The 127,489-nt window shown below is 41.3% G+C and overlaps 2 protein-coding genes across 11 annotated transcripts; one reads left to right on the forward strand and one right to left on the reverse strand.

The window, feature by feature from the left end:
• Window positions 1–56,726: 56,726 nt before the first annotated feature.
• Window positions 56,727–85,097, reverse strand: LOC128696267 (platelet binding protein GspB). 5 transcript variants are annotated; one of them, XM_070092256.1, is made up of 6 exons: window positions 84,958–85,097; window positions 82,244–82,287; window positions 70,082–73,416; window positions 61,737–61,829; window positions 58,660–58,836; window positions 56,727–57,494 (listed from the first exon to the last, which is right to left on the reverse strand). In XM_070092256.1, exons 1-6 carry the CDS (start codon window positions 85,080–85,082, stop codon window positions 57,402–57,404), a joined length of 3,867 nt encoding a protein of 1,288 aa, XP_069948357.1. In that variant the 5' UTR covers window positions 85,083–85,097; the 3' UTR covers window positions 56,727–57,401. The 5 variants fall into 5 exon arrangements, with proteins under 5 accessions (XP_069948357.1, XP_069948356.1, XP_069948358.1 ...); XM_070092255.1 differs by having other exon boundaries at window positions 82,235–82,287; XM_070092257.1 differs by lacking the exon at window positions 84,958–85,097 and adding an exon at window positions 83,253–83,375.
• On the forward strand, window positions 84,954–104,515 carry LOC128696269 (probable serine hydrolase). Of its 6 annotated transcripts, none has more exons than XM_053787430.2 (4): window positions 84,954–85,006; window positions 90,149–90,273; window positions 93,245–93,474; window positions 103,775–104,515. In XM_053787430.2, the coding sequence occupies exons 2-4, from the start codon at window positions 90,228–90,230 to the stop codon at window positions 104,375–104,377; spliced, it is 879 nt and encodes a 292-aa protein (XP_053643405.1). In that variant the 5' UTR covers window positions 84,954–85,006; window positions 90,149–90,227; the 3' UTR covers window positions 104,378–104,515. The 6 variants fall into 6 exon arrangements, with proteins under 6 accessions (XP_053643405.1, XP_053643401.1, XP_053643402.1 ...); XM_053787426.2 differs by lacking the exon at window positions 84,954–85,006 and adding an exon at window positions 85,214–85,349; XM_053787427.2 differs by lacking the exon at window positions 84,954–85,006 and adding an exon at window positions 85,336–85,439.
• The last annotated feature ends 22,974 nt before the right edge of the window (window positions 104,516–127,489 follow it).

A 127,489-nucleotide genomic window follows, 5' to 3' on the forward strand; every position in this document is an offset into this window, starting at 1 on the left:
ATGCAGCAGACACTGAAAAACTGAGACCAGATAGTGATGCAACAGACACTGAAACACTGAGACCAGATAGTGATGCAGCAGACACTGAAACACTGAGACCAGATAGTGATGCAGCAGACACTGAAACACTGAGACCAGATAGTGATGGAGCAGACACTGAAACATTGAAACCAGATAGTGATGCAGCAGACACTGAAACACTGAAACCAGATAGTGAAGCGGCAGACACTGAAACACTGAGACCAGATAGTGATGCAGCAGACACTGAAACACTGAGACCAGATAGTGATGCAGCAGACACTGAAACACTGAGACCAGATAGTGATGCGGCAGACACTGAAACACTGAGACCAGATAGTGATGCAGCAGACACTGAAACACTGAAACCAGATAGTGATGCAGCAGACACTGAAACACTCAGACCAGATAGTGATGCAGCAGACACTGAAACACTCAGACCAGATAGTGATGCAGCAGACACTGAAACACTGAAACCAGATAGTGATGCAGCAGACACTGAAACACTGAAACCAGATAGTGATGCAGCAGACACTGAAACACTCAGACCGGATAGTGATGCAGCAGACACTGAAACACTGAAACCAGATAGTGATGCAACAGACACTGAAACACTGAAACCAGATAGTGATGCAGCAGACACTGAAACACTGAGACCAGATAGTGATGCAGCAGACACTGAAACACTCAGACCAGATAGTGATGCAGCAGACACTGAAACACTGAGACCAGATAATAATGCAGCAGACACTGAAACACTGAGACCAGATAGTGATGCAGCAGACACTGAAACACTGAGACCAGATAGTGATGCAGCAGACACTGAAACACTCAGACCAGATAGTGATGCAGCAGACACTGAAACACTCAGACCAGATAATGATGCAGCAGACACTGAAAAACTGAGACCAGATAGTGATGCAGCAGACACTGAAACACTGAGACCAGATAGTGATGCAGCAGACACTGAAACACTGAGACCAGATAGTGATGCAGCAGACACTGAAACACTGAGACCAGATAGTGATGGAGCAGACACTGAAACACTGAGACCAGATAGTGATGCGGCAGACACTGAAACACTGAGACCAGATAGTGATGGAGCAGACACTGAAACACTGAGACCAGATAGTGATGCGGCAGACACTGAAACACTGAGACCAGATAGTGATGCGGCAGACACTGAAACACTGAAACCAGATAGTGATGCGGCAGACACTGAAACACTGAGACCAGATAGTGATGCAGCAGACACTGAAACACTGAAACCAGATAGTGATGCAGCAGACACTGAAACACTGAAACCAGATAGTGATGCAGCAGACACTGAAACACTGAAACCAGATAGTGATGCAGCAGACACTGAAACACTGAAACCAGATAGTGATGCAGCAGACACTGAAACACTGAAACCAGATAGTGATGCAGCAGACACTGAAACACTGAAACCAGATAGTGATGCAGCAGACATTGAAACACTGAAACCAGATAGTGATCGGCAGACACTGAAAAACTGAAACCAGATAGTGATGCAGCAGACACTGAAACACTGAAACCAGATAGTGATGCAGCAGACACTGAAACACTGAAACCAGATAGTGATGCAGCAGACACTGAAACACTGAGACCAGATAGTGATGCAGCAGACACTGAAACACTGAAACCAGATAGTGATGCGGCAGACACTGAAACACTGAAACCAGATAGTGATGCAGCAGACACTGAAACACTGAAACCAGATAGTGATGCGGCAGACACTGAAACACTGAAACCAGATAGTGATGCGGCAGACACTGAAACACTGAAACCAGATAGTGATGCAGCAGACACTGAAACACTGAAACCAGATAGTGATGCGGCAGACACTGAAACACTCAGACCAGATAGTGATGCAGCAGACACTGAAACGCTGAGACCAGATAGTGATGCAGCAGACACTGAAACACTGAGACCAGATAGTGATGCAGCAGACACTGAAACTCTCAGACCAGATAGTTATGCAGCAGACACTGAAACACTGAGACCAGATAGTGATGCAGCAGACACTGAAACACTGAGACCAGATAGTGATGCAGCAGACACTGAAACACTGAGACCAGATAGTGATGCAGCAGACACTGAAACACTGAGACCAGATAGTGATGCGGCAGACACTGAAACACTGAGACCAGATAGTGATGCAGCAGACACTGAAACACTGAGACCAGATAGTGATGCAGCAGACACTGAAACACTCAGACCAGATAGTGATGCAGCAGACACTGAAACACTGAGACCAGATAGTGATGCAGCAGACACTGAAACACTGAGACCAGATAGTGATGCAGCAGACACTGAAACACTGAGACCAGATAGTGATGCGGCAGACACTGAAACACTCAGACCAGATAGTGATGCGGCAGACACTGAAACTCTGAGACCAGATAGTGATGCAGCAGACACTGAAACACTCAGACCAGACAGTGATGCAGCAGACAATGAAACTCTGAGACCAGATAGTGATGCAGCAGACACTGAAACACTGAGACCAGATAGTGATGCAGCAGACACTGAAACACTCAGACCAGATAGTGATGCGGCAGACACTGAAACTCTGAGACCAGATAGTGATGCGGCAGACACTGAAACACTCAGACCAGATAGTGATGCGGCAGACACTGAAACTCTGAGACCAGATAGTGATGCGGCAGACACTGAAACACTCAGACCAGATAGTGATGCAGCAGACAATGAAACTCTAAGACCAGATAGTGATGCGGCAGACAATGAAACACTGAGACCAGATAGTGATGCGGCAGACACTGAAACACTGAGACCAGATAGTGATGCGGCAGACACTGAAACACTGAGACCAGATAGTGATGCAGCAGACACTGAAACACTGAAACCAGATAGTGATGCAGCAGACACTGAAACACTCAGACCAGATAGTGATGCAGCAGGCACTGAAACACTCAGACCAGATAGTGATGCAGCAGACACTGAAACACTGAAACCAGATAGTGATGCAGCAGACACTGAAACACTGAAACCAGATGGTGATGCAGCAGACACTGAAACACTCAGACCGGATAGTGATGCAGCAGACACTGAAACACTGAAACCAGATAGTGATGCAGCAGACACTGAAACACTCAGACCAGATAGTGATGCGGCAGACACTGAAACACTGAGACCAGATAGTGATGCAGCAGACACTGAAACACTCAGACCAGATAGTGATGCAGCAGACACTGAAACACTGAGACCAGATAGTGATGCGGCAGACACTGAAACACTCAGACCAGATAGTGATGCGGCAGACACTGAAACACTGAGACCAGATAGTGATGCAGCAGACACTGAAACACTGAGACCAGATAGTGATGCAGCAGACACTGAAACACTCAGACCAGATAGTGATGCGGCAGACACTGAAACACTGAGACCAGATAGTGATGCAGCAGACACTGAAACACTGAGACCAGATAGTGATGCAGCAGACACTGAAACACTCAGAACAGATAGTGATGCAGCAGACACTGAAACACTCAGACCAGATAGTGATGCAGCAGACACTGAAACACTCAGACCAGATAGTGATGCAGCAGACACTGAAACACTCAGACCAGATAGTGATGCGGCAGACACTGAAACACTGAGACCAGATAGTGATGCAGCAGACACTGAAACACTGAAACCAGATAGTGATGCAGCAGACACTGAAACACTCAGACCAGATAGTGATGCAGCAGACACTGAAACACTGAAACCAGATAGTGATGCAGCAGACACTGAAACACTGAAACCAGATAGTGATGCAGCAGACACTGAAACACTGAGACCAGATAGTGATGCAGCAGACACTGAAACACTCAGACCAGATAGTGATGCAGCAGACACTGAAACACTGAGACCAGATAATAATGCAGCAGACACTGAAACACTGAGACCAGATAGTGATGCAGCAGACACTGAAACACTGAGACCAGATAGTGATGCAGCAGACACTGAAACACTCAGACCAGATAGTGATGCAGCAGACACTGAAACACTGAGACCAGATAATGATGCAGCAGACACTGAAAAACTGAGACCAGATAGTGATGCAGCAGACACTGAAACACTGAGACCAGATAGTGATGCAGCAGACACTGAAACACTGAGACCAGATAGTGATGCAGCAGACACTGAAACACTGAGACCAGATAGTGATGGAGCAGACACTGAAACATTGAAACCAGATAGTGATGCAGCAGACACTGAAACACTGAAACCAGATAGTGAAGCGGCAGACACTGAAACACTGAGACCAGATAGTGATGCAGCAGACACTGAAACACTGAGACCAGATAGTGATGCAGCAGACACTGAAACACTGAGACCAGATAGTGATGCGGCAGACACTGAAACACTCAGACCAGATAGTGATGCAGCAGACACTGAAACACTGAAACCAGATAGTGATGCAGCAGACACTGAAACACTCAGACCAGATAGTGATGCAGCAGACACTGAAACACTCAGACCAGATAGTGATGCAGCAGACACTGAAACACTGAAACCAGATAGTGATGCAGCAGACACTGAAACACTGAAACCAGATAGTGATGCAGCAGACACTGAAACACTCAGACCGGATAGTGATGCAGCAGACACTGAAACACTGAAACCAGATAGCGATGCAACAGACACTGAAACACTGAAACCAGATAATGATGCAGCAGACACTGAAACACTGAGACCAGATAGTGATGCAGCAGACACTGAAACACTCAGACCAGATAGTGATGCAGCAGACACTGAAACACTGAGACCAGATAATAATGCAGCAGACACTGAAACACTGAGACCAGATAGTGATGCAGCAGACACTGAAACACTGAGACCAGATAGTGATGCAGCAGACACTGAAACACTCAGACCAGATAGTGATGCAGCAGACACTGAAACACTCAGACCAGATAATGATGCAGCAGACACTGAAAAACTGAGACCAGATAGTGATGCAGCAGACACTGAAACACTGAGACCAGATAGTGATGCAGCAGACACTGAAACACTGAGACCAGATAGTGATGCAGCAGACACTGAAACACTGAGACCAGATAGTGATGGAGCAGACACTGAAACACTGAGACCAGATAGTGATGCGGCAGACACTGAAACACTGAGACCAGATAGTGATGGAGCAGACACTGAAACACTGAGACCAGATAGTGATGCGGCAGACACTGAAACACTGAGACCAGATAGTGATGCGGCAGACACTGAAACACTGAAACCAGATAGTGATGCGGCAGACACTGAAACACTGAGACCAGATAGTGATGCAGCAGACACTGAAACACTGAAACCAGATAGTGATGCAGCAGACACTGAAACACTGAAACCAGATAGTGATGCAGCAGACACTGAAACACTGAAACCAGATAGTGATGCAGCAGACACTGAAACACTGAAACCAGATAGTGATGCAGCAGACACTGAAACACTGAAACCAGATAGTGATGCAGCAGACACTGAAACACTGAAACCAGATAGTGATGCAGCAGACACTGAAACACTGAAACCAGATAGTGATGCAGCAGACACTGAAACACTGAAACCAGATAGTGATCGGCAGACACTGAAACACTGAAACCAGATAGTGATGCAGCAGACACTGAAACACTGAAACCAGATAGTGATGCAGCAGACACTGAAACACTGAAACCAGATAGTGATGCAGCAGACACTGAAACACTGAGACCAGATAGTGATGCAGCAGACACTGAAACACTGAAACCAGATAGTGATGCGGCAGACACTGAAACACTGAAACCAGATAGTGATGCAGCAGACACTGAAACACTGAAACCAGATAGTGATGCGGCAGACACTGAAACACTGAAACCAGATAGTGATGCGGCAGACACTGAAACACTGAAACCAGATAGTGATGCAGCAGACACTGAAACACTGAAACCAGATAGTGATGCGGCAGACACTGAAACACTCAGACCAGATAGTGATGCAGCAGACACTGAAACGCTGAGACCAGATAGTGATGCAGCAGACACTGAAACACTGAGACCAGATAGTGATGCAGCAGACACTGAAACTCTCAGACCAGATAGTTATGCAGCAGACACTGAAACACTGAGACCAGATAGTGATGCAGCAGACACTGAAACACTGAGACCAGATAGTGATGCAGCAGACACTGAAACACTGAGACCAGATAGTGATGCAGCAGACACTGAAACACTGAGACCAGATAGTGATGCGGCAGACACTGAAACACTGAGACCAGATAGTGATGCAGCAGACACTGAAACACTGAGACCAGATAGTGATGCAGCAGACACTGAAACACTGAGACCAGATAGTGATGCAGCAGACACTGAAACACTGAGACCAGATAGTGATGCAGCAGACACTGAAACACTGAGACCAGATAGTGATGCAGCAGACACTGAAACACTGAGACCAGATAGTGATGCGGCAGACACTGAAACACTCAGACCAGATAGTGATGCGGCAGACACTGAAACACTCAGACCAGACAGTGATGCAGCAGACAATGAAACTCTGAGACCAGATAGTGATGCAGCAGACACTGAAACACTGAGACCAGATAGTGATGCAGCAGACACTGAAACACTCAGACCAGATAGTGATGCGGCAGACACTGAAACTCTGAGACCAGATAGTGATGCGGCAGACACTGAAACACTCAGACCAGATAGTGATGCGGCAGACACTGAAACTCTGAGACCAGATAGTGATGCGGCAGACACTGAAACACTCAGACCAGATAGTGATGCAGCAGACAATGAAACTCTAAGACCAGATAGTGATGCGGCAGACAATGAAACACTGAGACCAGATAGTGATGCGGCAGACACTGAAACACTGAGACCAGATAGTGATGCGGCAGACACTGAAACACTGAGACCAGATAGTGATGCAGCAGACACTGAAACACTGAGACCAGATAGTGATGCGGCAGAATATGAAACACTGAGACCAGATAGTGATGCGGCAGACACTGAAACACTGAGACCAGATAGTGATGCGGCAGACACTGAAACACTGAGACCAGATAGTGATGCGGCAGACACTGAAACACTGAGACCAGATAGTGATGCAGCAGACACTGAAACACTCACATCAGATAGTGATGGAGAGGGTGGAAGACATGGAGCAGTTTAAGGTGCTCAATCCCTCAGCCATGAAAGGATGTGTTCAATCCCTCAGCCATGAAAGGATGTGCTCAATCCCTCAGCCATGAAAGGATGTGCTCAATCCCTCAGCCATGAAAGGATGTGCTCAATCCCTCAGCCTGAAAGGAGGTGCTCAATCCCCCAGTCCTAGTAAATTTAAATTACTTTAGATACATCAAGACTGAATTAATACATCATGCTTAATATGTTAGCCATTTCACAAGCTGATCCTCTGCCAAGCTTACAAATAGTATCCCTCTGATAACCTTGGCAGAGACAACTTAATTGCCCGAAATGTTGTGCATCCTCTCGGTTTTCTAGCAGTAGACCTCACTACACTGGTGGCCTGGTGGTTAACGCTCTCGCTTCACACGGTGAGGGCCTGGGTTCGATTCCCAGCCAGAGTAGAAACATTGGACGTGTTTCTTTCCACCTGTTGTCTATGTTCCCCATCAGTAAAATGGGTACCTGGGTGTTAGTCGACTGGTGTGGGTCGCATCCTGGGACACTGACCTAAGGAGGCCTGGTCACAGACCGGGCCGCGGGGGCGTTGACCCCCGGAACTCTCTCCAGATAAACTCCAGATAACACTCGTCACTTGACATGACCTTGGCTATTTCCTCGCCCCTCAGTGACCTATTTTACCTGTCTCACCTATCTTGATCTGACCTTATTTCTCTTATGTCTTCTGACCTGACCTTAGCCTTCTCATCACCTCTCTTGACCTGACTATGTCTGTCTCACTCATCACCTGATAAGTATCGAAGAAAGATTTCGAGTTATATTTTTTACTAGTTTAGTGCTGGGTTGAGAGTGCTGGGGATTCCTGAGATGGAGAGGGTGGTGCTGGGGATTTCTGGGAGGGAGAGGGTGTTGCTGGGGATTCCTGAGATGGAGAGGGTGGTGCTGTGGATTTCTGGGAGGGAGAGGGTGTTGCTGGGGATTCCTGAGATGGAGAGGGTGGTGCTGTGGATTTCTGGGAGGGAGAGGGTGGTGCTGGGGATTCCTGAGACGGAGAGGGTGGTGCTGGGGATTTCTGGGAGGGAGAGGGTGGTGCTGGGGATTCCTGGGAGGGAGAGGGTGGTGCTGGGGATTTCTGGGAGGGAGAGGGTGGTGCTGGGGATTCCTGGGAGGGAGAGGGTGGTGCTGGGGATTCCTGAGATGGAGAGGGTGGTGCTGTGGATTTCTGGGAGGGAGAGGGTGGTGCTGGGGATTCCTGAGACGGAGAGGGTGGTGCTGGGGATTTCTGGGAGGGAGAGGGTGGTGCTGGGGATTCCTGGGAGGGAGAGGGTGGTGCTGGGGATTTCTGGGAGGGAGAGGGTGGTGCTGGGGATTCCTGGGAGGGAGAGGGTGGTGCTGGGGATTTCTGGGAGGGAGAGGGTGGCGCTGGGGATTCCTGGGAGGGAGAGGGTGGTGCTGGGGATTCCTGAGAGGGAGAGGGTGGTGCTGGGGATTCCTGAGATGGAGAGGGTGGTGCTGGGGATTCCTGAGAGGGAGAGGATGGTGCTGGGGATTCCTGAGATGGAGAGGGTGGTGCTGGGGATTTCTGGGAGGGAGAGGGTGGTGCTGGGGATTCCTGGGAGGGAGAGGGTGGTGCTGGGGATTCCTGGGAGGGAGAGAGCGGTGCTGGGGATTCCTGGGAGGGAGAGGGTGGTGCTGGGGATTCCTGGGAGAGAGAGGTTAGTGCTAGGGAGTGCTGGATGGGAGTAAGTTGTGTTGGGAAGGTACTGGAGAGAGAGGCTGGGGTGAGGTCAGGCCCTAGGGGCGCTGCGGAGTAAATACTGCAGTGCCACACAACTTGGCACTCTTGCCACTACCCTTACCCCCACATCACCTGTCTATCTCATTACTGACACTTTCCCCTCCACCAACACACCTCCATATGAGAGCACCTGTGCTGCCTCGAACCTCCGGACCAGAAAGTGTGAGGAACTCAAGACACTCCAAACGCTTCCTCAACCTCACATACTCTCCCATACGTTATTACACTCTAGCAAGACAATAACTTACACTATAACAACATTGTTTTACATTGTAACAACACAATATTTTGCAATATACCAACACAATATGTTTCTACTGTGGCAACACAATAAAACATTCTGGACTCACCTGACGTTCACTTCACCAGGGAACAAAAATGGCTTCAAAATTGAGCTTGGTTAAATATAGGACAGATGGACACAGTTTGTGTACACACAGAGACGTGGATGCCATGTATACAAGGAAACCACGTACACACAAGAAAATACACACACATACACGCACTCACACACACATACACACACGACCTCTAACAGCAAGTAGAATGACCAGTGCGTGAGGTGGTTAAAAATGATCTTTTTGGTATATGAAGGAGTAATAGAGAGTGACCGAGGGGAAATTAAGAGTATAACAATAAACATTAGTCTGGTGGTAGTGGTGGGATGCATCTCAGTCACGCATCTTCTTAATTATAGTTTTTTTCACAAAAAAAACGCTGTTCTGCCTAAGCGAGGAAGCAGGAAAGACTTCAGCAAATTTTGGGATATGACATAGACGTGGAGGAGCCGCCTATGAGATAGGATTTGCTTTCTTTAAACCTGTGTTGGCTGTTGTTTATGAATCTGGTCTTTTCCAGGTGTCTCACCACTCTTCTAATAATCTTCTCTATAATCTTGTATACTACGTATGTCAGTAACACTTCCTTCAAGTTTTGTGCTAGCTGGTTTCTCCTCTTTTTTTTTAAATAGCGGGACTGCACTTCGCTGTTTTCCAGACCTCTGACAACTACCATAGTTCTTCCCTCTCTCTCAGGACCTACTGATAGATGTTGTCTGGTCCCATTACCTTCGAGGTGTCTAACACACTCTGTATTGTTTTCATGTCACCCTCCATTGTGTGCATTGTGTCCAGTAATTTTTGGCTCATTTTCCCCTCTTTGACTCCATGGCAATGTCCCTGATTCCAGTGTGGGCATGAAAGTATGTGTGCGTGTGGATCTGTGTGGATGTGGATCTATGTGCGTGTGGCTCTGTGTGCGTCTGGGCCTGTGTGTTTGTTCTCTTCATTGTTATCGAGAACGATCACGACAGTGCAAGAGAAAGAGTCAACCTGTGTTCTCTAGATCGACCATGAGGGCACTAGAGAACAATCAACCATCAGCTAAATACAACCACATCAGCTGAACATAAACACAACCACATCAGCTGAACATAAACACAACCACATCAGCTGAACATAAACATGGATAAGTTACGTTCAGTGATTCCACTCACGGAGGCACATAGTTTTATTAAGTCAACATTATAGCTAAGAATAAGTCTCCCAAACACAAGTATACATATGAAAACGTATATACATATATATTTAAGTATTCGAATACAAAGAGAGAGAGAGAGAGAGAGAGAGAGAGAGAAAGAGAATGTGTTTTTAATCCAATAGTGAATTTTTTCTCCACTCAGCACCTGCCTCGGGCGACTGACAGGTCAATAAGATCACCTGTATGATTATTTCATCTCCACTAAAGACGATCCTCTCCTCATCTCTCTCTCTCTCTCTCTCTCTCTCTCTCTCTCTCTCTCTCTCTCTCTCTCTCTCTCTCTCTCTCTCTCTCTCTCTCTCTCTCTCTCTCTCTCTCTCTCTCTCTCTCTCTTTTGTGTCATGGAATTATTATTCTGTATCAGGGATGGCACAGGAAGGGAACAGGAAGATATTAATGTACATAAATGCCTTTCAAGGGTGTGGCTCCAGACAATCAGAGCTACCCCTCTCTTTTCTCGGATCAAACCTGATTACCGTCCAATTCCCAAAGCGCTGTATAACCCCCTACATGTTTACAGCTTCCCAATTGTTGTAATGAAATCCCCAGGTACATGAGAGAGAGAGAAAGAGAGAGAGAGAGAACAATCGAACAAACAGGTGAGATGAACAAACGACATATCATCACTCATTACTGGACAACTTCCTCCCTTCTTCCTTTCAAGACTCCCCGAAGAGTCCCAGCTTAGGTTTGCTGATTTCAACGCTGCCTCACTATGTAACTATCATACAGAAGAGAGTAGCGACACACTTTTGATATGAGTCATCTCACCTCAGCACCAGTACAACCAGAGGTATCTCCATCACAACTGTGTAAGTGTGAGGCATGGTTAACTGGTACCTTTGTACAGGCCGTTACGTCAAGTCTCGCCAACTTTATTCTTAACGTTGATGTGTGACTCTTAAGTAAATCTGAATGCTTCAGGGGCACGTTACTATTAATTTCAAGAAACAGGAAAGGTTCTTGAACAGGACCCCTGCTAACTTATGTGGGACCCGGCAGTTGCGCAGCCAGGATTTCAATCTGGTGGGATGGGGGTACAGGCCATGATTTCAATCTGAGGGGGGGGAGAGGCTTAAGCTATAACCCATTCCCCCTCGTCAATACGGTAGTGTGTACCGTAACATCTTAAGTGATTGGTCAAACAGTGACAGTTGGGTCTGTGTGTTTTCGAGACTCCATACGTCGGCGCTGGTTTCGGATAGCTGGGAATCAGGTAAACACCTTATATTAACTCCAACCCACATTTTATAGTGATTGAGCGGTTTCCCGCTGCAATCTTTCCACTCGGTGATAAAAGACTTTCAACGTCTTGACCAAGGTTCACCAACACTGCTGCCAGCACACCAGCGGAGGTACAACGACCCAACAAAAATTATCGAAACTCCTCTTGTGAAAAAAAAAAATCTTTTGCAGTGATAACTAAAATTTTGAGTAACCGAGTGACTACTGAATAAGAATATATAATATCAGTACATCAACAGGTGCATTTAATTGTATTTATGCATCTGAAATATACCAAACTGACTATTTGATTTTAATTTTGTGATTAATTAAAGAAAAAATTTAGCGTACCCATGAAAATTTTCTCAGAAGTAGACCTACTATATGACCCCTTAAGAGCTTCTCTATGAGCATAACAAAAATTAACCGGCTTATAAGTGGGTCCAAGAGCTAAGACTGGACCTAGACACCCAGAGTAAAGTGAGAGGGCAGGTGTATAGACTCAACATCTGCCTCAAATACTAAACCATTCTTGGTGTTGCGGCGGCACCAACAATGGCCCACCATGGAGGGCCAACTCAGACATGGCCAGGAAACGAAACAATCACAACCAAACCAGCTTCCCATTCCGCTGCGCAAACATTGCCTCACAACCAAGCTGTTTGTTCTAGCTTTCTCCTCCGTGTACCTGACCCGAAGTAAATAAGTGTCTGGCCTACCCTACCCTTCCCCTCCCCAGTCTGGCCTACCTTCCCCTCCATAGGGGAAGGTAGGCCTGGAGGGAAGATATGTGGTACGTGGCTATATACTACTAAAGATAGGTAAAACTAGGGTGGGGGGCTACCGCCCCCACCCCATTTTGCTTGTCTTTCCTCCAGAACACGCCTACCTTCCTTCCAACTGAAAGAACTAGTGTTCGATCCCCGGCTAAGCGGGCAGTATAGGCGCGTCCTAACTATGGTATAAAACCTTCTTAATTGATACCGACAATTTTTTTTAAGGACACGAGCAAACACTTGGACATATTTATTAGAAAATGTTTCGGTCCTGGGAGCTTGACCTCATCTCAAATAAATCTCATTTCCATTTTTCAGGTCACTATGTGTCACTCACACCCAACTTTCTGTCATTTTCAACCTATGTTAGAAGTGATCAAGGTCTGAGGCTCAAAACCTTTTATAATATGTCCTAGTGTTTGGTTTCGTGTCTTTCTAAACCTAAAATAACTATATACCTGGGAGTTAGTGACCTGAAACACAGGGCCGAGAGGACCATAGGTCCCCAAAGGCCACAATGCTTGACTTAGGTTATCCTGGCTTACTAAGAGATAAAGTTGTATATTTTATCTTCCTATCTACTTTTCTACGCAAGAAATAAAGTTCCTCAGCCCAGCAGACCACTCATGTGCTGAGCTCAGCCGTGTCCTCAGCTCTCGTCAGGTATTAAGAGTGAACACCACCACCCGGCGGCCCTTGTTGATTACCCGCCCCGGGCGCCATCTTTGTGGTCTACAGTGGTGCCACGTCTCGCTGTCTTGTTACCTCGTACAGTAGTGCCATTCCTCTTACAATGGTGCCATATCTCGCTGTGTTATCTCTTACAATATTGCCACGTCACTTGTCTGACTCTTTCTGGGTTATCCTAGGTAATTTACACAAATGTAACTATGTATGATAATTGTAATCACCTAAATTTGTGTACTTAAGTGTACCTGTACTTATGTGTACCTGTACTTATGTGTACCTGTACTTATGTGTACCTGTACTTATGTGTACCTGTACCTAAATAAACTTACAGATATAGTGGTGCTACGTCTCGTTATATGCTATCATGTATGACAATATATAGTAATATATCACTATTACTAAGACAGTCAAACGGTTGACTGTTTAATGCCTCTAGTGATTATTGTATTTCCTAGTGTGCTAGGTGGGTCCTCCATATTCTATTTATTACTTTTATCTTATATTACAATGATTATTTATGTAAAGGCATGCATAAGTACAAACCACGGAACGGGTGGGGTTTGAACTCGCGGCGGGTTTCTTACTAAAGGGATGGACAGGTTGGGTGGAGTGGCTCGACTCTCCCCGGTTGAAATACCGAATTCTATAACCAGAAATATTAGCAAGGGAGAAATGGATCTTATTACCTCTTAAAATATGTACTAATACTCGACATTACATGTCTTTACCTCACAAGGATCACTGTCAATTAGGTATACTACACAAATACTCAGTAATACTGATATTCCCCCTCCCCCCCCCCAGAAAGCTGCAATTTCTGGAGGTTGTGTGTGCCATGCCCCACTTGAGGTGTGGCACCCCGGACAAGAGTGCCAGGGAGACAAACAAGAGGATGAACAGCCGAGGACGGTGCCAGTGTCCGGGTCAATTTCCGGTGACTTGTCTTTGATGTTTCTCAGACTGACATCCCCCCCTTCCCCCACCTGCTACCACCCCTTCCCTCACACCATCATCCCCCACCCCGTTGCCCACCCTCACTCACACTATTATCCCCCACCTGATCCCCCTACCATACCCCTCCCCACTCCCCCCTTCATCCCCACTCCTTCATCCCCACTCCTTCATCCCCACTCCTTCATCCCCACCCTTCTACATCCTTCCATCCCCATCCGTTCCCGCTCTCCCCCCACTTACCTCCATACTCACCCTCTCATTCTCATCCTTCCATTCACTCCTCTCGGCAGCCTCCCTCCTTGTGGCTGCAGGCAAAATTATCCAGCACTGATACTGGTTTAACGCTTATCGGGAATGGAGTAATAATTCTCTCTCTCTCTCTCTCTCTCTCTCTCTCTCTCTCTCTCTCTCTCTCTCTCTCTCTCTCTCTCTCTCTCTCTCTCTCTCTCTCTCTCTCTCTCATTATAGGGTAGTTTAGGGTAGAAACATTAATCTTAAGTATGGTATAAATTTGGAAAAAGGGTATAAAAGAACACCAGACTGAGATTGTCCTACCTCAGAAAAATTGAGAAAGCAGTTTGGGAAACACCTTAGTGCTCCGTAAGAGGATTTGCTTGCAAGACCCTGTACCAGCCTCCTCGCTCCTCCGCCGACACAACTCACCCACCGACGTATCGTGGGATGACTCACGAAATCGTAATGACACGATTGCAAACAAACCATACCACGCGATCAGAGTGTTCATCTCCAGATTCGCATCGCGTTAGCCACTGGTCCAGTGGCTAACGCGACGGTCTGGAGTTTTGAGACTCTGATCGCTGGTTCTGATTACCTGGAGGTTACCTGGAGGTTATTCCGGGGATCAACGTCCCAGCGGCCCGGCCCATGACCAGGCCTCCCGGTGGATCAGGGCCTGATCAACCAGGCTGTTACTGCTGGCCCCACACAGTCCAACGTACGAGCCACAGCCCGGCTGATCCGGCACTGCCTTTCGGTATCTGTCCAGCTCACTCTTGAAGACTACCAGGGGTTTATTGGTAATTTCCCTAATGCTTGATGGGAGGCTGTTGAACAGTCTTGGGCCCCTGACACTTATGGTGTTTACTCTTAGTGTACCAATGGCGCCCCTACTTTTTATTGGCGGCATTTTGCATCGCCTGCCCAGTCTTTTACTTTCGTAGGGAGTGATTTCTGTGTGCAGATTTGGGACCATTCCTTCCAGGATTTTCCAAGTGTAGATTATGATATATCTCTCTCTCCTGCGACTAGGCCTGGTAGTTGCCCTAATCGACCAGGCTGTTAGTTTTTGCCGCACGCAGTCTAACGTAGGAATCACAGCCTGACTGATCAGCAACTGAGCTGACGCTCTTATCAAGTTTCGTCTTGAAAAGGGTAATGTCGGAAATCTGGCATACATTTATGGAGTTTTGAGGCTCATTCATGAAGAAATCATTTGGGTCGTCGATCCTCAGACTGATTAGTGGTTCACTAAACACAGAGTTGTACTGGGATGTCAATATTTCAGCCATTAAAGGCTGTTAGTGTATAGCAATATTCCAGTCTAGAGCACAAGTGACTTAAAGATCTTCAATAACTTGTCATCTCGTGTTTCGAAGGTTCTTGTTATCCAGCCAATGATTATTATTCTGTCTGTGATAATGACACTGTGCGTGCGAAAGGAATAATTGGAAATGTGGGAAGATGGATATTTAATTTCCAAACAGAATCCAAAGAGTAACAGTAAGAATGAAATCAGGGACTACTGCAGTGAACAGTTGTGTTCCTCAAGGCACGGTACTCGCCCCACTCCTCTTCCTTATTCTCATTTCTGACACACGGACATAAATCATAACACTCTCTCATCCTTTGCAAATGACACTAAAAACTGTATGAAAGTGGTATTCATATAAGACAATGACAACAACATGATGTTCAGTACGGACAAATTTCAGTTACTACGACATGGAAGAATGGAGGAAATAAAAACAAACTCGGTGTATAAGACAAACTCAAGCAACTTAACAGAGCATTAGTCAAATGTGAGACCTGGGAGTGATAATGTCAGAAAATCTCACGTTCAAGGAGCACAACAATGTTATTATCGCAACCGCAAGAGATGCCAAGCCGATTATGACAATCTTCAGATCACTCGTTCTAGGCTGGAATATTACTAACGGCCACCTTCAAGGCAAGCAAAACTGCTGAGTTGGACAATGTGCAGAGAACCTTCATAACTTGAAAAAACTCAGTAAAGTACATAAACTACTGGGAGTGCTTGAAGTCAACTATACTCCTTGCAACATAGGCGAGAATAATGCATCATAATTCACACCTAGAAGATACCTGAGGGATGGTCCCAAACTTGCACACTGGAGTATCTATATATAAAGAGAAGAGGCTTGGCAGACGGTGCAATGAAAAGCATGGAAGCGATGAGTACACTGAGAGAGAACTCACTAAACGTTAAGGGAGAACGCCTCTTTAACTCCCTCCCTTCACGCATAAGGGGATATCACCAACACTCTCCATAGCTGTATTCAAGTGGGAACTTCACAGATTCGCAAAAACAGTTCCTCATCAACCGGGTTGTGGTGCATATGTTGGACTACGGGAGGTGGGCACTAACAGCTTGATCAGGCCAGCAACCAGGAGGCCTGGTCTGGGACCGGGTTGCGGGGTCGGTAACCTCCAGAAGCGACCCAAGGTTGTGATCCTTGAAAGCGAGACCTGACATTATCACGCCTAAACTCTTCACGTTAACCTTTCACTCTAATGAGTAGTTTGAGTTAGTTTTATACTTCGTTATAATTTTTATTTCTTCATTTTTTCCAGAGCGGAGCAAGTGAAATTTCTCCTCATTGATGATTCTGTTTACTGTGACCCCTGGAAGATTTGCTGTATTTCAGCTTGTAGGTTTGTTGTTCCCCTACTAGATGCCACTTCCACAGAAAGTCTAGTAATTGTTTGTACAGGATGATATGGTGTTATGATTTATGACTATGTCGGGCATTTGGATGAAAAAAAAATGGGTGTATTGTGCCTTGGGAAAAAGAATTATTCACTAGAGCTGTGTGACGGGGCTATCAGCTTACAGACAGCCTCTGATTAAACTTTATTGACTAATGCTCCTCGCGTTCTGTTAGCAAGGTAAAAATTACATCTGCCCACTTTTCCACTCATTTCATGAGCTATTAAATTATCAGTCCACTTTCCCAAGTCTTCTACAAAGTCTGTGTACACTACATCTCAATTTTATGTCTTCGAGTCCAAGACTATGACACAATGATGCAGTAGTTGTTAGGGCCAGGAGCTACTTGCTACAATCACAGGTTACCCTGTGCTGTGCAATTCGCCTGTATGTATTCACCTATATGTGGTTACAACGGTCGATTCACAGCTCCTGGCCCCTTCCTCTTCGCTTGGCGACACTAGGTCCACCCTTTCCTGCCTTCAGGAGCCTTATCGTACCCTCTTCTTGAAGCTATGTATGACTCCTACCTTCACCACTTTACTCTCCAAATTATTTCAATTCCCGACAACTCTAAGGCTGAAGAGACACTTCCTAACAACCCTATGACTCATCTGAATTTTCATCTTCCACTTGTGCCCTCTCTAAAACACTGTCCCTGTTTACCCTGTCATTCCCCTCAGTATTTTGTACGTCGTTATCATATCGTCCTCCTAGTCTCTTGTCCTCCAGTGCCATCAGGTTGAATTTCCTTAACCTCTCCTCATAGCTCCGGGACTAGTCTTGTTACAAACCATTTCACTTTCTCCAATTTCTTGATATGAGTGACCAGGTGTTTGTAGTTGTTGTGAATCTCGCGTTTAGCAACGATCTTGTTTCTTAAAACTCTGTAGATCTTGAGTATTTTTGTGATTACTGAAACCTTTGTGAAGAGGTTAAAATGTTTCAATAAGAGCCTGGAGGGAGGGAGGGTGAAACATGGCAGTAAGAACCTGGAGGGAGGGAGGGAGGGTGAAACATGGCAGTAAGAACCTGGAGGGAAGGAGGGTGAAACATGGCAGTAAGAACCTGGAGGGAGGGAGGGTGAAACATGCTTCACACAACCACCATCAACAGTGGTTACTCTTACGTGAAATTATTCATTACTCCTCAAGTTGGGTGTTCTTGCATATTAGGAGGATCAGTGTTGGAGAGAGATTAGTGTTGGAGGGAGTTCAGTGCTGGACAGTGAGATCAGTGCTGGGGAGAGATCAGTGCTGGAGGGAGATCAGTGCTGGAGAGTGAGATCAGTGCTGGAGAGTGAGATCTGTGCTGGAGAGTGAGATCAGTGCTGGGGAGAGATCAGTGCTGGAGGGAGATCAGTGCTGGAGAGAGAGATCAGTGCTGGAGAGAGATCAGTGTTGGAATGAGATCAGTGTTGGAGGGAGATCAGTGCTGGAGAGAGAGATCAGTGCTGGAGAGAGATCAGTGTTGGAGGGAGATCAGTGCTGGAGAGAGATCAGTGCTGGAGGGAGATCAGTGCTGGAGAGAGATCAGTGTTGGATGAAGATCAGTGTTGGAGAGAGATCAGATCAGTGTTGGAGACAGAACAGTGCTGGAGAAAGAGATCAGTGCTGGAGAGAGATCAGTGTTGGAAAGAAATCAGTGTTGGAGAGAGGTCGGTGTTGGAGAGAGATCAGTGCTGGAGAGAGAGATCAATGCTGGAGAGAGATAAGTGTTGAAGAGAGATCAGTGCTGGAGAGAGAGATCAGTGTTGGAGGGAGATCAGATCAGTGCTGTAGAAAGATCAGTGTTGGAGAGACATCAGTGCTGCAGAGAGATATCTTTGCTGGAGAGAGATCAGTGCTGGAGAGAGGGAGATCAGTGCTGGAGAGAGATCAGTGTTGGAAAGAGATCAGTGCTGGAGAGAGAGAGATCAGTATTGGAGGGAGATCAGATCAGTGTTGGAGAGAGATCAGTGTTGGAAAGAGATCAGTGCTGGAGAGAGAGAGAGATCAGTGTTGGAGGGAGATCAGATCAGTGTTGGAGAGAGATCAGTGTTGGAGAGAGCTCAAGCTGGAGGGAGGTCAACGCTGTCTCACCCCCACACTATATCTCCTACACTGCCTCACGTACACTGCCTCGCCCACACTGCCTCGCCCACACTGCCTCGCCCACACTGCTCCCACATTGCTTCGCCTACATTCACATAACATTTATCGCTATATTCCCCTTCTCGTTACTTCATGCCTTATAAACTTCTGAACAGTAAACAGGGGAGAGAATTAGGTAAGGAGAGGACAGACGGAAGAAGGAAGGATAACAGAGGAAAGACGTACAAGAGTGAAAGGGAAGACGGACAAGAGAGAGGGAAGAATGGAGGATAGGAAAGAGGGAAAAGAAAGGGAAGGGGAGGAAGAACAAAAGAAGGAATGAAGGAGGATAGAAAAGGGGAAGAGGAGAGGAGGAAGGATATAAAGATAGTCAAGACGAGGAAAGCACAGAAGGTAGAGAGGAAGAGGTGTGAACAATCAGGGAAGACAGATAAACCGTGTTTTACGATACCAACCTTCTGTCACCAAGGTAAAGAAAGGGAGGTAAAGAAACAAAAACATTCACTATCATTCGCTCATTAGCTACCTTAGCAGAAGTGTGCAGACATCACAATTTAAACGAACCTCCTCACTGCAACACCCTCGCCCCTTTCCACTTCCAGAGCTCAAGTTCAGCTAACTGGCTTTCTTCAATTCATTTATGTTGCCTTGTTCACACTCCAACAGCACGACAATTCCCTAACCCCTAAAAAGGAAAAAAAAACTTTTCTTGACTCGCTTCGATGGATGCTGGATACTCATACACTTACCACTTAAAATTTTCCTCACATCCTCCCTCCAGTCCTTCGTGAGATGTCCTTCCTCCATCCCTCCCTCCAATATGTATTTATGCACCCTCTTGGTTTCTAAATGGCCAAACCATCTCAACAATCCCCCCCCCCGCATCCTCTACTCTCTGCATTATACCCTTCATATCACGGTATTGTCTTCTGACTTTTATGCCACTTAATCTCTTCATAATATTTACACTACACATGGCACTCAAACATGACATTTCCACTGCCTCCAGCCTCCTCGCTGCAAACGTTAAAAGACCATCCCTCACACCCATATAAAGTGTGACTGTTGATACTATTATAATAAGGTATATTTCCTTTTTTCGCCTTCACTGATAAACTTTCTCTACTGACGCCTCGATGCTCCACTTACCTTTTTCTCTCTCGTCTCTGGTTCATCTCGTCTTTTATAACCTCATCTACTAACACATTCACCCTTCACTATTTTAATACGTTCACCTCTTCCATACTCCCTCCTTCAATTTTCTGTCCAATATTTCATGGCCTGGATTTAATTACTTTCATCATATTGCTTTCTTTATGTTCATTTTCGATTTTCATCTTTTATATCCACCCAAAAAGCTCTACCAACTTTTTGCAACTCCTCTTCAGAATCTTCCAAAAAGGACCCGACGTCCACGAAGTACAACTGTGCTAACTTCCACTTCGTATCACACCTTCCCCCAACACCCTAACATTCACTTCGTTAACAACCCCATCCAGCAGCGTAGCCAGGATTTCTAACTAGCGGAGGGACGGGGGTTAACAATCATAAGATACTGAAACAAACACAAAATCAAACGTCTTTAAAAACATGTTATTTACAGTTTGTATACGAAATTTATTAAAGTATCGTCACTTTCATGGTCACTGGCCAATACAGTGAAAGCTAGCAGTTCATTAAAAAAAAAGTCACTTTAGCTCTCTCTCTTCCCTCCATGGCAGTGTCACTGGCCCCGTGTATGTACTAAACAACCATAGTAACATCCCACAGGTAAATAATACCTCACCCCTCTCTCTCTCTCTCTCCCAAGACCCTCTCCTGAGCCTCACTCTACACACAAAGAATCTTTTATTGTTTTTAGTAACTTACTACATATTCCACACATTTGCATCATCTGTCTCATTACTCCTCCTCCTTATTATTATTATTAAAGATTCGCCGGTATTCTCCCGGCCCGGGCCTTTTCCAAATGGTGGCCCGGCCTTGGCTCCCTCTTTAGGGAGTATCTGAGACCTAAGTCTCCCATGGGAGAAGGCACAAGTACCCCCTCATCTTTGGGACCAACTGTCCCCAGGCCTAGCCACAAGCTAGGCCTCTCTGGTCTGCCATCCCCGCCCCAAGGGAGCTAATGGGAATGACAGGCTTGTGAGCTGTAAGCTCTGGCTCAGGTACCTACGCTACCCTAGAAAGGTTAGGCATGGTGTCGATCTGCTCCTCCTCTCCACTCAAAGATTATATACCGTTTCTTGATCGATAAATGCAACAAACAGTTCCTTATTCTTATATAAGTATTGTTCACTGACATGCTTCAATATGCAAACCACTACTGTTGTCGTTGTTATATTCATTATATAAATATTGATATTTATTATATAAATAATTGTCAGCAACTAAACACAAAACTCCAGACGTCGTGAAGGAAATACTTATCACCATCACTTCCATTACTTTTAAACATATACTCAATCAAACATCATTTTCATTATTTCTAAACATATACTCAATTAAACATGGCTTTCATTACTTCTAAACATGCACTAGATTAAACATCACTTTAATTCCTTTTATATATATGCTGAATTAAACAGCCAGAGAGTAAGAAGTGTGGGAAATATAAATTATGGTTGGGTGATCTTGAAGGCTTGAGCATGTAAGGGTAACCATGAAAGACCTCTCTAGCCAGCAATTCCTACATGTAAATCCGTCCGAATCAAAAAGGTGGTGATTAACACCCTGACGAAACAAAGGCCGACCTCTCCACTAATGACTCAGGACCTCATAAATGGTCCGGGCTGGTCCCAGACCAGGTAAATGATGCCACACATCTGGGTTTTGTAGTGCCACTCCCCTCTCCATCCATGCCATAAGGGGGCCACCCCAAATGTAGGTGAGGGCTTTCAAGGAAGAGGAGAGTGCCTTGATGTAGGGGAAGGACTCTTGATCCGAGGAGATGGAGTTACTTTCCTTCTTTTTTTCCAACCTGGTTTATCTCTCATTCCCCTACTAGTTTAATTACAAGTCATCTGAACTGCATATAGTTTTACAGACACTGATGTGCTTACATTCACGGTGATGGCTAAGCTCACAGAGGTTGTACAGCGCATGGGAAATGAAAGGTAATCAGGTTCGACCCAAGGAAGAGGAGGATAGCTTATTTCTTGGACTACCAACCCTTCACCAGCATTAGGTTCCTCACCTTGAAATGAGCACAATTAAAATGGTTGCAGTAAATACATTGCAGACGTTGTATGATCACTATGGGATCATACAGCATCCCAGCGAATGCAACAAGAATAATAATATTAAAAATCAAAATAAAATTATAATAATGATATAAGGAAATGATTGGTAGTCACACACGGGTGGTCAACAAGGCAGATTTGACTCGGGATACGTCAACAAAATCATTTTCCACTGAGATGCTTAACTTATTACAATTAAGATATGGGTGTCCAGCATGTGAGTCATTATCTGAAAGACTAATTTCTGGAGACATTTGTAATGTTTTCTGAGAAAACACCAACGATGTAAGAGTATACAACATATAACACACACAGCAAGGCTATGTGCACTGAGAGATGTATGTCTCTTAGTGTATATACCTTCAGAGTTTATTTTTATTATTATGTGGATTAAAGCATTCTTGACTAGTGGTGAAGTTAACTAGTGGTGAAGTTAACTAGTGGTGAAGTTAACTAGTGGTGAACTTAACTAGTGGTGAATTTAACTAGTGGTGAATTTAACTAGTGGTGAACTTAACTAGTGGTGAACTTAACTAGTGGTGAACTTGGCTAGTGGTGAATTTAACTAGTGGTGAACTTAACTAGTGGTGAACTTGTGTACTTGACAGGTTTTAAACACCATAAACTAACCAACAACACACAGAAAGCAAGGCAATATAAAAGAAGTATGTTTGTGAGTGTATATACACACTGGAAGTTCAATCCTTATTTTAGGGATTGAAGTATTCTTGACTCTGGACGAACAGCCATAATGATCCTCGTGTAGTCGATACGCTTTAAACCCAGTTAAATAATTTACACAAGAGGATCTAGGTGCTACCGAGGTTGGCACGGTGTACCTGCTTCCTTTACCTCAATATAACCAGTGTATATATATATATATATATATATATATATATATATATATATACATATATACATATTTATATATATATATATATATATATATATATATATATATATATATATATATATATATATATATATATATATATAGAGAGAGAGAGAGAGAGAGAGAGAGAGAGAGAGAGAGAGAGAGAGAGAGAGAGAGAGAGAGAGAGAGAGAGAGAGAGACAACGTCAAAGACAGACAAGGTTATCTGCCTGATGAACTCATTCCACCTCTAAATCGACAGGATGGGACCACCTCTACTAGTAGTCAAGAGAAGGCGGACCTCTTTGCTGAACACTTTGCTACCAAAATGCAAGTTCCTGATCCAGCAAGGGACCCTCCTAGGCTAGCTGCAAGAACTGTGTCAAAACTGTCAGTGGTGACAATAAGGCAGGAGGAGGTGCATTTCCTACTTAAATCGCTTGACCAAGAAAAGGCTGTGGGCCCAGACAAGTTGAGCCCAAGATTGTTGAGAAGATGTGCAGACCAGCTAGCAGCACCTCTAACTCGCATCTTTCAGCACTGCCTAGTACAGTGTAAATGGCCCTCTCTATGGAAAGAGGCAAATGTAGTCCCTATTCACAAAAAGAAGAACAGAGCAGAAATCAGCAACTACAGACCAGTGTCACTCCTGTCAGTCACTGGTAAGATCCTTGAGACAATAATCTCAAGACAAATGACAGAGTTTTTTTGACTTCCACTCACTACTTTGTGATCGTCAATATGGCTTCAGGAAAGGTTACTCTGCTGCTGACCTGTTATTAAACCTCTCCACTAAGTGGCACCAGTCACTGGATGAATCAAAGTCAGCTGTGTGGTAGCACTGGACATTGCTGGCGCTTTCGACCGGGTGTGGCACCAGGGCCTCTTAGCAAAACTTCAAGCACTGGGAATTGCAGGCTCTACGTTATGTCTCCTCAGTGATTACCTTCATGGTAGATCTCTAAGTGTAGTTCTCAATGGAACGGAATCAGCAAGACATCCTACTGGGGCAAGTGTTCCACAAGGAAGCGTGCTGGGTCCATTGTTATGGAATGTCTACCTCAACGACCGTCTTCATCTCGTCCCAGAATCACATGCATATGCAGTCGACTGTACACTGACATTCACTTATCCAAGAGAAGAAATGCCAGCTGCTCTAAGCTACATCAATCACCAGCTGAGAGCTATATCAGCTTGGGGAAATAGATGGCAAGTAACATTTGCACCTGAGAAAACGCAAATGATGATCGTCTCAAGGCACCATGATGGTAATGCTGATGCAGTAGTAAGAATGAATGGGAGGGTGTTGGCACCTGGAGAAGAAGTTGATATCCTTGGGGTTAAATTTGACTCCAAACTAACCATGAAGAAACATGTTGTAAATCTTGCAAACAAGGCAGCCAGGAAGCTTACAGCACTTAGCCGTATCTCGCATCTACTTGACAGTAGGGGTTGCAAGATTCTGTACGAGGCACAAGTACGCTCACACCTTGAGTATGCTCCACTTTCTTGGTTTGCCTGCCCCCCCCCTCTCATCTGCGACTGCTTGACAGAGTAGAGAACAGAGCAAGACGTCTCATCTCTCGCCTGGACCCATCCTGGATAGATCTGTCATTTCAGCAGAGCCTTCAACATAGGAGGGATGTGGGTGGCCTTACTGTTATGTACAAGGCCAATATTGTCAAAGTACCACACTTGGATCCACTTGGATGCCACAAGACGGGCAGAAAGCAGCAACTTCACTCTGGCTGTACCCTTCTCTAGAACATCACTCCATCTGAGATCATATATACCCAGGTTGACTCGTGTATGGAACACATTCGTACAGCATAATGATGTCAACGAGATAAAGTCAGTTGATCACATGGAAATGCTGGCCCACAGATGGCTCCAACTTTATCCTGTTCCCTACTTGTATGTCTCATAACAATAAAAATGCTTTCAAATGAGCTGATGTAGGTAACAGCTCTTAGCTTGCCAATAAAGCTAGGAATCCCTAACCTGTAAATAGCTTGTTAATAAAGCTAGGGATCCTTAACCTTGTCAAACCCTGTGTAAACAAAAAAAAAGAGAGAGAGATAGAGAGAGAGAGCACTTGGTGTCAGCATCACCAATAACGGTGTCAGCAGTGGTGGTGTCAGCAGTGGCGGTGTCAGCAGTGTCAGCATCAGCTATAACGGTGTCAGCAGTGGCGGTGTCAGCCACTGCAGTGAGAGTGTCAGCCTCAGCAGTTGCTTTGGTCAATTTAATTCTAATTCCAATCTCTATCCAACATTTCCCAAAGCCTTAATTGGCTCCTTTAGAAGATGCCAGAGAGGAGTCTTCGCCTCACCTTCCTGCAGAACTGTCACCCTTGTGGGTATCGTCGCTTAGCACTCTCTCAACCCGAAGACCGTCCAATGTAAGACAATATCGGTGTTAAGTGAAGACGATCATACATACTCATCTCCACTGCCTCATACATACTCATCTTCACTGCCTCATACATGTCCATCTTCACTGCCTCTGATCAACGTATCGCTCTCCGTAGAGGTTTATCAAATGATACATGTGTGTGTCAATGCGTGATTTTTATAAACCACTAAAAAATAAAACAACTCGATAATAAACCACATAAATATATCTTTAGAAGGATCGTGAATTAAAGTTATCAGTAAAACTCTTATTTTCAATATTTGTATTAGCATTCATGATTGGGATATAATCAGATCTAATCCAAGGAATGGAAGGATAACCCCCCAATTCCAGGATCAAGAGCCCTTCACCAGTATAAAGGCACTGTCCTTGAAGGTTCTTAAACGAAAAGTAGCATCATAGTGAGTTGCTCATCGCATTGCAATACAGAAAATCCTTTATGTTGCTGCTAAAAAATTATTTTCCTAGCCACTTTGAAAATGAGGAGTACAATTTACAATAAATTTAGTTAAAAAAAACTCATAAGTAACTTTTTTTTTAATTTCCGAATCAGCAGGGTTCAATACGGCGTGAACTGTGGTGGTTCTATAAACCCACATGATGAGGTACTTCCTAAGTCTGCTCGAAGTACCTAGCCAGGCTAGGTGTCCTAGTGGCCCCCTCTATAATTAGTATTTTATAACATGTAAACCACACAATACCCAAAACCTGTAAACCCCACATTGTAACCATTATAGAGAATAGAATTGAACTTAATTATACCACAGTTTCTTGGAAGATATCTCTTACTGCGGAGGATTTAAAATTCCAGCTGGTGTCACGTCTACAGTCTTCACTATCCAGCTTGAAGATAGCAGTAGTATTTCTAAATTCTAAATGAATCTCAATTCAGGGAAGGCTTTTGGCTTCCATAACAGAGGACAGAAGGGATACATCACTTAAACAGACACAGAAAGTTACATTTTACTTTATAATCGACACTGGTGTGTGATATCCTCCCTGACCAAGCATAGCCATCGGGTTTTTGATGTGTACGTCCACTGGGAATGAGAGTACAGGATTTTAATGACATCTTGGCAAGGTAGGGACCTGGAAGCAAATCATCCCGTTACGCAGAAATTAGCAACTATTGTACTAATAGAGTACTCCTTAATGGTGGAGAAACGTCAATGATATCTAGTGTAAAACATGATTTTACCTTGGAAATAAATGGTATAAATTACCGACACAATGGAAATATAAACACAAATGCATTATAATGTGATCCTTTATTGACAACGTTTCACCCACACAGTGGGCTTTTTCAAGTCACACACGGATCTGTGTGACTTGAAAAAGCCCACTGTGTGGGTGAAACGTTGTCAATAAAGGATCACATTATACTGCATTTGTGTTTATATTTCCATGATTTTACCTTATTGATGGTGTGTCAACTGTCCAACGATGAGCTGTCAACTTTCACTTACCTGCAAGGTATAAGCATCAGTACTTGTTAATACAAGTTGCAGCCTCAGTCAGACCCTTAAACAAGTATCTCACGTTAGACCCTACAGCCAGCACCTTCAGCAAGTATCCCAGTTATACTCTACAGATTGCACCTTTAACAAGTATCCCAGTTATACCCTGCAGACCGCACCATCAATAAATATCCTCAAGATATAATTAAAAATCTCTGATTTATTAAACAACCAGTTGGTAACGCTATATAACTGATTCTCACGCAACAGTGGAACTAAGATTATAGTCCCCGCCACACACACACACACACACACACACAGTCTTGTTGCAAAAGTTTGCAACAAGACTAGTCCCGGAGCTAAGTGGTATATCTTATGACGAGAAGTTATGTGAACTCAACCTGATGATACTAGAGGATAGGAGGGATAGGGGGGATATGATAGCGACGTATAGAATACTGAGATGAATTGATAAAGTGTGCAGTGATAGAATGTTTCAGAGATGGGACACAGGAAGAAGAGAACACAACTGGAAGTTGAAATCTCAGATGAGTCACAGGGATACTAATAAGTACTTCTTTAGCCTCAGCTTTGTTAGGAAGTGGAACAATCTGGAGAGTGAAGTAGTGGAGACAGGATCCATAAATAGCTTTAGGAAGAGGCATGACAAGGCTCTTGAAGCAGGGAGTGGACCTAGTGGCGACTAGCGAAGAGGCGGACAAGGAGCCGTGATTCGACCCCTGCAACCACATGTAAGTGAGTACACACACCCAGATTATAAAATAAACCTCGCCTTCCCATGATGGTAGATGGTACGTGAATAACTGGTAGCCAGGTGGTGCTGGGGGCCCTTGTGATGCTGGAGCCCAAGGTGGTGCTAAGGCTCCAGGTGATGCTGGAACCCGAGTGGTGCTGGAATCCCAGGTGATGCTGGAACCCGGGTGGTGCTGGAACCCGGGTGGTGCTGGAACCCGGGTGGTGCTAGAACCCCAGGTGGTGCTGGAACCCCAGGTGATGCTGGAACCCGGGTGGTGCTGGAACCCGGATGGTGCTGGAACCCAGGTGGTGCTGGAACCCGGGTGGTGCTAGAACCCAAGGTGGTGCTGGAACCCGGGAGCCGCTGGAGCTCGGGTGGTGCTGGAACCCCAGGAGGTGCTGGAACCCCAGGTGATGCTGGAATCCGGGTGGTGCTGGAACCCAGGTGCTGCTGGAGCTCGGGTGCTGCTGGAACCAAAGGTGGTGCTGGAACCCCAGGTGATGCTGGAATCCGGGTGCTGCTGGAACCCGGGTGCTGCTGGAGCTCGGGTGCTGCTGGAACCAAAGGTGGTGCTGGAACCCCAGGTGATGCTGGAGCCCGGGTGGTGCTGGAACCCCAAGTGCTGCTGGAGCTCGGGTGCTGCTGGAACCCCAGGTGGTGCTGGAACCCCAGGTGGTCCCAAGGCTCTAGTTGTGGTGGGGCCCTACCAGCCTTATATTAAATTAGCAAATATCCTCAACACTTATCATAAATACTTTGTGAACAGTTTTCCTTCAGTACTTCGAACACCCTCTCTGTGTATATACACACTGATACACTGATACATACCTCTCTGTGTATGTACACACTGATACATACCTCTCTGTGTATGTACACACTGATACATACCTCTCTGTGTATATACACACTGATACATACCTCTCTGTGTATATACACACTGATACATACCTCTCTGTGTATATACACACTGATACATACCTCTCTGTGTATATACACACTGATACATACCTCTCTGTGTATATACACACTGATACATACCTCTCTGTGTATATACACACTGATACATACCTCTCTGTGTATGTACACACTGATACATACCTCTCTGTGCATATACACACTGATACATACCTCTCTGTGTATATACACACTGATACATACCTCTCTGTGTATATACACACTGATACATACCTCTGGAGTTTACCTGGAGTTTACCTGGAGAGAGTTTCGGGGGTCAACGCCCCCGCGGCCCGGTCTGTGACCAGGCCTCCTGGTGGATCAGCGCCTGATCAACCAGGCTGTTGCTGCTGGCTGCACGCAAACCAACGTACGAGCCACAGCCCGGCTGATCAGGAACTGCCTTTAGGTGCTTGTCCAGTGCCAGCTTGAAGACTGCCAGGGGTCTGTTGGTAATCCCCCTTATGTGCGCTGGGAGGCAGTTGAACAGTCTCGGTCCCCTGACACTTATTGTATGGTCTCTTAACGTGCTAGTGACACCCCTGCTTTTCATTGGGGGGATGGTGCATCGTCTGCCAAGTCTTTTGCTTTCGTAGTGAGTGATTTTCGTGTGCAAGTTCGGTACTAGTCCCTCTAGGATTTTCCAGGTGTATATAATCATGTATCTCTCCCTCCTGCGTTCCAGGGAATACAGGTTTAGAAACCTCAAGCGCTCCCAGTAATTGAGGTGTTTTATCTCCGTTATGCGCGCCGTGAAAGTTCTCTGTACATTTTCTAGGTCGGCAATTTCACCTGCCTTGAAAGGTGCTGTTAGAGTGCAGCAATATTCCAGCCTAGATAGAACAAGTGACCTGAAGAGTGTCATCATGGGCTTGGCCTCCCTAGTTTTGAAGGTTCTCATTATCCATCCTGTCATTTTTCTAGCAGATGCGATTGATACAATGTTATGGTCCTTGAAGGTGAGATCCTCCGACATAATCACTCCCAGGTCTTTGACGTTGGTGTTTCGCTCTATTTTGTGGCCAGAATTTGTTTTGTACTCTGATGAAGATTTAATTTCCTCATGTTTACCATATCTGAGTAATTGAAATTTCTCATCGTTGAACTTCATATTGTTTTCTGCAGCCCACTGAAAGATTTGGTTGATGTCCGCCTGGAGCCTTGCAGTGTCTGCAATGGAAGACACTGTCATGCAGATTCGGGTGTCATCTGCAAAGGAAGACACGGTGCTGTGGCTGACATCCTTGTCTATGTCGGATATGAGGATGAGGAACAAGATGGGAGCTAGTACTGTGCCTTGTGGAACAGAGCTTTTCACCGTAGCTGCCTCGGACTTTACTCTGTTGACGACTACTCTCTGTGTTCTGTTAGTGAGGAAATTATAGATCCATCGACCAACTTTTCCTGTTATTCCTTTAGCGCGCATTTTGTGCGCTATTACGCCATGGTCACACTTGTCGAAGGCTTTTGCAAAGTCTGTATATATTACATCTGCATTCTTTTTGTCTTCTAGTGCATTTAGGACCTTGTCGTAGTGATCCAGTAGTTGAGACAGACAGGAGCGACCTGTTCTAAACCCATGTTGCCCTGGGTTGTGTAACTGATGGGTTTCTAGATGGGTGGTGATCTTGCTTCTTAGGACCCTTTCAAAGATTTTTATGATATGGGATGTTAGTGCTATTGGTCTGTAGTTCTTTGCTGTTGCTTTACTGCCCCCTTTGTGGAGTGGGGCTATGTCTGTTGTTTTTAGTAACTGAGGGACGACCCCCGTGTCCATGCTCCCTCTCCATAGGATGGAAAAGGCTCGTGATAGGGGCTTCTTGCAGTTCTTGATGAACACAGAGTTCCATGAGTCTGGCCCTGGGGCAGAGTGCATGGGCATGTCATTTATCGCCTGTTCGAAGTCATTTGGCGTCAGGATAACATCGGATAGGCTTGTGTTAATCAAATTTTGTGGCTCTCTCATAAAAAATTCATTTTGATCTTCGACTCTCAGTCTGGTTAGCGGCTTGCTAAAAACTGAGTCATATTGGGACTTGAGTAGCTCACTCATTTCCTTGCTGTCATCTGTGTAGGACCCATCTTGTTTAAGTAGGGGCCCAATACTGGACGTTGTTCTCGATTTTGATTTGGCATAGGAGAAGAAATACTTTGGGTTTCTTTCGATTTCATTTATGGCTTTTAGTTCTTCCCGCGATTCCTGACTCCTAAAGGATTCTTTTAGCTTAAGTTCGATGCTTGCTATTTCTCTGACCAGTGTCTCCCTGCGCATTTCTGATATATTGACCTCTTTTAGCCGCTCTGTTATTCTTTTCCGTCGCCTGTAAAGGGAGCGCCTGTCTCTTTCTATTTTACATCTACTCCTCCTTTTTCTTAGAGGAATAAGCCTTGTGCATACATCGAGTGCCACCGAGTTAATCTGTTCTAGGCATAAGTTTGGGTCTGTGTATATACACACTGATACATACCTCTGTGTATATACACACTGATACATACTTCTCTGTGTATATACACACTGATACATACCTCTCTGTGTATATACACACTGATACATACCTCTCTGTGTATATACACACTGATACATACCTCTCTGTGTATATACACACTGATACATACCTCTCTGTGTATATACACACTGATACATACCTCTCTGTGTATATACACACTGATACATACCTCTGTGTATATACACACTGATACATACTTCTCTGTGTATATACACACTGATACATACCTCTCGGTATATATACACACTGATACATACCTCTCGGTATATATACACACTGATACATACCTCTCGGTATATATACACACTGATACATACCTCTCGGTATATATACACACTGATACATACCTCTCGGTATATATACACACTGATACATACCTCTCGGTATATATACACACTGATACATACCTCTCTGTGTATATACACACTGATACATACCTCTCGGTATATATACACACTGATACATACCTCTCGGTATATATACACACTGATGCATACCTCTCGGTGTGTATATACACACTGATACATACCTCTCGGTGTATATACACACTGATACATACCTCTCGGTGTATATACACACACCTCTCGGTGTATATACACACTGATACATACTTCTCGGTGTATATACACACTCGTACATACCTCTCGGTGTATATACAGCGAGAAGTGTATATCAGTGTTTATACACCAAGAAGTGTATATCAGTGTATATACACCAAGAAGTATGTATCAGTGTACATACACCGAGAAGTGTGTATCAGTGTATATAAACCGAGAGGTGTATATATACTGATACCTGCTTGTTACATACACACCTCCCGGTGTATATAATCTTGCTTGTTAATTTATATTATTATAATCATGGGGGAGCGCTAAACCCACAGGATTATACAGCACCTGTGGGGGATATGGAAGGTATTCAAGGCTTAATTCAGGGAAGTGGAGCACAGATCCAATTCCCAAGATCATGAGCCCCTCACCAACATCAAGGAACCTTGAGCAGAGCGTCGTGATGGTCACGTACAGTGGGAGGACCTGATACACTGGTGACAAGAGTTCCACTTCCCAGTTAAGTCACCTACTGTCGAATGTTCACCCATCAGTAAAATAGGTACCTGGGTGTTAGTCGACTTCTGTAGGTCGCATCCTGGGACAAAATTGACCTAGTTTGCCAGATTATCTCTGAGTAACAAACGACTTTCTGTATCTGGAGTTTACCTGGAGAGAGTTCCGGGGGTCAACGCCCCCGCGGCCCGGTCTGTGACCAGGCCTCCTGGTGGATCAGCGCCTGATCAACAAGGTTGTTACTGCTGGCTGCACGCAATCCAACGTACGAGCCACAGCCCGGCTGGTCAGGTACCGACTTAATAATATAATAATAATAATAATAATATCTTTATTTTACTACAAGTACATGTACAAGGTATACAGTCCTAGCTGATAACAATGACATACTACTATATAGAAAGTCCCTTGTTATGCTCCGCATTTCGGGCAAATTAGGTCAGTGTCCCAGGATGCGACCCACACCAGTCGACTAACACCCAGGTACCCATTTTACTGATGGGGAACATAGACAACAGGTGGAAAGAAACACGTCCAATGTTTCTACTCTGGCTGGGAATCGAACCCAGGCCCTCACCGTGTGAAGCGAGAGCGTTAACCACCAGGCCACCAGAGCCACCAGTGCCAGCTATATAGTAGTAGTACCTCATTGATGTCAGCAAGGCCTGTATACCTTGTACATGTATACTTGTAGAAATGAAGATTATTATTATTATTATTATTATCAGTTTCATGAACTGTTTACCGAGCCTCGACCCCTGGCGTGACACCTGCTGCTCAGTATTGGTATTAATCACGTTAAATACATACTGTTTAGCATGAGTGTGCTTATGCAGCATGACTACAGTACAACATGCTACATGATGCATGACTACAGTACAACACGCTACATGATGCATGACTACAGTACAACATGCTACATGATGCATGACTACAGTACAACATGCTACATGATGCATGACTACAGTACAACACGCTACATGATGTATGACTACAGTACAACATGCTACATGATGTATGACTACAGTACAACACACTACATGATGTATGACTACAGTACAACATGCTACATGATGCATGACTACAGTACAACATGCTACATGATGTATGACTACAGTACAACACGCTACATGATGTATGACTACAGTACAACACGCTACATGATGCATGACTACAGTACAACATGCTACATGATGTATGACTACAGTACAACATGCTACATGATGTATGACTACAGTACAACATGCTACATGATGTATGACTACAGTACAACATGCTACATGATGTATGACTACAGTACAACACACTACATGATGTATGACTACAGTACAACATGCTACATGATGTATGACTACAGTACAACACACTACATGATGTATGACTACAGTACAACATGCTACATGATGTATGACTACAGTACAACACGCTACATGATGCATGACTACAGTACAACATGCTACATGATGTATGACTACAGTACAACATGCTACATGATGTATGACTACAGTACAACATGCTACATGATGTATGACTACAGTACAACATGCTACATGATGCATGACTACAGTACAACACGCTACATGATGCATGACTACAGTACAACACGCTACATGATGTATGACTACAGTACAACATGCTACATGATGTATGACTACAGTACAACACACTACATGATGCATGACTACAGTACAACACACTACATGGTGCATGACTACAGTACAACATGCTACATGATGTATGACTACAGTACAACACACTACATGATGCATGACTACAGTACAACACACTACATGATGCATGACTACAGTACAACATGCTACATGATGCATGACTACAGTACAACATGCTACATGATGTATGACTACAGTACAACACACTACATGATGTATGACTACAGTACAACACGCTACATGATGCATGACTACAGTACAACATGCTACATGATGTATGACTACAGTACAACATGCTACATGATGTATGACTACAGTACAACACACTACATGATGCATGACTACAGTACAACATGCTACATGATGTATGACTACAGTACAACATGCTACATGATGTATGACTACAGTACAACATGCTACATGATGTATGACTACAGTACAACACGCTACATGATGTATGACTACAGTACAACATGCTACATGATGCATGACTACAGTACAACACACTACATGATGTATGACTACAGTACAACACACTACATGATGCATGACTACAGTACAACATGCTACATGATGCATGACTACAGTACAACACACTACATGATGTATGACTACAGTACAACACGCTACATGATGCATGACTACAGTACAACACGCTACATGATGTATGACTACAGTACAACATGCTACATGATGTATGACTACAGTACAACACACTACATGATGCATGACTACAGTACAACATGCTACATGATGCATGACTACAGTACAACACACTACATGATGTATGACTACAGTACAACATGCTACATGATGCATGACTACAGTACAACATGCTACATGATGTATGACTACAGTACAACACGCTACATGATGCATGACTACAGTACAACACGCTACATGATGCATGACTACAGTACAACATGCTACATGATGTATGACTACAGTACAACACGCTACATGATGCATGACTACAGTACAACACGCTACATGATGTATGACTACAGTACAACATGCTACATGATGTATGACTACAGTACAACACACTACATGATGCATGACTACAGTACAACATGCTACATGATGCATGACTACAGTACAACATGCTACATGATGTATGACTACAGTACAACACACTACATGATGCATGACTACAGTACAACACACTACATGATGTATGACTACAGTACAACATGCTACATGATGTATGACTACAGTACAACATGCTACATGATGTATGACTACAGTACAACACACTACATGATGCATGACTACAGTACAACATGCTACATGATGTATGACTACAGTACAACACACTACATGATGTATGACTACAGTACAACATGCTACATGATGTATGACTACAGTACAACACACTACATGATGTATGACTACAGTACAACACACTACATGATGTATGACTACAGTACAACACACTACATGATGTATGACTACAGTACAACACACTACATGATGCATGACTACAGTACAACACACTACATGATGTATGACTACAGTACAACATGCTACATGATGTATGACTACAGTACAACACACTACATGATGCATGACTACAGTACAACACACTACATGATGCATGACTACAGTACAACATGCTACATGATGTATGACTACAGTACAACATGCTACATGATGTATGACTACAGTACAACACACTACATGATGCATGACTACAGTACAACACACTACATGATGTATGACTACAGTACAACATGCTACATGATGTATGACTACAGTACAACACACTACATGATGCATGACTACAGTACAACACACTACATGATGCATGACTACAGTACAACACACTACATGATGTATGACTACAGTACAACATGCTACATGATGTATGACTACAGTACAACACACTACATGATGCATGACTACAGTACAACATGCTACATGATGCATGACTACAGTACAACACGCTACATGATGTATGACTACAGTACAACACGCTACATGATGCATGACTACAGTACAACACGCTACATGATGCATGACTACAGTACAACACGCTACATGATGTATGACTACAGTACAACACGCTACATGATGTATGACTACAGTACAACACGCTACATGATGTATGACTACAGTACAACACGCTACATGACTACAGTACAACACGCTACATGATGTATGACTACAGTACAACACGCTACATGATGTATGACTACAGTACAACACGCTACATGATGCATGACTACAGTACAACACGCTACATGATGTATGACTACAGTACAACACGCTACATGATGTATGACTACAGTACAACACGCTACATGATGTATGACTACAGTACAACACGCTACATGATGTATGACTACAGTACAACACGCTACATGATGTATGACTACAGTACAACACGCTACATGATGTATGACTACAGTACAACACGCTACATGATGTATGACTACAGTACAACACGCTACATGACTACAGTACAACATGCTACATGATGTATGACTACAGTACAACACGCTACATGACTACAGTACAACACGCTACATGATGCATGACTACAGTACAACACGCTACATGATGCATGACTACAGTACAACACGCTACATGATGCATGACTACAGTACAACACGCTACATGATGCATGACTACAGTACAACACGCTACATGATGCATGACTACAGTACAACACGCTACATGATGCATGACTACAGTACAACACGCTACATGATGCATGACTACAGTACAACACGCTACATGATGCATGACTACAGTACAACACGCTACATGATGCATGACTACAGTACAACACGCTACATGACTACAGTACAACACGCTACATGATGTATGACTACAGTACAACACGCTACATGATGTATGACTACAGTACAACACGCTACATGATGTATGACTACAGTACAACACGCTACATGACTACAGTACAACACGCTACATGACTACAGTACAACACGCTACATGATGTATGACTACAGTACAACACGCTACATGATGCATGACTACAGTACAACACGCTACATGATGTATGACTACAGTACAACACGCTACATGATGTATGACTACAGTACAACACGCTACATGATGCATGACTACAGTACAACACGCTACATGATGTATGACTACAGTACAACATGCTACATGATGCATGACTACAGTACAACACGCTACATGATGTATGACTACAGTACAACACGCTACATGATGCATGACTACAGTACAACACGCTACATGATGCATGACTACAGTACAACATGCTACATGATGTATGACTACAGTACAACACGCTACATGATGCATGACTACAGTACAACACGCTACATGATGCATGACTACAGTACAACACGCTACATGATGTATGACTACAGTACAACACGCTACATGATGCATGACTACAGTACAACATGCTACATGATGTATGACTACAGTACAACACGCTACATGATGCATGACTACAGTACAACATGCTACATGATGTATGACTACAGTACAACACGCTACATGATGTATGACTACAGTACAACACGCTACATGATGTATGACTACAGTACAACACGCTACATGATGTATGACTACAGTACAACACGCTACATGACTACAGTACAACACGCTACATGATGTATGACTACAGTACAACACGCTACATGATGCATGACTACAGTACAACAACACGCTACATGATGTATGACTACAGTACAACATGCTACATGATGTATGACTACAGTACAACACGCTACATGATGTATGACTACAGTACAACACGCTACATGATGTATGACTACAGTACAACACGCTACATGATGCATGACTACAGTACAACACGCTACATGATGTATGACTACAGTACAACACGCTACATGATGAATGACTACAGTACAACACGCTACATGATGCATGACTACAGTACAACACGCTACATGATGTATGACTACAGTACAACACGCTACATGATGTATGACTACAGTACAACACGCTACATGATGCATGACTACAGTACAACACGCTACATGATGCATGACTACAGTACAACACGCTACATGATGTATGACTACAGTACAACACGCTACATGATGCATGACTACAGTACAACACGCTACATGATGCATGACTACAGTACAACACGCTACATGATGTATGACTACAGTACAACACGCTACATGATGCATGACTACAGTACAACACGCTACATGATGCATGACTACAGTACAACACGCTACATGATGCATGACTACAGTACAACACGCTACATGATGTATGACTACAGTACAACACGCTACATGACTACAGTACAACACGCTACATGATGCATGACTACAGTACAACACGCTACATGATGCATGACTACAGTACAACACGCTACATGATGCATGACTACAGTACAACACGCTACATGATGTATGACTACAGTACAACACGCTACATGATGTATGACTACAGTACAACACGCTACATGATGTATGACTACAGTACAACACGCTACATGATGTATGACTACAGTACAACATGCTACATGATGTATGACTACAGTACAACACGCTACATGATGTATGACTACAGTACAACACGCTACATGATGTATGACTACAGTACAACACGCTACATGATGTATGACTACAGTACAACACGCTACATGATGTATGACTACAGTACAACACGCTACATGATGCATGACTACAGTACAACACGCTACATGATGCATGACTACAGTACAACACGCTACATGATGCATGACTACAGTACAACACGCTACATGATGCATGACTACAGTACAACACGCTACATGACTACAGTACAACACGCTACATGATGTATGACTACAGTACAACACGCTACATGACTACAGTACAACACGCTACATGATGTATGACTACAGTACAACACGCTACATGATGTATGACTACAGTACAACACGCTACATGATGTATGACTACAGTACAACACGCTACATGATGTATGACTACAGTACAACACGCTACATGATGTATGACTACAGTACAACACGCTACATGACTACAGTACAACACGCTACATGATGTATGACTACAGTACAACACGCTACATGATGCATGACTACAGTACAACACGCTACATGACTACAGTACAACACGCTACATGATGTATGACTACAGTACAACACGCTACATGATGCATGACTACAGTACAACACGCTACATGACTACAGTACAACACGCTACATGACTACAGTACAACACGCTACATGATGCATGACTACAGTACAACACGCTACATGATGCATGACTACAGTACAACACGCTACATGATGTATGACTACAGTACAACACGCTACATGATGCATGACTACAGTACAACACGCTACATGACTACAGTACAACACGCTACATGATGCATGACTACAGTACAACACGCTACATGATGTATGACTACAGTACAACACGCTACATGATGTATGACTACAGTACAACACGCTACATGATGCATGACTACAGTACAACACGCTACATGATGTATGACTACAGTACAACACGCTACATGATGCATGACTACAGTACAACACGCTACATGATGTATGACTACAGTACAACACGCTACATGATGCATGACTACAGTACAACACGCTACATGATGTATGACTACAGTACAACACGCTACATGATGCATGACTACAGTACAACACGCTACATGATGCATGACTACAGTACAACACGCTACATGATGCATGACTACAGTACAACACGCTACATGATGCATGACTACAGTACAACACGCTACATGATGCATGACTACAGTACAACACGCTACATGATGCATGACTACAGTACAACACGCTACATGATGCATGACTACAGTACAACACGCTACATGATGCATGACTACAGTACAACACGCTACATGACTACAGTACAACACGCTACATGAGACTACAGTACAACACGCTACATGACTACAGTACAACACGCTACATGACTACAGTACAACACGCTACATGATGCATGACTACAGTACAACACGCTACATGATGCATGACTACAGTACAACACGCTACATGACTACAGTACAACACGCTACATGATGCATGACTACAGTACAACACGCTACATGATGTATGACTACAGTACAACACGCTACATGATGCATGACTACAGTACAACACGCTACATGATGCATGACTACAGTACAACACGCTACATGATGTATGACTACAGTACAACACGCTACATGATGCATGACTACAGTACAACACGCTACATGATGTATGACTACAGTACAACATGCTACATGATGTATGACTACAGTACAACACGCTACATGATGTATGACTACAGTACAACACGCTACATGATGTATGACTACAGTACAACACGCTACATGATGCATGACTACAGTACAACACGCTACATGATGTATGACTACAGTACAACACGCTACATGATGTATGACTACAGTACAACACGCTACATGATGCATGACTACAGTACAACACGCTACATGATGTATGACTACAGTACAACACGCTACATGATGTATGACTACAGTACAACACACTACATGATGTATGACTACAGTACAACACGCTACATGATGCATGACTACAGTACAACACGCTACATGATGCATGACTACAGTACAACACGCTACATGATGCATGACTACAGTACAACACGCTACATGATGCATGACTACAGTACAACACGCTACATGATGTATGACTACAGTACAACACGCTACATGATGCATGACTACAGTACAACACGCTACATGATGCATGACTACAGTACAACACGCTACATGATGCATGACTACAGTACAACACGCTACATGATGTATGACTACAGTACAACACGCTACATGATGCATGACTACAGTACAACACGCTACATGATGCATGACTACAGTACAACACGCTACATGATGCATGACTACAGTACAACACGCTACATGATGCATGACTACAGTACAACACGCTACATGATGTATGACTACAGTACAACACGCTACATGATGCATGACTACAGTACAACACGCTACATGATGCATGACTACAGTACAACACGCTACATGATGTATGACTACATGACTACAGTACAACACACACTACATGATGCATGACTACAGTACAACACGCTACATGATGTATGACTACAGTACAACACGCTACATGATGTATGACTACAGTACAACACGCTACATGATGCATGACTACAGTACAACACGCTACATGATGCATGACTACAGTACAACACGCTACATGATGTATGACTACAGTACAACACGCTACATGATGCATGACTACAGTACAACACGCTACATGATGCATGACTACAGTACAACACGCTACATGATGCATGACTACAGTACAACACGCTACATGATGCATGACTACAGTACAACACGCTACATGATGCTGACTACAGTACAACACGCTACATGATGCATGACTACAGTACAACACGCTACATGATGCATGACTACAGTACAACAGGCTACATGATGTATGACTACAGTACAACACGCTACATGATGTATGACTACAGTACAACACGCTACATGATGTATGACTACAGTACAACACGCTACATGATGCATGACTACAGTACAACACGCTACATGATGCATGACTACAGTACAACATGCTACATGATGTATGACTACAGTACAACACGCTACATGATGCATGACTACAGTACAACACGCTACATGATGTATGACTACAGTACAACACGCTACATGATGTATGACTACAGTACAACACGCTACATGATGCATGACTACAGTACAACACGCTACATGATGCATGACTACAGTACAACACGCTACATGATGCATGACTACAGTACAACACGCTACATGATGCATGACTACAGTACAACACGCTACATGATGAATGACTACAGTACAACACTACATGATGCATGACTACAGTACAACACGCTACATGATGCATGACTACAGTACAACACGCTACATGATGCATGACTACAGTACAACACGCTACATGATGCATGACTACAGTACAACACGCTACATGATGTATGACTACAGTACAACACGCTACATGATGTATGACTACAGTACAACATGCTACATGATGCATGACTACAGTACAACACGCTACATGATGTATGACTACAGTACAACACGCTACATGATGTATGACTACAGTACAACACGCTACATGATGCATGACTACAGTACAACACGCTACATGATGCATGACTACAGTACAACACGCTACATGATGCATGACTACAGTACAACACGCTACATGATGTATGACTACAGTACAACACGCTACATGATGTATGACTACAGTACAACACGCTACATGATGCATGACTACAGTACAACACGCTACATGATGTATGACTACAGTACAACACGCTACATGATGTATGACTACAGTACAACACGCTACATGACTACAGTACAACATGCTACATGACTACAGTACAACACGCTACATGATGTATGACTACAGTACAACACGCTACATGATGTATGACTACAGTACAACACGCTACATGATGTATGACTACAGTACAACACGCTACATGATGTATGACTACAGTACAACATGCTACATGATGTATGACTACAGTACAACATGCTACATGATGTATGACTACAGTACAACACGCTACATGATGTATGACTACAGTACAACACGCTACATGATGCATGACTACAGTACAACACGCTACATGACTACAGTACAACACGCTACATGATGCATGACTACAGTACAACACGCTACATGATGCATGACTACAGTACAACACGCTACATGATGTATGACTACAGTACAACACGCTACATGATGCATGACTACAGTACAACACGCTACATGATGTATGACTACAGTACAACACGCTACATGATGTATGACTACAGTACAACACGCTACATGATGCATGACTACAGTACAACACGCTACATGATGTATGACTACAGTACAACACGCTACATGATGTATGACTACAGTACAACACGCTACATGATGCATGACTACAGTACAACACGCTACATGATGTATGACTACAGTACAACACGCTACATGATGTATGACTACAGTACAACACGCTACATGATGCATGACTACAGTACAACACGCTACATGATGTATGACTACAGTACAACACGCTACATGATGTATGACTACAGTACAACACGCTACATGATGTATGACTACAGTACAACACGCTACATGATGTATGACTACAGTACAACACGCTACATGATGCATGACTACAGTACAACACGCTACATGATGTATGACTACAGTACAACATGCTACATGATGTATGACTACAGTACAACACGCTACATGATGTATGACTACAGTACAACATGCTACATGATGCATGACTACAGTACAACACGCTACATGATGCATGACTACAGTACAACACGCTACATGATGTATGACTACAGTACAACACGCTACATGATGTATGACTACAGTACAACACGCTACATGATGTATGACTACAGTACAACACGCTACATGATGCATGACTACAGTACAACACGCTACATGATGCATGACTACAGTACAACACGCTACATGATGTATGACTACAGTACAACACGCTACATGATGTATGACTACAGTACAACATGCTACATGATGTATGACTACAGTACAACATGCTACATGATGCATGACTACAGTACAACATGCTACATGATGTATGACTACAGTACAACACGCTACATGATGTATGACTACAGTACAACACGCTACATGATGCATGACTACAGTACAACACGCTACATGATGTATGACTACAGTACAACACGCTACATGATGTATGACTACAGTACAACACGCTACATGATGCATGACTACAGTACAACACGCTACATGATGTATGACTACAGTACAACACGCTACATGATGTATGACTACAGTACAACACGCTACATGATGTATGACTACAGTACAACACGCTACATGATGCATGACTACAGTACAACACGCTACATGATGCATGACTACAGTACAACACGCTACATGATGTATGACTACAGTACAACACGCTACATGATGCATGACTACAGTACAACACGCTACATGATGTATGACTACAGTACAACACGCTACATGATGCATGACTACAGTACAACACGCTACATGATGCATGACTACAGTACAACACGCTACATGATGTATGACTACAGTACAACATGCTACATGATGCATGACTACAGTACAACATGCTACATGATGTATGACTACAGTACAACACGCTACATGATGTATGACTACAGTACAACATGCTACATGATGCATGACTACAGTACAACACGCTACATGATGTATGACTACAGTACAACACACTACATGATGTATGACTACAGTACAACATGCTACATGATGTATGACTACAGTACAACATGCTACATGATGCATGACTACAGTACAACACACTACATGATGTATGACTACAGTACAACATGCTACATGATGTATGACTACAGTACAACACGCTACATGATGTATGACTACAGTACAACACACTACATGATGTATGACTACAGTACAACATGCTACATGATGCATGACTACAGTACAACACGCTACATGATGTATGACTACAGTACAACAAGCTACATGATGAATGACTACAGTACAACAAGCTACATGATGAATGACTACAGTACAACATGCTACATGATGTATGACTACAGTACAACACGCTACATGATGCATGACTACAGTACAACACGCTACATGATGTATGACTACAGTACAACACGCTACATGATGTATGACTACAGTACAACACGCTACATGATGCATGACTACAGTACAACACACTACATGATGTATGACTACAGTACAACACGCTACATGATGTATGACTACAGTACAACATGCTACATGATGCATGACTACAGTACAACACGCTACATGATGTATGACTACAGTACAACACGCTACATGATGTATGACTACAGTACAACACGCTACATGATGTATGACTACAGTACAACACGCTACATGATGTATGACTACAGTACAACATGCTACATGATGTATGACTACAGTACAACACGCTACATGATGTATGACTACAGTACAACACGCTACATGATGCATGACTACAGTACAACACGCTACATGATGTATGACTACAGTACAACATGCTACATGATGTATGACTACAGTACAACACGCTACATGATGTATGACTACAGTACAACACGCTACATGATGTATGACTACAGTACAACACACTACATGATGTATGACTACAGTACAACACGCTACATGATGTATGACTACAGTACAACACGCTACATGATGTATGACTACAGTACAACACGCTACATGATGTATGACTACAGTACAACACGCTACATGATGTATGACTACAGTACAACACACTACATGATGTATGACTACAGTACAACATGCTACATGATGTATGACTACAGTACAACACGCTACATGATGTATGACTACAGTACAACATGCTACATGATGCATGACTACAGTACAACACACTACATGATGTATGACTACAGTACAACATGCTACATGATGCATGACTACAGTACAACACGCTACATGATGTATGACTACAGTACAACACACTACATGATGTATGACTACAGTACAACATGCTACATGATGTATGACTACAGTACAACACACTACATGATGTATGACTACAGTACAACACACTACATGATGTATGACTACAGTACAACATGCTACATGATGTATGACTACAGTACAACATGCTACATGATGTATGACTACAGTACAACACACTACATGATGTATGACTACAGTACAACATGCTACATGATGTATGACTACAGTACAACACGCTACATGATGTATGACTACAGTACAACATGCTACATGATGTATGACTACAGTACAACACACTACATGATGTATGACTACAGTACAACATGCTACATGATGTATGACTACAGTACAACATGCTACATGATGCATGACTACAGTACAACATGCTACATGATGCATGACTACAGTACAACATGCTACATGATGCATGACTACAGTACAACATGCTACATGATGTATGACTACAGTACAACATGCTACATGATGTATGACTACAGTACAACACGCTACATGATGTATGACTACAGTACAACATGCTACATGATGCATGACTACAGTACAACATGCTACATGATGTATGACTACAGTACAACATGCTACATGATGTATGACTACAGTACAACATGCTACATGATGTATGACTACAGTACAACATGCTACATGATGCATGACTACAGTACAACACGCTACATGATGTATGACTACAGTACAACATGCTACATGATGTATGACTACAGTACAACATGCTACATGATGTATGACTACAGTACAACACACTACATGATGTATGACTACAGTACAACACACTACATGATGTATGACTACAGTACAACATGCTACATGATGTATGACTACAGTACAACACACTACATGATGTATGACTACAGTACAACACACTACATGATGTATGACTACAGTACAACATGCTACATGATGTATGACTACAGTACAACATGCTACATGATGTATGACTACAGTACAACACACTACATGATGTATGACTACAGTACAACACACTACATGATGTATGACTACAGTACAACACACTACATGATGTATGACTACAGTACAACATGCTACATGATGTATGACTACAGTACAACACACTACATGATGTATGACTACAGTACAACATGCTACATGATGTATGACTACAGTACAACATGCTACATGATGTATGACTACAGTACAACATGCTACATGATGTATGACTACAGTACAACATGCTACATGATGTATGACTACAGTACAACATGCTACATGATGTATGACTACAGTACAACATGCTACATGATGTATGACTACAGTACAACATGCTACATGATGTATGACTACAGTACAACATGCTACATGATGTATGACTACAGTACAACATGCTACATGATGTATGACTACAGTACAACATGCTACATGATGCATGACTACAGTACAACATGCTACATGATGCATGACTACAGTACAACATGCTACATGATGTATGACTACAGTACAACACACTACATGATGCATGACTACAGTACAACATGCTACATGATGTATGACTACAGTACAACATGCTACATGATGTATGACTACAGTACAACATGCTACATGATGTATGACTACAGTACAACATGCTACATGATGTATGACTACAGTACAACATGCTACATGATGTATGACTACAGTACAACATGCTACATGATGTATGACTACAGTACAACATGCTACATGATGTATGACTACAGTACAACACACTACATGATGTATGACTACAGTACAACACACTACATGATGTATGACTACAGTACAACATGCTACATGATGTATGACTACAGTACAACATGCTACATGATGTATGACTACAGTACAACACGCTACATGATGCATGACTACAGTACAACATGCTACATGATGTATGACTACAGTACAACATGCTACATGATGCATGACTACAGTACAACACACTACATGATGTATGACTACAGTACAACATGCTACATGTATGTACAGTACAACATGCTACATGATGTATGACTACAGTACAACATGCTACATGATGTATGACTACAGTACAACATGCTACATGATGTATGACTACAGTACAACATGCTACATGATGTATGACTACAGTACAACATGCTACATGATGTATGACTACAGTACAACATGCTACATGATGTATGACTACAGTACAACATGCTACATGATGTATGACTACAGTACAACATGCTACATGATGTATGACTACAGTACAACACGCTACATGATGTATGACTACAGTACAACACGCTACATGATGTATGACTACAGTACAACACGCTACATGATGTATGACTACAGTACAACATGCTACATGATGCATGACTACAGTACAACATGCTACATGATGTATGACTACAGTACAACACGCTACATGATGTATGACTACAGTACAACACGCTACATGATGCATGACTACAGTACAACACGCTACATGATGCATGACTACAGTACAACACGCTACATGATGCATGACTACAGTACAACACGCTACATGATGTATGACTACAGTACAACATGCTACATGATGCATGACTACAGTACAACACGCTACATGATGCATGACTACAGTACAACACGCTACATGATGCATGACTACAGTACAACACGCTACATGATGTATGACTACAGTACAACACACTACATGATGTATGACTACAGTACAACACACTACATGATGTATGACTACAGTACAACACACTACATGATGTATGACTACAGTACAACACACTACATGATGTATGACTACAGTACAACACACTACATGATGCATGACTACAGTACAACACACTACATGATGCATGACTACAGTACAACACACTACATGATGCATGACTACAGTACAACATGCTACATGATGCATGACTACAGTACAACACGCTACATGATGTATGACTACAGTACAACATGCTACATGATGTATGACTACAGTACAACATGCTACATGATGCATCACTACAGTACAACACACTACATGATGTATGACTACAGTACAACACGCTACATGATGCATGACTACAGTACAACACGCTACATGATGTATGACTACAGTACAACATGCTACATGATGCATCACTACAGTACAACACGCTACATGATGCATGACTACAGTACAACACGCTACATGATGCATGACTACAGTACAACATGCTACATGATGCATGACTACAGTACAACACGCTACATGATGCATGACTACAGTACAACATGCTACATGATGCATGACTACAGTACAACACGCTACATGATGCATCACTACAGTACAACATGCTACATGATGTATGACTACAGTACAACACGCTACATGATGCATGACTACAGTACAACACGCTACATGATGTATGACTACAGTACAACACGCTACATGATGCATGACTACAGTACAACACGCTACATGACTACAGTACAACACGCTACATGATGCATGACTACAGTACAACACGCTACATGATGTATGACTACAGTACAACACGCTACATGATGTATGACTACAGTACAACACGCTACATGATGCATGACTACAGTACAACACGCTACATGATGCATGACTACAGTACAACACGCTACATGATGCATGACTACAGTACAACATGCTACATGATGCATGACTACAGTACAACACGCTACATGATGTATGACTACAGTACAACATGCTACATGATGCATGACTACAGTACAACACGCTACATGACTACAGTACAACACGCTACATGATGCATGACTACAGTACAACACGCTACATGATGCATGACTACAGTACAACACGCTACATGATGCATGACTACAGTACAACACGCTACATGACTACAGTACAACACGCTACATGATGCATGACTACAGTACAACACGCTACATGATGCATGACTACAGTACAACACGCTACATGATGCATGACTACAGTACAACACGCTACATGATGCATGACTACAGTACAACATGCTACATGATGCATGACTACAGTACAACACGCTACATGATGCATGACTACAGTACAACACGCTACATGATGCATGACTACAGTACAACACGCTACATGATGCATGACTACAGTACAACACGCTACATGATGCATGACTACAGTACAACACGCTACATGATGCATGACTACAGTACAACACGCTACATGATGCATGACTACAGTACAACACGCTACATGATGCATGACTACAGTACAACACGCTACATGATGCATGACTACAGTACAACACGCTACATGATGCATGACTACAGTACAACACGCTACATGATGCATGACTACAGTACAACACGCTACATGATGTATGACTACAGTACAACACGCTACATGATGTATGACTACAGTACAACACGCTACATGATGTATGACTACAGTACAACACGCTACATGACTACAGTACAACACGCTACATGATGTATGACTACAGTACAACACGCTACATGATGTATGACTACAGTACAACACGCTACATGATGCATGACTACAGTACAACATGCTACATGATGCATGACTACAGTACAACATGCTACATGATGTATGACTACAGTACAACACGCTACATGATGCATGACTACAGTACAACACACTACATGATGCATGACTACAGTACAACACGCTACATGATGCATGACTACAGTACAACATGCTACATGATGCATGACTACAGTACAACACGCTACATGATGTATGACTACAGTACAACATGCTACATGATGTATGACTACAGTACAACATGCTACATGATGCATGACTACAGTACAACATGCTACATGATGCATGACTACAGTACAACACGCTACATGATGCATGACTACAGTACAACATGCTACATGACTACAGTACAACACGCTACATGATGCATGACTACAGTACAACATGCTACATGATGCATGACTACAGTACAACATGCTACATGATGTATGACTACAGTACAACATGCTACATGATGCATGACTACAGTACAACACGCTACATGACTACAGTACAACACGCTACATGATGCATGACTACAGTACAACATGCTACATGATGCATGACTACAGTACAACATGCTACATGATGCATGACTACAGTACAACATGCTACATGATGCATGACTACAGTACAACATGCTACATGATGCATGACTACAGTACAACATGCTACATGATGCATGACTACAGTACAACATGCTACATGATGCATGACTACAGTACAACATGCTACATGATGCATGACTACAGTACAACACGCTACATGATGCATGACTACAGTACAACATGCTACATGATGCATGACTACAGTACAACATGCTACATGATGTATGACTACAGTACAACATGCTACATGATGTATGACTACAGTACAACATGCTACATGATGTATGACTACAGTACAACACGCTACATGACTACAGTACAACATGCTACATGATGTATGACTACAGTACAACATGCTACATGATGTATGACTACAGTACAACATGCTACATGATGTATGACTACAGTACAACATGCTACATGATGTATGACTACAGTACAACATGCTACATGATGCATGACTACAGTACAACACGCTACATGACTACAGTACAACACGCTACATGATGCATGACTACAGTACAACACGCTACATGACTACAGTACAACACGCTACATGATGCATGACTACAGTACAACACGCTACATGATGCATGACTACAGTACAACACGCTACATGACTACAGTACAACACGCTACATGATGCATGACTACAGTACAACACGCTACATGATGCATGACTACAGTACAACACGCTACATGACTACAGTACAACACGCTACATGATGCATGACTACAGTACAACACGCTACATGATGCATGACTACAGTACAACATGCTACATGATGCATGACTACAGTACAACACGCTACATGACTACAGTACAACACGCTACATGATGCATGACTACAGTACAACACGCTACATGATGCATGACTACAGTACAACATGCTACATGATGCATGACTACAGTACAACATGCTACATGACTACAGTACAACACGCTACATGATGCATGACTACAGTACAACATGCTACATGATGCATGACTACAGTACAACATGCTACATGACTACAGTACAACACGCTACATGATGCATGACTACAGTACAACACGCTACATGATGCATGACTACAGTACAACACGCTACATGATGTATGAAGATTATTATTATATTATAAGAAAGATAAACAGGTGACAGCTTAGTAGCCAGATTCACTAGCAGTGACGATTTTTATTTTTTTTTATTTTCTATCCCCTTTTTATTTAAACTTTAGCGCCGATCTAAAAGATTGTAAAGATGATTTTTCTATATTGTTGGTCTCAAATACGTCACTTGCTATACGTCTTGAGCTTCGTTTTAAAAACCTTAATTTACTGCCCAATCTTCAAATATCCCGCCATCAGACATACTCATATATTATATGTAGTTTAACATTGTATGTTCTGTTGTTCATGTATGTTCTAGTGTTCATGGTTGTATACTTTACTGTTCATGGCTGACTGTATGTTCTACTGTTCATGACTGCATGTTCTACTGTTCATGACTGCATGTTCTACTGTTCATGACTATGTTCTACTGTGTTAGCTGTATATTCTACTGTTCACAGCTATATTCTACTGTTTTAGCTGTATGTTCTGCTGTTTGGGCTGAATGTATTAGTGTTGGCTGTATGTTCTACTGTTCACAGCTATGTTCTACTGTTTTAGCTGTATGTTCTACTGTTCATGGCTGTTCTACTGTTTTAGCTGTATGTTCTACTGTTCATGGCTATATTCTACTGTTTTAGCTGTATGTTCTACTGTTTGGGCTGAATGTATTAGTGTTGGCTGTATGTTCTATGATCTTGTGCATAAATTAAATATATATAACATTTGCAATATTATGATCTTTTTATTTAGGCTGTTTCTCAGGCAGGAAGCCTGACCAAGCCCTTACACTCAGGCTTATTATCAGGGGCAGAAACGCTAAACCCACAGGGGTCATACAGCACAGTGCAAATGGAGGGCAATCAGGTTTGATCCAAGGAAGGGGAGGATAGGTCCACTTCCCTTGGGACATTTGCTGGTAGAAGGTTAAGTCATGGAGAGATGTATTACACAGCGCTTAGGCCACTAGTTATTCATTACTCTTAATATAATAAAAGGTAGTGTATGTGCATTTTGCTAATGCTATAAATTATCACGTTCATGAGAGCACTAAACTCATATGGGTCATACAGTGCTGCACTAAACCCATATGGGTCATACAGTGCTGCACTAAACCCATATGGGTCATACAGTGCTGCACTAAACCCATATGGGTCATACAGTGCTGCACTAAACCCATATGGGTCATACAGTGCTGCACTAAACCCATATGGGTCATACAGTAGTGACCAGTGAAGAGGCAGGGCCAGGAGCTTTGACTCAACTCCTGCAACCACAACTAGGTGAGTACAATGCTGAACTAAACCCATATGGGTCATACAGTACTGCACTAAACCCATATGGGTCAAAGTGCTGCACTAAACCCATATGGGCCATACAGTGCTGCACTAAACCCATATGGGTCATACAGTGCTGCACTAAACCCATATGGGTCATACAGTGCTGCACTAAACCCATATGGGTCATACAGTGCTGCACTAAACCCATATGGGTCATACAGTGCTGCACTAAACCCATATGGGTCATACAGTGCTGCACTAATCCCATATGGGTCATACAGTGCCTTTAAAAAAGCTAACATAAACCTTGATAAATTAGACACATGTGCAACTCTTGAAAAAAGACTAAGACATACATGAGGAAGAAACTGAACCAATTAAATAAATCTAAGATTTTTTTTTTTTTTTCAACAAGTCGGCTGTCTCCCACCGAGGCAGGGTGACTAAAAAAAAAAGAAAGAAAATCCCCATAAAGAAAATACTTTCATCATCATTCAACACTTTCACCACACTCACACATTATCACTGTTTTTGCAGAGGTGCTCAGAATACAACAGTTTAGAAGCATATACGTATAAAGATACACAACATATCCCTCCAAACTGCCAATATCCCAAACCCCTCCTTTAAAGTGCAGGCATTGTACTTCCCATTTCCAGGACTCAACTCCGACTATATGAAAATAACCGGTTTCCCTGAATCCCTTCACTAAATATTACCCTGCTCACACTCCAACAGATTGTCAGGTCCCAAGTATCATTCGTCTCCATTCACTCCTATCTAACACGCTCATGCACGCTTGCTGGAAGTCCAAGCCCCTTGCCCACAAAACCTCCTTTACCCCCTCTTTCCAACCCTTTCGAGGACGACCCCTACCCCTCCTTCCTTTCCCTATAGATTTATATGCTTTCCATGTCATTCTACTTTGATCCATTCTCTCTAAATGACCAAACCACCTCAACAACCCCTCTTCTGCCCTCTGATTAATGCTTTTATTAACTCCACACCTTCTCCTAATTTCCACACTCCGAATTTTCTGCATAATATTTACACCACACATTGCCCTTAGACAGGACATCTCCACTGCCTCCAACCGTCTCCTCGCTGCTGCATTTACCACCCAAGCTTCACATCCATATAAGTGTGTTGGTACTACTATACTTTCATACATTCCCTTCTTTGCCTCCATAGATAACGTTTTTTGACTCCACATATACCTCAACGCACCACTCACCTTTTTTCCCTCATCAATTCTGTGATTAACCTCATCCTTCATAAACCCATCCGCCGACACGTCAACTCCCAAGTATCTGAAAACGTTCACAAAAATGCATTGAACTATTATGTATTACTATTTTTAGTTAAATAAAACTCGGAACCAACACAGATCATTCAGTGCTGCACAGACGTATCTTTCATTGGATATATTTATGGCATCCCTAAGGTAAACCTGCTCATTAATACAATATCTAATCAGTTAATCATATGGCAGCACCTCAGTGCTTAATACCGTGCAGACATGGTCGAGAAGTTCAGTTGTTGTTCAGACCAAACATCAGAATGGGAAAGAAATGCAATCTAAGTGACTTTGACCCTGGAATGACTGTTGATGCCAGACAGGATAGTTTGAGTATCTCAGCAATGGCTGATCTGGGATTTTCATACACAAGTCTAAAAATCCAAAATGGCCAAAAAACAAAGTAAGATTTCCCATAAGAAATAATGTAAATTCAGTTAGTCAGTTCCAAACACTCAAAAATATTAAAAAAAAAATGCATTTTATGGAAAATAACTACATTTTTACATACAGAAAACAATGAGAAATAAACAGACTCTTGTTAGCTTTTCCCTGTGGTTGTCCACCAACTCTTCCACATCCTGGCCACTCTCATCCAACCCCTACCTACCGGCTACATACACTGCGGCCCACAGCCATATTATTACCATTGATATACCACGTTCACTGAGTTTAATCATTTCTAACAACTACCCTTAGATGCCACCATAAACAAAGGGAGAAGTAATGAATAATTCATGCCGAGAATTGTAAACAAAAGCTTATGTATTAAGGGCGGTTACTGGACCAAAGCAGATTCATAGTTTTCTCTAACCCTGGACCAGAGAAAACGTAATGTTTACCCTCCACTGCATATAAACATTGCATGTTTATATGCTATGTAATGTTTCTTATATAATTTTGAAGAAAATATCATAGATGGATTAATGAAAATTTCTATACTTATGTAAAATAAGACATTTAATGTGCCCAAGAGTGATTATTATTACGTATTAGTAATATACCTATGGCATTGAGACTAGAGGGACACTCGGTGAACGAGTAACAAAGGCATGTTTATATGCTATGTAATGTGCTTCTTATATAATTTTGAAGGAAATATCATTCGTAGATGGATTAATGAAATTTTTTTTTTTTTTTTCAGCAAGTCGGCCGTCTTCCACCGAGGCAGGGTGACAATGTTTATATTAAACTAAAATAAGACATTTAATGTACCCAAGAGTGAGTCACGCGTCTGGTACCAATGATTTCTGAGTGGATGTACGAAACCCAAGGGGAAATTTCGCCGAAAAAAGTGCTCAAAATCCAAATTGCAAGATTTCCACACCGGCCGAAACCAGGGGTCCACTGTACAGTGGTTCTCCATGGGGAAGTGGAACAGAATTCTTCCTTCATTAATCCATGCGTGTCGTAAGAGGCAACTAAAATGCCAGTAGGAAGGGACTAGTAACCACTTCTCCTGTATACATTACTAAATTTAAAAAGAGAAACTTTTGTTTTTCCTTGGAGGTCATCCTGCCTTGGTGGGATAGGACTGGTTTGTTGAAAAAAAAAAATATACAGAGGTCCCTTGAGTAACGATATTAATCCATTCCAGATGTATCATACCTTAAAACTATCATAACTCAAACCTAAAATATCTGGTTTTGTGGTAATTCATTTCAAGTTGCCATAACTCACCCAACCTACCCTTGGATACTTTTTGTCTAAACACTCTGGGATTTTTATGAGAGGTAAACACGCATAGGCTTCAACCTGAAATCTCTTAGAGGCACTGGTACTCCACAGTAGATTAAGCCTATCTTTCATAATCTTATGCCCAAGCAAAGTAGCAGGATAGGGCAAGGCAGGCAGGACAGAGCAGAGGGAAGAGGCAAGGCAGGTAGGCAGATTGGTTTAGGTTTAGAGACTTAATATTTACACTTTTGTTGTCACTATCTTTCATGGTCCATGTCTGGTCTCTCTCCCTCTGCCTATCATTTTATATTCCACCTTCCATCCTCCCCCTCTCACCTCCAAAACATCCTCCATCATCACTATTGAAAACCATTTCATCATGATCCCTGACTCATTTCTGAACCGTGGCCCACCTGCACCCACCAACCATCATACCCATATCTCAAATTTTTCAGTTTAACTCAAACCTGGATTCCTTCTTGAGGGCAAATCCTAACTCAAGCCCATTTTAACTCAAGGGACCACTGTATAACATCTTCCAGCTACATCAATGATACTGAAACAATGGCCTAAACTACATAATTTTTATTAGAATTCTGCTAAATGTTTACATTTTAGACTATATTGCATTTTACATTGTTTCACATAGTTTTTATATAGCTTCACATAAAACAAAAATATTAAAAGACAAAAATTATACTTTTATTCTCATAAAATTATCATGCAATGGTAAAAAAAAAATGAAGTTTTACAGGGAACAATCTAAGGTTAAATTAGCCATCACTAAATTCCACTAAAAATAGTGTACATATATTTATTTATTAATGACAGCTCATTAGATTATAAAATTTTCCAAGCTATCTGAATGCTTTTAATCAACTAGTGTACAGCATTGTACAACTGATGCTCAAATAAAAATTAATATATTTTTAATTAATGCATTAATCTGCATCAGACGCCTTGCTACCCTCAGAAACTCTCTGGGGTAACCGTAGCTAAAACTCAAAGGCCGCCCACTTAAATTATTTTTCAACCCTTTTAATAATCATTTTGTACGAATGCTGTACATGATTTTTCCAATACTCATTATTAATCAGCCATACCTTCATTCCTGGAGGTACAGGGTGCGCTTAAATTTTTACTGCAAATGATATTACACTAACGTTTGATTATGAAATAATTTCAAAGTAAAATTTTTTTCATATTAATTTTCCCCAGCAATAAACATTTACTGTTTATCAATCTTCAATTTACTGTTTATCATCTTCAATTATCAGGTCACTGTTTTCCACTTCTTCAAAAAAGCTGTTGGTGCTGGCTATCCATTCATTCATTGATTGTTCCTGGAAGTCAACAAATCTTGGTTACATGTTTATCAGAAAAGCTTAAGAATCATTTCATATTCTAGAAAAATATGTGGAAAACAAAAAATATGACACTGAGAAACTGATTTACCAGGATACTGACAAACAAGAAATGTTTCATAAACAATGGACAAAATGATAAACGATCGGACAGACAGAAGGAATTCAGTTTGATCTTAGTAATTAAAATTAGTGCATACAAATTACATTAACAGATCAACATTAAATTTTATGCTCAAAAGAAACTACTGAAAAATGGATACGATTTAATAACCTAACACATTTCCAGCATTATCAATACACTGCCCTATATCTACAAGCTGGAATCCAAACATTTAAATTATTCTATTTAAGTGTTAAACACAGACTAAAGTATAAAGTGCAATTTATATGCATAAGGTGATCCTTTACTGACATTTTGCCCACACAGTGGGCTTTATCAAATCATAAACAGATCTACCTGGAGAGAGAGGATATAGAGGAGCCTAATGATATGAAGAGTCAAGTGACATTGTGTTGAAGCTCATTTCTTGGGTAGACTAATGACAGGTTGGCCAAAATATGTGACTGAGAAGAGATTGAATTTGAGAACAACCTGCCTAGCATGGGCCAAGACATGCTGCAGTGTTGTTGCTGTGTAACAAAACGATGAAGGAGTTTCCTAGCAAGAGGCTTAGTTATCTTGTAGAAGCTGTTGTTCTGGTTGGATGTGATGATGAGTGCTGATTGTAAGATCCTACATCTGTGTGTGTCTTCCTCCTTGACAGTGACTCATGCACCTTTGTAATTAATTAATTAAATGGTTGTGGAAGTTTTGGTGTAAAACACAGGCATTCTTCAAGTCATCCATTCTGCTGGTGTGTACTAAGCAGCATGAGCTACACTGCTACCATATATCACCAAAGAAATGTGCAAAAAATCAGTTACAGGAACTTTTTTGATAACACCTTGTATTACTGAAGCTAGCAAGGAGGTTCTGTATAATGCTTGCAAAACATTTTGGAAATCTAATAAAATTGTATGTTAACATTAGCAGATATCAAAATGGGCTTCCCTACAGGCATATTATAATTCGTGCCAAAAAAAATTACTTTTGTTTCTTTTAATTAACACTAATTTTATATAAAAAAGAAACATTACTTACATAAACCTTATTCCTTTTATTCTTTAAGGTATTACATGATTTTCCTGATAATGATTCACTAGAGAGGGAAGAGTCCTCTAGCGAGTGGGATGACGATGCAGTTCCTTTCTTCTTTTTGAGGGAAGTCTTTGCCTTGAATTTCTTCCTTTTCTTTTTGCTCCTCTCTTTTCCATCATCCTAAAGGGTAAAGAAAAGTTATAGATGTGGGTCATTTAAGATAATAAGCCATGGCAGGAAAAGTAAAAAAATAAATTAAACTGAAAATGAACATAGGAAAGACCAACGTGATGATGGTAACAAACAAGCTAGGTAATGAGAGACTGGATATCAGATTGGAGGGATAGAATATGGAGGAAGTGAATGCATTCAGATATTTGGGAGTGGATTTGTCGGCAGATGGGTCTATGAGAGATGAGGTAAACCACAGAATTGATGAAGGGAAAAAGGTGGGTGGTGCAGGTCTGTGGAGACAAAAGACGTTATCCATGGAAGCAAAGAGGGAAATGTATGAGAGTATAGTGGCTCCAATAAGAAGGAGGTTGGAGGCAGTGGAAATGTGTCTGAGGGCAATGTGTGATGTAAATATTATGCAGAGAATTTGTAGTTTTGAGATTAGGAGTTAGTGCAGAGTTACTAAAAGTATTATCCAGAGGGCTGAGGAGGGGTTGTTGAGGTGGTTGGCTCATTTAGAGAGGATGCAGCACAATAGGACGACTCTTACCCTGCAAGGCAGGGTAGGGGTCATCCTAGGAAAGGACAGAGAGAGGAGGTATTGTATGCAAGAGTTTTGGACGTCCAGTGGGCATATGTGAGTGTATTACATTGGAGTGAGTGAAGGCAAATGGTTTTTGGGACCTGATGAGCTGTTGAGCATAAGCAGTGTAACAGTAAAGGGATTCAGAGAAAACTGTTAGCCTTACTCAAGTCCTGGATTGGGAAGTGGAGTTCCTCCACTCTAAAGGAGGGCTGGGGATATTTGCTGTTTGTAGGATCATTTGAACTGTCGTGTACATGCATCTGCGAATGGTTGTGAAACTTTTTCTTTTTCAGGTCACCCTGTCTCGGTGGGATATGGCTGATTCATTGAAAAAAAAAATTAAAACACCAGCCATTTCTCACCAAGGTAGGGTGAGAAACACTTTCCCCGTCTCTCACTCCACTATCTTATGAGAGAGGCGCTAACACTACAGTTCAAAACTGCAAATATCACTATCCCTGCTTCAGAGTGCAGGCTCTGTACTTCCCACATCCATGACTCAAGTCCAGCTAAGGTTTCCCTAAATCCCTTCATAAATATTACTTTCCTCACACTCCAACAGCACATCAATTCATATGACCCCCCTCATCTCAAGGGCTTAGAAAGAGGGAGGGGTCATAACCTCCTTGCTCCCTTGTACTGAAGTAATTTCCCCCCACCCACACAAACATACACACAGCCATACTCCGCTTTATGTTATTTAGGCCTAAGTCAGATTTAGATTTTGCCACCTAAGTGGCTAGTTTATTGTGCACCCCATATTAATCCTGTGGATGGTAGTACAAGGAGGCCTGGTCACAGACCGGGCCGCGGGGGCGTTGACCCCCGGAACTCTCTCCAGGTAAACAAGAGCATATGGAAACACAAAAGGCCTAGGAACTAGGCCCCAAAAGGGTTAACAGGTGTGCATTTGGCCTACATAAAATTTGCTTTTTACGCCACATTTCTAGAGTAAATTTCAGTTCAGCGAATGCCATTATATCCGACTTATGTCACTCAGCAACGTCACCTACGTCATAATTTTTTAAATTGTGTTCATTAGTGTTTTTAGTGTTCTTTAAGGTTTAGCAATAGCTATATTCTTTCGTGAGTTATTTATGCTAGTTTTTCGGTGTTTTTCGTCATTTTAAGGCATTATATCCGGCTTACATCAAAACTGGGTTACATCATGGCTTTTGGAACCAATTAATGACGTAGGGCGGGGTATGACTTGTGTATATATAAAATGCCAGGAGCAAGGGGCTAGTAACCCCTTCTCCTGTATACATTACTAAATTGAAAACAAGAAACTCGTTTTTCTTTTCAGGTCACCCTGCCTTGGTGTGATACAGCCAGTTCATTGGAGAAAAATATATAATACTGTGAATGATGGTGAAAATGTTTCTTTTTTGGGTCGCCTTGCCTAGGTAGGAGACAGCCAGTGTGTTAAATATAAAAAAATAGTGGTACCTCGAGTTACGAACTTAATTCATTCCAGAAGGCTGTTTGAGTGCCATTACCGAACGAATTTGTTGCCATAAGGAATAATGCAAATCAGATTAGTCCTTTTCAGAGCCCAAAATTACACTTACAAAAGCACTTACAAAAATACACTTACATAATTGTTCGAGTTGGGAGCTGTTCGAAACTTGAGGTACCACTGTATGTTATGGGTTCCATTTTGTGTGGGTGGGGGGGAAAGGGTAGTACATTTAAGATAGGGCTGGACTTTGAAATGAGTCGAGGTAGAATAAAAGCTCTTAGCCTGTATAACTGATTTTGAAAAAAAAAAAAAATCTGGAAGGTAAAGCTTGTTCTCCATAAACACAAATATGAGAATATCCTTCTTTCACGAGAAACACAAATTTCCATCAACCCTATACGTACATTTTTTTTTTTTAACACATCAGCCATTTCCCACCGAGGCAGGGTGACCCAAAAAGAAAGAAAAACCCAAAAAGAAAGAAAAAACACTTTTGTCATCATTCAACACTTTCACCATCACTCACACATAATCACTGTCTTTGCAGAGGCACTCAGATATTACAATGTAATGTCATGAGAAAGGAAGACATCAACAGAGACAAAGCCAGGACTTATGTGTGGTCAGAAGAGACATTCCCCAATTATTTCACAGAAACTAATATGAATATTAAATTTGGCACATGATAATTTATACTTCCTAACATCAAGAGATTGTTTCTTTTGACAAAAAACACAGAAGTAAAAGTTTAGGCTGACCAGATGATGCATTTTTCAGATATTGCACAGATTCAAAAACATGTGCCTACACAGCCTATAAATATATTTTCTACAAATGTATATTTAATATAAGACTCACCTCAGTATCTGTTGTGGTACCTCCTGCGTACTCACGAATAAATTTCCGTCGACATTCTTCCAAACAACTACGATTGTAGGATTTTCTTGGTGGCTGTAAAAGTATGCAAAATAAATATAGAATTATTAGTAAAATGTCAAAATAGTATACTAGTATCTTTACAGTTACCTTAAATAATGTGAAGCTTTATTCTCTCTTAGAAGTTGAAAAAAATGCACACATTCTTATAAAATCTTCTGGCAGTGTAAGGTTACCTTTGATCTGAGACCGGTTTTGAATTATTTCTACCCTTGCAAACTGGCCTAGAGCCAGGTTTTTCTGTTGATTACCTGTTCAATAAAGCTACTGCTGTTGGTGGCCCACATTCTGATTGACTTTGCACTAGGCAGAGGTAATAATAATGATCTTTATTTCAACAAGTACATGATACAACTTATAGAGACCTAGTTGACATCAATGACATACTGTATAGAAAGTCCCTTGCTATGCAGAGCATTTTGGGCAAATCAGGTGGCTCTGGTGGCCTGTTGGTTAACGCTCTCGCTTCACACGGCGAGAGCCTGGGTTCGATTCCCAGCCAGAGTAGAAACATTGGACGTGTTTCTTTCCACCTGTTGTCTATGTTCCCCATCAGTAAAATGGGTACCTGGGTGTTAGCCGACTGGTGTGGGTCGCATCCTCGGACACTGATCTAATTTGCCCGAAATGCGGAGCATAACAAGGGACTTTCTATATAGTAGTATGTCATTGTTGTCAGCTAGGACTGTATACCTTGTACATGTACTTGTAGTAAATAAAGATTTTTTTTTTTTTCAACAAGTCGGCCGTCTCCCACCGAGGCAGGGTGACCCAAAAAAAGAAAGAAAATCCCCAAAAAGAAAACACTTTCATCATCATTCAACACTTTCACCACACTCACACATTATCACTGTTTTTGCAGAGGTGCTCAGAATACAACAGTTTAGAAGCATATACGTATAAAGATACACAACATATCCCTCCAAACTGCCAATATCCCAAACCCCTCCTTTAAAGTGCAGGCATTGTACTTCCCATTTCCAGGACTCAAGTCCGACTATATGAAAATAACCGTTTGCCTGAATCCCTTCACTAAATATTACCCTGCTCACACTCCAACAGATCGTCAGGTCCCAAGTATCATTCGTCTCCATTCACTCCTATCTAACACGCTCATGCACGCTTGCTGGAAGTCCAAGCCCCTTGCCCACAAAACCTCCTTTACCCCCTCTTTCCAACCCTTTCGAGGACGACCCCTACCCCTCCTTCCTTTCCCTATAGATTTATATGCTTTCCATGTCATTCTACTTTGATCCATTCTCTCTAAATGACCAAACCACCTCAACAACCCCTCTTCTGCCCTCTGATTAATGCTTTTATTAACTCCACACCTTCTCCTAATTTCCACACTCCGAATTTTCTGCATAATATTTACACCACACATTGCCCTTAGAAAGGACATCTCCACTGCCTCCAACCGTCTCCTCGCTGCTGCATTTACCACCCAAGCTTCACATCCATATAAAAGTGTTGGTACTACTATACTTTCATACATTCCCTTCTTTGCCTCCATAGATAATGTTTTTTGACTCCACATATACCTCAACGCACCACTCGCCTTTTTTCCCTCATCAATTCTATGATTAACCTCATCCTTCATAAACCCATCCGCCGACACGTCATCTCCCAAGTATCTGAAAACATTCACTTCTTCCATACTCCTCCCCAATTTTATATCCAATTTTTCTTTATCTAAATCATTTGATACCCTCATCACCTTACTCTTTTCTATGTTCACTTTCAACTTTCAACCTTTACACACATTTTCAAACTCATCCACTAACCTTTGCAATTTTTCTTTAGAATCTCCCATAAGCACAGTATCATCAGCAAAAAGTAACTGTGTCAGTTCCCATTTTGAATTTGATTCCCCATAATTTAATCCCACCCCTCTCCCGAACACCCTAGCATTTACTTCTTTTACAACCCCATCTATAAATATATTAAACAACCATGGTGACATTACACATCCCTGTCTAAGACCTACTTTTACCGGGAAGTATTCTCCCTCTCTTCTACATACCCTAACCTGAGCCTCACTATCCTCATAAAAGCTCTTTACAGCATTTAGTAACTTACCACCTATTCCATATACTTGCAACATCTGCCACATTGCTCCTCTATCCACTCTATCATATGCCTTTTCTAAATCCATAAATGCAATAAAAACTTCCCTACCTTTATCTAAATACTGTTCACATATATGCTTCAATGTAAACACTTGATCTACACATCCCCTACTCACTCTGAAGCCTCCCTGCTCATCCGCAATCCTACATTCTGTCTTACCTCTAATTCTTTCAATTATAACCCTACCGTATACTTTTCCTGGTATACTCAGTAAACTTATTCCTCTATAATTTTTACAATCTCTTTTGTCCCCTTTCCCTTTATATAAAGGGACTATACAGTGGACCCCCGCATAACGATTACCTCCGAATGCGACCAATTATGTAAGTGTATTTATGTAAGTGCGTTTGTACGTGTATGTTTGGGGGTCTGAAATGGACTAATCTACTTCACAATATTCCTTATGGGAATAAATTCGGTCAGTACTGGCACCTGAACATACTTATGGAGTGAAAAAATATCGTTAACCGGGGGTCCACTGTACATGCTCTCCGCCAATCCCTAGGTACCTTCCCCTCTTTCATACATTTATTAAACAAAAGTACCAACCACTCCAACACTATATCCCCCACTGCTTTTAACATTTCTGTCATGATCCCATCAGTTCCAGCTGCTTTACCCCTTTTCATTCTACGTAATGCCTCACGTACCTCCCCCACACTTACATTCTGTTCTTCACTCCTAAAAGATGGTATACCTCCCTGGCCAGTGCATGAAATTACCGCCTCCCTTTCTTCCTCAACATTTAGAAGTTCCTCAAAATATTCTCGCTATCTACCTAATACCTCCATCTCCCCATCTACTAACTCCCCTACTCTGTTTTTAACTGACAAATCCATACTTTCCCTAGGCTTTCTTAACTTGTTTAACTCGCTCCAAAAATTTTTCTTATTTTCATTAAAATTTCTTGACAGTGCCTCTCCCACTCTTTCATCTGCTCTCCATTTGCACTCTCTCACCACTCTCTTCACCTTTCTTTTACTCTCCATATACTCTGCTCTTCTTATAACATTTCTGCTTTGTAAAAACCTCTCATAAGCTACCTTTTTCTCTTTTATTACACCCTTTACTTCATCATTGCACCAATCACTCCTCTTTCCTCCTGCCCCCACCCTCCTATAACCACAAACTTCTGCCCCACATTCTAATACTGCATTTTTAAAACTATTCCAACCCTCTTCAACCCCCCCACTACTCATCTTTGCACTAGCCCACCTTTCTGCCAATAGTCGCTTATATCTCACCCGAACTTCCTCCTCCCTTAGTTTATACACTTTCACCTCCCTCTTACTTGTTGTTGCCACCTTCCTCTTTTCCCATCTACCTCTTACTCTAACTGTAGCTACAACTAAATAATGATCCGATATATCAGTTGCCCCTCTATAAACATGTACATCCTGGAGTCTACCCATCAACCTTTTATCCACCAATACATAATCTAACAAACTACTTTCATTACGTGCTACATCATACCTTGTATATTTATTTATCCTCTTTTTCATTAAATATGTATTACTTATTACCAAATTTCTTTCTACACATAGCTCAATTAAAGGCTCCCCATTTACATTTACCCCTGGCACCCCAAATTTACCTACTACTCCCTCCATAACATTTTTACCCACTTTAGCATTGAAATCCCCAACCACCATTACTCTCACACTTGATTCAAAACTCCCCACGCATTCACTCAACATTTCCCAGAATCTCTCTCTCTCCTCTACACTTCTCTCTTCTCCAGGTGCATACACGCTTACTATAACCCACTTTTCACATCCAATCTTTATTTTACTCCACATAATCCTGAATTTATACATTTGTAGTCCCTCTTTTCCTGCCATAGCTTATCCTTCAACATTATTGCTACTCCTTCTTTAGCTCTAACTCTATTTGAAACCCCTGATCTAATCCCATTTATTCCTCTCCATTGAAACTCTCCCACCCCCTTCAGCTTTGTTTCACTTAAAGCCAGGACATCCAGTTTCTTCTCATTCATAACATCCACAATCATCTCTTTCTTATCATTTGCACAACATCCACGCACATTCAGACTTCCCACTTTGACAATTTTCTTCTTATTCTTATTATTATTATTATTATTATTATTATTATTATTATTATTAAACAACTTCTACACTAGTTCTGGCAATACTTCTAATATGGGACAAAATCTGATGGGGCAACAGATCCAAAAATGATGGACAAAGTCTGTTGGCTGCAGAAGTATCACTTATTGTTACAATCACCACAAAAACTCATATCTATCTGCCACAATTGCTCCCTTTTGTTATTCTGTTCTATCAATGGTTTACTGACTATATTATCAGGTTTCTCTTCTTCACTCCAGAGAGAACATTCCCAGAACACTGAAGCATTTCCAGTTTAATTACTTTATTGACTCCATGCAAAGCAATATCTTTTTCCCACTTCTGGGATTTCACTCTAAACTCTTTTTCCAAAGAATACTAAGTGCTTGCATTAGCGGTATTTTGTACTCTATAAAAATAAATTCATAAACCAGGCCCTGATGCTGCATATAGGGGCATGTTTTCTATTACCTTTCCAAATTATAGGGGAAGAGAGAATGAAAAAACTATCAATTCTCTCTTAATCTAGTGAATTTAAATTGATCTTCGAAAAATTAGCTCATTTCCTTTTCGTCACCAGTAGATGAACACCCTATGAGAGGTGGGTCAAATCTAGAAGTGATTTTCTGCTTTGATTTTGCAGATGTAGAAATAATCAGGTTTTTCTTGCAATTTTCTGAACAATGTTTTGCTTTGTAGTTCTTCCATTTGGTGTAAGTTTTAATTTCTGCTCTACATCGGCAATCCCTTTGTAGAGATTACCTTTCCTTTCTTGTGAAATATGCTCATTTTTAACTCAGTATGGTAACCCATTTTATCTTTAAATGCAGAACCTGATCTTGCAGGCTTTCTCAGTGGAACATATTTTATGCAGACTTTGTAAACTTCTATACTCAGCTTTTCCAAGCACTGGTGAGGGTTAAGAGTGCTCAGGCTTTTCTCCCAGGGAATGTGTGATAGTCTTTTTCTTATTTTGTTCCAGTTAATACTCCAATTGTTTAAGTTAAATTTACTGAACATCCCTTCACATTGGCTATTTCTTAGGCTCTCTACACATGAATTTATGCTTATTTATACTTGAATGAGGTAGTGATTGTAGCACATTTGGGACTGTTATGTGTCATTAGCTCCTCATTCTAGTTTATTTTCATTTCTAATAGGATATGTTATCTGTTGGTTCAAAGTATGCTTTTCAGAGCCCTAATAGTTCTCTGGCATCTGTCTGTGGAGCTAACATCTTTTCAGGTCCTACTTATGGTGTAATGCAGTTGTCTACCATCTTGCATTTAACATTTGGCAGGTTGAAATTGCTAGAGGATAATATCTGCAGTAGGATTTTCAAAGTTTTCAAGGCTGTTATTTGCTTATCTGGTCCATGAACTTCATGGCTGACAGCAGTTCATATACAGTAAAACCCACTCATTAATGGACCTCTCAAACTGATTTCTGCAATTTCAGACAAAAAAATTGGCTAGACAAATGCTGTAATTATCAGACAAAATGGACAAGCCTAATTCCACATTTTGTCCAAAGTGATAGCATCCAGTTGTCTTCTGTAGTATCAGGTCAAGTCCACTAACCCTGATGTCTGTCCATTACGAGCTATAGTGGCCATGTCTAGGACCTGTCTGTTTTCATTGTTCCTAAGCCTTAAGCCACTTGCCCATTTATTGTTTGTGCTCCCTCTCACAGACATTCATCATTCAGTTTCTAGGTAAGTGGTAGTGCCAAGGGAAACATGTGGTTCTCAGAAATCTAAGTCTTCTCAATCTTCTAAATTATTTTCACTAGCAGAGCTTTACAGCTCCTCTGACTCGGAATAAAAATTATTCTGAGTCACCATTCTCAATCACAGCAGTTTACACATTTCTCCATCATAAAAACGTAAATAAAATTATTGTAAGTTACAAGGAGTACTATAAAATTACTGTACTGTAGCAACACAGGTTACAGCACCCATATTCTTAGTGACTGGTTGTCTTTTGAATAAGTGGGCCAAGTCCACTACTTCAGATGACAAACAGACAATCATGAAATGCTAATTTCATAATTTGGGAGATGTGGACAATTGGCATTATAATACCACCCCACCCCCATTCCATATGCCCGTTAATAAAAGGTTTTACTGTAAAAGGATAATTACCAGATTTTTTTTTTCATTTAAATCTGAGGATTTAAACGGTTCTACTAACGTACATATTTACTCTCTCATATCTATATACACTGTAGGTCTGCCCTCACATCTATTTAAAACATCCTTTGTATATGAAAGGACTTATCATTTGGGATGTCTAGGTTATTCTGCATTGTTAGTACCTCTGCGGCTGTACCATCTTGTAATATGGTCCTTGATTTTTATATCCATTTTCTCTGCTACTGGTTGAAATCTGGGCTGTTGTAGTTTTGCATAATTGTGAAGTAACTCCCAGCCATTTATTCAAAGTATTAGGTTCTGTATAGCACTAATGAAATGGATAAATGAACATTTAACATCACTTTTACCTTTATTGAAGGCTCTTGTTGGCATATGGAAGATAGTGAGGAGAGGAGAGAGAGAGAGAGGTTATTGTTTGGAAGGAAAAATCCCCCTCCATAAGGACTTCAGGTATCAAAGCCCTATCCGTGGTTACTTCCCTTCTTTGTCCTTTACTGGCACTAGGACCAGCTTGAGTCACTGGACCCCTGTCACACAAAAAATCTGTCTAGAGAGGCCTGTTTCTGGCGTCTCTTTAAGCTTTGCCTAAAATGGGACACGGCACTGTCATTGAACATGTTGCTGACATGGCTTGCAAAAGCTTTGTTGGGGTGATATTTCTCCACAAAAGTTTGCACCTCACTCCACTTTGCACTTATGTCCTTAATCACTGAAGAGTGCACATTCTCCCCTCTCTCTTCCTCCTCCTCTGAAGCAATTTCCTCAGCTAAGGTCTAGTGCTGTTCCAGATGAAGGTCTTGTAGCTCTTCGGTGGTTAGCTCTTCCCTGTAGTCGTCCACCAACTCCCACATCCTGACCACTCACCTCCAACCCCATGGACTTCCCCAAAGACACAATAGATTCCACAACAGGCATAGGGTCGTCAGGGTCAGCCTCAAACCCTTCAAAATCCTTCTGGCACTCGGAACTTTCTTTGGCCCCATGGTAGCTTATTTAGCAGTCACAAGCACAAAAAACAATGGATTATTACAAAATACGAAATGTTTCGGATGAACGCGCGGAATAATGTTCACTGAACGAGTAACAAAGGCAGACTGAGTCACGAATGTATGAGCGGCCGTGTCCCACGGGCAGGCGGACACGTCTGGTATGGACGATTTCTGAGCGGATGTACGAAAATAGGGAAAATTTCACTGAAAAAAGTGGTCGAAAACTGAACTGCACGATAACCGGACCAGGCGAAAACCAGGGTTCCACTGTACAAAGCTGCACACCATATGCTAAGATATACCACAATGTGCAGGGCACCCATTAAATATTTGCAAGTCCTTTTTTATTCATCTTTAGATTTCCCTGATAATTTTTTGTTAAAAACAAGAAATTAAGATACAAAATGTTACTATACCAGAAACTAGGAGCTTATGGAGAAATATAAGTCAACATAAAATTTACTTTTAAATAACAGTTTCTCTAGAATACAGCTTGGTCATCTGCAGGTAATTACTCTACAGTACATCATTTTATCCTAAATGTATTTGTAAGATTATCAGAACATGAAGGCATGATTACAAATAAACAAATTTAATCAACACAAAACAAAATTATTAAGAACATGAAATTTTTTTTAAGCAAACCTAACATGACTATCTTCAGTGTCATGCTATAATCCCATACATCCAATGAAAGTTACAGGCATGTGTGAACTTACTGCACACTGTAATATGGTATAAGTATTCCCAGATAATAAAATGCCACATCAACACTTCAAACTAATCCACTGGCTGAATAAAACACAAACAGTACAGTAGTAATTAAAAAGTGGTTTAAATGTAATATAAAAGGATAGCAAAAATTCAAGCCATAATACCTCCCAAAATGATTGCTTCTGCACTAACCTTTAAAAATGATTTCTCAGGTGAGTTAAGCTCATCATCCATAGGTTTATGATGAATCCTCTTAGGGGAGCAGCCATTCCCAGGTAGACAACTCATGTTTTCTACATTTTCCTTCTCTAGGTTTTCCACATCATCCTCGTCAAACAGTAACGACACATTGGTATCTTTCTCAGAATCCTCATTTTCACACATTGCAGCCTGAGGATTTTTTTTTGTTCTCTGACTTTTTCTTACTTCAACTTGAAGGGAATTATTTTTTTCTTTTAATACCTTTCTTTGAACAATCTTGTCTACATTATTCAGCTTTGCTTGATTTCCCTTCTGTTGTTTATCTGCATCTTTCTCTTCAACAAAAATTGAAGTGTTGACATCTTCAATACCAGTATCCTGGTTTCTGCATGTTGCAGGATGAGCAACTGTTTTATTTTTTCCTTCTCCAACTTCACTTGAATGATCAGTTTCTTTTAATTTCTTTCTTTGAACACTTTTGCCAAGATTAGCATTTGACACCATAGATTTTTGGGATCGGATTGAACTTAAAAAACTTGGTAACGATGATGACAAACCATGCACAGCCAACACACTCGATGAGCGACTAGCAGATATATTACTTCGATTTCCAGGTCGAAGGAAACCCCAAGAGAAACGTGATGGTTGACTTGATGGATGGCATTCATTGTACACATCTGATGTACCAGTCACTTCCAAGCAAGACTGCAGTTGTCCTGAACATCTCACAGGAGACAAGTCAAGCTCACTCCCTTCCAACTCACACTCCATTTCATCAAAGCCAAAACAAGTTACAATATCTTCTTTTGCTATGTTTGTAGCTTGCTCATCAATTAAATCAACACAAGAATCTGATGCCTTTGCGTTTTCAACCCTTGGAGTGGATGAGCCTCCGATGTATTTAGAAATGTGCTTAGAAATAGCAGGGGTAGGAAATACACTGACTGAGCTCATTGGAATTGATTTAGATGATATTAGTTTTGTAGGAACAAATGAACTAGTGGTTTCAAAATCATATTCTTTAGTGACACTTTCAGTTTCATGACTGTAAAAATCATTACAATTGTCCTCTGAGGTAACACACTCTCTCGCAAATTCATCATCAGAGATGTCGTTTCCTGATAATTCATCATTTTCTCTGGGACTGCATACACTAGATGCTGCAGATTCAGTCTCTCTCCTGGCAGTGCCTGCTAAATCACCATCTACCCTGGCACTACACACACTAGGTGCTGCAGATTCGATCTCTCTCCTGGCAGTGCCTGCTGAATCACTATCTTCCCTGACATTGCACATACTGGATGTTGCTGATTCAGTCTCTCTCCTGGTAGTGTTGGTACTGATAGGAATTTGGTTTTCTGAGGGAAATGTAATCTCCTTATCTGGATCAGTTGTAAGCAGTGTTAATTTAAGTTTTGGCTTATGTGTTCTAACTCTCTTTTGGCCTCTAGGCTTAGCCACTCGTCTCTTCTTTACTATCTCATCTAATGGGTCACACACAAAGTCAAATATATCTTTACTTTTAACCCTTATAGATCTCCTCTTTCCAGAGTTAGGTTTAGAATCCATTGCCCAAACTGGCAGTTTTTTTTGTTGTTCACCATGTGATACTTTCTCATTTCGGAATCTTGTTGAAGTTTGAGCTAAAGATTTTGTAGAGTATGTAACTTGATGAGCAGGAGATTGTGAAGAAGTAGGTGAAACTCCTAGGCAAAAAGCACATGAAACTGCTGTACTTCTTGCTGAAGATCTTAAAGCTCGTGAATCTTTTGGAGTTAATGCTGACTTCGATGAAGCTTGTGCAACTGCTGTACTTCTTACTGAAGATCTTGAAGCTCGTGAATCTTCTGGAGTTATTGCCGACTCTGATGAGGTTCGTGAAACTGCTGTACTTCTTACTGAAGATCTTGAAGCTCGTGAATCTTTTGGAGTTAATGCTGACTTTGATGAAGCTTGTGCAACTGCTGTACTTCTTGCTGAAGATCTTGAAGCTCGTGAATCTTCTGGAGTTATTGCCGACTCTGATGAGGTTCGTGCAACTGCTGTACTTCTTACTGAAGATCTTGAAGCTCGTGAATCTTCTGGAGTTATTGCCGACTCTGATGAGGTTCGTGAAACTGCTGTACTTCTTACTGAAGATCTTGAAGCTCGTGAATCTTCTGGAGTTAATGCTGACTTTGATGAAGCTTGTGCAACTGCTGTACTTCTTGCTGAAGATCTTGAAGATTGTGAATCTTCTGGAGTTATTGCCGACTCTGATGAGGTTCGTGAAACTGCTGTACTTCTTGCTGAAGATCTTGAAGATTGTGAATCTTCTGGAGTTATTGCCGACTCTGATGAGGTTCGTGAAACTGCTGTACTTCTTACTGAAGATCTTGAAGCTCGTGAGTTTTCCGGAGTTATTGCCAACTTTGACGAAGCTTGTGAAACTGCTGGATTTACTGAAGATTTTGATGAGGCTTTAGAAAATTTGCTTTTAACAATACCACCCTTTGTAGACACTTTACTAAGCAAATGATTTTTACCATTACTTTTTTCTGCATTCTCCTTTGATGTAACCAAATTATTTTTGTTCCTTATTCTGCCAATTCCTTTCATTAGCGATTCTTGGTATGAAATCCCACCTCTAGGTTTTAAATTCGACCTTCTGCCACTTGTAGTTTCCACCATAGCACACACATACTCGTTTAGGTTTGAAGCTTGTTCTAGTGGAAGATTCTTTTTAGAAACCTGTTTTGTTCCATCAGTCTGCCTTAACTGCCCGACTGGACTAATTTCCTTCTTAATTCTTTTTGATTTCTTCAATGGAAGATCTTTTTCATTTGTCAAGATAGAATTTTCCTTATCACAAACTCTATTTCCCCGCTTACTCATTTTCTCAGGAATACCAGTAATCTTATGCTGAACTTCCAAACCATTTGTTCTTTTCCTGGAATTTATATTATTACTCCTCTCACTGAGCGGAGAGAGCAATACAGAGCGCTTATGAGACTTCACCTTGCAAATGTTTTTGTTTTCCTCATCAAGGTCATTCTTTTTAAAATTCAATTGCTTTTGAATAATATTCAACTTTCTGTGCCCTATTATTGGAGATGCAAGAAGGCTAACATCAAAACTGGATTCTTTATTCACACATGAAAAATGAGTCTTTGACTGAGTTCCGACAGCACAAGATAAAACTGACTTTCTTTTAAGCACTGGAGACTGTCCATCTGACATCGTTCGTAAAGAATAGACCTGTCTGGAGTGGCAGGCCATACCTACATTTTTACCTTGACTCTCTGAAGTAGAGCCATTATGTTCCACTGGTTGGCCTACATCAGAGCCTGAAAAAAACAATTGATTATATTCAGTATGCAGTTATTTCTAGTATTACATTAAAAGAAAGCAAGTGCTGAACCCAAAAGGGTTATGGAGTATTAAGGTGTGAGGATGAGAATTATTTGAATGTATATGTAGCAGATAAAATCAGAGCAAGGTATGTGAGAATACGAATACTTAGTTAATACTATATTAACCCTTTGAGGGTCGACAGGCCCTCTCCGAAACTCGTTCTCAGGGTCGGCCAAATTTAAAAAAAAAAAAAATTATTTTCTCTTATGAAAAGATAGAGAATATTTTCCCGATCATAAGGACACCAAACATTTGAAATTTGATGGAAAACTTACGGAATTATGCTCTCGCAAAGTTAGCGGTCTCGACGATTTTTACGCATCGGCGATTTTGCCCACTTTGAGCCCCGTTTTCGGCCAATTCCACTGTACTAGTCGACAAAAAACATGAATATTTCGCTAGAACTCCATTTTTTCTATCGAATGGGTACAAGAAACCACCCATTTATGAAATTCAACTATCCAGTACAGTGGTCAGAATTTAGCAATTTTGCCAATTTCACACAAATTTCAAAAGATGCCAATTTCCGAATAGGGTCCAGAATGAACAAGAAAGACATTCCTGGCACTAAAATGACATTTCCTCTGGTCATTAGTCACGTCTCAAGGCCCCTCCTATATTCTTTTGCTTTCCACTTTGAATTTTTATTCTCACAAAAAATATAAGATTTACTGTTATGCAGACTACTGCATTAGTGTAAAAAATGGTATAAATATTATTGGTGCACTTGTAAAAGAATATTAGACTCACCAGTTGACGTGTATTGCACGCTTGGCACGATTTGTTTACTTTTGAAATTTGGTAAAAATCGAACATTTCTGCTACTTTGAGCTCAATTTCAAGGTACCTTTCATTGTAAAACCAGTCAAAATCATCTCAATTTCTGTAATATGTCTTCCATTCTATAAAATGAGACCAAGAAAACTAGAATACAACAATAAATACCATACGAAAATACAGTGCAAAGTCGCTGTTTTATTCCAAAAAAATTGTCAAAGTTTTTTTTTTCTCATTATGCACTGTGTGCTGCAGGATTTTTTTTAGACTGTGCACACTGATCACATAGACCCATTCTTTCATATGAAGGCCTACCAGCTTTCTCCCACTAGATTTGAGGGCGCTAGAATTTAGGCGTACTAGTACGTCAAAAACCCTGGGTCGTAAGCCGTACTAGTACGTCCGAAACCCTCAAAGGGTTAAAGGTATTCAGTAATTTATCATAAAATTTAATAAAAATTGCAATAAGGATGAAGCTAGTTACCTGAATTGATACAAAATGTTTTGAGATAGTATATGCCTATTTAGTAATAAATGAAAGTTGAAGGAAGGATGGAACAAGAACAGGGACAAAATTGGATGAAAGACAGGGTTTCAGGATTTGTTCAGCATAATAAATTGTTGACAGGATCCCATTAAGATAAGGAGTAGCTTTGATGTGGTTGGCAGAAAGGGAGCCTCCTTCAACTTTCATTTATTACTAAATAGGCATATACTATCTCATCACATTTTGTATCAGTTCAGGTAACTAGCTTCATCCTTAATGTAATTTCACAGTATTAACTAAGTATTTGTGTTCTCATGCTATTTTTTTTTTACCTGCTTCATATACATTCAAGTCATTCTCAATGAATTTATTTTCCTGTGAATATCAAAATGTTATACAGTATACATATATGTAAAATACTATCTCATCACATTTGTCATAATTCATGTTACTATTTTCACTCCTATTGTAATTATCATTATAATTTTTAATTTGAATTAACTCAATAATTTTAATATAGTATAATCTGTGTTCATATTATCAAGTGTACCTAGCAAAGATTTAATATGCTTCATATACATTTGATTCATATACGTTTAATCTACAGTGGTCCCTCGCTTTTCGTAGTTCTCGGCAATCGTAAGTTTCGCCAATCATAGGGGTATTTTCGTATAAACATGGACTCGCTTTTCATAGGCTGACTCGCAAGTCGTAGTTCGTCCGGGACACGTACCCACGGCGTGAGCCGTGGCAGCAGCCTGTCTGGCATTGTTTACCAATGAGCGAAGGTCCCCTCACGTGCTCCAGCAAAATATTTCATAATATTCCATTTATTTTAGTGCTTGCAAGTAATAAATAAGCCACCATGGCTCCAAAGAAAGCTCCTAGTGCCAAGCCTGTGGTAAAGAAGGTGAGAAATATGATTGAATTTAAGAAAACCATCATTGAACAATATGAAAGTGGTACAAGTGTGGCCGAACTGGCCAGGATGTATAAGAAACCCTACACAACCTTATGTTCCATAGTGGCCAAGAAAAAGGAAATCAAGGTGACTGTTGTTGCAAAGGGGGTAACTATGCTGACAAAAATGAGATCACCAGTACTCGAAGAGGTTGAGAAGTTATTATTGGTGTGGATAAATGAAAAACAATTAGCAGGAGATACTCTTATGACTTCAATTATTTGTGAAAAGGCTAGGCAGTTGCATGACGATTTGGTAAAGAAATTGCCTGCAACTAGTGGTGAGGTGAGTGAATTTAAGGCCAGCAAAGGCTGGTTTGAGAGATTTAAGAACCGTACTGGCATACACAGTGTGGTAAGGCATGGTGAGGCTGCCAGTTCGAACCACAAGGCGGCTGAAAAATATGTGCATGAATTCCAGGAGTACACAGAGGCTGAAGGACTGAAACCTGAACAAGTGTTCAATTGTGACGAAACAGGCCTCTTTTGGAAGAAAATGCCAAAGAGGACCTTCATTACACAAGATGAAAAGGCAATGCCAGGACACAAGCCTATGAAAGACAGGCTGACGCTAATGTTCTGTGCTAATGCTAGTGGGGATTTCAAAGTGAAGCCATTACTAGTGTACCATTCTGAAAAACCCAGTGTTCAGGAAAAACAATGTTATGAATAGTAAATTGTGTGTGTTTTGGAAATCTAATAGTAAGGCATGGGTCACGAGGGAAATTTTCGTCGAGTGGTTCAATGAAGTGTTTGGCCCTAGTGTGAAGAATTACCTCCTGGAAAAGAAATTGGATCTCAAGTGCCTGCTAGTAATGGACAATGCACCTGCTCATCCTCCAAACTTGGATGACCTAATTTTCGAAGAGTTTGGGTTCATCACAGTAAAGTTCTTCCCCCCGAATACCACTCCTCTCCTCCAGCCCATGGACCAGCAGGTCATTGCAAACTTTAAAAAACTCTACACAAAAGCAATGTTTCACAGGTGCTTGACTGTGACCACAGACACTCACTTGACCCTAAGGGAATTTTGGAGAGAACACTTCAGCATCCTCCATTGCATAACCCTTATAGGTATGGCTTGGGAGGGAGTGACTTCCAGGACTTTGAACTCTGCTTGGAGAAAATAGTGGCCAGATTGTGTTGACAAGAGGGATTATGAAGGGTTTGGGGCTGACCCTGATGAGCCTATGTCTGCTGTAAAATCAATTGTGGCACTGGGGAGTTCCATGGGGTTGGATGTGAGTTTGGAGGATGTGGAAGAATTGGTGGAAGACCACAATGAAGAGCTCACCACTGAGGAGCTGCAAGAGCTTCAGCAGGAAGAGCAACACATCGCAGCTCAGAATCTTGCTGCAGAGGAGGCGGAAGAGAGATGGAAGAAGGTGCCTTCTTCAGAAATTAAAGAGATTTTTACTATGTGGGGTAAGATGGAAAGCTTTATGGAGAAACATCACCCTAACAAGGTTGTTGCAAGCCATGTTGGCAACATGAACAGTGACAAAGTCTTGGGCCATTTTAGGGAAGTGTTAAAGAAACACCAGAAACAGAGCTCTCTCCACAGTTATTTTGCGAGACAGGACTCCAGTGACTCTCAAGGTGGTCCTAGTGGCATTAAGAAACAGAGAAGAGAAGCAACCCCAGAAAAGCAATTGGCACCTGAGGTGTTGCTGGAAGGGGATTCCCCTTCCAAACTATAAACAACCCACTCTCTCTCCTCCTCCAGTCTCCCATACACTAAGAAGAATCTCCAATAAAGGTAAGTGTTATGCTGTTAATGTTTAATTCATCATTTCCCATTGTATTGTTTATGTACTACATGTATATTTCATGTAAAAAATTTTTTGTTTTAATACTTCTGGGTGTCAGGAACGGATTAATAGTATTTACATTATTTCTTATGGGGAAAATTGATTCGCAAATCGTAAATTTCGTTTATAGTAGCTCCTCCAGGAACGGATTAATTACGAAAAACGAGGGACCACTGTATTTTATTGTGAATATTAATTATGTCTTATATACAATATTTAAAGTAAGTTAGGTTTAAATTTGCTCAAAATGATCTGCATAACTAAGGGTCTTTCCATGTGATTGATGTAATGCCAACCAATGATTTATCATGTGGAAATTATATATATAGTATATACAAACTGCAGTATTAACACCCCTCCTGTACTTCCCATCTCCAGGGCTCAAGTCCGGCCTGCCGGTTTTCCTGAATCCCTTCATAAATGTTACTTTGCTCACACTCCAACAGCACGTCAAGTATTAAAAATCCATTTGTCTCTATTCACTCCTATCAAATACGCTCACGCACGTTGCTGGAAGTCCAAGCCCCTCGCACACAAAACCTCCTTTACCCCCTCCCTCCAACCCTTCCTAGGCCGGCCCCTACCCCGCCTTCCTTCCACTACATATTTATACACTCTCGAAGTCATTCTGTTTTGTTCCATTCTCTCTATATGTCCGAACCACCTCAACAACCCCTCCTCAGCCCTCTGGATAATAATTTTGGTAATCCCACACCTCCTAATTTCCAAAATACGAATTCTCTGCATTATATTCACATCACACATTGCCCTCAGACATGACATCTCCACTGCTTCCAGCCTTCTCCTCGTTGCACCATTCATCACCCATGCTTCACACCCATACAAGAGTGCTGGTACAACTATACTCTCATACATTCCCCTCTTTGCTTCCACGGACAAAGTTCTTTGTCTCCACAGATTCCTAAGTGTCCCACTCACCCTTTTCCCCTCATCAATTCTGTGATTCACCTCATCGTTCATAGATCCATCTGCTGACACATCCACTCCTAAATATCAGAATACATTCACCTCCTCCATACTCTCTCCCTACAATCTCATATCCATTCTTTCATCACCTAATCTTTTTGCTATCCTCATAACTTTACTCTTTCCTATATACACTTTTAATTTTCTTCTTTTACATACCCTACCAAATTCATCCACCAACCTCTGCATTTGTGTTTGATTCTTTATCTTTTAACTCCACGCCTCTTGCCAAGACCCTAGCATTCACTTCTTACAACCTCATCTATAAATATATTGAACAACCACAGTGACATCACACATCCCTGTCTAAGGCGTACTTTTACTGGGAAATAATCTCCCTCTTTCCTACATACTCAAACCTGAGCCTCACTATCCTCGTAAAAATTCTTCACTGCTTTCAGTAACCTACCTCCTATATCATACACCTGCAACATCTGCCACATTGCCCCCCTATCCACCCTGTCATATGCCTTTTCCAAATCCATAAATGCCACAAAAACCTCTTTACCTTTATCTAAATACTGTTCACTTATATGTTTCACTGTAAACACCTGGTCCACACACCCCCTACCTTTCCTAAAGCCTCCTTGTTCATCTGCTATCCTACTCTCAGTCTTACTCTTAATTCTATCAATAATAACTCTACCATACATTTTACCAGGTATACTCAACAGATTTATTCCTCTATAATTTTTGCACTCTCTTTTATCCCCTTTGCCTTTATACAAAGGCAAAGAAAATAACTTGAGAACATAATAATAGTACACAATACCCACAGGTGGATAGGACAGATTTGCAACTTAGATATCTAACTGAAACAGATAGTAAGAATTGTTATTTATAACATAATAATCTGTTTCTCTTGGTAGGAAAAGTATATATTTGCATGTCTTGACATGGTCAACTTAAACAGTGGTTGCATTTTTAAATATCAGTAATGTCTTCAGCAACTACTGCATTAACCACATATAATTATTATAGACAGTGGTGACAGGATATATAATTCAACCTAGAAAATAACTAACGAAAGTCAAAATCATTAATCTAAATGGAATTAAGTCATTTTTTTTTTTGTTGGTTATCCTGGGTAATTTACATGCTAAGTATGTGTAACAATTTTGTACATAAGATCACTAGGTGAGTTACAATGAATAAAACAGAATTGAATATTGTATTAGTTCATGCTATATGGATTTAATAAGTTTGATAGAGAATTATATTTTGATTATTATGAGACATTTATTGTAAAGTTTCGATCACTGGGCCTTCATAATTTCAAAAAACAAATGAATGAAGTGATCAAACAACGAAAAGTTTTCATTAATTGTCCTCAGTGAATGAATTCGTATTCATTTCCTTCAATTTGTGGGCAGTTCTTTGCCTTCCTACTAAATGATTCTGTAATTCTCTATGTTTCAGTCGTATTAATGACTTGTTATAAGATATTATTGTAAGTAGTGTGAAGAGAGGTGTTACCTGTGAGTATTGTGCCTCTCCTGGTCCTCATGGTGAGTGTTATCACAACACAAGTGATGGGGAGAGCAGCCTCACACCTTCACCAACACCACCACCAGCATCACTCTTGTTCAAATGTTGTGTTGTGAGTAGTGACGCATGCGCACTACTACCACCACCACTACTACCACCACCACTACTACCACCACCACTACTACCACCACCACGACTACCACCACTACCACCACCACCACTACTACCACCACCACAACTACCACCACTACCTTTGTAAATTGTGAGTTCATTACCTCTGTAACTTGCTCAGCTATCAAAACTTTGGAGTCCAGTCCCTGGACCAATTATGTACCTCTGTAATCTTTTGACTACCGCCCACAGGATGGGTATGGGGTGCATAATAAACATATTAAACTAACTACCACTACCACCACCACTACTACCACCACCACTACTACCACCACCACTACTACCACCACCACTACTACCACCACTACCACTACTACTACCACCACCACTACTACCACCACCACTACTACCACCACTACCACTACTACTACCACCACCACTACTACCACCACCGCTACTACTACCACCACCACTACTACCACCACCATTACTACCACCACCACCGCTACTACTACCACTACTACCACCACTACCACCACCACCGCTACTACTACCACCACCACTACCACCACCACCACCGCTACTACCACCACCACTACTACCACCACCACTGTTACCACTACTACTACCACCACTGTAGACAGCCTGTACTGTCTGCACAGACAGCCCAGGCTGTCTGCCAGCTTAGTTCATATTTCGCGCCATGCTGATGCTGCCACCTAGAGGCCTTACCACTTCAGTATGCCCAGACTTGCCTCACCCTCTCACACAGCAGCTAGCAGCAACCTCACCCTCACTCACACAGCAGCTAGCAGCAACCTCGCCCTCACTCACGCAGCAGCTAGCAGCAACCTCACCCTCACTCACACAGCAGCTAGCAGCAACCTCACCCTCACTCACACAGCAGCTAGCAGCAACCTCACCCTCACTCACACAGCAGCTAGCAGCAACCTCACCCTCACTCACACAGCAGCTAGCAGCAACCTCACCCTCACTCACACAGCAGCTAGCAGCAACCTCACCCACACTCACACAGCAGCTAGCAGCAACCTCACCCACACTCACGCAGCAGCTAGCAGCAACCTCACCCTCACTCACACAGCAGCTAGCAGCAACCTCACCCACACTCACACAGCAGCTAGCAGCAACCTCACCCTCACTCACAGCAGCTAGCAGCAACCTCACCCTCACTCACACAGCAGCTAGCAGCAACCTCACCCTCACTCACACAGCAGCCTAGCAGCAACCTCACCCTCACTCACAGCAGCCTAGCAGCAACCTCACCCTCACTCACACAGCAGCCTAGCAGCAACCTCACCCTCACTCACACAGCAGCCTAGCAGCAACCTCACCCTCACACACAGCAGCCTAGCAGCAACCTCACCCTCACTCACAGCAGCCTAGCAGCAACCTCACACTCACAGCAGCTAGCAGCAACCTCACCCTCACACACAGCAGCCTAGCAGCAACCTCACCCTCACTCACACAGCAGCTAGCAGCAACCTCACCCTCACACACAGCAGCCTAGCAGCAACCTCACCCTCACACACAGCAGCCTAGCAGCAACCTCACCCTCACTCACACAGCAGCCTAGCAGCAACCTCACCCTCACTCACACAGCAGCCTAGCAGCAACCTCACCCTCACACACAGCAGCCTAGCAGCAACCTCACCCTCACTCACAGCAGCCTAGCAGCAACCTCACACACACAGCAGCTAGCAGCAACCTCACCCTCACACACAGCAGCCTAGCAGCAACCTCACCCTCACTCACACAGCAGCTAGCAGCAACCTCACCCTCACACACAGCAGCCTAGCAGCAACCTCACCCTCACACACAGCAGCCTAGCAGCAACCTCACCCTCACTCACAGCAGCCTAGCAGCAACCTCACACTCACAGCAGCTAGCAGCAACCTCACCCTCACTCACACAGCAGCTAGCAGCAACCTCACCCTCACTCACACAGCAGCTAGCAGCAACACACAAGGCCTGCTCCCAGCTCTCTCTCGTGGGATGGCCCTGCCCGGGCCATGGGCACATACACAAGCCTGTGTAACCCACCACTACTTAACAATAAAGAAAGAAGCCTCCGAAGGAGTTTATCATTTACTACCCGCTTGCAGCACCTACCATACAAACCCGTTATAAACTGTGACAGCGGTGCTCGCAGCAGTTGTGTTTGCCTGGAGAGAGGGAGGAAGAGGTAAGTAAGTTTATTCAGGTATACACAAATACAGTTACATAGAATTATCATACATAGCAGCATATGCGTAGAGAACCTAGGATAACCCAAAAAAGTCAGACAGAGTGACTTATTTCCATTGGGGTCCTTTTACCTTATTATTATAATATAAAGGTTATAATATTTTCTTATTATTCTACAATGAAGATAACATCTTATTATCATACTAAAAAGACTATCTACTACACCAAGGTCATTAAGACTATCTACAATACGAGGGTCATTACTAGGAATATGGTAAAATTTACACGTATGTTAGCTAAAAAATAGAAAATCATTCCCCTCCCTTTCTGTAGCTACATTCATCAGACACCTTTTGGCACTCTTCTTGAACTGGTTCATGCTATGACTGGCTTTGACATGTGCGGGCAGTCTGTTCCATTCCTTTATTGCTGTACTATAAAAGGTGCTTGAAGCCTGGCCACTGACTGTGGGTACTACATTCATTCATTCATTAGAGGTTTGCCGGTACTTCCGGCCCGGGTCTTCTCCATATGGTGACCCGGCTGTGGTCCCCGGTTGGGGGTGTCGTTCATCTTCTTTCTTCTGTCGTCTTTCTTGGGCCCTCAGCACACCTAGGTGAACATATAACAGCACACCTAGGTGAACATATAACAGCACACCTAGGTGAACAAATAACAGCACACCTAGGTTATAACAGCAGGTGAACATATAACATAGATATAACAGCATAGGTGAACTGACAGATATAACAGACTAGAACAAATAACAGCAGTTATAACAGCACACCTAGGTGAACAGATGTACAGCCACTTTTGAGCATGATCAATCTGACAATGACTGAGCAGTACACATGCATATAAAAGGTACAATATCGTGGCTGGAACAATTCACAACAATCTGAGATTAAAAAAAAGCAATTCTGTGCTACTGCGTTCATCTCACACAGTAAGGTGTCCCCTAGCTTGGTTGGTAGCGCACTCAGATCACATACTGAGTGCCCTTCGTTCGATCTCCAGTACAGATGGAAACATTGGACGCGTTTCCTTAAGACACTTGCTGTCCCTGTTCACCTAGCAATAAGTAGGTACTTGGGTGTTAGTTGACTGTTATGGGTGGCATCCTGGGGGGTGGTAGTATACCCCAGATAGGGCTAGGTATACTGGTATATATGCACGAGCCCTGATGGTGGCCCGGTGGCCTGGTGGCTAAAGCTCCCGCTTCACACACGGAGGGCCCGGGTTCGATTCCCGGCGGGTGGAAACATTTCGACACGTTTCCTTACGCCTGTTGTCCTGTTCACCTAGCAGCAAATAGGTACCTGGGTGTTAGTCGACTGGTGTGGGTCGCATCCTGGGGGACAAGATTAAGGACCCCAATGGAAATAAGTTACAGTCGTCGATGACGCACTGACTTTCTTGGGTTATCCTGGGTGGCTAACCCTCCGGGGATTAAAAATCCGAACGAAATCTTATCTCTTATCCCAGGTGAGTTTAAGGGCCACCACAGCTTGTACTCTACGAGCCCTGATCCCAGACGTCTCTTGTCTAGATGTAAGTAAGTTTATTCAGGTAAGTAAGTAAGTAAATTTATTCAGGTATACACAATACAGTTACATAGAATTATCATACATAGCAGCATATGTGTAGAGAACCTAGGATAACCCAAAAAAGTCAGACAGAGTGACTTATTTCCATTGGGGTCCTTTTACCTTATTATTATAAAGGTTATAATATTTTCTTATTATTCTACAATGAAGATAACATCTTATTATCATACTAAAAAGACTATCTGCTACACCAAGGTCATTAAGACTATCTACAATACGAGGGTCATTACTAGGAATAAGGTAAAATTTACACGTATTTTAGCTAAAAAATAGAAAATCATTCCCCTCCCTTTCTGTAGCTACATTCATCAGACACTTTTTGGCAGTCTTCTTGAACTGGTTCATGCTATGACTGGCTTTGACATTTGTGGGCAGTCTGTTCCATTCGTTTATTGCTGTACAATAAAAGGTGTTTGAAGCCAGGCTACTGACTGTGGCTACTACAAAATTGTGCTCTCTCCCCCTAGTACTATGATTGCTTTGGTTCCCAACCTTGACAAAATTGACAGCAAGATATTCTGGTCATTGTTTGTGAGCAACTTTATAAACATGATTTAGCTTCAGTTGTTTTACTCTGTCTTCAACATTCAGCATATCCAACTGCTGTAATTCATCCTGGCCTACATGTTCTCTTGGTCCCAGCCCCAGGATGAATCTTACGATTTTGTTCTGGGTGATTTGCAGTCTATCTTTCAGTTTTTTTTTGTCAAGGCAGAGTACCAAGAAGAGCAAGCGTAATCCATATGGCATTGTATAAGGGCTAGACATAGGGTCCTGCGAGCCTCAGTAGGTAGACACTGTGCTTGTCTATACAGGAACTTCAGTCTGGCATTCGCTTTCTTTACTACACTGTTCCCTATTAATTCTCCTGACATGCATGGGTCAAAGGGGATTCCCAAATATTTTACTGATGAAACCAAAGTGATGGGCTCCCCATTACATTGAACATTAAAATTATTTACCCTTCTCAGTTTATGTTTCGTGCCAAAGAGAATGGCTTCAGTTTTCCCTAGGTGTAATGATAGTTTGTTGTCTACTAACCATTTGCTGCAGGACTCCAGTTCCAGTGTTAAAACATTAGCAATATCTTGTGGGTCTTTACCTGACACTAACAGAGCACTGTCATCTGCATACAGTAGGAGTTTGCACTTGACACTGATAGGCATATCATTGACATAACATAAGAATAATAAGGGACCCAGAATACTACCTTGGGGAACTCCATATGTTATCGGCAGGGGTTCTGATTCTGTTTTGTTGTTTTTGACTATTTGTCTCCTGTTGCTAAGGTAGGACTTAAACCAGTCTACAGAACCTATACCGATAGCTTGAAGTTTATTACATAATATATTGTGGTTGACAGTATCGAAGGCCTTTTGCAGGTCTAAGGTTACCATACCTATGAGGTTCCCCTTTGACATTTCAGTTCTCAGGTAATCCATCAGATTAATAAGGGAGGTGTCGGTTGAGTAGGATCTTCTAAAGCCCGATTGATAGCTATGGAGAATGTTGTTGTCATTAAGGTACTTAACTACTTGAGAATACACCGCCCTCTCTAGAATTTTAGATATTATACTAAGTATACTAACAGGCCTATAGTTACTTACATCAGACCTACTATTTTTCTTGAAGATAGGAGTAACTCTGGCCTCCTTGAACCCCTCCGGTACGGTATTAGTGGTGATTGATAGATTTATTATGTGAGCAATAGGGATTGACAGTTCAGAAGCACCATCTTTTAGGAACTTAGATGGGATGTTATCAGGGCCTGTGCTCTTAGTTGGGTTTAACCTGCTTAGTTCTTTTTGAATAAAGTCATGAGATACACTTACTAGTTGACAACTGTTTGGGGTTACCCCTTTATTGGTATAGTATGTTTGAAACTTGTTTACCAGTAGTAACAGTAGCTATAAAGTGTATATCAGTAGCAACAGTAGGTTTGAAGTATATACCATTAATAATAGTAGGTTTAAAGTATATACCAGTAACAATAATAGCTTTAAGGTATATACCACTAACAATAGTAATATTGTAGTTAGTTATTTCTGTCCAGTCACAATTGTGTAGCCTATTTACCAGTGTTTCTTTACTGTAGTTTCTAGTTGACCTCATTTTTATTGTCCTGTGTAGGCCTATCCTATCCCTAGTGATTTTCCTGGTGCAGTAAATGATGAAATGATCACTAGAGCGAAACACCAACGTCAAAGACCTGGGAGTGATCATGTCGGAGGATCTCACCTTCAAGGACCATAACATTGTATCAATCGCATCTGCTAGAAAAATGACAGGATGGATAATGAGAACCTTCAAAACTAGGGAGGCCAAGCCCATGATGACACTCTTCAGGTCACTTGTTCTATCTAGGCTGGAATATTGCTGCACACTAACAGCACCTTTCAAGGCAGGTGAAATTGCCGACCTAGAAAATGTACAGAGAACTTTCACGGCGCGCATAACGGAGATAAAACACCTTAATTACTGGGAGCGCTTGAGGTTCCTAAACCTGTATTCCCTGGAACGCAGGCGGGAGAGATACATGATTATATACACCCGGAAAATCCTAGAGGGACTAGTACCGAACTTGCACACGAAAATCACTCACTACGAAAGCAAAAGACTTGGCAGACGATGCACCATCCCCCCAATGAAAAGCAGGGGTGTCACTAGCACGTTAAGAGACCATATAATAAGTGTCAGGGGCCCGAGACTGTTCAACTGCCTCCCAGCATGCATAAGGGGGATTACCAACAGACCCCTGGCAGTCTTCAAGCAGGCACTGGACAAGCACCTAAAGTCAGTTCCTGATCAGCCGGGCTGTGGCTCGTACGTTGGTTTGCGTGCAGCCAGCAGCAACAGCCTGGTTGATCAGGCTCTGATCCACCAGGAGGCCTGGTCACAGACCGGGCCGCGGGGGCGTTGACCCCCGGAACTCTCTCCAGGTAAACTCCAGGCTTGCGAGCCGTAATTATTTCGAGACCGACAGTGAAAGGGTTAAAGGAAGACTTTGACGACCTGGACCATTAACAAAGTGACTTAATGGTCCAAGTCGTACTCTCTCCAATGTGCGGGTTATTTGTATATTGTTCCAGTCACGGTATTGTTGCAAGAGTAGCAACAGGAGAAATGAGGAGAGTTCTTGACTTATTTCCACTGGGGCCCTTGACTTATTTCCACTGGAGTCCTTGACTTATATCCGCTGGAGTAATTGGCTTTTCTTCCCTAGAGTCCTTAACTTGTTTCCACTAGAGTCCTTGACTCATTTCAACTGAGGTCCTTGACTTATTTCAACTAAGGTCCTTGACTTATTTCAATTGGGGTCCCTGACTTATTTCCACTGGAGTCCTTTACTTATTTCCACTGGAGCCCTTTACTTATTTCCACTGGGGTCCTTGCTTGAACCACGCAATAAAGTACTACAACAAATGAAAAAAATTAAACAATATATTTTAACCCGATAACATTTGAGATTAGACTCAGAGACCAAACTAGATACTGTGGACTGTGTCCAGTGATATAACTGGGTGGCAAAAAATAGTTCTTGTCATGGTTATGTGGCACTCGGTTGGCACTCTCCCGTCATCAGGACACCACTCAACCCACTTGATGCAGAGGTAGTGTAGGGTAGTTAATAGGTTGTTCAATGTTGTTAGAGGTAGTTGCAAGGACACCATTGGAAGTAAGTCAACTTTGGAGTTTTTTGGGGGGTTATCCCTTCAAGGAAGGTTCTTTGATGTTGGTGAGGGGCTCTTGATCTAGGGAATTGGATCTGTGCTACGGTTCTTTGATGCTGGTGAAGGGCTCTTGATCTAGGGAATTGGATCTGTGCTCCAGTTCCCTGAATTAAGCCAGGATACCTTCCACATCCCTCCCCCCACAGGTGCTGCATAATCCTACGGGTTTAGCGCCCCCCATTGATTATTATAATAATAATGGGGGGGGGGGTATCCCTGTGGGTAATTTACGCACGTTTCTATGTATGAGAATTTGTGTAAATGTATTTATGTGTACCAGTACCTAAATACTTACAACTTGTTACAGGTGTGTCCTCCCAATTTTTGGATCAAACCTAATTAAGTTTATTTAGGTACAGGTACATAGTTACACAAATTATGATACATAACAAGTGTAAATTACCTAGGATAACCCAAAAAAGTCAGTGACTTATTTCCTGATTACCTCCCACTCCCCAAACGTATAACCCTTACAGGTTTAGTGCTTTCCCATAGAAGACGAGTTAAGCATTTAAGGACATTATTGAATATAATATTCAGGAAATTTTCAAAAGATTTTACAAACACATAAACGTGATAAAAGATGCGGTAATTTTAGTTTATGATAACCTAGTGAAGTGTAAATGAATGGTTCAGTGAACCAACAAGTTGATAAATTAGACACATATGCAACACTTGGGTATCTTTATTGAGGAAACGTTTCATCACAGTGACTTCATCAGTCCATACAAAGGAGAATGGTGAAAATCAGGAGTTTGAGGTAATCAGTCCTCAGCCTTGAGTCGATGTAGTCAGTCCATCAATCTTGAAAAGAATACAGCATATGTGTGAAGAAGTAGCTCATATAGCCAAGGCTACTTCTTCGCACATATGCTGTATTCTTTTCAAGATTGATGGACTGACTACATCGACTCAAGGCTGAGGACTGATTACCTCAAACTCCTGTTCTTCACCATTCTCCTTTGTATGGACTGATGAAGCCACTGTGTGGTGAAACGTTCCCTCAATAAAGATACCCAAGTGTTGCATATGTGTCTAATTTATCAACCTAGTAAAGTAAATGGCAGAGCCATAATAATTTAAGATTACTCAAACAAATACTGCATTGTTAGTGTATAGGGAATGGATTAAGATACCCTTTTTTTAATATCATTAATGAATTGTGCCACATCTGTATAACTAGTTCTTCCCTGTTTGTTTGTTAAGCTATGATATATTAGTGTTATATTGTAGGTTATCTTAGGTTAAAACTATATAAGTACTGTAATGTACTTTGTATGTGCCCATAACATCTGTGTTCCCTCAAGGCCATTATAAATTTTTGTAATGTATGCAATTCTAAATAAAAAAAATTACTTACAGAACTACTGTTTACAGATTTTGCCAAATAGGTAAAACTGGTTAGTTAGCAAGAGCTCATTTAAAATCAAGTTCTTTTTAAAATTTTCTTTTATATATGTTTAAAGATACTTTTATCATTTACGTTAATGTAAAAAAAATTAATAATTTTGTACCAAAAGAACCTTAGAAAACTTAACTAATCTTATTATAACAAGTGCAATTTAACTTTGCCTAATCCAACTAAATATATTTTATATATGTTTACAGTAGCTTCATAATAAACAAACATAATGAAATATATTTTTTCATTAAGTTCAGGATGATTTTTGCTAAATTATTGCATACACAAATTTTAGCTTGCCTTATTCGGCAAGAAGAGCATTGCTATGTGAGCCAAAATTGCAAGTTTTACCTATTCAGCACGACATATGTATATATACTACATATATACAGTACAAAAGATGCAGTTTATAATGACTTAACCGGATATCCCTGCAATTAAAGAAATTTTGGTACATCAGCTAGAGTCCTCATTTTATTTGCCTTATCCAGACACATACATTATTCTAAGTAACACATAACACTAATACATGATTGCTTTGTTCCATGGACTCTGCCTGGATGACTTTTCTCATAAGCACAGTTCATTTTTTTTTTTTAATTTTCAGTTCCATCACATTAGACTTTCTGAAATTGCCTAAAATGGAGGTATTTTACGTATTTTTTCAACAAGTAGTTCTGGTTTGCTTGTTGATACAAGGAGGAGCTGCAGTAATGTTTTTTACATACAGCATAAGATTACTGCTGATTTTTTTTATTAATTTTTGCTGTAATTCATATTTTGATTACAGTACAGTAAACCTCAATATAACAAATTTAAAATTACAGAGAGAATCCACTGGTTAAATTGTACGTGCTGTGTATATATAAAATGTGCATCCAGTGCTACATTAGGTATACAGTAGAGTACATACTTCAGTTTTTTGTTTTGTTTTTGTTGTTGTTGTTGCATTTTTAATATATTCCAGTTTAATGGAGAATTAGATAATCTGTTATATCAAGAGTTTACTGAATATGTTGAATGACATACTGTATGTTCAACTTCATTTTTTAATAAGGCTTTAACAATATTAAGTATCCATATTTTATTGATTTTGCAGAATTAGTGTTATTCTGGAGAGAAGTGGACATATATTATTAAGAGCACTACACTCCAGAAGTACGTTGTCTTCAGTAGCAATGGCAAAGGAAATAACGATTCCTATTATATCTGGCCACATAGCTGGTACGTTTTCAAGGTGTAAATTGCAATTTCACAGGGTGGTACATATCATATATATATATACACACACACACACTATACCATATTCTTCCCAGACATAGGATTCTACATATCATTTTATGTCATACAATTCTTATATATATCCATACAGCTTTTGCAATGTACATGTACAGTCATCCCTACAAATTTGTAGACTTCATTATTTGCAGGTTTTGGTTATCCAGGTATACTCCAGGTAAGTAGTTAACAAATAGTTTGTTATCCACTGTTTTTACTGATAAGTAATCAACAAATGGTTTCAGTTATTCACTGATTTTCTGGTGGTTCCCATTTTTCAGGCTCTGTGCATGATCTCTCAATTAAAAACTACTCATAAAATTTCCTTTAAATTGTGCTCAATGGCTCAATAGTCAAGGGTTGCAGAGACATAATCTCTGAAACACAAAATAATTAACAATCTTGTAATGCAGATATAATTTTATATTATTTACCATTTTTAGTTTTGGAGAAACTCGAGGAAAATAACCTCCCGGCAGATCTGTAGGGATGACTCTTCTGTATTCCTCCCATATACAGTATGATGCATGACATTATGTATCTTACCTATCTTGCATTATACTGTATTCTTCCCAAATATTTCTGGCAGTTGTTATCATTCCATCTGATACCCAGCAAACTAGCTTTCATATACAGTAGACCATTGGATAACATGGTAGTAATCTTCTAAAAATAGTGTGTAATAAAAAATCTTGTAAATCAAATTAAAAACATATGGGAAAAATTGGATTATGTTCAATATACAGTGGACCCTCGACCAGCGATGGCATCGATTAACGATAAATCCGACCAGCAATACATTTTAACGCAAAAATTTTGCCTCGACTAGCGCTAAAAAACTCGACCAACACTATTCGTTCCGTCTGAGATGCGTCCACTTCTGGCCAGTGTTTACAAGCCAGCCAGCCACCGCGGTCGCTTCCAAGCATACAATCTGAACATTTCATATTATCACAGTCTTTTTAGTGATTGCACCTGCAAAATAAGTCACCATGGGCCCCAAGAAAGCTTCTAGTGCCAACCCTACAGCAAAAAGGGTGAGAATTACTATGGATATGAAGAAAGAGATCATTGCTAAGTATGAAAGTGGAGTGCGTGTGTCTGAGCTGGCCAGGTTGTACACAAAACCCCAGTCAACCATCGCTACTATTGTGGCCAAGAAAATGGCAATCAAGGAAGCTGTTCTTGCCAAAGGTGCAACTATGTTTTCAAAACTGAGATCGCAAGTGATAGAAGATGTTGAGAGACTGTTATTGGTGTGGATAAATGAAAAACAGATAGCAGGAAATAGCATCTCTCAAGAGATCTTATGTGAAAAGGCTAGGAAGTTGCATGAGGATTTAATTAGAAAAATGCCAGCAACTAGTGGTGATGTGAGTTTAAGGCCAGCAAAGGTTGGTTTGAGAGATTTAAGAATCGTAGTGGCGTACATAGTGTGATAAGGCATGGTGAGGCTGCCAGTTTGGACCAAAAAGCAGCTGAAAAATATGTGCAGGAATTCTAGGAGTACATAGACAGTGAAGAATTGAAACCTGAACAAGTGTTTAATTGTGACACTGACAATGTTGTGAAACACTTTAGGAATGTCATAAAGGAACGGGAGGTACAGGCCTCTATGGACAGATATGTTGTACGACAGAGGTCCAGTGACTCTCAAGCTGGTCCTAGTGGCATTAAAAGAAGAAGGGAAGTAACCCCGAAAAAGGACTTGCCACCTCAAGTCCTAATGGAAGGGGATTCCCCTTCTAAACACTAAGAAGGTCAACACTCTCCCCTCCTCCCATCCCATCAATCATCACCAGATCTTCAATAAAGGTAAGTGTCATGTAACTGTGCATGTCTTCTTCAGTTTGTGTGTATTAAAATTAATATTTCATGTGGTAAAAAATTTTTTTTTCAATACTTTGGGGTGTCTTGCACGGATTAATTTGATTTCCATTATTTCTTATGGGAAAAATTAACTTGACTAACGATTATTTCGATTAACGATGAGCTCTCAGGAACGGATTAATATCGCTGGTTGAGGGTCCACTGTACCCCCAAAAAAGCCAACCAGATTTTTTGTCTGAAGATTGTAAAAAACACCGATGATAATGTAACTGAAGGTTGATGTGGTGATGTGCATCAAAGATCCTGCAATCACATCTCTGCAAGCAGACAGAGGTAGTTTAATGTTTACCTGTCCTATTTATTGCAGCTTCATGGGAGTTATAAAGGAGGGGTTAAAATTGCTGGGGTGTACACGAAAGGAGTTAGAGCAGTTGGGGTGAGTGGGTTCGGTATGGGAGTGGAGACTGGGGAACTACTATTGTGAGAGATAAAGACCGAATGGTGGAGGGGTAGGAGCAGGACCTGGAGGCTGGTATTGGGAGGTGGAGCATGCTGGGCAGTGGAGAGGTGTTGGTTTGGAGTCTGGAAGCAACAAGATGGTGTGATGGTGACTGTGGGTGGCAGTGTTGGTGGCCTGGTGTAGGTAGTGGGTGAGTGTACAGTTGTTGGTGTGGGCAGCAATGAGGCTGGTGAGTGACTATGTGACTAGGTGTGTGAACTGTTAAAGCATGAGTAAGGTCTGGGTGCAGGGGAAGGGGTGGGCTGTTAAAGCATGGGTAAGGTGTAGGAGCAGAGCTGTGTGGGCTTGAAATTGTGGGAGAGTAGTGTGAATGAAAGCATGGGAAAGGTGTGGAAGTAAATCCATGTCAGCATGAAGCTGTAGTGGAGTTGTATGGGTGAAAGGTGATGGTTGTATGAACCATTATCAAATCAGAACTATTTGACAAAATGCAAAGAAAAACAGAGGCTGATTGTGACTTTATAATGATCTAGGATGAACTAAAACAGTCTAAAATTTCTTTACCAATGTGTGATTTATTTTTTAAATATTCTAGCCACAGTACTGTATCTTTTATTTTTCTTTCAGGTAAAGTGTGGAATGAGGGAGGATCACCTATTCTTGGCCTTCATGGATGGATGGACAATGCCGGGACCTGGGATGGGGTTGCTCCTTTGCTTCCCAAGAGTGTTTCCTTGATAGCCATTGATTTTCCAAGTCATGGGCTCTCATCTCCAAGGCCCCGAGGGACTCCATTTCACTTTAGTAATTTGTTGCTTACTATTGAAAGAGTAGTTCAGCACTTTGGATGGAAAGAGGTGAGTTTGGATATCATAAGCCTTCATTCATTGCTAGAGAAGTACAAATTTTATGATTTCATTCAAGGTTACAGTAGAATGAAAAATTGCAGTGCATATTATAGTATACACTTATGGATACCAGCAATAATAATTATTGGGAGAGAAATTAAAATTTAGCAACAACTCCATACCCAGTCTCAAACCCCCTAGCAGCATTTTTTTTTTTTACTACTACAGTCCTCATAACAGCTATAATCTCATGTGTTCAAGACCAGTGTTTTTTAACTTTTATATGTGATGACCCATGTTAGCTTCTCCAAAGTTATTGCAACCCCAGTAAATGAATGGGGTACATTAGGAAAGAAGAATACAGCCTCTCCTCACTTAGCGACATACTCGTTTCCCGACGCCTCAGACTTGCAACAGGCTCTCTGACCAGTATGCATACCTAAATAATGTATATTAGAGCTGATTTCCTCTATCCTGTTTATTTCAATATACAGTAGACTACTGTATACACATTTAAAAATATACCAGAAATGTTATAAATGGTGCAAAGGTGACATTAAAACAATATCAAAGATGGTTGACACGAACTCACTACCATTATAGTATGCTCCTCACTTAGCGATGAATTCTTTTAACGACATGGTCTTAGGAATGGAACTCCGTTGTTAAGTGAGGAGAGGCTGTAATACAATAGGGCTTCCTCCCTTTAGATGAGGAAATTAAGCAGGGCATTTTTCTTTGTTTTTTGCTGAATCCACTCAGTCAGTATTTTTTTTTCAGTGTTATTTAGCCATAATGACCTCTTACCCATTTTTTTTTATCAGGTAATGCTCATGGTTCCTCATAAAACAAACTCTTGTCTTTATCTCATTGTTTTGAATTGTTAATTTTCTTACACCAATAGCACACCCTGCTGCCATCACACATGCACCACATTTGAGCATTTCAGTCACATCCATTTTCTTCACTAGAGGCATATTTTCATGCATAAACTTCTTGGTATCTTCACCAACACTACTAGATTTCCTTTGTTGATGACATGATTAATATCTAGACACAAGACAGGGGGATGTAAAGATAGGAAATGAAATGATAAACACAGAAGAGTTATATGTAATATGGGTGGACACACCACAGAACAATGTTAGGTCTAGTGTAATACAATGGAGTTCCAAGGTGTGGAGGGGAAATGTTCTATCTGCGCAAGCACGAAAGCTGGACATTTACAGAAAAACATGGAAATAGGATTCAGTCTGCAAATCACGCTGTTAGAAATGCTGTACTGTACCTAGGGACATTAAAAGGTCTTGGCTGTTTATTGTATATATTCTTCCTTTAGCAAATCATTATTTATAATATTTACAAATGTACAAGGGTTCCAACACAATCCAGAAAAATGATAAACAGTGAGCACAAATGTCACAGAGAACCAGATGTCATAATGGGATATATGCCAGATGACAACTCGAGAGAGAGGGCCTGGTTGGATGGAACATTTACCACAGATGAGTTAATTGAACCGTCCCCAAGTCTTTCCTGACAAGTCAAAATGCCACAGCACACCTACCAAACACTAGATCTAAGTCTGCATACCACCTCTAGACTGCTCTAGTTCCCTTTGCCTACAGCTGGCAAAGATTATTGTAGGATTTGTGGTTGGTCTTGTGTGTGCCAAATATGTATATAATGCACTCACTAAACACAACACTCAAAACCTCCAGTTAGTTCATAATATCGAGTGCCTACACTTTAAAAAAATCAGTCACTTAATTTTTGCCACTAAATCTTTTCTCAAAATTTACATTACTGATACATATCTGTTTTTTTTTTTTTTTTTCTTCAACAAGTCGGCCGTCTACCACCGAGGCAGGGTGACCCAAAAAAAAGAAAGAAAATCCCCAAAAAGAAAATACTTTCATCATCATTCAACACTTTCACCACACTTGCACATTATCACTGTTTTTGCAGAGGTGCTCAGAATACAACAGTTTAGAAGCATACACATATAAAGATACACAACATATCCCTCCAAACTGCCAATATCCCAAACCCCTCCTTTAAAGTGCAGGCATTGTACTTCCTATTTCCAGGACTCAAGTCCGACTATATGAAAATAACTGGTTTCCCTGAATCCCTTCACTAAATATTACCCTGCTCACACTCCAACAGATCGTCAGGTCCCAAGTACCATTCGTCTCCATTCACTCCTATCTAACACGCTCATGCACGCTTGCTGGAAGTCCAAGCCCCTTGCCCACAAAACCTCCTTTACCCTCTCTCTCCAACCCTTTCGAGGACAACCCCTACCCCGCCTTCCTTCCCCTATAGATTTATATGCTTTCCATGTCATTCTACTTTGATCCATTCTCTCTAAATGACCAAACCACCTCAACAACCCTTCTTCTGCATTCTGACTAATACTTTTATTAACTCCACACCTTTTCCTAATTTCCACACTCCGAATTTTCTGCATAATATTTACACCACACATTGCCCTTAAACAGGACATCTCCACTGCCTCCAACCGTCTCCTCGCTGCTGCATTTACCACCCAAGCTTCACACCCATATAAGAGTGTTGGTACTACTATACTTTCATACATTCCCTTCTTTGCCTCCATAGATAACGTTTTTTGACTCCACATATACCTCAACGCACCACTCACCTTTTTTCCCTCATCAATTCTATGATTAACCTCATCCTTCATAAATCCATCCGCCGACACGTCAACTCCCAAGTATCTGAAAACATTCACTTCTTCCATACTCCTCCCCAATTTGATATCCAATTTTTCTTTATCTTAATCATTTGACACCCTCATCACCTTACTCTTTTCTATGTTCACTTTCAACTTTCTACCTTTACACACATTCCCAAACTCATCCACTAACCTTTGCAATTTTTCTTTAGAATCTCCCATAAGCACAGTGTCATCAGCAAAAAGTAACTGTGTCAATTCCCATTTTGAATTTGATTCCCCAAAATTTAATCCCACCCCTCTCCCGAACACCCTAGCACTTACTTCCTTTACAACCCCATCTATAAATATATTAAACAACCATGGTGACATTACACATCCCTGTCTAAGACCTACTTTTACTGGGAAGTAGTCTCCCTCTCTTCTACACACCCTAACCTGAGCCTCACTATCCTCATAAAAACTCTTTACAGCATTTAATAACTTACCACCTATTCCATATACTTGCAACATCTGCCACATTGCTCCTCTATCCACTCTATCATATGCCTTTTCTAAATCCATAAATGCAATAAAAACTTCGCTACCTTCATCTAAATACTGTTCACATATATGCTTCAATGTAAACACTTGATCTACACATCCCCTACCCACTCTGAAACCTCCTTGCTCATCCACAATCCTACATTCTGTCTTACCTCTAATTCTTTCAATTATAACCCTACTGTACACTTTTCCTGGTATACTCAGTAAACTTATTCCTCTATAATTTTTACAGTCTCTTTTGTCCCCTTTCCCTTTATATAAAGGGACTATACATGCTCTCTGCCAATCCCTAGGTACCTTCCCCTCTTTCATACATTTATTAAACAAAAGTACCAACCATCAGTTCCAGCTGCTTTACCCCCTTTCATTTTACATAATGCCTCACGTACCTCCCCCACACTTACATTCTGCTCTTCTTCACTCCTAAAAGATGGTATACCTCCCTGACCAGTGCATGAAATTACTGCCTCTGTTTCTTCCTTAACATTTAAAAGTTCCTCAAAATATTCTTGCCATCTACCTAATACCTCCATCTCCCCATCTACTAACTCCCCTACTCTGTTTTTAACTGACAAATCCATACTTTCCCTAGGCTTTCTTAACTTGTTTAACTCACTCCAAAATTTTTTCTTATTTTCATTAAAATTTCTTGACAGTGCCTCTCCCACTCTGTCATCTGCTCTCCTTTTGCACTCTCTCACCACTCTCTTCACCTTTCTTTTACTCTCCATATACTCTGCTCTTCTTATAACATTTCTGCTTTGTAAAAACCTCTCATAATCTACCTTTTTCTCTTTTATCACACCCTTTACTTCATCATTCCACCAATCACTCCTCTTTCTTCCTGCCCCCACCCTCCTATAACCACAAACTTCTGCCCCACATTCTAATACTGCATTTTTAAAACTATTCCAACCCTCTTCAACCCCCCCACTACTCATCTTTGCACTAGCCCACCTTTCTGCCAATAGTCGCTTATATCTCACCCGAACTTCCTCCTCCCTTAGTTTATACACTTTCACCTCCCTCTTACTTGTTGTTGCCACCTTCCTCTTTTCCCATCTACCTCTTACTCTAACTGTAGCTACAACTAAATAATGATCCGATATATCAGTTGCCCCTCTATAAACATGTACATCCTGGAGCCTACCCATCAACCTTTTATCCACCAATACATAATCTAATAAACTACTTTCATTACGTGCTACATCATACCTTGTATATTTATTTATCCTCTTTTTCATAAAATATGTATTACTTATTACCAAATCTCTTTCTACACATAGCTCAATTAAAGGCTCCCCATTTACATTTACCCCTGGCACCCCAAATTTACCTACTACTCCCTCCATAACATTTTTACCCACTTTAGCATTGAAATCCCCAACCACCATTACTCTCACACTTGATTCAAAACTCCCCACGCATTCACTCAACATTTCCCAAAATCTCTCTCTCTCCTCTACACTTCTCTCTTCTCCAGGTGCATACACGCTTATTATAACCCACTTTTCACATCCAATCTTTATTTTACTCCACATAATCCTTGAATTAATACATTTATAGTCCCTCTTTTCCTGCCATAGCTTATCCTTCAACATTATTGCTACTCCTTCTTTAGCTCAAACTCTATTTGAAACCCCTGACTTAATCCAATTTATTCCTCTCCACTGAAACTCCCACCCCCTTCAGCTTTGTTTCACTTAAAGCCAGGACATCCAGCTTCTTCTCATTCATAACATCCACAATCATCTCTTTCTTATCATCTGCACAACATCCACGCACATTCATACTTCCCACTTTGACAATTTTCTTCTTCTTATTCTTTTTAGTAATCTTTACAGGAAAAGGGGTTACTAGCCCATTGTTCCCGGCATTTTAGTTGACTTTTACAACACGCATGGCTTACGGAGGAAAGATTCTTATTCCACTTCCCCATGGATATAAAAGGAAAAGTAATAAGACCAAGAACTATTAAGATAAAATCAAAGAAAACTCAGATGAGTGTGTATAAATAAATGTGTACATGTATGTGTAGTGTGACCTAAGTGTAAGTAGAAGTAGCAAGACATACCTGTAATCTTGCATATTTATGAGACAGACAAAAGACATCAGCAATCCTACCATCATGTATAACAATCACAGGCTTTCGTTTTACACTTACTTGGCAGGACGGTAGTACCTCCCTGGGTGGTTGCTGTCTACCAACCTACTGTAGAATCTTTTATTGTCATCCTACATACAGCCTCTCCTCACTTAGCGACGTACTCATTTACCGACAAATCAGACTGATGCCAGGCTCTCCGACCAGTATGCATACCTAAATAATGTATATTAGAGCTCATTTCCTCTTTTCTGTTTATTAAAGTATACAGTACACTACTGTATAAACATTTAAAAATATACTAAAAATGTTATAAATGGTGTAAAGGTGACATTAAAACAATATTAAAGATGGTTGACACAAACCCACTACCATTATAGTATACTCCTTGCTTAGCAAAGAATTTGTTTACCAACGTGGCCTCAGGAATGGAACTCTATCTTTAAATGAAGAGAGGCTGTATTCATCTTAATGACAATCATTGCAGTAATATTGTATCTCTCTTATATGTCATCTGTAATAATCATTGTTACATGTGCATCTCTGATAGTCAGAAAAAAAGTCAAATTAAACCTCCTTCTTTCCAGTCGCTGCTCATTTTATTTAATATTTCTTATCGGTATTACCAGTACTTCCCTATGAGAGGTTGATGTTATTATGACTGCCATTAATAACTCATGCAGGTTATGTTCCTAAATCTGTGCCACCAGTGACTTCATGACTTATGGACTGGAAAAACATATGAGAAAAATAAGTTTGTGTTCCTCAGAATCCAATTTCCCCCCCTCCACCCCATCCATTTTTTTTACTATCACAATTCTTCAAAAAGTAATACATTTTTCTACTTAATTTTGTTGATGAACATTCTCTGTGAAATGCTCTGAACTCTGGAGTTTACCTGGAGAGAGTTTCGGGGGTCAACGCCCCCGCGGCCCGGTCTGTGACCAGGCCTCCTGGTGGATCAGCGCCTGATCAACCAGGCTGTTGCTGCTGGCTGCACACAAACCAACGTACGAGCCACAGCCCGGCTGATCAGGAACTGACTTTAGGTGCTTGTCCAGTGCCAGCTTGAAGACTGCCAGGGGTCTGTTGGTAATCCCCCTTATGTGTGCTGGGAGGCAGTTGAACAGTCTCGGGCCCCTGACACTTATTGTATGGTCTCTTAACGTGCTAGTGACACCCCTGCTTTTCATTGGGGGGATGGTGCATCGTCTGCCAAGTCTTTTGCTTTCGTAGTGAGTGATTTTCGTGTGCAAGTTCGGTACTAGTCCCTCTAGGATTTTCCAGGTGTATATAATCATGTATCTCTCCCTCCTGCGTTCCAGGGAATACAGGTTTAGAAACCTCAAGCGCTCCCAGTAATTGAGGTGTTTTATCTCCGTTATGCGCGCCGTGAAAGTTCTCTGTACATTTTCTAGGTCAGCAATTTCACCTGCCTTGAAAGGTTCTGTTAGAGTGCAGCAATATTCCAGCCTAGATAGAACAAGTGACCTGAAGAGTGTCATCATGGGCTTGGCCTCCCTAGTTTTGAAGGTTCTCATTATCCATCCTGTCATTTTTCTAGCAGATGCGATTGATACAATGTTATGGTCCTTGAAGGTGAGATCCTCCGACATAATCACTCCCAGGTCTTTGACGTTGGTGTTTCGCTCTATTTCGTGGCCAGAATTTGTTTTGTACTCTGATGAAGATTTAATTTCCTCATGTTTACCATATCTGAGTAATTGAAATTTCTCATCGTTGAACTTCATATTGTTTTCTGCAGCCCACTGAAAGATTTGGTTGATGTCCGCCTGGAGCCTTGCAGTGTCTGCAATGGAAGACACTGTCATGCAGATTCGGGTGTCATCTGCAAAGGAAGACACGGTGCTGTGGCTGACATCCTTGTCTATGTCGGATATGAGGATGAGATTCAGACAGTTAAAAGAAAGTAGGCTACTTACCTTGACTTCACTGTCACATTGAGGATTACTCATTACACAAGCCCTTATTTTCATCTCATTTCAAATTCACTGAATCATTCATTCTCTAATACTATACATGTGTACCATCTCCATCACAAATGCACCACCCTTTAGCATTTCAATTACATCTATTTTTTTCATAATAGGCATAGGGCGATGAAAAGAAGAAAAAACTGAGTGATGTGCACTGAGTGAAAATTGTATGGTACATACACAGATACATTGCACAGTGAGAGGTCTCCAAGCTGTCTACCATGGCGCTCCTTAATGGAAACGTGCACCACCATTGGAAATGAATTCTACCTTGGGGTGTCTTAATGGAAATGGTGTGCTTTTACTGGAGGTGAAAAGCAAAATTTACACCGTAGAATGTTGAAAATGTGAGCTATGATAGCATGACTCAAGATTTTCTAATTTTTTTTTTTTTTTTTTTAACAAGTCGGCCGTCTCCCACCGAGACAGAGTGACCCAAAAAGAAAGAAAATCCCCAAAAAGAAAATATTTTCATCATCATTCAACACTTTCACCTCACTCACACATAATCACTGTTTTTGCAGAGGTGCTCAGAACACAACAGTTTAGAAGCATATACTACGTATAAAGATACACAACATATCCCTCCAAACTCCTTTAGAGTGCAGGCATTGTACTTCCCATTTCCAGGACTCAAGTCTGGCTATACAAAAATAACCAGTTGCCCTGAATCCCTTCACTAAATATTACCCTGCTCACACTCCAACAGATCGTCAGGTCCCAAATACCATTCGTCTCCATTCACTCTTATCGAACACGCTCATGCACACCTGCTGGAAGTCCAAGCCACTCGCCCACAAAACCTCTCTTACCCCTTCCTTCCAACCTTTTCGAGGACGACCCCTACCCCGCCTTCCTTCCCCTACAGATTTATACGCTCTCCCTGTCATTCTACTTTGATCCATTCTCTCTAAATGACCAAACCACCTCAACAACCCCTCTTCAGCCCTCTGACTAATACTTTTATTAACTCCACACCTTCTAATTTCCACACTCCGAATTTTCTGCATAATATTTACACCACACATTGCCCTTAGACAGGACGTCTCCACTGCCTCCAACCGCCTCCTCGCTGCTGCACTCACAACCCAAGCTTCACACCCATATAAGAGTGTTGGTACTACTATTATATATATTATATACGTATATTACTATTATTGTTTATTGCAGTTATCCCTGAATAGAGCAGACTTCCATTAAGTGGATATCAACTAAGACAAAAAATCTGGCTAGATAAACATGCAATGTATTCACTGAATGGAGTGTTCAATTAAAAGAGTAATGAAGTGGACCAAATCTGTTGTATCATATGTCTGTGCAGTCTGGCTGTATGCTCAATAAAATGGTTTAACTCCACTTAATTGCAAGTTTGTCCAGTCTGGGCTTTGTCCTGGATATGTCCATTTTCATTGTTCCTGGGCAGCAGGGCTAGTGACTCGACCCACATCAGTTTGTTATTGTCTGCACATACTCACGTACCATCATTATTGTGTCTCCAGTTTTCCTTTATTTATATTGTTTCTAATAATTTTATTAAAGTAACCTATAGTGTTATTAACAAGGGTTTCTAAAGCAAGTGATGGTGCCAGGAAGAAGTGTGTGACTTTGACTGTTAAGCAGAGACTGTTAAGCAGGCTGGTATTGCAATGGCCTGAGTGTGTGAGGAGCATAGCATAGCAAAGCCAACAGTGTCTGACATTTGTGGAAGTAAGAAAAAGCATACAGAATATGCTACAAAATACAGTGTAGACAGTAATAATAATATACAGTAACAATATCTTTATTTATCCAAGTACATGTACAAGGTATACAGGCCTAGCTGACATCAATGACATACAGTGGAACCTCAAATATCGAACTTTCTTCGGTCCAGAAGGCTGTTCAAGTGCCTTTACCGAATTAATTTATTCCCATCAGGAATAATGTAAATTAGATTAATCCATTTCAGACCCTCAAAAATACACTTATAAAAGCACCTACAAAAATACACTTACAAAATTGGTCGTGTTGGGAGCAGTTCGATTTTTGAGGTTCCAATGTACTACTACATAGAAAGCCACTTGTTATGCAGAGTATTTCTGGCAGATTAGGTCAGTTTTGTCCCATTATGCAACCTACACTAGTTGACTAACACCCAGGTACCCATTTTACTGATGGGTAACATAGACAACTGGTGTAAGGAAACACACCCAATGTTTCTACCCTTGCCGGGAATTGAACGTGGACTCGCCGGACCCTCGCCTAAAAGGTTCTTCAGTTATTCCTGGGAAGTGTATGAAAATAGCCCAAGATACAAGGGTTGAAGCATGGGAATATTGTACATCTGTAAGCTCATCTATTCGCCAGAAAAAGTTAGAACAAATTACTGTATAGTCCTCTACTTATTGGACTGTACTGTATTTCTAACTCTTTCTTTGATACAGATGTATTGTACAATGCTGTAGTGCAGTATCGTATTGTACTCTAGTTAATTCTAAGTATGTCCAGTATTCCATCAGTATAATTGATCAAGACTGTTTTATTGGGCGTCCGTCTGTATCTGGCAGTTGATCGATTAAGTGGACTTCATCCACTTAGTCAAACCTTTCATTATAATAGATTTTCACTAACGTGCACCTCTTCCCCTCTATTAGTCTGTTTTATGAAGGGTTCACTGTATATCCATGGGTAAGTGATAAACCTGTAAGGGTCAAGCAACACCTGGTAGGTATGAGATAATCAGGTTTGATCCAAAGAAAAGGAGGGTAACTCAATTCCTTGCATCAAAAGCTATTCATCAGCATCAAGGTAATTCCCCTTGAAGCAATGATAAATTCACTTGTCCTCTGGCTTATATATACATTATACAGTGCAGTGTATATCACAGGCCATTCTACATAAAAAAATTATTTAGTTTAAATTTTTTTAAATCAGTTTTTAGACTAACAGTGTCTGAATTATTTGTACGTACGTATATATTTTCAGGTGAACATAATAGGCCACAGCTTGGGTGGTGCTGCAGCAATGTTGTATGCAGGAGCATTTCCAGAGAAAGTAAAAAAAATTGTGATGGTGGACCTCATCAAACCATTATCAGTTGATGCCGCAGATCAGCCAGATAAAACTGCTCGAGGAATTTTGGATTTCATGGAAGCAGAGCTCAAAATTGGCCGAGAGCCTCCAAGCTATGAATATACAACTTTGTTAGACAAGATGGTCATGTCTTATAGATTTTCTTTAACAGAGGAAGCTGCTGAAGTTTTACTTAAGAGAGGGTCAGTAAAACATGCTGATGGGCTGTACTCCTTCAACTATGATCCATTGTTAAAAGTAGGAAGTATCTTCGGAACATCATTTGATCAACAAAAGGCATTTGCAAATAGATTGCAGTGTGAGCTGTTGCTCATTAAGGCATCAAATGGGCCCTTGTATGAGAGTAGAGAATTATATGATGAAATTATTAGTATTTATGAAAAGAAAGCTAAAAAATTTATATTAAAGAAAGTAGAAGGTACTCACCATGTGCATTTAAACAATCCAGAAATTGTAGCTCCTATTATTAGTGAGTTTATTGAAGATAAAAGCTGACTTGATGGATCTTGGATTTTTGTTATTTAGCAAGCAAGGGGATGTAAATTTTTATTTTCAGGGATATGTTTGACTGCCCACAGTATTAATACAGTAGTGGACATGATTATATGAAATAAAACTCAGTTTACATCATCAGCATACAGTATTCCTACTAGAAACTTCCCTTCCTCAATTTTATTTTTTAGTGAATGAATGCTTTGTGTATGAGTCCTTGACAACCATTTTCTCTAACTTGGTTTGGTAATACTGTGGTAAAATGTACCAATTATGTAAATAAGACAAAATGTGCAGGCTATGACATTTTAATAATAAAGACATTTCAATTCATACAGAAAATAACATGACATAGGCAGTTATAAGGGTTGGGGAGTGCTCCAAAGGTGAAAGAACATGTAATATATGAGTAGCCAGTTGAGTAGTTTAGGTTAGGTGATTTCAGTGGCAGTAAAGCAATTGCAAAGAACTACAGGCTGATAGCACTAACATCCCATATCATAAAAGTCTCTGAGAGGGTTCTAAGAAGCAAGATAGCCAACCACCTAGATACCCATCAATTACACAACCCAGGGCAACATAGGTTTAGAGCAGGTCACTCCTGCCTGTCCCAGCTACTGGACCACTATGACAAGGTCCTGGATGCTGTGGAGGATAAACAAAATACAGATGTAGTATACACAGACTTTGCAAAAGCTTTTGACAAGTGTGACCATGGTGTAATAGCACACAAAATGCGGGATAAAGGAATAATGGGAAAAGTTGGTAGATGGATCTACAGCTTCCTGCTAAATAGAACATAAAGAGTAATAGTAAAGAGAGTAAAGTCCCAGGTAGCCATGGTAAAAAGCTCTGTTCTACAAGGCACAGTACTCGCTCCCATTCTATTCCTCATCCTCATTTCTGACATAGAGATGTAAGCCATAGCTCCGTGTCTTCCTTTGCGGATGACACCCGGATCAGCATGGCAGTGACCTCCATCGAAGACACTGCAAGACTCCAAGCAGACATCAACCAAATCTTCGAATGGGCCACTCAAAACAATATGAAGTTCAACGAGGAGAAATTTCAACTACTCAGATATGAAAAACTTGAAGAAATTAAAAATGTGTCAGGGTATACCACAAATTCTAACCATACAATAGAGCGGAAAAGTAATGTGAAGGACCTGGAAGCGATAATGTCAGAGGATCTCGCCTTCAAAGACCACAACAATGTATGTACCTCATCCGCTAGGAAAATGATTCAAAGTTTATTCTCTATAAAGATTACAATGTTGAATTTACAGAATTTGGTTGTTGTGTGGTTTACATGTAGTTAAATAATGATTACAGAGTGTACCACTAGAACGCCTAGCATGGCTAGGCATTTCGGGCAGACTTAGTTTAATTCTTTATTTTAAAATATTACAAATTATGAGGTAAGTTGGTATTATGGCTAAGTGACTAAGTACTAGTTTGTGAGTTTAGCAATGTGAATGCTTTTGTTTTGGCACAGTACATAGTTTCAGTATTGGAGTATCATAGGATTCATTATTTTAAGATTGAGATTAATATTTCTGTTTATGGTCAAATTTGTGAGTGAGTGTAAGTGTGAACCACCAGGTGGTATTCGTGTAGTTAGTTGATGGGGTGTATCAGGGAGATAAGATGTTTTCTAATGGTAGTTTTGAAGGTGATGAATGTGTCTGCAGATAGGATGGATATTGAGAACCTTCAAAACTAGGGATGCCAAGCCCATGATGATTCTCTTCAAATCACTTGTGCTCTCTTTGCTGGAATACTGTTGTACACTAACGGCCCCCTTCAAGGCTGGTGACACTGCAGACCTGGAGAGTGTACCAAGAACTTTCATGGCATACATCAGTGCAATCAGGCACCTAAACTACTGGGAACGGTTGAAGGTCCTTGATCTGTATTCCCTCAAACTCAGGCGAGAGAGATACATGATAATATACACTTGGAAGATCCTGGAGGGATTGGTACCAAACCTGCACGCGAAAATCACTCCATATGAAAGCAAAAGACTCGGCAGGAGATGCAACATTCCCCAATGAAAAGCAGGGGTGCCACGAGTACACTGAGAGACAACACAACAAGTGTCTGGGGCCTAAGACTGTTCAATTGCCTCCCAGCATACGTAAGGGGGATTACCAATAGACCCCTGGCTGTCTTCAAGAAGGCAGTGGACAGGCACCTAAAGTTAGTACCTGACCAACTGGGCTGTGGTTTGTACATCAGCTTGCATGCAGCCAGCAGTAACAGCCTGGTTGATCAGACCCTGCTCCACCATGAGGCCTGGTCTCAGACCGGGCCGTAGGGCCGTTGACCCCCGAAACCCTCTCCGGGTAAACTCCAGGTAAGCCTTGCTAAAACTGTGGAGATTGTAAGTGATCCATAGAATAGTAAGTAGTATTGGAGATGGCAAATACTGCAGATTCTAAATATAATCTATAACATTGCAGTTGGGGTCCTTATTGCCACATTGGCTGTTTAAGGCAATCAGATTAACTGTATCCATCAACATGAATTTCTGTACAAGTGTCTGGCTCTACACATTGAATCCATCAGCATGAACTTCTGTACAGGTGTCTGGCTTTACACATTGAATCCATCAGCATGAACTTCTGTACAGGTGTCTGGCTCTGCACAGTGAATCCATCAGCATGAACTTCTGTACAGGTGTCTGGCTTTACACATTGAATCCATCAGCATGAACTTCTGTACAGGTGTCTGGCTCTGCACAGTGAATCCATCAGCATGAACTTCTGTACAGGTGTCTGGCTCTACACATTGAATCCATCAGCATGAACTTCTGTACAGGTGTCTGGCTCTGCACATTGGAAAAGCTGTTTTTTATTGGATGACTGAATGTCTGGGCTGATGAGCAATGGGAAAGAGAGTCAGCAAACTTTCATATCACAGAGCTTCCTTGAGATGCAAGAACATTGACTACTGTAAGGTTGCAAGTTACCTCTTACTGAACATTTCTTGATTTTTTTATCATTCTAAAGTTCCCAGAGTTGACCACCTCTTGTACAACTACTACTAACTTTTTTCATGTCATCTCCAAATTGCTTGAAGATGTATGCCTGATGGTCATAATATTGTACCATTACTCTGGCTTCAGCTTTTAGTCATGGACTCAGTTTCTTTTATTTTACAGCCAAGAACACCTGGAGAAGCCCATAATGAAAACAGATTGGCCAATGTATCATAATTTATGTACATTCACATGTACATTTGCCCCTGGTCATCATCACTGTGTAAGCGCCATGGCCAAGTTTATGCGTGATTGTCACTGTGTGGAGTTACTAAAAAGTATTATTCAGAGGGCTGAAGAGGGGTTGTTGAGGTGGTTTGGTCATTTAGAGAGGATGGAGCAAAATACGTGTAGGATGACTTGGAGGGTGTATAAATCTGAGCTGGAGGGGTAGGGGTCATCCTAGGAAAGGATGGAGGGAGGTGAGGGGGGTAAAAGAAGCTTTGTGTGTAAGGAGCTTTGACATGCAGCAGGCATATGTGTATTAGAATGGAGACGAATGGTTTTGGGGACCTGACGAGCTGTTGGAGTGTGAGCAAGGTAATATTTTGTGAAGGGACTCAGGAAAATCAGTTAACCAGACTTGAGTCCTGGAGGTGGAAAGTACAATGCCTGCACTTTAAAGGAGGGGTTTTGGTATAATGGCTGTTTGGAGTGACATACAAACTGCCATGTCCGAGCGCATTTGCAAAGACGGTGATTGTGTGTAAATGATGGTGAAAGTGGTTCTTCTTTTTTAGGTCACCCTGCCTCAGTGGAAGACAGCCGACATGTTAAATATATATGTCGTGCTGAATAGGTAAAATTGGCAGTTAGCAAAAAACATTTAAAATTAAGCCCTTTCTAAAATTTTCTCTTTTACATTTAAAGATATATTTTTTTTTTTTTTATTTATGTTAATGTAAAAATTAGTAATTTTGTACAAGAAGAACCTAAGAAACTTTCCTAACCTTATTATAACAAGTGCAATTTAATTTAGCCTAATCCAACTAAATATATTTCAGATAAATTTACATAAGTATATTTATGTACATATACAGTTTCTCACTTAACGACGGAGTTCTGTTCCTAAGACCACGTCGTTAAACAAATTCGTTGCTAAGTGAGTAGCATACTATATTGGTAATGTTTATACAGTTGTGTACAGTATATTGAAATAAACAGCATAGAGGAAATCAGCTCTCATCTACATTTTTTAGGTATGAATATTGGTGAGAGAGCCCATTGTAAGTCTGAGGTGTTAGTAAACAAGTACATTGAGGAGAGGCTGTATACCGTATGTAAATGCCATGCCGAATAAGCAAAACTTGCAATTTTGGCTTAAATAGCAATGCTCTCTTGCCGAATGAGGTAAGCAAAATTTTGTGTATGCAATAATTTTGCAAAACTCATTCTGAACCTAACTAAAAAAAGTATATTTCATTGTACTTGTTTATTATTAAATTATTTTTTTGTAAACTTTAATATAAAAAAATAATAGTTTACAATAATTTAATAATAAACAAATCCAATGAAATATATATTTTTCATTAGGTTCCGAATGATTTTTGTGAAATTATTGCGTAGACAAATTTTCGCTTACCTTATTCGGCAAGAGAGCATTGCTACTCAAGCCTAAATCGCAAGTTTTACCTATTCAGCATGACATATACATACTGTATATACATAAATTGACAAGACAAAACAGGATTTGAAGAATGCAACAAAATACTCAGTCAAGTGTTTACTTGTGTTAGTATCAGTACAGTATAGACTGTTGAAGTGTTTACAAGCTGATTACCCACAAAAACCATATATAATTGTTCGTTGTTCAATTATCACTTGAGTAAAAAGCATGAGTTTACACTTTGATGAGTGCCAACAGGATAATATGAAGTACACTTGAGATGTAAGTTAAAGTATGGCTCAGAGGAATGCTCATTAATCTCTGGGTATTTATTTAAGCACTTAGTTATGAATATAATGATAAGTTGTGCATTTATTTATATAATATACATGTATATATATTTTTGTAACACATCGCCCGTTTCCCACTGAGGCAAGGTGACCAAAAAGAAAGAATTAATAATTCTGTACCAAAAGAACCTTAGAAAACTTTTTTTTGTTTTTCAACGTCTGCCGTCTCCCACCGAGGCAGGGTGACCCAAAAAAAAAAGAAAATCTCCAAAAAGAAAATGCTTTCATCATCATTCAACACTTTCACCTCACTCACACATAATCACTGTTTTTGCAGAGGTGCCCAAAATACAACAGTTTAGAAGTATATACATATAAAAATACACAGTATATCCCTCCAAACAGCCAATATCTCAAACCCCTCCTTTAGAGTGCAAGCATTGTACTTCCCATTTCCAGGACCCAAGTCCGGTTATATAAAATAACCGGTTTCCCTGAATCCCTTCACTAAATATTACCCTGCTCACACTCCAACAGCTCGTCAGGTCCCAAATACCATTTGTCTCCATTCACTCCTATCTAACACGCTCACACACGCTTGCTGGAAGTCCAAACCCCTAGCCCACAACTCCTCCTTTACCCCCTCCCTCCAACCTTTTCGAGGATGACCCCTACCCCGCTTCCTTCCCCTACAGATTTATACGCTCTCCATGTCATTCTACTTTGACCCATTCTCTCTAAATGACCAAACCACCTCAACAAACCCTCTTCAGCCCTTTGACTATTACTTTTATTAACTCCACACCTTCACCAAATTTCCACACTCGAATTTTCTGCATAATATTTACACCACACATTGCCCTTAGACAGGACATCTCCACTGCCTCCAACTGCCTCCTTGCTGCAGCATTTACAACCCAAGCTTTACACCCATATAAGAGTGTTGGTACTACTATACTTTCATACATTCCCTTCTTTGCCTCCATAGATAACATTTTTTGCCTGCACATATACCTCAGTGCACCACTCACCTTTTTTCCTTCATCAATTCTATGATTAACCTCATCCTTCATAAATCCATCCGCTGACACGTCAACTCCCAAATATCTGAAAACATTCACTTCTTCCATACTCCTCCTCCCCAATTTTATATCCAATTTTTCTTTATCTAAATCATTTGATACTCTCATCACCTTACTCTCTTCTATGTTCACTTTCAACTTTCTACCTTTACACACACTCCCAAATTCATCCACTAACCTTTGCAATTTTTCTTTAGAATCTCCCATAAGCACAGTATCATCAGCAAAAAGTAACTGTGTCACTTCCCATTTTGTATTTAATTCCCCATAATTTAGTCCCACCCCTCTCCCGAACACCCTAGCATTTACTTCTTTTACAACCCCATCTATAAATATATTAAACAACCATGGTGGGTGGCCCGGTGGCCTGGTGGGTGGCCCGGTGGCCTGGTGGCTAAAGCTCCAGCTTCACACACGGAGGGCCCGGGTTCGATTCCCGGCGGGTGGAAACATTTCGACACGTTTCTTTACACCTGTTGTCCTGTTCACCTAGCAGCAAATAGGTACCTGGGTGTTAGTCGACTGGTGTGGGTCGCATCCTGGGGGACAAGATTAAGGACCCCAATGGAAATAAGTTAGACAGTCCTCGATGATGCACTGACTTTCTTGGGTTATCCTGGGTGGCTAACCCTCCGGGGTTAAAAATCCGAACGAATTCTTATCTTATCTTATCTGACATTACACATCCCTGTCTAAGATCTACTTTTACCGGGAAATAGTCTCCCTCTCTTCTACACACCCTAACCTGAGCCTCACTATCCTCATAAAAACTCTTTACAGCATTTAGTAACTTACCACCTATTCCATATACTATACGTACTTGCAACATCTGCCACATTGCTTCCCTATCCACTGTATAATATGCCTTTTCTAAATCCATAAATGCAATAAAAACTTCCCTACCTTTATCTAAATACAGCTCACATATATGCTTCAATGCAAACACTTGATCTACACATCCCCTACCCACTCTAAAACCTCCTTGCTCATCCGCAATTCCACATTCTGTCTTACCTTTAATTCTTTCAATAATAACCCTACTGTACACTTTTCCTGGTATACTCAGTAAACTTATTCCTCTATAATTTTTACAATCTCTTTTGTCCCCATTCCCTTTATATAAAGGGACTATACACACACTCTGCCAATCCCTAGGTGCCTTCCCCTCTTTCATACATTTTATTATTTATTATCACACTGGCCGATTCCCACCAAGGCAGGGTGGCCCGAAAAAGAAAAACTTTCACCATCATTCACTCCATCACTGTCTTGCCAGAAGGGTGCTTTACACTACAGTTTTTAAACTGCAACATTAACACCCCTCCTTCAGAGTGCAGGCACTGTACTTCCCATCTCCAGGACTCAAGTCCGGCCTGCCGGTTTCCCTGAACCCCTTCATAAATGTTACTTTGCTCACACTCCAACAGCACATCAAGTATTAAAAACCATTCGTCTCCATTCACTCCTATCAAACACGCTCACGCACGCCTGCTGGAAGTCCAAGCCCCTCGCACACAAAACCTCCTTTACCCCCTCCCTCCAACCTTTCCTAGGCCGACCCCTACCCCGCCTTCCTTCCACTACAGACTGATACACTCTTGAAGTCATTCTGTTTCGCTCCATTCTCTCTACATGTCCAAACCACCTCAACAACCCTTCCTCAGCCCTCTGGACAACAGTTTTGGTAATCCCGCACCTCCTCCTAACTTCCAAACTACAAATTCTCCGCATTATATTCACACCACACATTGCCCTCAGACATGACATCTCCACTGCCTCCAGCCTTCTCCTCGCTGCAACATTCATCACCCATGCTTCACACCCATATAAGAGTGTTGGTAAAACTATACTCTCATACATTCCCCTCTTTGCCTCCAAGGACAAAGTTCTTTGTCTCCACAGACTCCTAAGTGCACCACTCACCCTTTTCCCCTCATCAATTCTATGATTCACCTCATCCTTCATAGACCCATCCCCTGACACGTCCACTCCCAAATATCTGAATACATTCACTTCCTCCATACTCTCTCCCTCCAATCTGATATCCAATCTTTCATCACCTAATATTTTTGTTATCCTCATAACCTTACTCTTTCCTGTATTCACTTTCAGTTTTCTTCCTTTGCACACCCTACCAAATTCATCCACCAATCTCTGCAAATTCTCTTCAGAATCTCCCAAGAGCACAGTGTCATCAGCAAAGAGCAACTGTGACAACTCCCACTTTGTGTGATTCTTTATCTTTTAACTCCACGCCTCTTGTCAAGACCCTCGCATTTACTTCTCTTACAACCCCATCTATAAATATATTAAACAACCACGGCGACATCACACATCCCTGTCTAAGGCCTACTTTTACTGGGAAATAATTTCCCTCTTTCCTATGTACTCTAACTTGAGCCTCACTATCCTCGTAAAAACTCTTCACTGCTTTCAGTAACCTACCTCCTACACCATACACCTGCAACATCTGCCACATTGCCCCCCTATCCACCCTGTCATATGCCTTTTCCAAATACATAAATGCCACAAAGACCTCTTTAGCCTTACCTGGAGGTTACCTGGAGGTTATTCCGGGGATCAACGCCCCCGCGGCCCGGTCCATGACCAGGCCTCCCGATGGATCAGGGCCTGATCAACTAGGCTGTTACTGCTGGCCGCACGCAGTCCAACGTACGAGCCACAGCCCGGCTGATCCGGCACTGACTTTAGGTATCTGTCCAGCTCTAAACTAGTATTTAGTTCATTCGTCTCTCGACCTGCGGGGAGAGAGGACGCTTCTATGGTTTCTCTTGCACGCCACCAATGTTTGTTGCACCTTATCTAAATACATTTATTAAACAAAAATAGAGATTGCAAAAGGAGAGCAGATGAAAGAGTGGGAGAGGCACTGTCAAGAAATTTTAATGAAAATAAGAAAAAATTTTGGAGTGAGTTAAACAAGTTACAAAAGCCTAGGGAAAGTATGGATTTGTCAGTTAAAAACAGAGTAGGGGAGTTAGTAGATGGGGAGAGGGAGGTATTAGGTAGATGGCGAGAATATTTTGAGGAACTTTTAAATGTTAAGGAAGAAAGGGAGGCGGTAATTTCATGCACTGGCCAGGGAGGTATACCATCTTTTAGGAGTGAAGAAGAGCAGAATGTAAGTGTGGTGGAGGTACGTGAGGCATTACGTAGAATGAAAGGGGGTAAAGCAGCTGGAACTGATGGGATCATGACAGAAATGTTAAAAGCAGGGGGGGATATAGTGTTGGAGTGGTTGGTACTTTTGTTTAATAAATGTATGAAAGAGGGGAAGGTACCTAGGGATTGGCGGAGAGCATGTATAGTCCCTTTATATAAAGAGAAAGGGGACAAAAGAGATTGTAAAAATTATAGAGGAATAAGTTTACTGAGTATACCAGGAAAAGTATACGGTAGGGTTATAATTGAAAGAATTAGAGGTAAGACAGAATGTAGGATTGCGGATGAGCAGGGAGGCTTCAGAGTGGGTAGGGGATGTGTAGATCAAGTGTTTACATTGAAGCATATATGTGAACAGTATTTAGATGAAGGTAGGGAAGTTTTTATTGCATTTATGGATTTAGAAAAGGCATATGATAGAGTGGATAGAGGAGCAATGTGGCAGATGTTGCAAGTATATGGAATAAGTGGTAAGTTACTAAATGCTGTAAAGAGTTTTTATGAGGATAGTGAGGCTCAGGTTAGGGTGTGTAGAAGAGAGGGAGAATACTTCCCGGTAAAAGTAGGTCTTAGACAGGGATGTGTAATGTCACCATGGTTGTTTAATATATTTATAGATGGGGTTGTAAAAGAAGTAAATGCTAGGGTATTCAGGAGAGGGGTGGGATTAAATTATGGGGAATCAAATTCAAAATGGGAATTGACACAGTTACTTTTTGCTGATGATACTGTGCTTATGGGAGATTCTAAAGAAAAATTGCAAAGGTTAGTGGATGAGTTTGAGAATGTGTGTAAAGGTAGAAAGTTGAAAGTGAACATAGAAAAGAGTAAGGTGATGAGGGTATCAAATGATTTAGATAAAGAAAAATTGGATATCAAATTGGGGAGGAGGAGTATGGAAGAAGTGAATGTTTTCAGATACTTGGGAGTTGACGTGTCGGCGGATGGATTTATGAAGGATGAGGTTAATCATAGAATTGATGAGGGAAAAAAGGTGAGTGGTGCGTTGAGGTATACGTGGAGTCAAAAAACGTTATCTATGGAGGCAAAGAAGGGAATGTATGAAAGTATAGTAGTACCAACACTCTTATATGGATGTGAAGCTTGGGTGGTAAATGCAGCAGCGAGGAGACGGTTGGAGGCAGTGGAGATGTCCTGTCTAAGGGCAATGTGTGGTGTAAATATTATGCAGAAAATTCGGAGTGTGGAAATTAGGAGAAGGTGTGGAGTTAATAAAAGCATTAGTCAGAGGGCAGAAGAGGGGTTGTTGAGGTGGTATGGTCATTTAGAGAGAATGGATCAAAGTAGAATGACATGGAAAGCATATAAATCTATAGGGGAAGGAAGGAGGGGTAGGGGTCGTCCTCGAAAGGGTTGGAAAGAGGGGGTAAAGGAGGTTTTGTGGGCTAGGGGCTTGGACTTCCAGCAAGCGTGCATGAGCGTATTAGATAGGAGTGAATGGAGGCGAATGATACTTGGGACCTGACGATCTGTTGAAGTGTGAGCAGAGTAATATTTAGTGAAGGGATTCAGGGAAACCGGTTATTTTCATATAGTTGGACTTGAGTCCTGGAAATGGGAAGTACTATGCCTGCACTTTAAAGGAGGGGTTTGGGATATTGGCAGTTTGGAGGGATATGTTGTGTATCTTTATACGTATATGCTTCTGAACTGTTGTATTCTGAGCACCTCTGCAAAAGCAGTGATAATGTGTGAGTGTGGTGAAAGTGTTGAATGATGATGAAAGTATTTTCTTTTTGGGGATTTTCTTTCTTTTTTTGGGTCACCCTGCCTCGGTGGGAGACGGCCGACTTGTTGAAAAAAAAAAAAAAATACCAACCATTCCAACACTATGTCCCCTCCCCTGCTTTTAACATTTCTGTCATGATCCCGTCAGTTCCAGCTGCTTTACCCCCTTTCATTCTACGTAATGCCTCACACACCTCCCCCACACTCACATCCTGCTCTTCACTCCTAAAAGATGGTACACCTCCCTGGCCAGTGCATGAAATTACCGCCTCCCTTTCTTCGTCAACATTTAAAAGTTCCTCAAAATATTCTCGCCATCTACCCAAAACCTCCATCTCCATATCTACTAACTCCCCTACTCTGTTTTTAACTGAAATCCATTTGTTCCCTAGGCTTTCTTACCAAATCTTATTTTAACGAGCGCAATTTAATTTTGCCTAATCCAAATAAATATATTTTAGATAAGTTTACAATAATGTAATAAAAAACACAATGAAATATATTTTCTTTATTAGGTTCAGAATGATTTTTGTGAAATTATTGCATACACAAATTTTCGCTTCCCTTATTCGGCAAGAAGAGTGTTTCTATTTAAGCCAAAATTACAAGTTTTACCTATTCGGCACGACATGTACATACACACACACACAAATGTAAGGGTGTTTGAAAGGAGTGTGGGATTGAAAGATGTTAGACCTGGGAGTTATTCCAGTTGCTCTGTGTTGATGACACAGTTCTTTTATGGGATTCTGAAGGGAAATTACAAAGGTTGGTGGATGAATTTTGGAGGGCATTAAAAAGAAGGATATTAAAAGTAACGGAGAGAAAAGCAAGGTGATGAGGGAAACAAGAAGCTGAGGCAATGATACATTGTATATCACATTAGAGGACAGGAGTCTGGAAGAAGTGATAGTATTTGAGTGGACACATCAGTAGATGGGTCTATGCAAGATGAGGGGGAAAGGTGGGTGGTGTGTTCAGGTGTCTGTTGAAAGAATTTTGCCTATTAAGGTAAAAAGAAAAAAGATGCAGTGTACTAAAGAATAGTGGTACCAACACTTTGTTATGGGCATGAGTTTTGAATGATGGCAGTGAAAAGGAGGCAAGAGGCAGTGGAGATTCGTGTGTGAGAGCAATGTATGGTGTGAATATCATGCAGAAAATTCAGAGCATAGAAATTAAAAGGCAATATGGCATGATTAAGATTATAATTCAGAGAGCTGGAGAGTTGTTGAGGTAGTCTGGGCATTAAAAGAGGATGGACAGGGATAGCTTGATGAAAAAGGTGCATAAATCTGAGGTGGAAGGTACAAGGGTAAAGGGTCATCCCAGAAATGTTTGGAGGGAGGGGCTTATGTGAACATGTTAAAATAAGAGTGAATGAAGACAAGTGGTTTATGATGAACATGCTCTTGGAGTATGAGCAGAGTTAACTTTTATGAAAGGATTCCCTGGAGCACAGGCGAGAGAGATACATGATAATATACACTTGGAAAATCCTAGAGGGATTAGTACCAAACTTGCACATGAAAATCACTCCCTATGAAAGCCAAAGACTAAGCAGGAGATGCAACATTTCCCCAGTGAAAAGCAGGGGCACCACGAGGACACTGAGAGACAACACAGTAAGTATCTGGGGCCCAAGACTGCCTCCCAGCATACATAAGGGGAATTACCAATAGACCCCTAGCCAGGGCCGGATTACCGCATAGGCAATGTGGAAATTTATTTGGTCCCTAAAGTTCCACAGGACAGATCCGGCATGGCCATGATGGAATGGCTGAGCTGGATGGCCCTTATACCCCACCCAAACATAAACGCATTCTCTCGAGCTGGCGGGGATTGTTGGTAAGCTTATTTAATTTATAAATTTACTCTTCAGGGAAGGAGTAGGTAGTTTTACTGGTAGTACACTAATATTAGGATTATTGAGGCAACTGTAGATAATAATAATGTAGACCTAAGACCTTAACATAGGTAGTAATAGGCCGATAATGTAGGCAAACACTAGGATAAGTTAGCTAGGGAGAACTGGCAGCCCTAGTTTGAACGAAGAGACGAGGGTCTGGAAGAGAGACCAGCTTGTTCTTCTTAAGACGGACACCAACTGGACAAGAAGTGCCGTGATCAGCAGACGGCGCCCCCCCACGTGTCTTCACATTTGAGACCTCGGGAAATCTGGTAGAGGCACCTCGATGTACCATAGATGACCTCCGTCAGGCCCATACAGTAAGACAAGACCTCCACTATATCTCGTAGATTTCTGGCCAGTGTCTGGGGAGATTGTGAGTGAGTTGATCTGTGGGCCTGGTGTGCAACAGACATAGCATGCCCAGTAAGTACCAGTGTCTCAGGGCAGTCTGGAAGCTAGTGTCCGTGTCTGCATAGTTATACAGTACAAGGGGATACATACCCTCTTGGATATAGGAATTTCTGAGGTGCAGGCAGGACACTAATAACGATTGAATATTGCAGGAATTAAGGCTCCCGGTTGCACGTGGTTTCTGAGGGGAAATCCAAAGGGGCTAAGGCTAAGCTTAGGGAGGTTGAAGATCAGGATATATGCTGCAACACCAAGTAAGTTAGTCCTTTATACATGCATGCAGGCAAGTTTCTTGCAACATCAATCATTTGTGAAAATCTGTCCTATAAGCCACTTGTGAGGCTGAGGTACCCACCTCAGAGCTCGGTGTCAACAGAGTTTGCCAGGGTAGGCGACTCACTTGGAGGCAGTCCACACAAATTTTCACAGGCAAACTAGCATTTGCCTAGGGCCCTGCGCATTTGGGGGCCCCGCAGTCCAAAGGGTTTCAGGGGCTCATCCAAGACTGCACACATGGTGCAAGTGCAAAGGGGTCCCTACCTAAAAAGTTCAAGTGTTTGGAGAGTAAAATTGATTTTTAAAAATTAATCAAAACAAAAATAAATAATGAAATAAAATAAAATAAAAATAAATAAACCTAACCATAGATGGCAACACTCAACACGCCTTTGTTTACATCAGAACAGCTGTGTTTTCCCGTCCCCTCAAGGAAGGTTCCTTGATGCTGGTGAGGGGCTCTTGATTTAGGGAATTGGATCTGTGCTCCAGTTCCCCGAATTAAGCCTGAATGCCTTCCACATCCCCCCCCAGGCGCTGTATAATCCTCCGGGTTTAGCGCTTCCCCCTTGATTATAATAATAATCCCGCTAATGGGTGAGTATGGGAGATTCCTCTCCAATTTTCTGTAGTAATTACACGTTATCTAGACTTGTACTGTGACAAATTAACTGAAGTGTTGTTGATAGACATTGATGTGTATGGATAAATGTTTGTTTTCGCCTCTAAATGTTAAGGGATGAAGCTTTTGAAATGTTTGAAGAGAAAGCTAAACTGCTGGTGAAAGACTACAGTTACCGGGCTGATCATCAGCGGTCAAGGAAGAGGAAACGCAATTTTGAAGAGCCAGACAAAGAAATTGTGTTGCTACCAAGGCAGAAATGTAAACAGCTACATACTTCGTCATTCTGGATTCACTGATTACAGAATTGGTGAAAAGAAAAGAAATCTACCAGAATCTCAATGACAAGTTTGGATTTCTGTTCAAAATTACTACTATGCCAGATGCAGAATTGAGAGTAGCTACATTAAAGTTGCAACAACATCTTTCAGCAGATGTTCAGGACACATTTGTTGAAGAAATAGTTCATTTTTCTGGGTATATGAATCAGATTAAAGCTCCACCTGAAAAATGTGCACCCTCAGCTGCTTTGAAACATTTAAGAAATGCAGGTATCTCAGAAACCTTCCCTAATGTTGACATAGTGTATCGGTCCAAGTCGGACCGAAACGTCGTCGTAAGCTTCTCTCTTTTATGTGCGGGTTATTTGTGTATCGTTCCAGTCACGGTATTGTGCCTTTTTTGTTATTTATAGTGTATCGCCTTTACCTAACACTTCCAGCTACTAACTGTGAAGGAGAACGTTCATTTTCTGTTTTGAAAAGAGTGAAAAAACCAGCTCCGTTCATTATTATTATAATCAAGGGGGAAGCGCTAAACCCGGAGGATTATACAGCGCCTGGGGGGGGGATGTGGAAGGCATTCAGGCTTAATTCGGGGAACTGGAGCACAGATCCAATTCCCTAAATCAAGAGCCCCTCACCAACATCAAGGAACCTTCCTTGAGGGGCCAGCTCCGTTCAACAATGAGCCAAGACAAATTGTGTAACCTAGCCTTGTTGACCATTGAGTCTGATCTAACAAGAAATATTGATTTTCAGAATATAATTGATGATTTTGCCAATATGAAATCCAGGAAAAAGTTTATTTAAGAAGTGCCTGTGAATATAAACAATTCTTTACTTTCTTGAGTTTATATCTCCTTGCCAACCTCAACAGAACACATGACCATAACACAAGGCACAGATCACTGATGTTCCTCGTGTCCATCTCACGCAATGCAAAAACTCAATGCACATAAAAGGCCCTAAAATCTGGAATTCATTACCTGTAAATATAAAAGAAACACTACCTGTTTATAAATTCAAGTCTCTTCTCAAAGATCACTTACTCAAAACCAAATAAATACTGAATAACTGAACCTTATAAATTGTATATCCTATATGTTACTCACAATTATATCACACAAATGTTAAACCTAGGACCCAATCTAACTTTATTTTTTTTTTTTTTTTTTTTTTTTTTTTTTAAATACACTACCTAACAGAATACTCCATTCTACTGAATGTACACCCCTCAAGGAAGGTTCCTTGATGTTGGTGAGGGGCTCTTGATTTAGGGAATTGTATCTGTGCTCCAGTTCCCCGAATTAAGCCTGAATGCCTTCTACATCCCCCCCCCCCAAGGCGCTGTATAATCCTCCGGGTTTAGCCCTTCCCCCTTGATTATAATAATAATAATACTGAATGTACAGCAATGCATGCAACCATATGACCTGTCTTTGTAATACTCATTTGTGCTTTATTGTTATCTGTTTACAATAATGTTTTATCACTGATTACATCATTGCTTAGTTAATCTTAAGTTAATTTTAAGCCAGCCCGTAATGCTATGCATATAAGTGGCTTTGGCATGCTGCTCTTACCTGTATTTTTTTGTACCTCTGTATGTATGCTAAAATTACTAAATAAATAAATATGATTTGATAGTCTTATGCATGATGCAATGATAACAATAATGGTCAGTGATTTATAAAGGGAATAATAGTGCTGTAGTGGTTATGCTGAATATAATAGGTACATGATGTCACTACTTTAATAGCCTAATCTAGTAATACTATGCTGTCTTGAGTTTATTCTCTTTAAAATGCGTGATTTAACAAGATAGTTATAATGGCTGTTGGTAAATGGTTTTGGCTGTCTTGATGTACTTTCCCTATTAAATTTAATCTAAATAGCCAGAATGAATTTAATTAGACCTTAAACAGGCTCACACCGACCCCCCCCCCTTCAAGCTGGAAGGGGTCGCTTCGCTTACCTGTAACTCAAAGGGGCCCCGCCAATCTGAATAGCCTAGGGCCTGGAGACTTCTTAATCTGGCCCTGCCCCTGACTGTCTTCAAGGCACTGGAAAGGCACCTAAAGTCAGTACCTGGCCAACCGAACAGTGGTTCGTACATTAGTTTGTGTGCAGCCAGCAGTAACAGACTGGTTGATCAGACCTTGATCCACCACAAGGCCTGGTCTCAGACCGAGCCACAGGGGCACTGACCCCCAAAACCCTCTCTAGGAAAACTGGTTAGCCAGACTCGAGTCTTGGAGGTGGGAAGGGCAGTGCCTGAACTCTGGAGGGGTGGAGATGTTGCAGTCGGAAGGGTAGTCAGTGTGTGATGTGATGGCGATTCAGTGAATATTGATGAGTGCATTTTCTTTAGTCAGACTGCCTTGGTGGGAAACGACTGTTGACTTTATATATACATGTATGCTAAATAACAGTCCACGTACAGACAAAAATTATCTGTATGTTTCAACCCCCCAACTAGTCCTCCAAAGATAAAAAAATATTTTACAGGAATGTGTTTATATAGAGTGAGTCCCTCAGATGAAGACAGATGTTGAACGTCAGGTCGGGAGAGCAGGTGAGTGTGGAGTGTCAGATCAGGGAACAAACAGGTGAGTGGAACCAACTCCAACATGGGCAACTGTGCCCATTGCAGTGCTTATCTCTGTCATTCCAATTACAATGCTGTCCTTCTGGTCTAGGCTGGGTGCTGGTAGATACTTTTTTAGGGGATGAATTTGAAACAACATCTGGTTTCCATTGTTCTTGTGAGATATAGTTAGGGAGGGTAAGAATGAAAGATGATTCTATAATTTTTCATCTGTAGCCGTAGTTAAATGTGTGTGTGTGATAGCAGCAGTTTCCATATGAATAGTGTGGTTGTTATGCTAGCACACATGTTGAAAAAGACTGAACACTTGTGTCCATAGCGAATTGCCCTTTGGTGTTCGATGATCCTCGTTGACAGTGTCCCTGCAGTCTTCCAGATGTATACATGATTGCTAGGCCTGTATACCATGTATATGTACTTGTAGTAAATAAAATTTTTATTATTATTATTTTTTTTATGCATGGAATGTGATAGACTCCTAGTGTCATGTGTAACTGTAACTGGGTGTTGTATTTCTTGGAAAAGTGTTTTCCCAGTTTATTAGGATAAAAAGTAATTCCCAGATTATCCTAGGTTACTAACCTCTCAGGTTATCCTGCACTACCAACCCTCTGGGTCACCAACCCTCCGGGTTATCCTGGGTTACCAAACCCCAGGCTTATCTTGGGTTACCAACCCTCCGAGTTAAGAATGAGAATAAAATCTTCGTAAATACCTTCATAGACAAGCATAAATTTGTTAGAACAATTGCGCAGGGTTTGTCAGCAGTCTAACATCTGTACATGCATGTGATTGCCGCCCATTACCCATACACTGAATGACACCCATAGGTTTAGCGTTTCCCGATTATAACTAATAATGTTTAATCAGAAAATGCCTCAAAAATCTCGAAATATGCGGTGAAAACAAGTTTTCCATGCCCTGTATATGATAGTTCACTTTATCGCAGGGGTGTTTGGTATAGTGTTAGATACCAGGGAAGACCTTGTAACACATGTTGATATAGACTCCAGATAAGCCGTAATAAACGAGTCAGTGGATAAACAGAAGAATGAACGTTTTGAGCCCCGTCCACTCTTCTGTTTAATCAGTGACAGTAGTTTATGACGACTTATCTTGAGTTTATAGGCCATATGGCTTGGGGGAATATAAGAGCAGATTTACTATTATAGCTTTTGGGGTTGTGGGGGAGGGGGGAAGAAAGAGTAGGGTCATAGATGGCCACTGACGGAAAACATGAACAAAAGTTCTCTGAAATCTTACTTTTGAATTTCAAAAGCCTCGTCAGTGGTAAAATACATACATGCTACGTGCCAGGACCACGGTTCGAGACTCCGTCCATTCTTGCTTATTTATATATTGATGTGTTTACTGTACCCATAACGGGGAAGGAGTTACCTTGATCCAAGAATCTGAAGCTATCCTCCATTTTGGCTTAGCGCTTCTTTTTGATTATAATAATAATAATATCCTCCATTTCTTCAGAATCAAAATTGGTTACCTTCCATCCTCTTGGAGGCGAAGTATGAATACTTACAGGTTTAGCGCTTTCTTATAAATATAATATTAATAGTAAAGAAGACATTTAAACCATAGGAGGGGCAGCCATCAAGCATTTAGACACTGTCAAGCAAGCTCTACAGGACATGGTGAGGGGCTCTTGATCTAGGGAATTGGATATGTGCTCCCCTGAATTAAGCCTGAATACCTTCCGCATCCCCACCACAGGCGCTGTATAATCCTACGGGTTTAGCGCTCCCCCTTTGATTATAACAATGATAATCTACAGGAAATGGCAAAGCACTTCATTGTTAATCATAAGTTATCTGAAATCTTGAGACTGTATCCGCACTTTGCTCTGGCCAGATAAATGAGCTGATATTTCAAGAGGTTGTAACCCATTAATGACCAGTTTAATGAAGTACTCGAATCTTCTTGTATTATGTGAAGGAATTGTAATATGTGAAATATCTAATATTTGTAAAGATACAACTGACCCCAACAGTGTCTGATAAAGCCAAAGTATAATCTCTAATTTTTTTTTTTTAGTTCAAAGGTTTCCTTCCAGTATAGCTGGAGTTACTATCACTTAGAATTTATCATCTCTCGGGATATACCCTATACTTTTTTTGTTTGTCACTACCGCTCACAGGATGGGCATGGCGTACACAACCAAACTAGTACTCTTCTGGACATCAGTCCATCAACATTTATTCAGTTCCCAGACGACTTGAATATAACACGTGTTCCCACAACTAAATTACATTGGAGAAACCACATTAAGTGCTCATGTGAGAGCCGTAACTTACAGCTGACTTCAATTTTATCCCCCACCCTAAGTGTACGTTGCTTTAAATTATAGTGTACAGCAGTATATTAACGGAGATAGAGGTGGTAAAGGATAGGGCAGTGGTTATTCTTGGACCCTTGAGGGGTGGTGGGAGGGGAGCAGGCATTGGTGAAGGGGATAAGTGGTGGTGGGGGTAGATGAGGGTAGGAGTGTCGGGGTGGGGGTGATAGAATAGGGTATGAGTGGTGGTGGTGAAGAGGAAGATGGTGGTGTTGCCAAGCAAGAGATGTGACAAGTATGTTATGTTACAAGGTCGCGAGTGCTGTGTGTGGCGAGACACTCAGGACTGTGTTATTATCTGGTTCCAACCCCCTCAAGGAAGGTTCCTTGATGCTGGTGAGGGGCTCTTGATCTAGGGAACTGGACCTCTCAATGAAGGTTCCTTGATGTTGGTGAGGGGCTCTTGATTTAGGGAATTGGATCTGTGCTCCAGTTCCCCGAATTAAGCCTGAATGCCTTCCACATCCCCCCTCAGGCGCTGTATAATCCTCCGGGTTTAGCGCTTCCCCCTTGATTATAATAATAATAGGGAACTGGATCTGTGCTCCAGTTCCTTGAATTAATCCTGAATACCTTCCATCCCCCCCACAGGCGCTGTATAATCCTATGGGTTTAGCTCTCCCCATGATTATAATAATTGCCCATGCCGAGTGAGTTCTACCTCTTGATCTCGCTACTTAACTTTCGATGGACTGATGTGGTACAGCGTTGTCATATCCATTATTGAACTCATGGAGTCCATTTCCACTGTTATTGTTGAGTTCGACCTACTCTGTGTGTGTACTCACCTAATTGTAGTTGCAGGGGTCGATACTCAGCTCCTGGCCCCGCCTCTTCACTGAAAGCTACTAGGTCCTCTCTCTCCCTGCTCCCTGAGCTTTATACCTCCCGCCTCCACTACATCACTCTCCAGACTGTTCCACTTCCTGACCACTCTATGACTGAAATACTTCCTAACATCCCTGTGACTCATCTGCGTCTTCAACTTCCAAGAGTGACCCCTCGTTTCTGTGTCCCCTCTCTGGAACATCTTGTGTGCCCGTTTGTTTGTGTGTAGATCACTACGATTAGGCTGCCACACCGAAGACAAGGTCACTACAACAGGCCATCAGCTGAGCACAGCGTGGGGGTCACCATGACTGGACAAGGTCACACCAACACGGACACCTCTCACCTATCACTTGAAAGTTTGTTGTTGGTGTGAGTGTAATTATCATTTGAAGGTGACGTCAATACTGCAGACTCCGGTGTTCTCTACAACCCGGGACGGACAAAGATGCTGGACTATATTTCCTTACATAGTTGTTGCCCCTGTCTACCTAGCACCCCTCAAGGAAGGTTCCTTGATGTTGGTGAGGGGCTCTTGATTTAGGGAATTGGATCTGTGCTCCAGTTCCCCGAATTAAGCCTGAATGCCTTCCACCTCCCCCCCCCCCCGGCGCTGTATAATCCTCCGGGTTTAGCGCTTCCCCCTTGATTATAATAATAAATAATGTCTACCTAGCAGTAAGTAGGTACCTGGGTAGGTGTTCGGCGACTATTGTGGGTTACGTGGTGGGGAAGAGAGCCATGGAACTCCAGTGGAAGTAAACCAGTGTTTGGATTTCTTGGCTTTATTTGTATAATGAACTCCGGAGGGTCAATAAAACTCTGCCGAGTTAATAATTTGAATGCTCTTCTGCTTCTGGGGGATGGGAGGTCAGGAGGGTGACATGACAACTCTACACAGTTTAACGTTGTCCTAACATAAGTTTGTCCTGCAGTTTTTTCTTCATATTTGACGGTAATATAACATTTCAGCTGGATTCTTATTAATTAAAGCCTTAGTATCAGAGTCACTGAGTAACTTTTTCCAGTTTTCTCTTGTAACCATTTATTTCAAGTTCTCTATAGGCGAGGTAGTTATTATCGGCACTCATTATGTGTCTGGTGTTGTATGACCCTTACGGGTTTAATTAAGAAAGGTGTGTATCGCAGCGGCCTGCTGGCCCATGCTAGGCTAATCCAACTCGCACCCACCCATGTACTTGTTTAACCTACTTCTACAGCTACACAAGGCTTCAATGACGCTACTCGAGAGTTGGTCCCACTCATCCACAACTCTATTACCAAACCAGTGCTTTTCAATATCCTCTCGAAATCTAAATTTTTCCAACTTAAACCCATTGCTGCGAGTGCTGTCTTGGTTGGATATTTTTTAACGTTATTTATATCCCTTTTATTTATTCCTATCTTCCATTTATACACCTCAATCATATCCCTCCTTAATTCTACGCCTTTCCGGAGAGTACAGACTTTGTACCCTCATTCTCGTACGAAATATTTATAATACATGGGATCAACTTTGTCATCCTTCTCTGCATGTTTTCTAGTGCATTTATGTCCATTCTGTAATACAGAGACCAGAAATGCGCAGCATAATCTAAATAAGGCCTCACCAAGGATAAAAAGTTGAAGTATAACCTGAGGACCCCTATGATATATATTACTTATGATTCTTGATATTAATCCAACAATTCTATTAACTTTGTTGTGAACATTTATGCACTGTTGTCTTGGCTTTAGATTACTGCTGACCAGAATTCTGAAGTCTTTTTCGCATTCAAATTGATTGAGATCTACATTATTCAGTTTATAAGAGCTATAGTTAGTCTTTTTATCCCAGGTTTAAAACCTTACATATGTTAACAGTATCTGCCACTCCGACTAATACATCAACCTATCCAGATATTCCTATAGGGTTCTAGTGTCTTTATCAGAATTTAGCGTTTCCCACGTAAATGTTATAATAATTTTGTGAGTGTATGACAATAACACCAAGTTTTGTCAGCTTCGGAGATATGTAAATTTTTTTTATTTCAATAATTGTTTTGGTGAAGCTTCAAGAAAAACATCTGCAAGTAAAGGATTAATTTATTCTGAATATATAATTACTTCATATTAAGCGCTAAACCCATGTGGGTCATTAAGAGCAATAAGTCGTGGAAGCTTGATCCTCCGTCTGCTGAGCGAGAGACAGACGCACTTCCTATTTGTACTCACTTATTCTTAATTTTTTTTTATTCTGCATAGACTTTTAGTTTGTGATTAATGGCAAGCTTTACATACCGAAATTAGCATGAATACGGGGAAATTCAATTTTTACTTGTAGTAAGTAATTCGTCCATAGAACTTTCATGGAATTAGAATTCTGAAAGAAATAATTTCCTGCTCAATGCAAAATTGTTTAGATATATTGGTGGTATAGTTTTCCTAAGTTTAAGGTTAAGTAAGGTTCGTCAGGAAACAGGATCAATGTTTCCTGACGCGGGTCTTTGGAGCTTTTGGTCATCTGACCGAGGCCTTCCGCTGGCTTACCGGTCCACCCCTTTAAAAATTATAGTCATTTATAACCATATTTTTATATATATAGTTTTCCTAAACTTTGTACAGAAGAACATGACTTTCTACTGAGGTGAGCCTAGGGCCCTAGTTGATTACTCTCCATGAAACAAACTGTTAAGACTGAATGAGGCAGAAGGGAGTCAATGATTCCATTAGAATGGATGGTCTTTTCAATTTAATGTTTTACTGATGTCAAGAAAGTATCTAAACACACGGATAATTAACCCTGCGGGTTACTAATCCAGAAAAAAAATAAAGTCAGGATGTCATGGAGGACTAACTGTTGCAAATGTCTTATTAATTTGTCGGTATTGTATAC

Source organism: Cherax quadricarinatus, chromosome 39, assembly GCF_038502225.1.
Source record: "Cherax quadricarinatus isolate ZL_2023a chromosome 39, ASM3850222v1, whole genome shotgun sequence".
Lineage (NCBI taxonomy): Eukaryota > Metazoa > Arthropoda > Malacostraca > Decapoda > Parastacidae > Cherax > Cherax quadricarinatus.

Excerpts from the sequence above, each read along its gene's own strand:
- LOC128696269 (XM_053787425.2), top strand. The coding sequence starts at position 87,460 with ATGGTTATGTGGCACTCGGTTGGCACTCTCCCGTCATCAGGACACCAC. Across the intron at positions 90,274-93,244 it reads TATATCTGGCCACATAGCTG|GTAAAGTGTGGAATGAGGGA; the intron begins GTACGTTTTCAA and ends TTTTTCTTTCAG. Across the intron at positions 93,475-103,774 it reads AGCACTTTGGATGGAAAGAG|GTGAACATAATAGGCCACAG; the intron begins GTGAGTTTGGAT and ends ATATATTTTCAG.
- LOC128696267 (XM_070092255.1), bottom strand. The coding sequence starts at position 85,082 with ATGCCTATCAGTGTCAAGTGCAAACTCCTACTGTATGCAGATGACAGT. Across the intron at positions 61,830-70,081 it reads CTGAGAAATCATTTTTAAAG|CCACCAAGAAAATCCTACAA; the intron begins GTTAGTGCAGAA and ends ATACTTTTACAG. Across the intron at positions 57,495-58,659 it reads ATAAAAGGAATAAGGTTTAT|GAACAATCAATGAATGAATG; the intron begins GTAAGTAATGTT and ends GTTGACTTCCAG.